This window comes from Abramis brama (genome assembly GCF_963993115.1).
Source record: "Abramis brama genome assembly, chromosome: 11".
Classification (NCBI taxonomy): domain Eukaryota; kingdom Metazoa; phylum Chordata; class Actinopteri; order Cypriniformes; family Leuciscidae; genus Abramis; species Abramis brama.
In genome coordinates, this window is record NC_139973.1 from 38960228 (window position 1) to 39104406 (window position 144179).

The following is a 144179-nucleotide window of genomic DNA, read 5'->3' on the forward strand; positions in this document are numbered from 1 at the left end:
GCATTTGAGAACTGAGCTGAGCTGGACGATGACATCACTGTTTTCTCCAGAGTGCTATAGCCTATATATAAATTAACTAAAAGAATAACTTTTTTACAACAAAAATGAACCATCACTGAAATTACTTAAGCTGGATTATGATGCTGTTTTTTGTTGCATTGTTTTCTTGTTTTCGCTGAAAAGCTGCTTTGAAACAATCTTTATTGTAAAAAGCGCTAGAGGAAACTTGACTTGACATGTGGTTGGTTTTATTCGCTGTGAAGGACACACGCAATGTTCCCTTATAATGTGCCTATAAATGTATCATGCCGTCTTCCTTGTGCAACAGCCTTCACGTGCCTCAGAAAATGCGCATAGATGGATTTTTACTTTCATTTAGTCAATAAACCTAAAACACATTTTTCCAAACGACACAGATATGAAACAAGAGGAGATGTCTCCACTGCACAATAAGCACACAATCCTCGGGGAAAAGCCCAGCTGTGATGCTGTAACAGAATCACTTTAATAAAGGGTCCGCGCTCGGGCCCCTCCGCAGGATTATGTCAACCTGAGGGCCAAAGCTCCCGCGCGAGCGCCAAGGAAGAGTGACAGCATGCAAACGGCCGCAGATAATCACTGCAGGAGGGGAGACCACGACGAAACAGCCCCCGAAACACGCCGAGCACTTGCATCTGATGCGACATGACTTCTGCTATTCTTAATCGCGCGCTCCTGTGGCGCTTCTCTGAGCCGCGTGCGTGCACGAGAGGGCACGAGGACTGCTGGCGGGCGGTGGCGTGATGAAGGCTTGTCTGACATCGATGTCTTCCTCTCTGGAGAGCTCCAGGCTGTGTGAAAGCATATCTGAGCATCTTCTTCTTCACTCACAGTCACAGCTGCTCGGAGTGAAGAACCGGCCTCAAACAACGCCTTCACACGGCCAGCAGCTTCAGTTCCCGCGCTCGCCAACACGTGCTAACATTAGCACTGCATCTCGAGAGTGCATGGTAGTTTCGTTTGGTGTGTGTGGTAAATCCTACATTATGGGGACAAAATTTTTGGTCCCCATGAGGAAAACTGCTTATAAATCATACTAAGTGATGTTTTTTGAAAATGTAAAAAATGCAGAAAGTTTTCTGGGATGGGTTAGTGTAAGGGGAGAGAATATACAGTTTGCACAGCATAAAAGTCATTATTTCTATGGAAAGTCCACATAAAACGTGCGTATATATTCTGGGGACAAATTTGTACCCAGATGTGACCAAAACCTGACAAAATCACCAAAAACCTCCCTTTAGGGACGTCTTCATTTGTAAATCTGGTATAAAAATAACGTAATTAAAGGTTTTTTGATGTAAAAATGTAATGCAATGCAATGTAAAAATGCAGAAAGTTGTGTGTCATGGGTAGGATTAGGGGTATAGAGTTAGTTCAGTATTGTAGAGTAGTTCAGAACAGTTTGTTCAGTATAAAAATCATATCTATGGAATGTTCCCATTTAGATAGCTAAGTAAACGTGTGTGTGTGTGTGTCTATGGGGGGGGTGACAGACAGTATCCTGAAATGTGACAAAACCTCAGGCCTCATGCTGCTAATGTGAGAGAAGCGTTATGAAAGGACACTGAGCTTAGACTATTAAATTCAGTTCCGTTCATTGAAATCAAGCTGAAATAAAATAGTATGCAAGTGTTATATGAAAAACCTTAAACTTAAATAAAAAATAAATAAAAAAGAATTAGCACAAGCTTGGCAACTAACTGAAATAAAAAAAAAGTAGAAAATGAATAAAACTTAAATTAAACAAAAACAAAACTAATAAAAATGACAAAACATACAAGCTAATTTAAAATATTAATAAATATAGGTCTATAATAATGTATTAAAATAAGGGAATTATTGTCACAATGCACAAAATCTTAAAGGTAGTAAAATGGGCTTAATTTTATTTAAGATAAATATGCATTCTTATTGTTTGCAATATAATATAATATAATATAATATAATATAATATAATATAATATAATATATACAGCATTCCCCCCCCCCACAAAAAAATGTGGACACTTCAAAATGATTGTGTTGCAAAATAAGTTTCTTTATCACATGAATGCGTCTCACTTCATTATTCATTTTTAGGATTTAAATGTTTATTGACATGTTGGATTTCTGCATGTTTGTAATATTATTATTGGTTTTAAGTGTAAATATAACAAGAATGGATAAAACTGTCAGAATGCTTCCCTGGAAAAGTCTCAAAATATTCCACAGTGATGCAAAGACATTGTGTGTGTGAAGAAGTCTTGAGTGGTTGGAGGATATGGATGTACAGGCGTCACACACTGTTGTCTGTTACAGGACAGAAGCAGACGGTGTGTTTCAGGACACATGGACACATCACACTGGGAATCTGGACTTTGCATTACAGTTGCTGCTTTTAAAGGTAAAATCTTTGTGACTTTATGTTTCAACACCTGAGTGACTGACTGACTGACTTTGACTGAGGTATTTCTATCTATATATTTCTATAATTATACTAATTAAATCAGTGTTCGTGTTTGTTTTAGAAAAAGTGAACAGAATAAAATATGAATATGTGTGTGTGTGTGAGGGAGTGTGCGTTTGTGTGTGTGTGTGAGAGAGAGAGAGAGAGAGTGAGTGAGTGTGTGTGTGTGTGTGTGTGTGTGTGTGTGAGAGTGTGTGTGTGTGAGAGAGAGAGAGAGAGAGTGTGTGTGAGAGAGAGTGTGTTTGTGTGTGAGAGAGAGAGAGAGAGAGAGAGAGAGAGAGAGAGAGAGTGTGTGTGTGTGTGTAAGAGGTGGGTTAACCCGCGGCTCTGTGAACAGTAATGAACTCCTCCACATGTGGGAATTCTGACACTAGTTCTCGCTCACCATTTTTCAGGACCATTTGTTTAATTAAAAAAGCACTTTTTCAAGAAATTAATTGTTGGCTGCTGCCCCTGGCTCCACTCTCACACGGGCTGTGCTGACATTCAGCTGACGGCTGTGAGTGAGTGTGAGTGTGTGTGTGTGTGTATGAGTGAGTGAGTGAATGAGTGTGCATGCGTGCGTGAGTGAGTGAGTGTGTGTGTGTGTGTGTGTGTGTGTATGAGTGAGTGAGTGAATGAGTGTGCATGCGTGCGTGCGTGAGTGAGTGAGTGTGTGTGTGTGTGTATGAGTTTAAACCATGTGGAATATATTGTATATTTTTTAAATATTTTAAATATGAGGGAAGCACAAAACATTAAACTTGGTTAAGGTATTTATCTGACAAATTATTTGGCAAAAAAATGCCAAACTACAGCTACATGTTTTATTTTAATATGCAAAAAAAAAAGGCATAGAAAAACAAGAAGCTCACAACAGGCATTGACTACAACATACTCAGTTATTAATATTTTGCTGGTTCCCTTGTATTTGCATGTATTCATTTCTTTGTATGACAGGATTTCGGGTGCATCCCTTCACTTATTTTTGCCATGGTATTACCATGTTTTTGTGGACATGGTACCATGATACTATTCTTGGAAGTGCTTTGGAGCACCATGTAAATGCTAAGGCTATAATAATTCAGATACAAATACTGTACAATGATTTTCTTTATTTAAATCAGCATAAATTAAATGTATAAATGTATGTATGATGTAATAGATAATGAGAATGATGAGATTTGCACTACTTTACATTACTGTAATGAGAATTCTTTTAAAGCAAAATATAAATAATCTTATTGATTATATAGATTTTGGGATGAAATATGACCTTGACAGGTTCCATGCTGTTCATTTCTTGTTGAATTATTGTCTGGTCCTCCCAGAGCTGCAGTGTCACTGACGGTGAAGGACAGAAAACACATCTTTTCATTTTAATTGCTTTCGCAGACGTTCACAATAGAGTAATTTCAGAATGAACAAACCGTCCTCCACTGACCTGTCCTACTTATCCTGTGTTAGAGAAAGATGAATTCAAATTACCAGTGTAAATTAATTTTTTGATATGTTAAACAATTCCCTGCATACTAATATGGCACCATTTTTATACAATAAAGAATGTTCATGATACAGTAATTAAATGGAGCTTCCACCTTTTTAATATACAGGAACATGTTGTAGATGTAATCATGGTTTCTGTTTGATAGAGAATCGACAGAACTAATCTATTAATAAAAAACACATTTGTGATAGTATTCTAAATGTAATTGAGCTCTTAATGTAATTTTGTTATATTCGCCAGCCTTTATATATGTAGCCTTTATATATATATATATATATATATATATATATATATATATATATATATATATATATATATAAAGGCTACATTTACAATTTCTTAACAATTGGTGACGGCGAATATAACAAAAATTATGTAAAATATGAGCCCAATTACATTATGAATACTATCACAAATGTGTTTTTTATTAATAGATTAGTTCTGTCGATTCACTATCACTAATTTCTATTACTAATTAAATCAGTATTCGTGTTTGTTTGAAAAGGTGAACAGAAATAAAATATGAAGAATATGAATATGAAGTGAAAAAATATTAATATGAATATGTCTCACTACATTGCTTGTCAGTTTTTTTCATTGTAGGAGTATATATATATATATATATAATATATTAATATTTTTTCACTTCATATTCATATTCTTCATATTTTATTTCTGGTCACCTTTTCAAACAAACACGAATACTGATTTAATTGGTAATCTATTTCTATTTTTTCCCCTGTGTCCTCAATATAACTTTTCATCCTGTTAGTATTTTATATAATTGCTTTATAATTTTTAATTTACAACTTATAAAATATGTGTATAGGCCTATTCACAAAACTGTCAGCTGTCATTTTTGTCAGCTCAAATTGCCTATATGCTCAACTCGACAGTATAAACTACTTGCTAAAAGTATATGGCATATTATTTTATTATCTGATGGTGTCGACAGATATTAAGTGATGATAGGCAAGGAAAGCGGGAGATGCACACAAACACCTCTCAACATATTAAACCGATTCACCTACAATAATTCCTTGATACCGAAACGTTTATTTTGCACTTCTGCAGTCTGTTTTTTGTTCGATCTCTTTTCCATCCCTCACATTTAGTTTCACTCATGAATGCATCAATCGCATGTTTACTCGCACGTGACACAGGTGTAGTTGATCAGAACTGAGGGATTCATCTGATGTGACACTGTCATCTAGAGGCAGCGCACAGAACTACAACAGTCAGAACAACAAACATTTAAAGGGATAGTGCAACCAAAAATTACAATAATTATAATAATCATTATTCACTCCCATCTGTATTATATTTGAAAGTGTGAAAGTGTCAATGAGGTCCAATATTGTTTGGACACCAACACTCCACCAAAACATCTTCTTGAAAAATGAAATGAAAAAAGGTTTTATTTTAAAGACATGACAGCAAATATTAGGGCAAACTGATGTGCATTTAATTGTCTTTTCTCTATCGGTGTTATTCTGAAAAATGAGCGCTGCAGTTTTGACTGTAAGTCTTCATTTACAGCAGAATATTTTGACATGATCATTAACAGGTTCTCAAGGTGCCGCGGTGTGAACGAGTGTTAAGACCTCTGTTTCACACGCCGCTCAACTCTTACATTACATACTTTCTCATCATTGCAAGTGAAAGTGTGAAAACAAGTCAGCATGAAATCAAAATGGACCATTCTTATTTTTAATGGAATATTGCAGTATTTATCGATGCAAATCATTATTGTTTTAAATTCATGTCTCGTAATGTTGAAACAGAATATCTTCCTCTTGCAGCATCTCTTCTCTTCTCTGATGATGTGGGCGGGGCAACCTGTCACTCACATGAGATCCACCAATAGCAAACCACAACCATCCAATCAATTCCTCACAGACAGAATCAAGCCCCGCCCACATTTGTTCTTGTTCCAGAAGCCGTTTCACTCGGATATACGTCACAATAGAGAAGAGAAGACTAGTGTTTCATGCAGACTTTAAGGTATGTCATTCTCATTATGAAACCGTTATTTTAGTATCTAGTAGTGTTATAATAGTATTTATATACTATTATAGTTTCTATTCATATTTTGAATTGTTGAATTGGTTTTTGACATTTTAAAAAATAAAGTCTATATAGTTTTTCAGCTAGTTTTAGTTATTTTAGTAGTTCAAGATAAACTAAATGAAAATGAGAAATGTTTCCTTTACCATTTTAAAGGAGTAATAACGTTAAATTATGCATAATTACAAGTAACTAGCCCTAAACCAAACCCTAACTGTAGCTCTATAGTAAGTACATGTAGTTCATTAATATTAGGCCTACTTATTTGAGTAAATACAATGTAACTATGTCAACTTAAAGAGTAACCAATGATAAATGGAGAATGGGGTAAGGCTGTGTGTAGCGCGCGTACCCTGACCTGCACCTCTCCAAAAATGTAACAGCGCGTCAATTCTACGCGGACGCAAGCGCTGTGATTGGTCTGCCTGAACCCCTCCCTCGGGTTTCTCGCTCTGCATGTGTAACTGCACGTCAACGCGGACAACGACGCAGAAGTATAAATGAAAACCAACGCGTCGTCTATAGCGTAGAGGCTCCGACGCAGAAGTATAAATCAGCCTTTTTAGTGCTCGTCAGTAACAGTCGGTTTCACAGCTGACACCTGCACTGCTTCTACACTAGTGTGTGTGTGTGATGTGAGAACGTCTGCTTCTACACTAGTGTGTGTGTGTGATGTGAGAACGTCTGCTTCTACACTAGTGTGTGTGTGTGATGTGAGAACGTCTGCTTCTACACTACAGTGTGTGTGTGTGTGATGTGAGAACGTCTGCTTCTACTCTACAGTGTGTGTGTGATGTGAGAACGTCTGCTTCTACACTACAGTGTGTGTGTGATGTGAGAACGTCTGCTTCTACACTACAGTGTGTGTGTGTGATGTGAGAACGTCTGCTTCTACTCTACAGTGTGTGTGTGATGTGAGAACGTCTGCTTCTACTCTACAGTGTGTGTGTGTGATGTGAGAACGTCTGCTTCTACACTACAGTGTGTGTGTGTGATGTGAGAACGTCTGCTTCTACTCTAGTGTGTGTGTGATGTGAGAACGTCTGCTTCTACACTACAGCGTGTGTGTGATGTGAGAACGTCTGCTTCTACACTACAGTGTGTGTGTGATGTGAGAACGTCTGCTTCTACACTACAGTGTGTGTGTGTGATGTGAGAACGTCTGCTTCTACACTACAGTGTGTGTGTGATGTGAGAACGTCTGCTTCTACACTACAATGTGTGTGTGATGTGAGAACGTCTGCTTCTACACTACAGTGTGTGTGTGATGTGAGAACGTCTGCTTCTACACTACAGTGTGTGTGTGTGATGTGAGAACGTCTGCTTCTACTCTAGTGTGTGTGTGATGTGAGAACGTCTGCTTCTACACTACAGCGTGTGTGTGATGTGAGAACGTCTGCTTCTACACTACAGTGTGTGTGTGTGATGTGAGAACGTCTGCTTCTACTCTACAGTGTGTGTGTGATGTGAGAACGTCTGCTTCTACACTACAGTGTGTGTGTGATGTGAGAACGTCTGCTTCTACACTACAGTGTGTGTGTGTGATGTGAGAACGTCTGCTTCTACACTACAGTGTGTGTGTGTGATGTGAGAACGTCTGCTTCTACTCTAGTGTGTGTGTGATGTGAGAACGTCTGCTTCTACACTACAGCGTGTGTGTGATGTGAGAACGTCTGCTTCTACACTACAGTGTGTGTGTGATGTGAGAACGTCTGCTTCTACACTACAGTGTGTGTGTGATGTGAGAACGTCTGCTTCTACTCTAGTGTGTGTGTGATGTGAGAACGTCTGCTTCTACACTACAGTGTGTGTGTGATGTGAGAACGTCTGCTTCTACTCTACAGTGTGTGTGTGTGATGTGAGAACGTCTGCTTCTACACTACAGTGTGTGTGTGATGTGAGAACGTCTGCTTCTACACTACAGTGTGTGTGTGTGTGATGTGAGAACGTCTGGTTCTACTCTACAGTATGTGTGTGATGTGAGAACGTCTGCTTCTACTCTACAGTGTGTGTGTGATGTGAGAACGTCTGCTTCTACACTACAGTGTGTGTGTGATGTGAGAACGTCTGCTTCTACACTACAGCGTGTGTGTGATGTGAGAACGTCTGCTTCTACACTACAGTGTGTGTGTGATGTGAGAACGTCTGCTTCTACTCTAGTGTGTGTGTGATGTGATGTCATCTTTCTGAGCCTCAGTGGTGTTGATCTGAGTACACACACACACACACACACACACACACACACACGCGCGCACACACACACACAAATTAGATAGTATATATATATACACACAACAATATATATACATATATTCTGTATACATCTAGCAGAACAATACAGTGGTGAGAAGAAAACAATTAATAATGTGATAATAATGCATCTAAAAGATTGAAAACCCCTGCCTTTAAAATCTGTTATAAACTGTTACTATTTGTACTTTTTCTGGTTATTGAGGAAATTCAACCATATGAAGCATTACCTCATTAGTCAGAATGAAATAATGACAAATATTAATTTTCTATGATTCAAATGTTTAGTTTAAGATCTGGGTATTGCATGTCCTCTTCACTATGTTACTACCTCTGATGTACAGTTAGTTAGTAAGCACCATCTTGCAGCTCACTTATAGAACAGATGTTATATAATAGCGTACCAAGAGCTTAGGTGAGAGATCTGAGTGTGGAAAGATGTTGATGATCAGCTCAGCTTTACGGTGAAGTCTCGCTGTACAAGCCCTCTGATGCCATCTCATCTCCTGCGTCTGCCAAATGCCTGAACCTACAAACTCAGAAAACACCAGTAAACTCCCTCAATCCCAGATGCCACGCAGAACAAGGCCTTTGCCCTCCTGTTGAGCTGCTGACCCCTGACCTCTCACACTCCATGTAGAAGGAAAGATCATTGACTAAGAAGTCCACTATCACCGTTTTGTTGAAAACGCTTCGTATTTTAGGCCTAAACTTTTCTCAATCGGTGTTGACATCGGAAGTCTGCTGGGCCTTGAAACGAACCACACAAGCCGGAGAAGAATGACAACGACTTTTACCTTGGTTTCACAGCACTGATCTGATCACATCTGGAGTAAACGGATGGAGAGTAAAAAGAAAGTAAAAGGACTCACGCTCTGAGAAGCTCTTGCAGTCCTGTGTCAGATACTCTTCAAACTCAGCTCGGATCTAACGCTTCTCGATGGCGGCTGGAAACTTCGAAACGCTGTGGATGAACCTCCGTAAAGTTTCCCACGAGTTGGCCTTCTGAAGAAATCAACAAATGAAATGAGCTCAGAGCAAAGAAGTGTCTGAAAAAGTGCAGCTTTAAAGATATTGTACCAGGTCCATCATCAAGGGTCCTCTCAGGCTCAGGTCAGATGCATCAAGAGAAGAAGAAGAAGAAGAAAATGATTCCTGATATTGTTTGAACCTGTTTGAGATCAGATTTGTACTGTATGTAACAACTGTAAAACATTACAAACCATCAAGCGCACTCGTAGGAAAGAAAAGTCACATATCAAATCTCTTAAATATCTCTAATATATCCTATAGCAAAGAGTTTAAATGTCAAATCAAGTAAAATTTTCACAATACACATTGTTTCAAATCAGCTTTACAGGAAATCATTATGTTGATGTTTCTAGTATCTGAATATCTTATTTAGATAAGATACCTCATTTAGCAGATTAGACCTGGGTGAAAATATAGTTTATTTTTGTGACGATTCAAGCAATCAAGTTGTTGAGATTTGCTATAGTATATATTGAGTGCACTGTATGTATGCAGATAAAGTTGGACATATTTATATATCTAAATTTAAATAAAGAGCAGGGCAATAATATAGTTAAATTGTGCGAAAATAATAAACCAGGCATTTGCTATATAGTATATATTGAATTAGCAAATTAATCTTGCTTCTCATGATGTTTCTCCTGAAGAAAACCCAGTAATCCCACATGTGTCTCCTCTAGAGTTTCAAAAGAGATCTTAACAATATCTCAGAAAAGTTCTTGCAATTCTGACTATTTGTTTTTTTAACTCGCAATTCATTTTTTACTCAGAATGTGACATATAAACTTGGCAATTGAAAAGGTAAATGTGCCTTTTTATCTCACAATTCTGACTGTTTCTCCTCGCAATAAAAAGTCAGATTAAATCTCACAGGTGGAAACAAACTTCCATTCTCATTTGGAGAAATGTCTGAGACAAAGTTGATAGTTAAATAAAACAAAACTGAGAACTCTATGAAATCGCAACCTCTGAGCAATAACATTTTCCTGTAAGTACCACGCGGCCTCCAGGGATTTGGCAACCAGATGTTGAATGGTGTAGATGATGTCCGGAGGAACCGAGTCCATCTGTGTCACTCTGGTGATGGTGTCAGCGCTGCACTGCAGGTAATCCACTGCAGGGGGAGACACACACCAAAACATGCTCTTAGTTCGCGAATGTTTAAAGACCAGAATCATTTATTCACCCTCATGTCATTTCAAGCAGGGTTATTATAGTCAACTAAAACCACAAAAAAAACCATAAAAAATGCTGTTAATTGAAATAAAATATAGCTACAAGCAGCAATAAAGGGGCCCAGCACAAAAAAGGCATGATTAGTTATGCAAGCATGGCTGGGAGCTTCAGAGCAACTGCAATAATTAGTAATAAAATACCCTTTTAGATTATTTTAGGCAAAATGGCTGAAAAATCACAAATACAAACACTTGTAATGTGATTAAATAGCTTATCATTTTTGACCAATAGGTGGCGCTGTTGCCAAATTGACGTTGTGCGGTGACAATGACACATCCGAAGTTTGGTGTCAATCAGAAAGCTTTTAATAACTTTTCCCGGCATGTTCTAAAGATTATCTGAGCGGATTTTGGGGAAAATCGGATAAACGGATAAAGAGGAGTTAGAAAAAGTCAAAATGGCGAATAGCAACCATAAATGGCATTATCAATGTTCTTGGTATGACTCAAGGAATATATCAAGACCAGTTTCATTAAAATCTGTTAAATTTATCAATAGCATTAAATTAATTATAAATGTTAAACCAGAAGGTGGTGCTGTTCCGAAACGTTTTGGCTACTTTCAGACTGTCAGTCCAAATCGATTATTTGTGTATCAGATTGGAATCTCAAAACAAAATCTCAAAGCCGGTTTTAAAACATGTCTCTTGTTATATTGCCATTTTCTGCTCCTCCGGCACTTTGCAACAACACATAACAAATTCTGACGTTTGCACTTTACATGCCGTGATAAAGTCACATAAACCACGCAAAATCGGATTTCACTCTGATATAAAATCGAATTTGTACTTACAGTCTAAAAATATGGCATTTTACAACAAAATTCAAAATAGCCGACACCCAAAATAGCTATGAGAAAACTGGGTAGCCTATCATGCTGCACTGAATTAGAAGTTATAAAAAATAGCCATTTTTCATATCTCATACCAGTGGCGCCGTGCTAAAACGCTTCATGTAGCCTCAGGTCATGCTTGTGATGGCATGTACCAAGACTCATCATGATATGCTAAATTTGCTCTTCTACAAAATTAGTTTGGATGTTATTTGAAAATCGGATAAACCGGACAGATAAACAAATTCAAAATGGCATCAAACGACGATTGAATCATCGAATCATCTTGAGCCAAGGCATAGGTATACAGTGTATATATCTATGGAGCCAAGGAATCAGAGGGAAAATAAAAAAAAATCTACATCATGTGTTGCTTGCCATTTCTTTGTAATTACTAGTGAAATTTACCAGCAATTTCTGAGTGAAAATTGTTTCTACACCAAATTCAGCCAAATATCTTCCCATGAAGACATGAAATCATACAGGTTTGGAACGATGTGAGGGTGAGTAAATGATGACAGGTTGCTCATTTTTTAGGTGAACTTTTCTACACTGAAATTGAAATAGTGTAGTCACTATATCCATAAACGAAAGCAGTACTGGGATCTTCTCGTCGAAAGAATTTGTCTACGATGGTGCGTATTTTGGCCTTCTGTCGTTTGGGTTGGACGCTGCGCAGAGCTTCTGCCTCTTGGATGAAGAGCAGTGTGCTCTTGCTCTTGCTCTTGCACACTGTGCTCTTGCAGAAACTGCCTGAAATGATTCATGTACTGAGATTTTGTGATGGCCTCTTCAAATGACCTGGAATTTAGCAGAAAACAGACCATTTAGCCTCAGCTCAAGAAATCATTTACCCTGAGATAATTAAAATGCTTTAAGAAATATTCTTCCCACAAATATAGCTTAAACTCATCTTTCCAAATAAGAACCTGGGTTTTGTAGATGGCCTTTCACAAATACTGTTGTCCTTCTTGAGAGTTTTGATCTGGAGAGGTGGCTTTAGATATGGGCACATCTGGATGCAATAAAATTCCATGTTTGCAATCAGACACTTTCAAGGTCAAATCAGGTAGAATTAAACTCCTAAAAGGAACAGCGGCATGCTCTTACTTTTACAATGTAGGGCTTTGAAGCTTTTAACTTGACAAAGTTGTGTTAAAAAACAAATATATATGCACTCTCAGGTGATTAATCAATGTAAATGAGTGTCAGATTTTCTTGCTTTCATTGATGCTCTTTGCTGCATCTCAAAATTAGCAGAACATAACCTTTATTTTAATAGAGTCAAATAACACTGTAACACTGTTTATTTACAAGTTGTAAATTATTGGGAGTACATTATACTTAATACTATTTTAGATTTTCTACTTCAGTGTGTTACTTGCTCTTTCTTTGTAATAGTTAGTGAAACATACTAGCAGTTTCCGAGTGAAAATAGTTTCTATATACTGATACCGATCACTAATAATTCTTTATATTTGTAAGCCGATAAACGATATACTGGCCGATAAATCTAAATCCAGATTTGAGAGTCTGATTACAAAAGTTTACCATTAAAATCCATGTCCCAAACACACAATCATGATGTTCTCATTATAATTTCATGTAGCCGATATGACAGACTTGCGCTGCTAATGTTGCACTTAACCGTATTTTCCTTTTTTGAAGTGATTCCAATCATATTTCAAGCAATTCAAAACCATAATGGTGAACAATGCACATCTGAAGTGTCTCAGTTGAAGGAAATAATCCATTATTTATCAACTTTAATATATCCGCCAACGTTTTTTTTTTAATGTTTGAACACTGGGAACCCTTTGGATCTTCCTGACTGGCTGGTTGAAGCCACAAGCAGAAGCTGTCTGACTGTAAACGCCCTGTGTTTGGCTTGTGTGAACTCCACAGGTGCCGTTTGCTGCGTTTACTGGAGTAGGATTTAGCAGGGCTCAGCGTGGGATTCGCCTTGCTCTGTCCGTGCTCATGTGAGGAGGGAGATTGAACAGGAGGAGGGGAAAAGGATGTGTATTTCTCTACAATGGGTCGACATTCAGGCACACGTGACAACCAGGATTTGCAGCAGTGTAAGAACTGAGGCAGCCAATACGACTGCAGTCGGCTCAGAGCTTTCCTTCTCATCTCTGCCAACACGTCCCTGGGAACTGAGTGGGCATTCTCTGCACAAGAGCTGAGGCATGTCATCTGAAAGAAAAATATATAATCTGTTGAAATATGAAATAATTAGTGCATAAAAGGGAGACATTTAAGAGACATGCACATTCAAAAATGAAAACTGCATTACAAACAAAAAATTATTTACATTAGTGTTCAAAAGTTTGGAGCCAGTAAGAGTTTTTTGGAAGAAATTAATACTTTTATTCAGCAAGGATGCATTAAATTGATCAAAAGTGACAGTAAAGACATTTATAATGTTACAAAAGATTTCTATTTCAAACAAATGCTGATTTTTAAAACTTTCTACTCATTAAAGAATCCTCAAAAAAATGTATCACGGTTTCCCAAAAAATATTAACTGTTTTCAACATTGATAATTATAAGAAAGGTTTTTTAAGTACCAAACAGGGTTATTATCGATAACTGAAACTATTAAAAACATTTTTGTTAATTGAAATAAAGCCGAAATAAAATAAAATAAAATGTAAATATTTGATGACAAATTTAAACTAAACAAAAATTAGAAATGTTTAACTAAAATTAAATTAAAACAAAAAAAAGAAAGACAAAAGCTGATTCAAATTATTAATAAAAACTATAATAGTATATAAATAATACTAGAATAACTGTGTTTTAGGGGCTGTTTACATGGAAAACTAAAAAATGGAAAACTTTTTAGGCATTTTGGAGGGGGTTTTTTACGCGACAATTGCATTTTGGGGGCCTGAAAACATGAATTTTTGAAAACGATACCATTATCATCTCTGTGTAAACTACAAAAACGCAAATTTGTGAAACTGGTGACGTCATGTGCATGCGTATAACGTGTTCAGTCTATAGGCGTGTAGTTTTTCTTTACAAAGTGACAAAGTTTCAAAAACGCAAAGGAAAATGTTTCCGTTTTTAGTGCATTATTGTCGTGTAAATGTTCCCTAGACTTGGTTTTCCCTGTTCCTGTTTGCCTGAGTTCTCATTCATTACTTGTTGTCATGGTTACTGATTGCTTTGTGCACCTGTTTCTTGTTTAGTTGGTTTTCTCCTGTGTATTTAAGCCCTCAGTTTAGTTCTACCAGTATTATCTTCCCTTTGGTAAAGCTGTTGCATTGATTTTCTCCTGTACTCCACATGTTGTGGTCCAGTGTTTTCATGTTGAAGTTCCTTTTTTTCATTAATAAAATTACAATGGCTGTTTTCTATCCACCTCACCTTTTCCTTGCCTTCACTCGCTTGCACGTGACACTGAAGACTGGAGTAATGATGCTTAAAATTCAGCTTTGATCACAGGAATAAATCACATTTTTCAATATATTCAAATAGAATGTATTTTGTTTTAAATTTGAATAATACTGTATTTTTGGTGTGCATTAGAGACTCAAAACTTTTGAACAGTAGTGTAATATCTTATAAACAGAGGAACAGAGATAGTGCGTTGTTGAAGGGAAGAGGATGGAAGCACAAACTCGCTGTCTCACCTGACAGTCTGATCACTGTCTGAAGTGCTTGCTGATTCAGAGTCTGAAGCTCATCTTCATTTTCTTCTTCTTTCATACTCAGCAACAGGGAAACTCTCACACAGAACAGAACAAGCTCCTCTTCTGCTCGTTCTGCTTACATTATACACATAGCATATGCATTAGCACAAATTAGTTTTCATTCTTTAATATGATTTATTTTGGTATAGTCTGAACATCAGAGCACTACAGCTCCACTCATTCTTAATGTGAATCTGATATCGAATGTTGAGTCTAATTGGAGGCCTTGTCAAATTCAAATCAGTTTGAATACAAAATGCATTTCAAAGTTAAAAGGTAAAGCAGTGCAGTGTCCTTGAGAAATGAACGAAACCTCTGGATTCCCCTCACGCTGCCGAGACACTTCCTCAACAGCCACTGATCCTCCGGAGTCCATTTCAGATCCTCTGTAAACATCATCACAAACAAAACAACTGTAATGACTAAAACAGCATATTAATGTGATATGCTTTCATCCAGTGAAGAGTTCATGTGTCTCTAAACATACAGTACCTCTGCATTGTCATGTGACTGTAACATTACCTTTGGATTTAGAGGACGCGAAGTCAAGGATCTCTGTACAGAGAATGAAGCTGTGATAGAGCTCAGTTTGTTTGAAGAAAACCATCCGATTGAAGATTAATCGGATGGTAATTTTTATCTCTAACCATTTCAGAAATGCTCCAGCGTTCACCTGACAGTAAATGTGTGCACAGATATTAAATGTTTTGGCCTGTAACTATGGAAGCCCATTTCTGCCACATGAGAAAGAAAATCGAGATTTTGTAAATCACAATTATGATAAAAAAGTAAATTATGGCAAAAATTATGGCAGTCATAATAATGACGTAGAAAGTTATAATTTTGACTTATCTCATATGACTTAGTATGTCATGATTATGATGTTTTATCTCATAATTATGACTTAGTATTATGTCATAATTTCATATTTGTGCTTATGGCCTGGTCAAAATTACTTAGTATGTCATAATTATGACAGTCAAAATGATGACTTAGTATGTCATAATTGACTTTTTATCTCATAATTATGACTGTGTATCTCATAATTATGACTTTGTATCTCATAATTATGACCTAGTATGTCATAATTGACCAAACAGTAAAAATAGTGACTTAGTATATCATAATTATGAAAGTCAAAATTATGACTTAGTTTGCCATAATTTTGACCTTTTATCTCATAATTATGACTTTGTATCTCATAATTATGGCCTAGTATGTCATAATTGATCAAAAAGTCAAAATTGTGACTTAGTGTGTCATAATTATGAAAGTCAAAATTATGACTTAGTTTGCCATAATTTTGACCTTTTATCTCATAACTTTGACTTAGTATCTCATAATTATGACTTATCATTTAACAAAAATTTAAAATTCTGACTTAGTATGCCATTGTAATGCTGAGGCAGAGGGATCCATTTGCAAGACTTTATTAACACAGGTAAGAAACACAGGCAGGCAGACATAAACAGATAGCAGCAGTAGTCAGAGGGGCAATCCAATACTCAAAGTCAGATACAGGCAGGGATCAGGGCAGGCAGCAAATGTTCACAGAGTCCAGGATACAGGCACGGATCAAGGTTCAGAATAACACGGTAAACAGGAGAGTATGCTTGGTAATGTCTGCTGAGCAAATCAAGACTTCGCACAGAACAATGGAAGACACAGTCAATATAAAGGGGGAGATAATGATGAACAGGTGATGGTGATAATGATGGAGGGAGTGCTGGGAAGTGCAGTTCTAATATTCAGGAGAGAGAGAGCGAATGAAACCAGAGGGTGGCGTAAGAGAGCGTTCTATGACAGAGCCCCCCCTCTGCGAGCAGCTCCGGAAGCGAGGGTCTGACCCGCGTCGGGGTCTACCACGGGGTCTTGGTGCAGGCCGGTCCGGATGATCACGGTGGAAAGTTGTGAGTAACGTAGGATCTAGAATATCTTGGGTTCTGACCCAAGAACGTTCCTCTGGACCGTATCCCTCCCAGTCAATGAGGTATTGTAATGACCCGCCGCGGCGTCTGGAGTCCAGAACCTCTCGCACCCGGTAAGCCTCTGCACCGCCGACTTCAATAGGGGGAGCCTGTATGGGAGCGATCTCCTCCTGGACCACCTCTCTCCTGGGAGCCGTAGCGGGTCTGAAAAGAGAGATATGAAAAGTAGGTGAGATGCGGTAATGAACAGGAAGATCCAAACGGAATGAGACGGGAGTAATCTGACGGAGGATCTTGAAGGGACCAATGAATCGAGGGGAAAGCTTTTTGCTGGGGAGCTTTAGACGGAGGTCTCTAGCTGAAAGCCACACCCATTGGCCGGGTCTATATTGGGGTCCGGCGCGCCTTCTTTGATCTGCGTGCCGCTGGTAGTGACGAATGGCCCGTTGTAAGTGAACATGAGCTGAGTCCCAGGTTGCCTCACTTTGCCGTAACCATGAATCCACTGTGGGGAGATTGGAAGGTTCTCCTGCCCAAGGGAACAGAGGAGGTTGAAATCCTAACACACATTGAAAGATGGCAGGTTTTACCAAAGAATTCTGCGCATACTCCGCCCAGACCAAGAAGCGACTCCAGTCATGTTGATTCTGGTGACAATAGGTACGAAGAAAACGAAGGAGATCCTGATTGAGTCTCTCTACCTGCCCGTTGGACTGAGGATGGTAGCCAGAGGTGAGGCTCACATTAATGTGCAACTTAGAGCAAAGCTCCCTCCAGACTCGAGATGTAAACTGGGGACCGCGGTCCGAGACAATATCCTCAGGGAGTCCAAACAGGCGGAACACATGATTCAGAAGGGCTTCAGCAGTTTGTAGAGCAGTGGGCAGGCCAGCCAGTGGGATGAAACGGCATGACTTAGAAAACCGGTCTACTACAGAGAGTATGGTGGTGAAACCTTGAGAGAGTGGTAAATCAGTAACAAAGTCCACTGCCACATGTGACCAGGGACGTTGAGGAACGGGTAGAGGTTGTAGGAGACCGGCTGGTTTCTGATGAGAGGACTTAACAGTGTTGCATGTGATACATTGGTGGATGAAAGTTATGATGTCAGATTGTAGAGACGGCCACCAGAATCTGTTGGAAACTAGCTGATGAGTCGCAGTGATTCCCGGATGTCCTGCGCTGGGGGTGCAGTGAACCCACTGTAGAACACGGTGACGGAGATCAGGAGGAACAAAGAGGAGATCCGCGGGGCATTCAGGCGGAGCAGGATGTCCCTGTTGTGAAGCAGTGACTTCGGTGATTATATCCCACTGTACGGGTGCAACAATGAGCAAGGATGGTAGAATAGACTCTGGTCTGGAGAGTTCGTTAGGACTGTCGTACTGACGAGACAAAGCATCTGCCTTCCCGTTCTTGGATCCTGGTCTGTAAGTGATCTTGAAGTTAAATCTGGAGAAGAACAGAGACCAACGGGCCTGACGGGCATTCAGACGCTTAGCAGAACGGATATACTCCAGGTTTTTATGATCGGTGAGTACAATGAAAGGTTGGCGCGCGCCCTCCAGCCAGTGTCTCCACTCCTCAAAAGCTGCCTTCATAGCCAGAAGCTCTCGATCACCCACATCATAATTTCGCTCAGCCGAATTGAGTTTGCGGGAGAAGAACGCACAAGGAAACATCTTGGCCGGGCTTCCGTGACGTTGAGAGAGAATGGCACCAACTCCTGTGTTTGAAGCATCCACTTCAACGATGAACTCTCTCTCCGGATCAGGGTGATGCAGAATGGGCGCGGTGGTGAAACTCGCCTTAAGCCGCTCAAAAGCCGTTGTGCATTCAAGAGACCACCGGAAATGTTCCCCCCCCCCCCCTGAAGAAGGGATGTGAGAGGGACCACAATAGTACTGAAATTACGAATAAATCTGCGATAGAAATTCGCAAATCCCAGAAAGCGCTGTTATTCCTTAAAGGTCCCATGACATGAAATTTTCACTTTCTGAGGTTTTTTAACATTAATATGAGTTCCCCTAGCCTGTATACGGTCCCCAAGTTTCTAGAAATTTCAATCGGTGTAAATCGAGCTTTTGCTATCTTTCTCTGCCTTTGAGAAAATGGAGGCTCATACGCGCTGATCTTGAATCTCCTCTTTAGGACGTCATAAGGAGGAAATGTTACCTCCCCTTTCTCTGCTTTGCCTGCCCAGAGAATATTTTCCGCCCATGAGAAAATGCGCTAGGAAGTAGGAACGCGCGCGCGCGATTTTAGTTTGTCCACGAGAGATATCATGGCTTTTGAGCGAGCGAAGCATAACAATTGCTCAATAATTGGATGTACAAATGAACACCGAAGGGTCAATACAGAGCTGGGCTTGCTGAACGTCTGAAACTAAAGTCTGGATCACTCTCTTTAACTCAGCTACACACACCTCGGACAAGTAAGTCAACTAATATAAGTGTGTTGCTTTACTGTTTATGGTTACCTAGATTGTTACACGTAGAATGTGGCTGTAACATTAGCTATGCAGCTATGCAGTTTGTGTGTGTGAATACACACACTGTAACGCGAGTGTTGTACACTTCTTTGTTATTTGGATAACCGTTTTCCTGTTGGTTACGTTATATGGCGCGCGCGATATCCGCATTTCAAGATCGCAGAGCTTGATGTAATTGTAATAAGATAAATACAGACATTACAGATCTCTCATGAAAAGGCAACAGTAGATTTGCGTTAGCTACATGATAATAACTGTAAACCATCCGAATAAAGTACCGTATCCAGACATAATATTTTAAACTAACCATTCGGAGACGTCCTGCTGGAGCCGCTGAGTTGCAACTTCTTCATCCGTTGCTTCTCCATTCGGATCAGATTCTGGGTCAAACTGAAATGCTTGAAAGACTGCGTGTCTTCGTGCCATTGCTATAACAGTTATCCAACGTAAACATGCATGGTACCGTTGCGCAAGATGGTCAAGGCCACACCCACCCTCCACCTTGCGCCGCCTTTCTCCTCCTCATTATCATTTAAGGCTACAGACACAGAAACGGCCCGTCTGAAGGAAGCTCATTCTGGGACTGGCTTGTAGTGGCTATAATTCTGCACCGAGGCTGAATTTTTGGAAAGAGATTTCAGATACAGTACTAGGGACCAGTAAGGCCTATATTAAAGCCTACAAAAAGTAGCATGTCATGGGACCTTTAATAGATGTGGGTTGGGGCCAGTTCACCACGGCTTGGACTTTGCTGTCATCCATGAAAACCCCATCTGCACTGATAATGTATCCCAGGAAAGCGATTCGGGTCTGGTGAAATTCACACTTTTGAATTTTGGCATAGAGTTGGTTGTCAATTAAGCACTGAAGGACAGCTCGAACATCCCTGATGTGTGCCTCGAGAGTCTCAGAATAAATCAGGATATCATCAATGTAGACTATAACTGTATGGTTCAGCATGTCTCGGAAGATCTCATTGACGAATGCCTGGAATATGGAGGGACTATTGGAAAGTCCGAACGGCATAACCCGGTACTCATAGTGACCGGAAGTTGTGGAGAAAGCTGTCTTCCACTCGTCACCCTCACGAATACGAATGAGGTTGTACGCATTCCGTAAATCCAGCTTTGTGAAGTACCGGGCTGTGCGAAGCATCTCCAAGGCAGCGGGGACTAACGGCAGAGGATATCGATACTTGATAGTCACCTCATTGAGACCCCGGAAATCAATGCACGGCCGAAGCCCACCGTCAATTCTTCTTAACAAAAAAGAACCCAGCTGAAGCTGGTGAGGTGGAAGGAGTGATGAAACCCTTAGCAAGCTGTTCCTCGATGTACGTCTTCATTGCTTCTGTCTCCGGCTGCGATAAAGGATACACTCTCCCGCACGGTGGAACAGCCCCAGGTAAGAATTCGATAGCACAGTCTCCTGCTCGATGTGGAGGTAAGTGAGAAGCTTCACTCTCGCTGAACGCCAGGGCTAAATCATGGTATACCTCAGGTAATTCTTGAAGATCCGATTCTCTCACAGATTCATGACTCGTTTCAGGACCCTGGACTGCAGACATGCAGTTCTCCTGACAGAAATGGGACCATTGAGAAATCCTCCTCTCAGACCAGGAAATGAGTGGATTGTGACGTTCCAGCCATGGAAATCCCAAAATCACCGGGTAATGAGGTGAGTTGATTGTGTATAGTTGTATTTTCTCCGTGTGCTGAGGTCCGACATTGAGAGTGAGGGGTTGCGTGATGTACTGCGCCTCTCCTGTCCCCAGAGGGCGCCCGTCCAGTGCAGTCATGGCAACTCGAGACTCACAAGGAACAAGAGGCAAAGAATGAGTTTGTGCAAACGTAAGATCCATTAAATTCCCCGCAGCACCGGAGTCAATTAAAGCCCTCGTCTCAACAGTCTCTCCATTCAAAATTAACGAAACTCTCAAGATAAGAGAATGAAAGGAAGGAATTTTGGGACTCACCGCAGTAGATTCAGAGGATGCGGCCGTCGGAGGTGATCTCATGGGAGGTCTCACGCATAAATTCAGACGTCTCCTCCTATCACGTTCGGCCATGGAGATGTGCGTGACACCGATCTGCATAGGTTCAGATTCTGTGCTGACAGAGGGGAAACTGAATTGATGATTTCTGTGAGATGGACGACGAGCCCAGATGAGATGATCTAAACGAATGGCGAGCTCCATGATCTGATTGAGACTTTTTCCATCATCACGGCATGCCAGCTCTCCCTGGAGATCCGAATTGAGTCCTTTACGGTATAAGAGTATAAGTGGTCCGTCACCCCAGCCTGTTTGTGCAGCGAGCGTTCTGAAAGTGAGCGTGTAATCCGCCGCTGACGAGTTAGCCTGGCGTAATGACAGAAGCAGTTCCCCTGGGTCCTCTCCTCCTGCGGGATGTTCAAACACCTCTCTGAAATGAGTTTTAAACACATCATAGGTGAAAGAGGAAAGCTGACCTCCAGTCCACATCGCTGTTGCCCATTCCAGCGCCCTTCCCGTCAGAAGCGAGCATACGAAAAAGATTCGACTCTGGTCGGTCTGGTGCTCTCGGGACTGACTGAAATAGATCTCACATTGCAATAAAAATCCTTTACAGGTGGCTGGTGATCCATCAAACTTCTCAGGTAATGACATTCTGGGATTACCAAAAGGGGGACTCACGGCTGGCGGAGAAGGATCGGGTGCAGCGGCTGCCGGCTGCGGGGTTAATGCCTGCACAGACCTCACAAGCTCTTCGGTGAGTGAAGTTAATTTAACCAGCTGTTGACGATGAGAGACCAGCTCAGAAGCTTGCGCTGAGACTTCGTTGGCCAAGTGAAGAAAGTCTGCTGGATCTTGGGGTGGCGAAGTCTTCTGTAATGCTGAGGCTGAGGCAGAGGGATCCATTTGCAAGACTTTATTAACACAGGTAAGAAACACAGGCAGGCAGACATAAACAGATAGCAGCAGTAGTCAGAGGGACAATCCAATACTCAAAATCAGATACAGGCAGGGATCAGGGCAGGCAGCAAAGGTTCACAGAGTCCAGGATACAGGCACGGATCAAGGTTCAGAATAACACGGTAAACAGGAGAGTATGCTTGGTAATGTCTGCTGAGCAAATCAAGACTTCGCACAGAACAATGGAAGACACAGTCAATATAAAGGGGGAGATAATGATGAACAGGTGATGGTGATAATGATGGAGGGAGTGCTGGGAAGTGCAGTTCTAATATTCAGGAGAGAGGGAGCGAATGAAACCAGAGGGTGGCGTAAGAGAGCGTTCTATGACAGCCATATTTTAAATTATGACTTACTAAAAATGATGGCTTAGTATGTCATACAGAAATTTGTACATTTTATCTCAAAATTATGACTTAGTATCTCATAATTATGACTGTCATAATTGACAAAAGGTCAAAATTATGACTTATGACATGCTTATGTCATAATTTCGAATTTTTAATTATGACTGTCAAAATGACTTAGTGTGTCATCATAATTTCATATTTTTGTTTATGACTTGGTCAAAATGACTTAGTATGTCATAATTTTGTCATTTTAATCTCATAATCATGACTCATTATGCCATTATTTCAACATTTCGTCTCATAAATATGACTTAGGATGTAATAATTTATCTCATAAATAAGATTTACCAAAGTGTGATTTTTTTCTTCTTTTTGTGTGGCAGAAATGGGCTTCCATAAACACTGTTGTGGTCTATGTTCTTATAAATATAACATGAGCTGACCTACCTGAGCAAAGGACACATTTGGCCACATTAGCCACTTGTTTTCTTCGAGCATGTAGAGAGGGGTTTGACCGAACACCTGAAACAGGACAACATGAAGCAGGATGAGTCCAGGATCAACAGCACATTCATTCAAGACATGAAATGAGGAGCAGAAGATTTCATCTTACTGGAAGACTTAAAAATGTGTTGAAGAAATCCACAAACACACTTATCTACTGCTTAAAATCGTTTTACTTTTAACTTTTATTTTACATACTGCCCAATTAAATACAAATCAAATGTTTATCTGTCACTGCGTGGTCGAGACATGTTTTAATATAATAGTCTTATCATAATTATTGTGCAATGGTGTTATGTCAATCATATTTATGTAACTATACTTTTACAACCAGTTTATTAGCAGGATTAATACATCCGATTATGTACGATGATGATGAAGGAGAAGCGCGCACACGCGTGTGTCGTCATATCCGGTCGCGGCCTCAGGAGTGGTCTTCCTCATCCTGCAAGAAGTGAGAGCGAGCAGCGGCACCAGAAACATCAAACATCAGTTCAGCTAACTTACCGAATTAAACTACATTTTCGCATTCAGAGATCGAAGTGAAAATCATTAAGTGTCTTTACGCTGTGAATGGATCATGGAGTGTGTAAGTACTGCGAGATTTAACAGTTAAGGAGAAAGAAGAGTTGATCTGACAGATTCAGTCTCCTTGAATGACGCCGAGAGACAGTTAAACTAACGGCGGGTTTTGTTCAGTTGTGTTAAAATATTCAAAAATGGCTAATATTGATTAAAGTGTTGAGGTTGCGCCTTAAGTGTTATTACTGTAGTTCTGTGTAGTAGATTATTTCTTATTCATATGAAGCCAGTTATATTTATCCTGCGGTCAAGTTTAGTTCTGTGCTGCTAGTTTACTACATTACACGATTAACGTTACTCTGTTAACACGTTTACTGTTGTTAACTTTACAGTTGTTACATTATAACTAGCTATATTAACACGTTCACTGCTGTTACATTAGTAGTACCATGATAACATGTTTACTGCTGTTAAGTTACACTAGTACTGTTTACACGTTTTCTGCTGTTACACTAATACTATGCTAGCATGTTTACTGCTGTTACACTAGTATCATGTTTACACGTTTACTGTTGTTACACTATAACTATGCTAACACATTTACTGCTGTTACACTAGTACTGTGTTTACTGTTGTTACATTAGTACTGTTAACACGTTTACTGTTGTTACACTAGTACTACGTTTAAACGCTTACTGTAATGTTACACTAGTACCGTTAACAAGTTTACTGTTACTCTCTAGTACTTTGTTAGTTTACTGGCATAACAATAGTCGCTGAGACTCTAGTACCATGTTAGTTTTCTGTTACTTTTTACACTAGTGCTGCTTTAGTTTGCTCTTGCTGGTGTTAGTACAGTATTTAACATAACATCTTGACAAAATGTTCGAGCTAGTAATTTGTCAAGTTTCCAGTGATATCTGACAGCTTTCTCAGTTACTGGTTAGTCAAGTTAATAACAGGCAAAGCAGTAAACTAGATAATGGAGGATCAGAGCTTTAAAAACAACAGTTTATTAATGTGTAAGAACCTGGAATACTTTGCAGCGAGCAGAACTGTTCTCCCATTAACTTATCTGGCTAATATGTATTTTATTGACACATTTTAGCCTTTTGCTTAGTTTAGTATAACAACTCTAATTCAGATTATTGTTAATCAGCTTGAACTTTCATCAGAAGAATGATCACATTTATAAGGGAATAAATGAATGTTTACAGTTTGACATCTGTTTTTCAGGTTCCTGCTGTTCTAGATGAGCTGGATGGTAAAAAGGAGGCGCACATAGAGGGTAAGAGTGCGAATAAATAAAAATGAGACCGTAGTCCTGCGATCACCTGCAGCTCATCCACGAGAGCCGAGCAGGGGTTTGACTTCACTGTTTGCAGTGAAATCTGAGACTAAAGTGACAACAGAAACATGATCCAGTGACACTCTGTTCTCTGACACCTTTTCTCTCATATTTTCGTCGGCTGTGTTTTAATGCTTGTTCATGTTTTAGTGTTTTAGACAGTGCACTTTCAAGCAATAAAATTGTGAATTATCCCTTTTTATTTTTCCCTCTCCATCAAACCAGATCCTGAGTATAATGTGTACACGCGCTTCATGAAGTCCCACCGCTGCTATGACCTGGTGCCCACCAGCTCGAAGTTAGTGGTGTTTGACACTTCTCTCCAGGTGGGAACTCAGAAGACAAATGTTATTAAATTTGCAACTTTTCTTACAACCGATTTACTTCCATATGTGACATTTCTGTGTGAAACAAGAACAATGTTGGGCAGCACTAGATTTTACCCATCATTAATTAAGAAGATAATGTAAAGTAGCCGTTCCATACCAGTATACAGCCAGATTAAATGTGCATCTATTAAACTATGCCTAAATAACCTTGTGGCTGTTTATTACATTATCCCCGGGTTTCACAGACAAGGCTTAAGCTAGTCCCAGACTAAAATGCATGTTTTAGCTCTTTTAACTGAAAGCAACTTGCACTGATGTATCTTAAATTTTGTCAGTGTCATTGTTTTCTCTCAAGATGCACGCCAGTAATGTTTTTGTCTAAGGCATGTTATAAAAGCTACTTAAATGTCCTAAGTAAACTAAAGCCTAATTCTGGCTAATCTGTGAAACCAGTCCTATTTATAAGTGTTATCAGCAGGACAGCTATGTTATTTAAGAACAAGATATTGCTTTCTGATAAAAGATTATTAACACAAAAAAAATATATTTATTTGGAATGATATGCACTGATGAATTATTAATAGGCACATGCATTAAGAAATGGGGTCAGTATTGATTTCATGTTGACTTTAGGGGTTGGAAATGTTTGCTCAGTAATTCATGTCAACATTCATGACATTTTAAACTGTCCCAGTGCATGCTGGTTAATTTGTGTTTGTTGGTTACCAGGTGAAGAAGGCGTTCTTTGCTCTGGTGTCTAATGGGGTGAGAGCAGCACCTCTCTGGGACAGCAAGAAGCAATGCTTTGTTGGTAAGCAAGCTTTTTTATGGAAGTTTCAAAATTGTGTTAAATTTATTGTGATTGATTGATGACATTAAAGGGCTTTCATAATATATTTAACTTGCGTAATCCAACACATTAAAGGGAAGAAAGAAAATCACCGCTGGCAGAATGGGCTTTCAATAAAACTTGTTTGTCTATATAGAAGAAAGGCAATTTTTTTAATAAAAAAAAAGAAAATAGAGAATTTTTTTTATTATGATAAAAATTTTTTCTTGCAATTAAATAATTAATGCACAGTAGTTAATTGTAACAAAAGTTTAAAATTAGTTCTGATTCAACTTATGCATATCTTCTTTCATACTTTTTTGCTATTGTAGGTATGCTGACCATCACAGATTTCATCAATATACTTCATCGCTATTACAAGTCTCCTCTGGTAAAATTCTCTCCTCCTGCTCACGTTAAGACTGTTATTCTCCCATTGGAGTTTATTCTCGAGTCATTTTGAGGAATTTTCAAAGATTTCATGTATTTTTCTCTGTTTTAGGTCCAGATATATGAGCTAGAAGAGCACAAAATAGAGACATGGAGAGGTGGGAATAATGCTGACGTGTTCATGATGTAAATGCTCTGACGTGTGAGCCTGTGACTGATCTGTCTGATTTTCTTATAGAGGTCTACTTGCAAGATTCCTTCAAGCCTCTCGTGAGCATATCGCCCAATGCCAGGTAAGAGTTGTAATTGGTGCAGGCAGATTTTAATGGTTTTGATGGAGAGATGTGACATGTCTGATGTTTTCCTCTCTGTCTCAGTCTTTATGATGCAGTTTCATCTCTACTGAAGCATAAGATCCACAGATTACCCGTGATTGATCCTCTAACGGGAAACACACTCTACATCCTGACACACAAGAGGATCCTCAAATTCCTGAAACTCTTTGTAAGTCCTGCCTAATAATCGCTCAACTGTGACGCTAGCCCAGGCATTCATTTATTGTCACAGAGCTGTTGATGTAATTCTGGCACAACTGGAATGGAGCAACTACTGCTAAATGTCCTGTTTGCTCATCTAGTACAACTTAGAATTTTGTGCTTTCTTTGTAGAAACACAGAGTTCCTGTTTATGATAATGCAAATTTTCTCTCCCAGATTTCTGAAATCCCCAGACCTGCGTTTCTGTCTCAAACGCTGGAGGAGTTGAACATCGGGACGTTTCACAACATCGCAGTGGTTCACGCTGATACGCCGCTCTACTCCGCGCTCGGCATCTTCGTGGATCAGAGAGTCTCCGCACTCCCTGTGGTGGATGAAAATGGTAATAAATATGTTCACATGTATTCAAAATATACTTTATTTTTTATATTGTAAATGGTTTTGTTTTTTCCTTCCCCTCTCACTTGATCATTGTTTCTCCCTCTCGTTTATGCCGACAGGACATGTGGTTGACATCTATTCCAAGTTTGATGTTATAGTAAGTTTTGTGTGTTTATATCTGTTGTTTGAAACTAGAACAGTGGACATTGTGCATGTAAACGCACTCATTCATAACCTGACAATGCAAGTGATCATGTAAACGCGTTAACCCGTTTTCCTTTATAGGAGTAAGGCAGGGTTCCTCAAACTCGGTCCTGGAGGGCCACTGTCCTGCACAGTTTAGCTCCAACCCTGATCAAACACACCTAGCTGTGAGTTTCTAGTGACCCTGAAGACATTGATTAGCTTGCTCAGGTGTGTTTGATCATTGTTGGAGCTAAACTCTGCAGGACAGCGGCTCTCCAGGACCGAGTTTGAGGAACCCTGGAGTAAGATCATAAAGCTTAAGCATAAACAGATCGTCACAGATTTTTGCCCCTTATGCTGATTTCTCCCGGCATGTAAACACATTAACCTGCTTTCTGTCGGCTTATTGAAGTGCGCATGAAACGCATCTGTCCTTACTGTGGATTTAAGCACATCCAGACAGATCAAATAACTCTGCCCAAATAGCAGTGTTTCGCTATACAAATCGTCTATACAAATCACAACATGTAAATAGGAAAATGTTGGCGTTATTTTGTCACTTAGGCTACGTCTACATTAATCTGGATACATTTGAAAGTAGTAAAATATCTCAGCATTCAGTGATGCAGTCCAGGTCGCACGCAGTCGCCACTAGGCTTGTTGCGATAGTCGGTGTTACCGGTGATACACGGTGTTTAACCCACCTACCGGTCATAGCACTTGACCACCGGCACCGTCACCATCGTGTTGAAGTTTTAGCCTATAGTAATAAAGCACTTAATTCAGTTAGTGACTACGTGCCTTCGTAATTTAGCGTAAGCGGAACGTTCACATATCGCGCCTAAAAACGCATAGAAAACGCTAGGCGCGCCGCGTTCTCCTTTTTCCAAAGCGCTCGGGTGGTTGCGCTCCGGAGGCATCTGTCGTTGCTAAGCTTGGTTCTTGTCACGCGACCTGCGGTGCGCTTGCGGCATTCTGAAAAGTTGAGATGTTTTTATCTCGATGCGCGCGGACGCGCTTGGAAAAAACGAGCTTCCATTATGAGCGCGCCTACATTTGAAATAACGAACTTGCGCGCGCAAAAGACGCGATATGTGATCAGGCCTTTAAGCAGCAGGTGTCCGATTTCATTTATCATTTGAGGACAGTGAGGCGAGCTAACTGTCAAAGGATGGCGGATGATCTGGTTTCAAAGAGAAATGCAAACGTGAGTTTAATTTTTATATTAGTTTTTTTTTTTTTTTTTTGCACTTAAGTGTCCAGTGATTATTCGGGTAGGCGACCTTATTTAACGAAGTTTTTGATGTTTGTTCGTTTCATATTCGATGGTTGTGCGGTGTTTGTTTTTGTTTTTGTTTTTTTTTTGCTGAAAAAGGCAGGCACTTTAACGAATAGTGATTTTTTTAAATATAATTTCTTGTTTGATACTTGCACGATGTGTGCAGTGGTTCGTTTTAATAAATGCACTTTAAAGGTGTTTCATAAGTGCTTTTGTTTAGTTTTTACATGGTGTGTTAAGTTATTATTCATTTTGCAATAAAGATGTGTGTAATACAAGCGAGTGTCTTATTGTTTTGTGTATTTTTATTAAGAATAAAATAAATTAACCCATGATTAATTCAAACAAATGCTACTGAATTGCCGCTAATTAAAGTGAAAGTAAAATTGAGACGTGTGCACGTCCGCATTTTCGGCCACCCGAAATCCCTGACACGCAACCCCGGTGACACCGGGATTACCGGTTTTTTTACACGTCGATTAACCGGTGGAAAAAATCCGTCACCGCAACATCCCTAGTCGCCACGTGTTTGGTCTAAAACGCGACGGCTCTCATGTATCGCCGCAGGACAGCAAATGTGAGTAAATTCTGTCATCTTTGCAGGACTGTGATATGAAGAGTGTGCAATGTAGAATATTTTTAGCAGCAGTGTGAAATTGAATAGCACATAACAGGCACAATACCGGTATAAACATGAATATCTATTGGTACAATATGCGTCACATGCAAATTACGTATCGTTTTTAAATATCACCGGTTTCACAGTCCACACTACGTGAAAACGGCGTTTTCAAATGTATCACTTTGGAGAGCGTTTTCAAAAAAGCTTTGTTTTCATTAATAAAAACGCCGTCTCAGTGTGGACGGAAGGCCAAAATGGAGAGAAAAATATACGTTTTCAAACGAAAACGTATTAGTGTGGACATGGCCTTATTGGGAGCAGTGTGCTAGCTGGAGCCGTTTACCTCCAGTCTTTGTGCTAAGCTAGGCTAGCGGTGGGTGTGGTGAATAAGCTAAAGTCCCAAAAAGTTGGCGTGTTACTTTAATGGAGGAGTAAATATATCGCAAACTCAGACTCTTGACCCAAAAAAAGTATAAAAGTGCTCTCATCTCGTACAGTAGAAGAAGCGGTTCAGTCTAAATGTAACTGCATCAGAGGATAACATGAGCCGTAAGTTTCCCGCTGACATGTTGCAATACTCCTCTTCGGTTTTTAAAGCTTTATTTAACATCACAACTGACATAAATTAAATACTGAATACTTGAGTCAGAAACGCAAATTATTATGTTTTGACGTCGCATCCGGGAAATAACCTGATTTATTAATAAAGTCTTGTAAATGTGTTGTACTTGCGTAGTCGGGTTATTGGTTTGCATGTAAACCCAGAGAACAGGTTATCTCAATAAGCTGATATTTGTGAGTTATCTGTGCACTGGTGTGCATGTAAACTGCTCTGGTGGAGTTAAGTTGTTGAATGTGAATGTGATGTTTCTGGTTCGACTGGATTCACGACTGCTAGTGTGTGTTTAAAGCCTCTGGTTCTGATGTTGATCAGCTTGAGGGAGTGCAGTCACTACAGTACATGATCTTGTACTCATGATGATGCTGTGTTTTTAACATTATGTATTTAATTTAAAATCTGAAAGTAACGTATTTAAAACAAAAACAAAAAAACAATCACACAAATACAATAATTTCAAAATGAATGACGCATGTGAGTTGTATGTTTCTGTGTGTGTGTGTTTGTCTCAATCTGTTTTTCACATCATCACACAGAATCTGGCAGCTGAGAAGACGTACAATAACCTGGACATCACCGTGACTAAAGCCCTCCAGCATCGCTCGCAGTATTTCGAGGGTGTGCTGACCTGTCGAGCCAGCGAGACCCTCGAGGCCATTATAAACCGGCTGGTGGAGGCTGAGGTGAGGAACACACATGTGACATGATGGCAATTAACCTCATCCTTTTGCTCATGATTGCATATATACTGGTCAAAAGTAAGATTTTTGAAAGACTCTTATGCCTGGTTCAGAGTACACGATTTTTTTGTCTGTTACGATAGTCACTGTGTCAGATTACGCGATTTTCACTCCTAAAATCTTGTCGTGTCATGGACAAGAAACATGTCAGACTACATGTCGCTTTCCGACCAATCATCGCGTGCCGTCTCACACGCACACATTCACTCGCACACATATATACACACTCACACTCACTCACACACACACACACACACACTCTCGCTCACTCACTCACACAAACACTCACTCTCACTCACTCACTCACTCACACACACACACACACTCTCGCTCACTCACACAAACTCACTCACAGAAACTCACTCACACACACACACTCACTCACTCACTCACTCACTCACTCACTCACTCGCATGCACACACACACTCACACACACACTCTCGCTCACTCACTCACTAAACTCACATTTAGTCTCTCATGCTCTAGAACAGTATCATTATTGCAATTTAAAATTACTATTATTTGAATATATTGTTAAAATGTAATTTATTCCTGTGATCAAAGCTGTATTTTCAGCATCATTACTCCAGTCTTCAGTGTCACATGATCCAGAAACATCTCTGATTATTATCAACGTTGAAAACAGTGCTTTTACTTTTTTGTGGAAACCATGATTTTTTTACTTTAGAAAGTTTATCATTTATTTGAAATCAAAATAATTTTTAACATTCTAAATGCATTCTTGCTAAATGAAAGTATTATGTATTTTTAAATCCTACTTACCTAAAACTTTTGGCACAATCTATTATCGCTGTTGCTGTAAATGTGAAAATGAAAAGTGATTGAAGTGTTGAGCATTATAACCAATCACACATTTTTGTTGAGCCAATCAGAAGTGTTTAGATAATAAACAATAAAGTACAGATATTATCTAAGTAAGAGATTACGTTTTCACTGAGTTATGCGATAACTCGCACTAAAGTCATGGACTGACACGTTTTGTCTGTATAGCCAGAATATGACATGCTGTTCCTCAAACACATAATTGTTTATTTGTTTTCTATTAATCAATGTTAATAATGATTATTACAATATCAAGGAGCAATAATCGTCATCACGGATACATTTAATAGGATAATTACAAAAATTGCTTTTACGAAGGGTTAAAAAAGATTTTCTTAACGGAAAAGTAATTCCATCTTAACGGAAAAGTTCATATACTGTATGATCCTGATATATGCATACAAGTTTTAAGATTTTGATAAATTAAATCTTTAATTAGGCATGAGTACTTGTGCGGACAATAGCTCAAAAATAACTGCATGTGAAGGCACTGAGGGATCTGTCTGGTTCTCAGGTTCACAGGCTCGTGATCGTGGATGAGCAGGAAGTGGTGAAAGGCATCGTCTCTCTGTCTGATATCTTGCAGTCTTTGGTGCTCACCAGTGGAGACGACGGTAACACTCAAAATACCAAATAATATTCATGCAAGATCATCTTCATGCAAATTAAATTCATTTTCCAAATGACAGTTCATCACATTTTACATTTATTTATATAGCACTTAGACTACACTATTGATGGGAGACGTGAAGCTTTTTGAATCATTTAAATCAGTTGCTTCACAAAATGTGATGTGATGATGTAAATTAAGTAAAGTGCAGCACTGTGTACTCTGTGACACTGTGACTCACAGGTTTTTTGAGTCGCTTATTTGCATTTGGGAACACAACATGCGTCAACCATCTTCTAAGATTTGTAATGAGAATCATTTACCAGTATTTTTGGTTTCAACATATTCACACATGATCTCTTACCGGTAATAAAAGACTGTATGTGTGAAAGGGGCTTGTGTTACTGTGATCAAATTCATTTATGAAACTAATTCAATTTCAGCTGTAAAGCAGCTCTTCAGAAGACAATAGTGTCATTATTCAGCTCAATTTAGTGCCACTCATTCAATATTACTGAATATTAAAGGGTAACTCGCCAAAATTGAACCTAGGCTCTTTTTGTTAATCTACCCGAGTCAAACTTTCGTGTAAAAGCATAATTAGAATAGAAACGCCACTTTTAAGTTTGACCGTATTTTCGTTTTAGGTCAAATTGCCTTGTGAATGGGAGTGCTTGTGGCACGACTATGGTAGCATCAAAATCTCTATTTTTAAAACACTAATGCGGCTCGACACAACATGAAACTGTGCTGGAAGTGTCACCAGGGGCTCTACACATGAACTCCAGCATTGAGAACAGTGTTTGTGTACACAGAGTTTACTAAAAAGAAAGGTTTTGTACGACTCATTTATCAGTTAGTGTTTCTGGTGGCTGGAGTTTTGTCAGTCAAAAGTAGTCGATCTCCGAATGCACCGTAATGAACTGTCTCCATATGAGGAAATGTCATGAACATGTAATTTCAATGAATAGCATGATAACTTAGATAAAAACTTATCCGTGAATTTATATGGAAACAAGCTTTAGGAGCTTTCCATCTTTACTGTCCTCATGTTACGTTGCATTCGGAGATCGACTACTTTTGACTGACAAAATTTCAGCCACCAGAAACACTAACTGATAAATGAGTCGTACAAAACCTTTCTTTTTAGTAAACTCTGTGAACAAACACTGTTCTCAATGCTGGAGTTCATGTGTAGAGCCCCTGGTGACACTTCCAGCACAGTTTCATGTTGTGTCGAGCCGCATTAGTGTTTTAAAAATAGAGATTTTGATGCTATCATAGTCGTGCCACAAGCACTCCCATTCACAAGGCAATTTGATCGAAAACGAAAATACTGTAAATCTTAAAAGTGGCGTTTCCATTCTAATTATGCTTTTACACGAAAGTTTGACTCGGGTCGATTAACAAAAAGACCCTAGGTTGCATTTTGGCGAGAGTTACCCTTTAATTGTGTCAAGCTCCAGAAAGACTGAAATGTCCCTTGAAGTTGACGGTACGACTTCCAAATGTAACCATACAGCGAATGTTAGTGTGAACGCTCAATTCATGTGTGATTTTGCTGATTTTGCTCTATTGACAGCCTGGTGTTTTCTCCTGTGTTCCCCTCAGGCAGTGCTTGATGGACGATGAGTGAAAGAGTTTCCTTCTCTCTCAATAAGCTGGAAGGTGCTCCAGAAAAAGGAAAACATCCATGATACGCAACCATCTCAAAAACACGAGTTGATGAAGCACCGCAGATTTATTAACGGAGATTTCCCATCAAGAAAGAGATGCTCAGAAATGCAATTGCTTTTCTAAGAAGAAACTCGTTTAATAATTGAGCCCTCTGTACCACTTCAGGCAGTGGGAAAGGAAATATCATTTTAGCTTCAAATTATTTTAGTTATGTCGCTCGGCACACTGTTTTTGCTGAAGAGACATCCGTCTTTCACGTCAGTCTCCTCTCCTTCGGTCCTCACAGAAGGAAAACACATGGAAATGCAGATGAGATTGAGGTGAAGATGTGATTGTCTGGACTGCAGAAATGAGGCCTAAAGGCCAAAGCTTGAACCGGGAAATAGTCATTCACGTTTTGCGCTGGTGTTTTAAGTGTCGGTGGAGAAGAAAACAAGTATGTGGATTCATACTGAGAGACTGAAACATTCCGTTATTGTTCCGGACGTGGTTTTGCAGGGTAATGTGGCGTGTTTCGTCTAACTCATGGGCATTTGATATTGAAGAGGTTTGTCCTCTAAAGCCAGATCAAATCTACACTACACTGAGTGTTCGGGGGAGTTTCATCGCTTCAGTCTGAACAACGTGAACATTGAGCAAAGGAAGGGAAAGCTTTGATAAAATGTTTTGATATTAATCACTGAATATTTATATCATTGGAAAAACAATTACTCAATATTATTTTCATCATGTTTATTATCATAGATAAATTTAGTTCTTTATCTTTGTGGCCAGACTCTTGTTTTTATGCCTGATGCAGACGTGCGTTTCTTTTCTAGTTTATATTGCTACTGATTTTACTCTGCTTAGTTGTTTTAAGGTCCATTCATTATTTTTTTTATGAATTATAAGCCCCACACACACTTTCATAACCCAAAATGAGAATATCAGACAGCATCTCGACGACTTTTGTTGTTTTTATTGTAGCTCGTCTCGCTACAGAAAGTCTTTTGATTGTAATGGATTTTGCTGGTATTTCTCTCTCTGTAATCATTTTTATGCCACACATAATAGATATGTAAATACATCTGAACTGTTTTCTAATTTTCTCATGTCAAAGATGTTTTATTGAAGGCACAAGAAAAATAAAAATGTATTCATTTTAGAAGTCTGTGCAGTTCTTAAGTTAGAAGGTAATGTGCAAATTAAACATTTTTTGTATTTGAGAATCATACAGCCGTTAAAAATGTCTTGTGTGCATAAAATTAGTAAGTAATAGCAAGTTTGTCTCTTGCAGCAAACTCTTGTAAACACTTTTCTTTTAAAGCATCTGTAATGCTTATTAAATCTCAAAGATTTTAATTTTAGATTTTAATAGTTTTTAAAGGCTTGCATCACTCAAATGTAATATTTTTATATGTTGAAAAACTAAAATGTTGTGATTACACGGAAACGTTTAAAACATCAGCTCCTTATCAGGTTCAAATATATATTGAAGGCTGTGATATCTCGAAAATGTGTCAAACTTAAAGTCCCCCTGCAGTTAATCATTTTATCCCTTAAAACTCATCTTTGAGAACCAAAATGACATTTAAAAACATTTCCTCATGTCTTAAATTATCTTGAATGTAACTCGACACCCTTGCCTCATTTAGTGTGCGCGGTTCTATGAATATGCAAATGAGCCCCGCCTCCACTCACTCAGCTCAGAGATCCACTCGTTGACGATCACACGTTGATCTGATTGGTTACAAGGTAGTTTGTGACGTCAGAAACACCAGCGATTTCAAAGCGTGTTTTTGAGACTGTCTTTGGTTCACTGCAGTTTTAAGGAGAAAATACTCAGCAATGGAGTCGACTTATGAATTTACACATGGCTTGTCTTAAAGCACATTAAAAACTTCATTTTCACCACAGGGGGACTAAGTATAAAACAATCACTATTTTAAGCATCACTGCTAAAAGCACAGGAAAGTTCACTGCATTTATATTTGTAATTACCCAATTGTAATGGAGCTGAACTAGTTTTGCATTAACATTATTTTCATATTCCCTTTATACCAGCTCAACCAGTTTTTAATAAATATCTAATCTACTGTCTTGAAAATTACATGACTACATCCGCTGGAATCTTGAATAACACGCCATATTTACAGGTCTAAAGTGACGTGTGGACGCAAAAATGAACACTTGACAAATGTAGGAAAATCTGTGTTTATTACCATTTAATAATTACCCATGTACATGACTGGAAACTGAAAATTCCTGAAAAATCCATGTAGATTTGGAAAATACAGGCAGATTATACAGGTAGGCTGTGAGGTCAGAGGATAGAGGAACTTCTTTATGATAGACCAGAACTGGGACTGTTTGCACGTCAGTAATCACATTGCTGTCGATCTTTTATCCAGGCGACGGACGAAAGGGACGAGTCGTTCACGGAGACCTAACGCTTTCTGGAAGCTATAAATATATGTACAAACTCTCGTTTAACAGGAGAAACAAATACAGGTCCATCCAGAACTCTTATTGTAGATCCTGACAGATTTGAGTGTGCCAGTGTAGTCTTAGTTCTCAGGAGGGTCGAGACTCAATCTATCCAGTGTTACAATCACATTTCACATACGCTGACATGGAAGTTTGGATCAATATTACAAAAAACAAAAACAAAAAAAACATTGAAAAATAAATTCTAAAAGAAACCATCTTCCAACTCTATGCAATCATATTTGGCTTTCTCTGGACACATTAAATAGAGTAAGGTGACTGAATTGTTGCAAATGGACGAATGAGATCATAACAGTACTTATTTCGATTGTCAAACATCAGACACATACTCTAGACATTAATCCTGAAACGTCTGGGAGATGAAAATCAGTAATAAAATGAAAGACCACAGACCCAAACCCCTGTACAGCTGCTTCAAGACAATTCCTACGGTTAAAAGCGCTATACAAATTAAACCTGAATTAGATCTGAACTGAGTCACATTAAAAAAAAAACACCACAAAACAGATTAAATAAAATACAGCTAGCTACAACCACACAATATGTCTACAGAATCAAAGTTGATTATTAAAAAAAAAGTCATACATTATAGAAACTATATTTACATCTTGCATATTTCATACAGAAGCGGAGAGGAACAGGAGGGCAGTAGTATCCAAATTTGGAGTCATAAATACAGTGTATTAGGAGTATAGAGGCTAACGCCCAACTTTTCAAGTCAACTTACATTTTCAAGTGTTTTTTTTCTCATTACAGGCCCAGTGCATGAAGATCATCTTCCTCTAGAATTCATTGTGCCTTTGAGGAATAGTTCACGGCAAAATTAAAATCCTGTCATTATTTATTCACACTCACGTTGATCTAAACGTTGCAGCGCTTTTCTTTACAGTGAAAGTGAGTGGATTCTGGGAGTGTCAAGCTCAGGAAAAGACTAAAAAGCATCATAGATGTAGTCCATATAAATTACTTATAGCACAATAGTGTTCTGATTTTTCATGGAAAAGAGCAGCGTGCACATTCTGCGCACTATTTCCTTTTGGGTTGCACTGAAAAAAAGGGTTTGAGGGTGAATAAATGATGAGCATTTTAATGTTTGCATGAACTATTCCTTACAAAACAGTCTCCTCAACTAATAAAATGTGCATTATCATCAGTGTCCTCGCCATTTTTAGTGTCATTTAATGCTACAGTGAGAAGCAACAAACAGGTTTAGCTATGAAAAACAAACTTTAACAAAAGCCTGAACTTTACCCAGCAGTTCTGGTTGGGTTTCACGGACCGGTGACCCGCACAGCTTCACATCTCAGATGACCCTGTCCAACGCTCGGGGCGCAGAAACACCATCAAGATGCCAACACTTTAGCTTAGACGAAGGATTCGGAAATAAAAAAAAAAAAAAAAAAAAAAGGGTGTGCTATTTACACTTCCATTCTTTTAAAAAATATACTATGTACAGTAGCTTTATTTGCCCATGGAGGAGAGAAGGAAATCTAACGGCGATAAAAAAATAAGGACAATATGAAGGATCTACAAGCTAAAATAAATAGACATCCGTACCGTACCGTTCAGTAGTAAGAATAGACGTGTGTGCCAGTGTGCGATTCCAAAAATCAAGATGGCTATAATCCACGCTCATGAAACCTCCGTAATAAAGTGCAAATAAGGTTGTTTTGCTAACAGCTTTAACGTGGTTATGAAACACTGGGTGAGAGAAGGAAACACATGACTAGCAGTGCCGTCAGTCCACCTTAAACCAAATTAACCCCACTCTAAACCTGTAGTTTGTGTGTTTCACCTGGTTTAGAGCTTAAACTGGTTAACCAAGGTGTCCTGCTAAACTGATCTAAGAGAAAGCAAAAGGCCCGCATCACAGCGACTGTGTTCACCAGAAGTTAAAAGGGTTTGGAAAATTATCTTTGGGGAAAATTGATTTGAAGAGATATCATGAAAGTCACATGACAGAGTTGGGTGGTAGTAGTGGATGATGGTGTGTGTCAGTATTTTCAGAGGGAGAGACGCTAGCGTAGGTTCAGTAGTTTTGGCGGTGGGGTGAGGTAGGCCCCGTCACAACTGAGTGGACGGAAATACTTTTTAAACTGGCAGGATAGTTTAGAGTGGTAGCATGTCTGTACACGACGTCTTTCCTAGGAGTGTTACGCTCTCTCTCTCTCTCTCTCGCTGAAGGTAGTGTTTGCGCTCAGATTTTCATGTCTTCGTCCACGCTGAGTTGAGACAGGGTTTTCTTGATACGGAGAGCCGTCAGTCGCGCAGCGCCGTTCGCGTACCAACACTCTCGCATGATCTTCCCCATCACACGCAGCGCCTGGAGGGAAGGAAACGCATACGAGAGCGAGTTTACCCACATCATTCTTATATAATAGATATTATCTACTGTAATATTGCACAGCATGACAACTAGCACTTTTTAAAAAAAAAAAACATCAAATATGTGCTTATGCTCAATCATTCAACCCCGTTTAATTTTTTTAACTATTTTTATGTAAAATACATAAATTAAATAAAAAGATAAAAGTTTGGGATCATTTTTTTTTTTATATTCTTATCCAGCAAGGATGCATTAAATTGATTTAAAAAAAGTGACCATAAAGACATTTATATTGTAAAGATTTCCATTTCAAATAAACATTCTATTCTTCAAAGAATCCTAATAAAAATGTTTCCACAAAAATATGAAGCAGCACAACTGTTTTCAACATTATTAATAATCAGAAATGTTTCTTAAGCAGCAAATCATCATATTAGAATGATTTCTGAAGGATCATGTGACTCTGAAGACTGGAGTAATGATGCTGAAAATTCAGCTTTGATCACAGGAATAAATTACATTAACATATTTACATAGAAAAATGCAAAATCACAATATTAATAGAAAATAGAAAGTCACAATATTACTGTTTTTACTGAATTTTTGATCAAATAAATGCAGCCTTGATGAGCAGAAGAGACTTTAAAAAAAAAAAACTTGAAAAGTAGTATAATTATTTTTATATATAATATAATGATTATTGCAATTTAAAAAGCAGTTATTCAGAGATAACTATAAATTCAATAGAGTATATAATGAATTATTTATTATTTCTGAGGTGGACAAACAAGCACCTCATTTCATCGTGGCTTTTTCCACAAGGAAGGTACAAAATAGGGCTTGAAACTGTTAAATAAGTCCAAAGATATAATCACATAATCAAGATCATATATAAATTTAGTAGGAAAAAAAAAGATCATTGGGAAATCATCATGATATTAACATCAAAATGACACGAGGGTCACTGTACGGCGAGTCTAGTATGGTAGTTAGTAGTAGCATGGGTTGTTGTGACGTCTCTCACCTCATAGCTCTGCCACCAGTTCGGTATGTTGGGTCGTAACCTCTGGTCACATACAACTTTCCTCATTTCTTCTATGGATGGATCGGAGGGCACCAGGTCATAGTAGGGCAGTTGGTACTCTTCGTGAATTCCTGAAGGGAAACAGCAGAGGAGCATTAATAAGAGCAATGGCTAGCATGAACAATGTGCCTTTGGTAAAAATGGTTTTGATTAATTTCAGTACCTCCAGCATTGCAGCGGCGAGCAATCTCCCAGTACACGAGTCCTAAAGCGTAGATATCAGCGCATTTAAACGAGTCAAAGTGACGCATGTTTATACTCTCCTCTAGAACCTCAGGTGCCATGTACCTGAAACACAACAGAAACGGACTTAAACACAAGTAGGATTACTTAAGCCCAAAGTATACTTCGTTTTATTTTATTTTTACACGTATGCGTACAGTCGAACGTGTAGCTTACAAAGTATAGTCCATTTGATAGCGCATATATATATATATATATATATATATATATATATATATATATATATATATATATATATATATATATATATATATATATATATATATATATATATATATATATATATATATATATATATATATATATATAGCTGCAAACTATACAGGGAACCCTCTCATTTGGTACATTACTATAATAATAGAGGTTAAAATTAACAACAGAGCTATTATATTCATCTGCTATTTATTTCCAGATATAATATTTACACTCAAATAAAAGCTGAAATGTTTGTGTATAAGGTAGTTTTAATAAACATTTCTTCATGGCAAATTTATTCAAACATGCATATATAATTAACAGTAAATAAGCTCTTCGCTAGTGTTTTAATCGCTAACTAACGAACCGTGAACGCTGGATGACTTTCCTGAGGTAAATGCAACATTATTGTTCACAAGCTGTTTTATTGAAATCTTTCCGCAGTTGAAGCGCAGACTGTGATTACGAGTCATGATGTTGTACTGTATCTTTCAACATACCTTTGGATATTCATGCATGTTTTTCGATATATGACTTGTATTAAAGTGGAAGAAAGGACTCGCGCTCCGCACTGCCGTTTGAACCGAGGCACTACAGCGATCCGTCACATTTAAGAGCTTCAAAACGCCATTTTGTGATAAAATGTACAGAATGTGAAAGCTGAGACTGGCCGATACATCGGTGCATCTCTAGTAAAAAAACGAAGTATTCTTTGGGCTTTAAAGTACATAAAGTAGAAACCACAAACCGCACGTGTTGGGTCACATTATCGTAACACGCGTGTTTGTACACATGTTTTTCTTGGCTGTTATTTCTGCATGTAATGTAAGGCGTACCTCTTAGTGCCGACGCGTTGGTTGGGGGCGATATCGATGGTGTCAGAGACAGACTCGTGACGAACTGCCAGGCCGAGATCAGCGATTGCACACGTGCAGTTTTTCTTCACCAGGATGTTCTTGGACTTCAGGTCACGGTGAGCGATGCCAGGCTTTCCTGCCGAGCAAAAACAACCTTTACAGATTCATGTACGCACACACATCTGGTAAACACTTTTCTCTGGTCAGAGAGGGATCGCAATATCTCTGTTCCACACCCTGAAGAGCGCCACATACACAACATTTTTAGGTATCATGACAGTGGGCCTCAAAAAACAAAAAGCTGCCTAAGTTGGCATAGCAAGTATCCGTCAATGATGTAGGCCTAACCATTCCAGAATGGCAGAGATGAAAGATGGAGTGAAAGGGCCTGAAAAATATTGATTATTGCACCCAATATTTGTGTGCTCTCTTTATGTTTGTTCGTTCTTATTAAAGTCATTATTTTAACAAATGCTAATGTCAGACTCTCCTGGAATCAATTAAGGTCTTAGTAAAATTACAGGCACTATTACTAGGTTTGGCATAATATGTTTTACAGTATAATTATTACAAACCTATATTAACATGTATATAAACACATTATTTGATCAAATTTGTGACCCTGGACCACAAAACCAGTCACACGGGTCAATTTTTTAATTGAGATTTATACATCATCTGAAAGCTGAATAAATAATTTCCATTGATGTGTGGGGATTGTTAGGATATGACGATATTTGTCCGAGATACGACTATTTGAAAATCTGGAATCTGAGGGTGTAAAAAAAAAAAAAAAAAAAAAAAAACCATTGAGAAAAATCACCATTAAAGTTGTCCATTCATGTTCGTGATTGTGCTTCATTCACTCACAAAAATAAATGTTTTATATATTTACGGTAGGAAATATACAAAATATCTTCATGAAACATGATTTTTACTTAATATCCTAATGATTTTTGGCATAAAAAAGAAGATAATTTTAACCCATTCAATGTATTGTTGGCTATTGCCACAAATAAACCCGTGCGACTTGTGACTGGTTTTGTGATCCAGGGTCACATTTCATTGCACCTAACCCCTACATTTTTCCTCTTAGAAGCACATGAGCTTCTTTGGGAAAAAGTCAAGCCCTGTAGCGCTTCTCAACATGTTGCATGTTTGACGTTTGTTTGCAAATTAACGGAAAGCCAACTTCCACGGCTACTTTCATGACAAAGAACAAGTTACAATACAATAAAAGCATATCTGATGTAGAGGCAGTGTTAGACGTTAGCTGTAGATAACAAGGCAGCTCACTTGGAGCTAATGTCTTTAAACTTCATCTAATAATATGACGCACTCACCCTGAGTGCCCAATATCTCCATATGCAGATGAGCCAGGCCGCTGGCAGCCGTCAGTGCCAGTTTGATCATACCCTCGATGGTGACTGAATATCGGTTCAGATAGTCAAACAGGGATCCATTCTCATGATAGTCTGATACCAACCACAACTGAGTCCATGTGCCGTTATCTGTGACAGAGACAATTAAATATTATTATACCCAGATGACAACATCATATATATTAGGGCTGGGACAATAAATCGATTCATTGCGATTCGTGGATCGAGTCCAATATTTTACGAATGCGTCGCCATTCTGTCTCAAATCGATTCTGAGCTTAGTTTTTAACAGCAGATGGCGCTCTAGGCTAGTTTTTAACAGCAGATGGCGCTCTAGGCTAGTTTTTAACAGCAGATGGCGCTCTAGGCTAGTTTTTAACCGCACGCTCAAATGCTCACGAACAAGAGTGCTCGTCTGAGTCTGAGAATGTGCACCTCAGAATGCTTTCATGACGGGAGATTAATGTAAACACCCTTGTAATTCGCTTTTCAAACTTTATGAATGATTATTTTATAGGTTCAAGTGGTGTGTGTAAGGCATTGGAAGCAAGCAGAGTACGGCTGTTTCTAAAGCACGCACTGGTCTCTGCCGTTAACAAATAAGCTCAGAATCGATTCGAGAGAGAATCGTGATGCATTCAGAAAATCTCAGAATCGATCCAGAATCATTTCTCGATTCCCCTACTGCATATTCATTAGTTTACCTTTGTTGTCGGCGGCAATGAAACCCAGAATATTCTCGTGGCGGAGCATGATGGTCTGGTAGATTTCAGCTTCACGAAACCAGGAGCGTTCTTCACGAGAGGAGAAAATCTTCACCGCGACGTCTCCTCCTCTCCACCTCCCCCTCCACACCTCCCCAAAGCGCCCTTTACCGATGATCTCCTGCAGCACTATTGTACGGGCCACTGTCCTCTGGACAAACAGTGGCAGACCTGCAACACAGAGAGAGAGAAGAGAGAGAGAAAGACTTTATAAAACAACTCACAATATGCTGGAGGAGAAGATTATCAGTGAACTACTTGTATGTTAATCTGTTCTTCACACAAAGCATCACATGATTTCAGAAGATTTGTGCTGCATCTGATATTGCATACTATATAGTAGTGTTGTCTATGGGATCCGCTGATAGACGCCTGGTTTCAAACTCTCCCGTGTGTGTCTGTGTAAGTGCTCGGTGAAGACATGTTTTTGAAGCGTTGATCATTGTAGCCAGTCACAGACATATACACTATATTGGCAAAAAAAATGTAGGACACCCCTCCAAATCACTGAATTCAGGTATTCCAATCACTTCCATGGCCACAGTTGTATAAAACCAAGGACCTAAGGCATGCAGACTGCTTCTACAAACATTTGTGAAAGAATGGGTCACTCTCAGGAGCTCAGTGAGCTCAAGCGTGGTACTGTGATAGGTTGCCACCTGTGCAATAAGTCCATTTAAGAAATTGCCTCATGACTAAATATTCCACGGTCAACTGTTAGTGGAATTATAACAAAGTGGAAGCAATTGGGAACAACAGCAACTCAGCCACGAAGTGCTAGGCCACGTACAATGACAGAGTGGGGTCAGCGCACGCTGAGGCTCACAGTGCACAGAAGTCGCCAACTTTCTGCAGTCAATAGCTACAGAGCTCCAAACTTCATGTAGCCTTCAGATTAGCTCAAGAACAGTGTGTAGAGAGCTTCATGGAATGTGTTTCCATGGCCGAGCAGCTGCATCACCAAGTGCAATGCAAAGCGTCGGCAGTGGTGTAAAGCATGTCGCCACTGGACTCGAGAGCAGTGGAGACGTGTTCTCTGGAGTGACGAATCACGCTTCTCTGTCTGGCAATCTGATGGACGAGTCTGGGTTTGGCGGTCGCCAGGAGAACAGTACTTGCCTAACTGCATTGTGCCAAGTGTGAAGTTTGGTGTGGGGTTGTTTTATGGTGTGGGGTTGTTTTTCAGGGGTTGGGCTTGGGTAGCACGACATGCTAGCTGGCAACAAAGGATTCCATTCATTATGCTAAGCTAAGCTAGCGGTGGCGCTTCCAAACTAAAAAAATGCATGCACTGAGACAAAAATGCGTTTGCCCACCTATCTAAATGTAGGAAAGACGCTGAATAAGCCCTATTTCAAAAAACGCTGGAGTGTTCCTTTTATGCTTCAGCATATCAAGACATTTTGGACAATTTCATGATCCCAACTTTATGGGAACAGTTTGGGGATGTTCCTGTTCCAACATGACTGCGCACCAGTGCACAAATCAAGGTCCATAAAGACATGGATGAGCGAGTTTGGTGTGGAGGAACTGCACAGAGTCCTGACCTCAATCCGATAGAACAGCTTTGGGATGAATTAGAGCCGTTATAGCTGCAAAGGGTGGGCCAACTCCATATTAAACCCAACGGATCAGGAATAGGATGTCATTAAAGTTCATGTGCATGTAAAGGCAGACGTCCCAAAACTTTTTGCAATATAGTGCATGATGAGCATGTGAACTAGAGGCGTTTAAGAATCTGTTCAACAGCACTCAAATGCTAAAGGGAAACGCTGGTATAGTAACATTTTTTAAATTTCAGTACCAACTTGGTACCGGAAACGTACTTTTGACAACACTACTATACAGTAGGTACTACATTTAGTTTAAAACTTACTTTGCAGCCGTTGAAAAAAGTACATTCTATATAATATGAATGTGTGTAGTATGAATGAAATTCAAAAGTACTACATCTGCCATGTTGTCATTGACACGTGCCGGTGCCCTACAGCGTCAGTTGTAAGATATAAGATATATCAGTGCAAGTTGCTTTCCCTTAAAACAGCTCAAACATGCATTTTAGTCTGGGACTAAAGCTTAAGCTTTGTCTGGTATACTAAAAACTAAATCTAAACTGAAAAGATAATTAAAATCTAATTCAAAATATTAATCAAAACTATAATGGAAAATAAATAACACTGTCGCATACATGCATAAATCAATCCTGCAAACCATGCAGCACCTTTTCTCCTGCGATACTAACCTGACCCAGATCCTGAGGTGGAGAGGTCGTAGATGAGGTCCTGTAAGGTCTTGTCCTTGGCCAGGAACATGTGTTCAGTGCTGGGATCCTCCACCTCCAGCCTCTGCCGGTGGCCGTAAGCTCGCTGGTGGTGCTGGAAGAGGAAGAGACCCAGAAGAACCAGCACACAAAGCACAAAGACCGGCCCCGCCACCACTGCCGTGAGCTCCACCGGCCCCCAGTCCTGTTCTGGACCCGGTTCGTTCGTCACTGACAGAGGACACAATGCATTAGTTGCTTTGATGAAGCTTTGATGATCTGGAATTTGCTGGCTGAATTTGGCATTGATTACAGCTGATGTAAAGATCACTCAGATAAGGGGACTCTGATCTACTATCTGTTCCTAGAACTAGACTTGAAAATAGTCGTGATCGTGCGAAGTTTTCCGGACTTCCGTCTTACATCAGACTCCCGGCTTACATCAGATCAGCCCAAACGTTGTCAATTTTTAAATCCACCTTAAAAACATATCTTTTTTCAATTGCTTTCAATATATCTTGATTATTATTTTTCAATATTTTACCTTAGTTCATAGGTTTTTCCATTTTATTGTTCTTTATTTTGCTTTACTTTTTTATCCGTTTTCTATCTTATTGTTTGTTTCCTTGGCTTTTGTAAAGCACTATGGTCAACACCAGTTGTTTTTAAACGTGCTATATAAATAAAAATTGTTTTGTATTGTAATGTAATGTAATGTACTGATGCTCACCTGTTGGTACTCTGAGGTCAATGCTGTTGCAGTAATCTGAGTAGCAACAGTGTGTGTTCACCAGTCCCTCTGTGCTGAGGCAGTAGATTGGCTGGCCCGGAGGAACCAGCTTCTCTTTCTTAATGCAGAGCCGCACTTGCTGCTCCTGTCCTTTAATGACAGAGGTGGAGGCCACGCACGCCCCATTGGTCTCGCACTTAAAATCATCCTTCTCACAGTGTGGTGCAGTGCAGTTACAGAACAGAGCTGCAGAGAGAATCAAACACAAATATTACATGAAATATTATATTATTTATTAGGACTTACCATTAGTCGACTAGAAGAGGCTTGGTCAATCAAAAATGCTCTAATGTTAACCTAGATCAATATTCGCTATTATTAGGCACACATCCGTGTGTGGAGAGAGCTTACTGTATGACACGCATCATTTGCATTCAACTTAAAATATTAAAATACTCTGTCATTTTTGGTCATACAGATAAGAGTAATGCGAACTGTAAAGGGTCTACTTTTATTTCTGTAAACTCATAACAACAACTAAAAGTTCAGGATGCACTTCTGCAGTCTCGGTCTCAGTGAACTTGAGCATGTCAGGAAAATTAACCGAAGCTCAGAGTATACTTGCCTCACAGACTTGAGAAATATATTTATAGAAAGCTTGAAATGTCTGCTTTTAAAGGGGACATATCATGCCAAATGCACTTTTTTGGCCCTTAAATGCATTTTGTTGTATATTTGGAGTGTTTAGAAGTACAGAAAATATGAAATTATTCTCTTCAGGTGCTTCGTTGATATCTTTATATTCTGTTTTGGTCATATTTTTCAACCTGTTCCGATTTTTCTGTTATCTATGACGTTTTTTGAACTATTACGTCACAGTATTTGCAGCGGAACTGCCAAATAAGGACATTGACTTCCGGCCCAACACTTCGAGCAATCCGCCATTTTTATTTCTCGCTGCAATTTTGTAGTCCAAGCTAAAGGATGCAGAAGTTACGAATGGGTATGTTAAAATGTTCGGTTGTTGGATGTAGTAACCCACACGCTTCATTACACCGTCTAATGTAGATGAACTTCCGCACGTGACAGGGCGCATGTTTAATCTGAAAGAACGAGCAGAGAGAGAGACCCGGTCGCGCGCGCGCTCACTCTCTCTCTTCAGAGCCAGGCGAAAGTGTAAACAAGACATCACCGTCTCCAAACTAGACGCTGTCTTGCTCTCTCTCCCTCGCACATATTAATCAAAATAAATCGACACGGTGGTAAAAGGTCGGAAGACCAAAGTTTCATGTGTAAATACAGTAACACACCATTGCAATACATCCATATGAAGACGTTGTTCTACAGGTTCGTCGTCTTCATTTTCATCTCGCTCCTGCTCCGACTCTGGCTCGAACATGTAAGGCTGGCTGGACAAGTCTTCCGTTGTTGACATTTTGTTAATAACGTGTGAAAAAGTTTCTGTGCCGCTAGATAATCGTATCTCTGCTATCAAACTACAAAAATGGCCGAACGGGGTGGAGTTGAACCGCTGCAACCTGGAGAGAGGGCGGGGTATGAAGTGTCTCAATTGTATTTAAAGAGACCGCACCAAAACGAGTTGCTCTCAGACGCACATCAGAAAAGGGGTAGAAAAGGGGCCTGTGGAGCTATAATAATGAGGAATTCAGACCCAAGCATTGCAGTTCCGCTTTATATAGACTACAAATGTATGATTTATATGTAAAAAGGAACAATTTAAAAGCATGATATGTCTCCTTTAAATGAACCAGATTATGGAAAATAAATATTCTCAGAGTATGTCATCCGCATATTAGGCACGTCCACTTCTGTGGAGATGAGTCAGCACCGTCGACTTAATCTCTGCAGCCGAAAACACCGAAAAAATTCTCAATAAATTATTAAAATGTTTAGTCTCCTTCTGTTTTTTCAAAACACACTAATTTCATTACGTTTGCCAGTGCGCTGTGGCAAGCTTTATGCGTGCATTTGAGTGCTGATTAGGCAATGTGTTATATAGGCAATTAGGTTCATTTTATTTATGGCTTATTAATATAAACGCACAATTAGTTGACTAATCACTTAAATGAACGACTACTAGTCAACTAGAAAAATCTTTAAGCGAGAACAGCCCTATTATTTATGAAGTCTTTTCAACAGCAGGAGGTGACAGGGATCAGTAGAGTCATATACTGTGAATAAAGCAGCATCATGTCTGTTTATGTAGGGAGAATCTCAAAAAAAGGTTTAAACCAGAGGCAGACTAGACAGAGACAATTGTTTAGCGTTATTTGACTTTTGTATTAGTTGTATATGTAGCTATTATTTGTCATTGTTTGAGCATGTGAATTTAACACACAAAATAAAGTATGGTGGTATGGAAAGCACTCCCTTTTCACAATCCGAATAAATTTCTGATAAAATACACACATAAAAAGTCCCACATTTGTTTCATCACATAGGACAGCATAAACCTCCCCACAATTTTTTATGGCTAAAAACCCAATCATCAGGTCTGTCCATTACGAGCAGCCAGACAGAGAGGATTCAATCATACTGGAACCAGAACACATTTAAATGGAGGATGTAGACGAACCAAAGTGGCCCCAGACGTCCCTCACCTGCAGTCCACAGTCTCATCGCATCTGAGCTGCCTTAGGCAATGAGAGCCGAGCGATAGGCTGCAGGATTTTTCTAGAGATGTGCAAAACTGCATTTTTGATTTGGTGAGATCTAAACCAAAGAACTACAACGCGTTCATAAAAAAGCTGTATGGAGCACAACTCACTGGAAACTAATGAAGACCATCTAAAGACCGTCTACCGTCTTTAAACTTAACGTTTCATCTTCAAAGTTCATGGCGCAAGATGAAAAAGAAAACACCCCCAAAAAATACAAATTCCAAAGTCATCCATCTGGAGTATGAATGGTGAACTTACATATACATCTTCTTAGAAATGGTTTTAAAGTGCTGATAGTCCAACAGCTACTGTTGCATGCTAAAAACCCTCTTCAAGAAGTGTATTCAAATTGATCCCTTTTTAAGCGCTACTAAAGATACTCACTTGCTGAATTCTCTGGCCATCTTGACCCATCTCTGGATCTTTCCTACTATCCAAATATTGGATTTCTTTTTTATTCAACCACTATTTAGATAACACCCGTTTATTTTCAGCATCTCTGTCATCCTCTAAGCCAATCATAAAAATATATCACATTTATAAAAATCATAAGATTATTGAAATCTAATCTAAAAAAATACTGCAGCGTGTTTGATTGCAAGGGTCAGAAGATCTGAATGGTTTTTGCTACAGGTCAGGACACTAACATTTACTAACATTAGAGCTTTCCATGGAAAAAAGTAAGATGCTACAGAACTGTAAAACAAGGCTCTACTAATCACTGGCAGTCCTAGAAGTCAGGTAATGATTGTGTAAAGGAGTTATGCAAGAGCTGCTGATGTGTAACTTTTATTTGGCACTTAATTCCCTCTCTGGTACCAGGGCTCGACATAAGCAATGGCCCGATGGCCCGGGGCCAGTAAAAGAGTATGTCGGGCTAGTTGATTGGCCAGTGACTGGCCATCAGCAAAACAAACCGCAAACGTCATACACAGTGGCGCGAAGAGTGTCAATGTTACTTCAGGTTATTTATAACGTGTTAAAATGTCAAAGAACTACGAGGCTGATTCGAGAAACGGATATAAATCTGATCTTCAATTCCCGCGCTATATGCAGATTTAACGGAGTGCACGTCACCGAAAGCAACAGATATGAGCTACATTTTATTGATCATCAGCTAAAATTTCAAAATCAAAGAGAGAACGGCAACAGCCTTGGTAAGATCATTTCGTTTCTTTACTTTTAATGATGATGATTGTGTGTTAAGAGTCTGCAACTTACTTTCACTTTGATTTGCGATAGTTTGCGCGTTGGCTTGATGAATAGATGCTCATCTGCGGCGATGCGTGTTGCAGTATTGTCGTCATATCTGGCTATAACATGACATATAGCCTATAACACGCTCTCACACGTTTATTTTTTAGCATTTTTGGTAAGTATGCATAACTCTTACTTACAAAAAAAAAGGAGGAAGTCCAATGAATAAAATGGACCGCTGAGGGAGAAAAGGGAGGGGGAGAAAGGAAGAAAGGAGGAAAAGTGGAATCTTTTAGTAAAATGGAACCCTGTGAAAACCACATTCTCTCCGTGTTGGCGAGCCTATGTTCATTGCAGGAAAAATAATACACACTGCAATAATCATTCATAGTTACAATGACAATTTGGTTATTTTTGCATGTCTCCAGGGGCTCTGTCTTAATTCCTGTACTCCCTTTGCTGTATTGATTAATCCTAATGTATACAACACATACAGTTTAATGGAAAAGTGCTTTTCCTTATATTTCTTTCAGGGCCAGTAAAAAAATAGAAGGGGCCAGCAAAACTCTGATCTACTGGCCCTGGGGGTGTGAAGTGAAATTTGAAAAACGTTGTTCAAAATGTTCTCGGCACAGCTCGGTTTTGACAGCGCTGAACGCAGGCTGCGGCGTGTTGTGTTCATGGCGTGACTGAACACAGCTCCAGCTCATGCCAACAGGAACCATTTCAAGCCAAAACACAGAGTGATTAAACAAATTAAGCCTTGATCAATTCACATTAAGAGGATCTGGTCTTACAGTATACTCTTGCAGTACTGGCCAGGTCGTGTCTAAATGTTCTGCTTTCAGCATCAGATAAGCAGCGTGGGAGATTTCTACTTTACTAATCAAAGTGTTTGTCAAAGTTTGCATGGATGTAGGGAGTTGCGAAATGTATAAATTTAGCATGTGGGCTTGGTTTTCCACTGACGACGTTTCATCACATCAGTGCCAGTGGATTGGAAGTGTAGAGGCATTATGGTTAATAAACAGGATTTCCTGTTATTTACTCTCATTCATACAATATGACGCAAAAAGAAATGCCATCACTGTGGGAGTTTCCCCTTGGGCTACAAACTGACAGAAACTACTGGTTTACAGATGTTACGACATCGTCATTGTGGTAAATGTTGCAGTCTATGACAGGTTTACAATGATGCATCACAGGTCTGTTCTGATAAAATAAAATAAAAAGCTAAATGCCAATAACAAAACGCAAAACTCGTATAATCATGCTTTTAGGATTGCAAAATAATTAGGTTTACCAACAGGGAGGAGAAAACAAATCCCATATCTTTTGTTGAATTCACAGTTCAATCAAAATTTTTGTGCAATTGGGAGCAAAATTGTGTCTTTTTTAAATATGTCTCTGAAAATTAAATAACTGGAATTTAATTTGAAGACAATTTTTTTAATGCTGTATGCCAGTCAATTTCAGTGCTGTGTTGAGCCACAGAAAATGCCCAATGTAAAATATTTTCTTGCTTCTATTCAGTGTAGACCAATTTGAAAGTAAAAAAATAATAATAATTAAAAATAATAATAATATCACACCAAAGAAAGCAAAAAGTAGATCCATTTAGTAAAGTAGTAGTAAATAAAAGTACAGTAAATCTAATAGCAAATCATAAGCTTAATCTCTTGAGAATGACCTCACTGCTAAAGTCTGGCTTCACAATACCGAACTCTCAAACTGACATGAACTTGTTTGTACTTGCACATGTACAGAAGTAAAGTGCTAATAAATTTCCAAACTGAAGTCCCTGAAACTTTATTTGATTAGAGCAGATATTTAGGCAAATTAGACTAACAATAGGCCTTTTTATTTTCTAGACTAGACGTCACTTGCTGAATTATACATACACAATAGTGAAGTCATGTGAAAATGATCATACTGCTGTTTGTAAGGTTTGTTATATGCCACATCTCATATTATTTAAGAAGAACAGTAGGCAGCATACAGTGTAAATTGTGCTGTAAACTGTACACTAGTCCATTCCAAACATATTTTCACTCACTGATAAACTGAAATCCATCACTTAAATGGACCACACAAAACCATAATAGATACAACAGAACATCCATAAACAGCATGTTTAGTAAATATGAGACACTATGATTCAGTGTTGGTAATTTAAAGTCAAGTGGCCGGGTCTTGTGAGTGACTAGATATGTGACCTTTTCTAAACAGTAGTATAAAATATCATTGCTTACAAAGACTTTTAAAAGAGTGAAAGATGAGACAAACTTTACTGCAACATTTGTTTGATTAATTATATTAATGCCCTGCATCGGATAAAGTCTTTGGTCTTATGTTGAGCTTGAAAATTGTTTTAATTGTATAACTAAAATATGATGCAATACCAATTGGCAAGACAATATGGAAAACATCAATGGGACTTTACGGGTTGAAAACAGGAAACCATTCATATCCGGATTGGAATATTAGCCAGGCTAATATGTAGCTGTTCTTTAATCATGGAGGCCCAAGGGGGATAATTAGGAACTTTAGAGGTAGTGCAACTGGATTAGTCTGATTATTGCGCACAGTATCATTCTCCAAAAGGGAAATACACACAGTTTTGATCAAGATTTTGTATATCCCGACTTACAGACCCATGCAAAGCTTTTAATAGCTTAAGGTCTTTATTTTATATTCAAAGGACAATTAAATAATTTGGCATTTCTGTGCATTAGGAAAATAAAACACTCTCACATCAGACATGCAGGAAACAAAGGAATATCCACTCGCATTCATGTCAAATTATTTGAACACATTGATTAAAAAAAAAAAAAAAGATGTCTAGATTAAAGCCCTGCATTTCAGCCCGAGCCCGACGGGCCCCGACTTCTTTACGCCCCTAGGGCCGGGCTTCGGGCCAATTTTCACGTCATAGTTCACATGCGGGCCGGGCCTCGGGCCTTTTTTGGGTTATCCTTCTTTTTATATTTTTAGACATTAATTAGAAAAAAAATATGAGAAGTTGACGTCGACGATAGAAAAACAAACATAGAAAGATATTTAATAACCTCATAACTTTCATAATTGTATAATTACACTGACATATGATTGACATGACAGTTGCACGCACACAAAGGGTTTCAGGTCAGCGGAACCAACGATTCACCTCATGTGCAAATAATGGAGAATATTAAGAGAAAAATCGCAAGTGACAGAAGACAGGACTGGGTTAAAATCTTCCACTGTGGATGCTATTCTTTTTCTCCACGATGCTCTGTAAGAGACTGTTCTAACTTTTCGTTTGATTGGACTTTATTTTCGTTTAACTGTTGGAAACTACTGGAAAAAATAATGGCCATGTTCTGTGGTGCATTTTTGAGGTAGGATAACCTGCAAGTTTGTTTTTGATTTATTTAATTTAATTTGTTTAGATTGGCTATTGCTCATTTCGTTTGCGAGCGCTGTTGCGAGCAGCCTGAGCCTGCCTCAGTATTTCAATTTTTTTTTACTGTGGTTTAATAAATAAACATTAAACTAACTGTCTGTGTGATATGCTTGAAGTGTTTTATATCTACGGATTTTACTGTAGCTAAGTAAAGTATTAGTGTTGATTTGAGAGGCTAAATTGATCAATCATGTTTTACTCGCTGTTGGCTCGGCTTGCTTGGTCGTCTTTTTTTTTTTTTTAAATGCTCCAAACATTTGTCTAAATTAACTTAATAAAGAAAAGAAAAGAAACATTACTAACAAAACGGACATATTTTAATGGCAGTCTGCCGCTGTAAAAAAAAAAAAAAAAAAAAAAAAAAAAAAGGGCTCGGGTCGGACTCGGGCTGATAATTCTGATGAGCTGTCGGACACGGGTCGGGCTAGGGCCTGAGCGTCTCGGGCCAGGGCCGGGCTCGGACCTAGATTTGAGGCCCGTGCAGGGCTCTAGTCTAGATCAACAACCCAGAAGACCATGGGGTTCCTCGCATTGTCCACTAACAACCAACAGTAAAGCAAGAGAAGTCATGCTGCACTGTAAGCCAGGTTTCTAAACTATACTAGACATAATTATATTAAGCCATCATATGACTTTCTTAGTGTGGCATAAATATAAAGTTCACACTTTTGGTCTAAAGAAAACCGCTATGACATTTCACAAAGTGCTCCTTTCAGTTCACGGTATACTTGGCAACCATGAAAAAGGCATGACTAAGACACATTTATCCAGATCCCCATTCACATCCACAGTGATTTGATGCTACATGACGCATGTTGTCAACCTAGTTCAGGTTGACAATATATTAGTTTTCATGCTGCTAAAAAAATGAATTCAAAGTACAAATATTGTCAATAAATTGCACCACTGCATCAGATCAAAAGATATAATTTGCTCCTGCAAAGACTTCAGATGAGGCAAGCTCAGAATCAACATGCACCAATGCTACTTTTTTTATATATCCAAATAGTTTGTTAACAAACATGCATTTATTACTTCAATTAGCTTATTGTTTCTGCCTTAAATTAGCCTAATACCTTGTTTAAATTAATACACTATTAGCTAACTGTGTGATTTGTATATGTATATTTCTGAAGTACATAACCTGGACACGGTTACCTCTGATCACACCAAATCAAATCTGGATTAACCCAGTCTAGATCAAACTGTGAATTCACTGGAATTCAATGCCTGCAATGCTGCCCAGACCCGGAGGCAGTGGCACAGGCCCAAACACACTCCTCTACCACTTTCTACTGTTGAGATTTTGGTGCAGCCGATCAGTGTTTGAATAACCGAAGGTTTGCCTCATCTATTCAAAGAACATTGTTCTCAGCAGTGCTGTGAAACATCCAGGTGGTCTCAAGAAAACAGGCATGCAAGAATGTTACTTTCTTGGAGAAAAGTGGTTTTCTCTATTAGCGGCCACCCTGAGAATCACTCTAGCTAAGTGTTTTTATGGTAGACTTAAATCTAGCCCAGTTTCCACCAAAGAAACGGCTGTTCAGAACCAGTGAAATTGTCTCTGCTCTGGCATCTTTAAACCTGCGCATCTACAACCAGGACCAGCTAATGCCAGCGGCTGGGGAGCTCAGATAATGTCCTTAGATAATGATTCGCTTATTTTTATCCTCTTGCAAAACTCTGGCCACTTTATTTCCCCTGTCCATCTGAAATAAAAAATTATGTTATTTCCAAATATCGCATGTGAATTATTACTAGTCTGAGGGTGACTTTGGCACTGCTGCACTTTCAATGATGACGAATTTGTTATTTATAATGTAAGAGACTGAAACTCAAATGACTTTCGAATACAAACACATCTTCCTGCTTCTGCCAAATACACTTTCGAACTGACTAATACGCACTTCGTTTGGAGCAAATTATACGCCCGAGTCTCAATCCACAACACTTCATTGAGGAGATAGTTGTAATACCAGTTTATGTGTACAGTGTTCTCTTCACAGTGGAGACATTTTATCTATGACTGAAACAATTATTAACAGTCATGCATCTGATTAACAAAAGTGACTGATTAACTGAACTACAGTAGTCAACATTTGAAGTGGATCAAAACCTTCACCTTTGATGAACTTTTTTGATCCACTTGACTACTGTGCATTGGAAAACGTCACTACTTCAGCATTTTACAAAGACATTTGGTAATATTGCAGTAATATGACGTCATTTATCAAAACCATATAACAAATTAAATATGTATGAGCAGAGTAATCCCTCACACGCTTCAGATGTGTGTTCAGATCAGCTTTTCACTTCTCTCATTAGATATGATACACAATCTCTGTTTGCCCTGTTATAAATTGAGATTAAAAAGCATTAGCTGCTCTCTGGGGATTACTAATGTTATCCATGTTTCTGCAAAACTGGGTGAGTAACAACATGCTTCTCATAAAGTCAGAGGGAAACATTGCAGTATAACGAGAACATAAACTGTAGGTGCAAAAAAATTGACCCTTTACACATTTCTGGGTTTCTCAGACGAGGAAGTCGTCATGGTTGGGTAAACTTCTATAGTGGGGAATGAGAAACTACATTTTTTGCTTTCACATTTGCTCAAATAGCAAAAGAAAAACTACAAAATAATGTTTTCACAACTTACAAAAAAGGAAAAAAGATAGAGAGATCCTTCTCTCAAAAGGCATATTGATCAATAGATCAACAGAATGATAGATGATGCACTTTATTAAACCTTTAGGGAAACTCCGAACTCTTAAAACTAGTGTGCGTGTTCAAGCCTGTAGCCTTTAATATGCAGAAAACATTAAGGGTCTTTTTACAGCGGGTTAAGGAGAAACCTTTACAGTGATATTAAAGCCCCCTGGCTATGAGTTACCCGTATCAAACCAAACAAGAGACAAAGACTAACTGTATTTCTATATGGCGTGGAGAGAGAGTCAGAGAGACATATCCAAGAGAAATGGGGTCACTGTTCGGTCATATCCTTATTTTGTCCCCTCTTCACAATTAACTGAGATTTAACCCATTCTAGGGCTGCACAATACATCGAAATATCGCAATATGCATATCGCAACAGCTTCCAATAACTGGGGTCATGAACAAAAGACAAAGAGAAAATCGCTCGCTGCTCTTGGCTGAATAACTTTTGTAGCTTTAATAAGAATCAGTACATATTTAATTCATACAGTGAAAACTAAGCAGTGTTTTATTTTTACATTTGATTATTCAGTTTCTGTTGTTAAATAACCCTAATGTAGGCCTTCCTGAAACCCTAAACCCTGTGGTTTACACTGATGTTAAAATAACACTACTTATGTTTCAGTAAAACACTGCTGTTCACTTTCAGAAGCTGTAGGGATGTTTTCTTGTCACAAAAAGAATGTGAAACACATACAGTATATGTAGGTTAAATAATTTTAAATATATTTTAAAGATAATTTAAGTTTACTTACACTTTTTAAGCATTATTGTATCGCATATCGAATATCGCATTATTTAATGAGTTATCATATATCGCACTTTTCTTCAATATCGTGCAGCCCTAACCCATTAATTCGTTACAGTCCCACTTAAGAAGTTCATAACACTGGCTCCATAACCCAACTATTATCATGTGCTCAGAGGTTATTGTTACTCAAAACTATATCATCATTCAAAGGAAATCTGCAGACCTATACTTCAAGCTTCAGACCACACACACACCTTCTTCCTGTCCTGATATTAACATGTCATTTCATACTTGATTTTCCACTGTAGATACAGGGAACAGATCCGGAAAGCTTCTCTCTACTACTTAGCCTACATGAGCAACATGTAAAAGAGGTATAAAGTCTATTCCTTCCCTGATACTTCCTAAATACAACACATATTAATAACAAACAAATTACAATAAACATTTGGAAGAACTTAGTTCCACCTGTAATAATGTCTGAGAAATGTGCAACAGGTCAGTCAAGGCGTACCTGTTTATAAAGCTCTTCTGACTGTTAAAACTCTCATTCAGACACAAACAAACAAGTTTAAAATAATCTGCCAGGGTTAAAATAAAACCATTTCTGTTTACTGTAAACTGATACTGTGATCGTGTTAATTATAAAGCGTCGTATTAATACTTCACCCACGCAAAGCAAATAAACCCAAAATAAATGAACTTAAAAATAAAACACAAACAAGGAAAGGTAACGTTATACAGCAAATGTTAAAAGCTGTTTTTAAACCCATCTGGATGTGTCAAATATGGCGATTCAGGGTGTATGAAGTTTTATAACTTTGTGCCGTTCAACAATCATATTCAGACGCCTATCAACTTAAATCTGAAGTCTTAAATTACTCTTTTTCTCAAGTTTTATCCGAATTTAGAGCCACGTATTAAACTAAGTTAGCCGGCTAGCATGCTAGCCCTTCACCTTTTTGAGTTTCCAACATAAACACTGTCATCCCGCGGAATTATTGTTATTTCAACTACCCACATATATAAAATATAACTTACAGCACATCATATATTCATGTTACTGACAGAGAAAGAGAGAAAACGAGAGAAAAAGCAGAGAGTTTAAGGAGCCAGTCGTTAAATCCCAGCGCCATGTTGTTGTTGTTGTATTAAAAGCCGTTCAGCGACTAAAGCACAATTAAACGAACCAAACTTACACACACCTGTAAACAAAACAATGCTGAAACAAACAAACACTTCATCCTCACCATCACACGCTCCGTTCAATCCCGATAAAACGACCAAGAGTCGCAGTATTTGCCGTGGGTCCATCCTCCTCACAGGCTCCCATCGCACTGAGATGCGCGTGGACTCTGCTGTCGAGAGCGCGCCAATGATAACTAGACGAGAGCGCGCCACAGAGCACGCGCAATACCCAGATGGTCGTTTTTATGCATGTTTGTTAATAAATGCATGTACATATTTGTGATTCTAAATTTGTTGACATTTGGACATGAATCACTGTTGATTATATTTCATCTTGCGTATGGAAAAATAAATAGATACGTTTCTTTTTCGCCTTATATTTAAATTAGCAGTAATAGGTATTCATATTGCTGGGTTTAGACATAAGACTCACTGTAAACATGTAATTAAATACATGTTATTAATTATTTTCTTTGTTTTTCCAGATATGGGGCTAAAATTCGTGCTCCTCATGCCCTAGTGATGACGTTTCTCTTCAGAAGTGGCAGGTGAGGTGAACTTTGACCTTTCAGATTACCAACTCACTTTACCAACATGTCACTTTAACGTCAAAATGAATTCTAGTCTAGCGCTCATCCTTATTAGACTGCTGCATTTTACTTGTTGATAAAGAGATAATATTATGTGGAATATACTATGTGATATTTTATATTTTACACTGTTGTCCACATTCCCAAAAGTATTAGATGACTAGTGACAGTGCTAATATTTAGCTTTTTTCTAACACACACACACACACACACACACACACACACATATATATATTTATATAGGGAAGATGTAAAATGTTTCTCCCAGCCTTAGGGGGGAGCTGTGTTCTATGAGTGTTTCATTGTGTGAGTGAGCTTTATATGGGTGGAGCTGTTGTGGAAAGGTATAATGAGGGTTTTCGCTGTTATCTGATTAATCTATTTAAATTCTTTAATTTTTTGGCCATCCATACTATTTTAAGAAATATGTTGCTGTTAAAGATGTTTACTAACATATATGTGCAGTTATTTTCGATGGATGGTTTTGTATTTCTGATATTATTTTATGTGTTGTAAATTCCATGTGGTGGAATATATTTTTTCTGTATATTGTATTGTGTTTAACGTTTATCTGAGTATTTTGGAGTTTTATTCTTTGTATTTTGGATGCATCTGACATTTAACTTTAATTGTCATATGCTGAAAGTTATTTTTTCCAGTGTTTGAGAACCCTGTGATGTAGCCTAAGGTTAATATAACTGCAGCTAAAACTATATTATTTCTTTTTATAATTTTGTATGCATTGTTATATATATGTATGTATGAAGAGTTCAGATGCACAAGCCTCTAAGGGTCATCTTAAATTTTCTTCTAGAATGATCATTTTCATCAAGCTCGTATATTTAAGTTCAGTAATTTCACTTAAATGACAACTAATAGGTAATTTGCATTGCCATTTAAGTGGAATTACTGAACTTAAATATACGAGCTTGATGAAAATGATCATTCTAGAAGAAAATTTCAGATGGCGTTCACGTTCACTCACTCCAGGAATCTAGCCTGCTTTGTGTTCACATATAAAGGCCTTCAGGCTCTTCAGCAGCACTTCCAGGGCAAACACCTGCAGTCTCACTCCTTCCTCGCCGCGTGTCTCGGAGGCTGGCTGGTGTTTGGAGAAAATAACAACATCAACAGCCAGGTTAGTGGAGCTCAGTTCATTATCTGATCTATCACTGATGCCTAACGACCGTATTTCAGTTGAAAAGTGTTTGAACTGCTCTTCTTTAATACTGTAAAGCCAGACTTTTTTTTTATGGAACAGTTTATTGAACAATCAGACAAAATCATTAAAAAGGCCCATATTTTATTTAGAGGGCAAACTGAGCAATAATAATAGCAATGTGGTGCAAATGCTGATAGTTATATATGACCAAAAACTAAGATTAAATTCTGATATCTTGTAATGTAAATCAATGAAATCTTTATAACAGCAAGACAGACTACTTACAATGCATACAGTACCTGTCAAAAGTTTGGAAACATTAGGATTTTTTTATGTTTTTCTTACCAACAAAGTAACCAGCATTAACACTGACAAATTCTCACTGAATTAATTCAGTGTGGAGGACATATCTGATAACAAAAGGATTTTTTAAATGTTAATAGTCTCTTCTGCACTCACCAAGGTTGCATTTATTTAATCAAAAATACAGTAAATTGTCACATGATCCTTCAGAAATCATCCTAATATGCTGATTTGATGCTCAAGAAAAATTTCTGATTATTATTAATGTTGTGAACAGTTTTTGCTGCTTCATATTTTTCGTGGAAACCATGATACCATTCAAAAAAATGTGGTAATATAATAAAGAGAAAAAATCATATTTTATTCATCAAGGATGCATTAAATTGATCAAAAGTGACTGAAGAAATTAATAATACAAAAAATATATTTATTAAATGCAATAAATGCGGTTCTTTTGAACTTTCTATTCATCAAAGAATCCTGAAAATGCATCACAGTTTCCACAAAAATATGAAGCAGCTCAACTCTTTTCTAACATTGATAATATCAATCATAAATGTTTCTTGGAGCAGCATATCATCATACTGTATTAGAATGATTTCTGAAGGATCATGTGACACTGAAGACTGGAGTAATGATGCTGAAAATTCAGCTTTGATCACAGGATCACAATATATTCACAAAGAAAACAGATATTTAATTTGTTTTGTATATTTCACGATATTACCGTATTTCTGGTCTAATAAATGCAGTCTTGGTGAGCAGAAGAGATTCTCTTTCAAAAACATAAAACATTTGTAATGTTTCCAAACTTTTGACAGGTACTGTATGAATATCACAGTATATATATTTAAATGCTAAGTTTTATGATCAAAGCTCTTCAGTTTTAAAACATATAATGCAATGCAATACAATGATTGAGATTGTTGATTGATGATTGAGAGATGAACAAATAAACCTTCCTCAAAAGCCTGATGGATGATATTTGAGACTCACATTTGTACATGATTTTTCTAAATAAAATTAGGCTTTATAGGATTTTAAAAAACTGACAGCTTTATGACTGCTTTGATAGTTTTTGCATGTGACTTCACTAGCTGGATAATTGCTGTGGGCACTCTATATAACATCTCTTATTTGGTTTCTGTTGTTTTGCTCAGATAAACATGTACCTGCTGTCCCGGATTCTCTTCGCCTTGTCTCGTCTAGCAGTGGAAAAGGGCTTCATCCCGCAGCCGAAGAAAGACCCGTTCCCCCTGTTTGCCACGCTGGTGTGGGGCGTCGTGCTCTGGTTGTTTGAGTATCACCCACACACACTTCAGCCGTCCCTGCAGTCCTCCATGAACTACCTCTACCACGACAGCAACACATGGCACGACATCTCAGACTTTCTCATCTGTAACAAACCCAAAACCAACTGAGGTACTGCAGGGACAGACCTAGGCTCCTGCGCTAGAACCTAGACAAAATAACAGACCACTTTAGAGTTTTTGTTTCTACTATCCCATTATTTGTACATTTGCACATATTGAAATGGCAGATGTCTAACCTTGACTGTTCTCAAAAGTGTGCTACCTTACATGGTTAGAGGTTGAACTACATGACTCTTAACAGATTATATATTCGCTCCACTTTTACACTCAGATGTACTTGCACTTCATGGTAACTAAGGTATCTAAGGACAGAAACAGAACATGTTCATGAATTTCAAAAATATAATATTTCATTAACTAACAGCGAACAATACGTCTACAGCATTTATTCATCTTAATATTAACCTTAACATTTACTTTTAAGATAAAAAGTTGCATCTTTTAACATTAGTTAATGCACTGTGGGCTAACATTAACATTTCTATTAACTAACATTAAGAAAGGTTAATAAATACTGTAAAAAATATATTTCTCATTGTTAGTTAATGCATTAACTATTGTAAACAAATGAGGGGGTTTCCTCTGCTCGGCCAGGCTCTGTGGGAACAGAAACAGAAGGGTGGTGAGGTTTGAGGAGTGAAACATTGCCTGTTGGAGCTGATGGTGAGCTTCGTCCCAGACCCTCTCGCTCTCTCGGAACCAGTAGTCGACCACTGGAACGTCGGATGGTTCCCCAGACCATGGGAACAGAGGTGGCTGGTAACCGAGTATGCAGTGGAAGGGAGTGAGTCCTGTAGTTGATTGGCAGAGGGAGTTTTGGGCATACTCAGCCCAGCCTAGGAACTAGTTCCAAGAGTTCTGGTGGCCATGGCAGAAGGTTCGTAGGAAGCGACTGATCTCTTGGATCTTCCGCTCAGTCTGCCCGACTGCGGATGGTATCCAGATGAGAGACTTATGGTCACACCTAGGAGGGAGAAGAATGCTTTCCAGACCTTGGAGATGAATTGTGGTCCACGGTCAGACACAGTGTCTTCAGGAATTCCGTAATATCTGAAGATGTGGTTGAAGAGGAGTTCAGCTGATTACATTGCTCTGGGGAGTCCTTTGAGGGGAAGAAGACGACAGGATTTGGAGAAACGATCAGTTATTACCAGGATGCATGTATTACTGTCAGAGACTGGAAGATCTGTCATGAAGTCCACTCCTAGGTGTGACCATGGCCGGTTGGAAATGGGCAGTGGTAGAAGTTTGCCTGATGGTAGGTGGCGAGGACTCTTGGCCATGGCGCAGTCTGCACATTCTTGGATGAATCTTCTCACATCCCTGGCCATGTTAGGCCACCAGAAGCGAACTTTTAGCAGCGAGAGGGTGTTATTGGCCCCTGGGTGGCCAGTGCCCAAAGATGTGTGTGCTGAGTGAATCAGGGGTGTGCGTTGTGCTCTGGTGACATACTGACGACCAGGGGGATAGCCCGACGGAGTAGCGTTGGAGGCATTGGAGGAGGGAATGGAATCTGCCGACCATTGGATTGGCCTCATGATTACTTCACTTGGGAGGATGGATTCAGGCTCTTCTGGAGCATACAGACGGGAAAGAGCGTCAGCCTTCACATTTTTAGAGCCGGGACGATAGAGAGGAAAAGTTAAATCAGGTAAAGAATAAAACCCAACATGTTTTTTGGCTTCTTTGAGATACTGCAGGTTCTTGTGGTCAGTTATAACTGTGAAGGGGTGTTGAGGACCCTCCAACCAATGCCTCAATTCCTCCAGGGCCAGCTTGATGGCGAGGAGCTCTTTAGTACCGACATCGTAATTACTCTGGAATTTCGTTTTCATTTAGTTAAAGTTTTAGTAATTTTGTTTTGTTTTACAAATGTCTAAATAGCTTTTATTAATTAAAGGAGACATATCATGCTTTTAAATTGTTCCTTTTTACATATAAATCATACATTTGTGGTCTATATAAAGCAGAACCGCAATGCTTGGGTCTGAATTCCTCATTATTATAGCTCCACAGGCCCCTTTTTTACCCCTTTTCTGATGTGCGTCTGAGAGCAACTCGTTTTGGTGCGGTCTCTTTAAATACAATTGAGACACTTCATACCCCGCCCCCTCTCCAGGTTGTAGAGGCGTCACTCGGTTCAACTCCACCCCGTTCGGCCATTTTTGTAGTTTAATAGCAGAGATACGATTATCTAGCGGCACAGAAACTTGAAAAACGTTAACAAAATGTCAACAATGGACTTGTCCATCCAGCCTTATATGTTCGAGCCAGAGTCGGACCCGGCGCAGGCGCAAGATGAAAATGAAGACGACGAACCTGAACAACGTCTTCATATGGATGTATCCCAATGGTGTGTTACTGTATTTACATTTACTTCTCCATCCATGCCCACTACTATACAGGTGCTTCCCAATAAATTAGAATATCGTGAAAAAGTTCATTTATTTCAGGAATTCAACTTAAAATGTGAAACTAATATATTGTATAGACTCATTGAATGCAAAGTGAGATATTTCAAGCCTTTATTTGTTATAATTTTGATGATTATGGCTTACAGCTTGTGAAAACACAAAATCAAAATCTCAGAAAATTAGAATATTGCATGAAATCACAGAGTTACACAGTAATCCCATGGTCATTGAACCAGGTTTTGGTTATTTTGGCAGTGTGGGCAGGTGCAAATCCTGCTGGAAAATGAAGGAAGCATCTCCATAAAGCTTGTCTGCTGAAGGAAGCATGAAGTGCTCTAAATGTCCTGGAAGATGGCTGTGTTGACTCTGGACTGTGCTTTATACATATATAGATTTAACACAGCCGTCTTCCATTTTAAGTTGAATTCCTGAAATAAATGAACTTTTTCACGATATTCTAATTTATTGGGAAGCACCTGTAATACTGCTTGTTTTACAATGACTATTTAACACTCACAAAATAATATATAAGTTATTATAAACTATTAAAGAAAAGCACTAAAGTAATAGTGAACTTTTTGTGTTAATTTATAATCTAAAGTTTATAGTCCAGGGATAACATTTTAGATACATTTTTTTATGTTTGTTCTGAACATGCTGAACACAATCTGTTAAAAATTTAATCAATATTGTAAATTATAAGGACTAAACTGCTATCTTGGCAACTGCTTCTCATGGGTGAACTGCGCCTAAGTAGTGTACAGAAATGTTTTTGAAGCATAAGTAGGTGTTTGACGTTGTTGTTGTGTAAAAGTAGCGTGCTGTGTAAAAAATAAAATAAAATACAAAATGTAGGCTACACCTGTACTAGACCAGTGCTTTGGATCAAATCAGAATTCAAGTCAGCAGAAACTGCCCTTTACGATATCTCTGCAATCTTCATATTCATAATGCGTATATGCTAACTTTACATCAACATGTGGTTTATTTACTTACTCCACAAAACTGATGTTTTTGTTTTTTATCTTTATTCCAATCATGTGTTCTTGTGGTAACTGTGCAACTATGCCAACTGAAGTTGAAAATCGATGCTGTCGAGAAACTCCTAAGGTCAGTGTGCTTTGTTAGTACATATTAGGTTAGAGTATACACAATCCTCCATAATAAATTAAACATTTGTTAGGTTACGGCTCGAATGGAGGAAGTATCCAGTCAGCTGACATGCATGGTGGATCATCCTGGATTTGAGCCTGTGTGTCTCAATGAGTATTCTCTACAAAATGCAATAAATGTTTACAAAGCACAGTATGGGCCATTACATCTAAGAGGAATGGTACAGTAAGTGAATTTTTGTTTAGTCCATTTATTGAAATACAAATTTTCTAAATACAAAGAAACAAAATATTGTAATAATTTTCATTACAAACTAAGTAATTTCACCTCTTTGTGTTTTAGTCGTTACAGGTATTGTGCATACAGGAACTTTGTTTCCTGGTGCTGGGGATATCTGGGCCAGAAAGTGCGTGTTGTCCTGCCGTCTTGTGTTGTCTTGAGGATACGGCAGGAGTTTCCAGACAATGAGGGACAGTATGTGGGCTTCAGACCGGTCTGGGATTGAAGCGGGAGACGTAAGCGGAGACCACTGTTGCCTTGTCTGGTCGTGGATGCTGAGATGGGAGTGTTGGTGGGATAGGGATCTTTTCTACCTCATCTATATACGGAGTTGGATCAGGGAAAACTTGTTCAAAGACCAGCTCCATGATGTCGTCAACATAATCTGTAATGACAGAAAATAATTTCCATAACCTATTTTGTTTAAAGGAATAGTTCACCTCAAAGTTGAAAATTGTGTCATCATATACTCACCCTCAAGTTGTTTCTAACCTGTATGAGTTTTTTTCCTACTATGGAAGTCATTGGGTACCAACAACTGTCTGGTTACCGACAGTCTTCAAAATATCTTTCTTTGTGTTCAGCAGAAGAAAGAAATTCATACAGGTTTGAAACAACTTGAGGGTGAGTAAATGATGACACAGTTTTCAACTTTGAGGTGAACTATTTTTAAGTATGTTCTATTGCACTGCCATTTATAGTGGCATTGAAGTTATTTATTTTTGTTGTGTGGCTTTGGTTCAATTGTTATTACTCTGCATGAGAACGTCATTATGTTATAATTAAAACTTTTTTTATTGTTATTAAAATGCTGCTACAATGATTTAGATTTATTGAAATCAGGTTACCACATTAACACACAGAAACATTAATAGTCCCTAAAGGACTTACTCAAGGTTGCTTGTGTTTTGATGGGCTTAGAAGTTCTTTCTCCCTTGTACTTGGGGCAAGACATTCTGTACATGGGCTCTCCATATGAGGTGGTAGCTTGCAGACGGTGAGAATTTTCATTGAAGTGCATTGCCGCCAGGTACAGCCTAGTAGAATAGAAAAGAATATATAGTTTAAAAAAATTAATCTTTCAACATAATACATTTAAAAGCTATATGAAAACACTTAGAATACAAACATTGAACAAACTAAAAACACAAATGCAGTGGCCCTCTGGTGTGGGTGTTGTTTAGGACAGTTAGTGCAGGTGGGATGAATTTTAAGTATTTTAAGTAATTTAAAAAGTGAAATGAGCGATTATAACGCCTTCACAATACTTTTTACCTGCACAGCATTCCCAGGAAAGGATAGTGATTGATTTTTGGGGCAAAGAGCAGGATGATACTGTGGAAAGCTTCAACAGCTGAAGTCTGCAAGTGGGGACTGAGTTTTTCGACGTCCTTGAGAATCCTCTTGGATGTAAGCAAGTTCTCCAGCCAGCAGAATGCAGGTGTAGCTATAACAAATATAGATTAAACTGATTGCCTACATAAATTCAATAGTAAAAGGTAATAAAATCATCACCTGGTTTTAACCATTGCTTTGTATCCCGTGTAGTTTGCAGTGGATGTAAACACTGGGGGAATGCAGGATCATCATGTGTGTGAATGTCTAGCACATGGTTAAGAATGGAGGTCCACTTTGCTACTCTTTCCTGGGGGGTCGTTGAGGAAGCAGCTGTCCAGTAGATATGATTCTGTATACTGCGAAGCCATTTGCTCAGTTGTGTGCAATCTTTTTTTTTAGCTATCTTTACCATCTTTTTGGATAGCCCTAAATAACAAAAAAATGTTAAACAGACAAGAAAATAAATTATTTACTGAGTAAACTTATACATGTTTAAAAAACAGCCAATATACAGCTATAATTTCATCATCGACACTGATAAAATACCTTTTTCTATGTGCCAAACATCGTAGTAGTGGGTGATCTTGGCTTCTTCTCTCAAGTATTTTTGGACCTGAGGATGCCGGTCTGTGACAATACAGTCCAAAGATAAATTATGTGCATTCAAAACTCCAAGGCTGCGTTTCAGTCCCTCAAGCTCCATATGATAACTTCCACCCACTTCATTGCTCTGCAAGTACAATAAAAACATGATTCAATGTGGTTTAATCTCAGAGAAAATGCACTGTTATTTTTAATTACTTGAATTAGTTGTAGGTCAATGACTTTCTGGCTCCTCAGATCCATCATTGTGTAACTTCCGAACTTTGCGGTGTGTCCTTTGAGATTCACAATATGAATATTAGTAATTGCATCAATCCTTGCCTCTGAAGTTGTTACATAAATATAAGAATAATAAGAATAATAATGATAGAGGACCAGTACATACCTGGAGAGTCAGCCTTCATGTCACCACCAAGTATGGCATTTTGTTCTTTAAGCTTCTCCATTATACCATCCTGTGTTGACTTCCACTTGTATATAATAGCTGGCTCTATGTAAAGTCTGGCATGCCGTCTATAGGTATTGTGCTGGAACATTTGCAGCCTCATTGCTCGGAATATCTAAGCAAAAACAAACATGTTCCAATATGCCAATATTTAACACATTACAACTTTGAAGCTTTGAGTGTAAAGTTAGTACTTTTTCCACTCTGAAAAATGAGCCGCCATTGGAATACACAGCAACTGAAAGCTGTAGATTCCCTGCTGGGGTGCCTCCATGTAGTGGTTGACTATTCCATGTTCTTACAAAATCACAGTGTGGACATCGCTGCTCTACACACAGAAAAGTCCCAACTGTTCTGGTCCGCACCCTTGTCCCTCGGTGACACACTGGGCACACCTCAAAAAGTTCTAAGAGGCATTTTTCATATACAATATAAGTAAGCATTTTGTAGGTCAGTGTAGAAGGGTCAATGCTATAGAAAAAAACAAGCACAACATGCAAACATAAATATACATAGTACAACTAGTTCATGAAAGAGTCTGCATAAATTATTGACTGGTATTGTTATGCTTACATGTGTCCAGTATCCTCTGTCAAAGCCCTTATGGAGTCCTCAGGGTTGTAGGTTAGATCATGTGGGCTCTGTATCATTGTAGAGCTGCCCTCTAAAGAGTCAACACCCACTTCGGTCTGCTCCAGACAGGGTCTCTTTATTGGCGTGATTTCTTCTTCAATATCAAGCAACCGGCGTCGCTTAACTGGTGTGGAGGACAGGAAGGCATGTGTTCGCACAAAGGTAGTAGTTGAAGTGCAGACTCCAACATCTGAGCACTTTGGGGAACACACCTGTGTGCCTTTGAGTAAAAAAAAAAAAAAAAAGTAGTATTAGCAACACTGTTATATTAGCTTAACTTTGTTTTTCTAATACAATTTACAGCCTAGCAGTTAATCCATTTTGCAAACCTGTACTCTTGACATGAGGTAGGAGTGTTTTCATAGAAAGCTGTGTCCCAACGGAGCACATCTGGGGATTTGTTTGACAGCCTTTGTCAGCAAATGTTGGTTTTTGACAACAAGGTTTGTGCCTTGTTGGTTTAGCCATCTAAATAAAGTGAAAGTCGATTTCTCTTGTTAAAACAAGCACACTAACAAGACAAATTACTACGTCCTAATCTTACAACTAAAAATCTGTATTGATAATATGCTACGTTTAGAAAAGCATCAGAAAACACAGCAGCTAAATAACCATTGTCATCATGACACTCAACAACAGTAATACTGCTACAGACATGTACTTAAAAAAAAAGAAAAGTCAAAAGTACTCCTAAACAATGACCACCGTGTGTTTTAAGAAAGGAAAGTACAGCTTTTTTACAGCTTACCGAAGTGCTCTGCTCGTCGCCTCCAAAGACAGAAGGAATTGACCCTACCATCAGACGAAGTCGATCGGCAAATCCTTCTTTATACTGGCGGAGGTTGATGAAGTAGTTATCACTGAAGTGATTCGCGCACACAAAAATGACTTTACCCACATATGTGGGTATATTTCCGCGAAAAATAAAACTCAACCAGGCACTCCGAAGAGGTTCTGATGCTGGGAGACGGTGTAATGAAGCGTGTGGGTTAGTACATCCAACAACCGAACATTTTGACTTACCCTCTCGTAAGTTCTGCATATTTGAGCTTGGACTACAAATTCATAGCGAGAAATAAAAATGGCGGATTGCTCGAAGTGTTGAGCCGGTAGTCGATGTCCTTATTTGGCAGTTCCGCTGCAAATACTGTGACGTAATAGTTCACAAAACGTCATAGATAATAGAAAAATCGGAACCGGTTGAAAAATAAGGCCGAAACAGAATATAAAGATATCAACGAAACACCTGAAGAGACTGATTTGAAATTTTCTATACTTCTAAACACTAAAAATATACAACAGAATGCATTTAAGGGCTAAAAAAGTGGATTTAGCATGATATGTCGCCTTTAATTTTTTTTCAGTCTTCGTTATTTTAGAACATCAAGTTAAACTAAATGAAAATAAAATATAATTTTATTTAACGTTTTCTTTTGTATGTGTTATAAAATATAATTTTGCTTTTTATCAGCACATTCTGCACTCTTCAGTTCTTCTTGCTATAAGTTTCACTTAACTATAATAACCATGCGTTCAGACCACATTATAATTATAAACGGATGCATTTATAATGAATTCTTGCAGACATCTACATACTAACTTCAAAAAAACGTTTTCTCAAGTTGGCTTTTTATAGTTCAGTCTTTTTTTATTCATGTGAAATCCTCTTCACTGTAAATGTTTAATATGTGCAGGGGTTGTTATGTCGCATAGAGTATTTCCTAATCCAGATCTGGTATATGATAGATTCTTATATTCACCATATTCACAGTGTGGGTGTGTGATCTCAAGCCCTTTCTGTGACTAGATCAGTGTCAGGCTTGGTAAATGCAGACCTTTCAGTCTTTATAGAATGCAGATTTATTATGCACTTATACAACAATGAAAATATCACACAAAAAAATCTATTATACCACTTCATGGCTCATTATTAGTCGTAAATGAGGTTGCCACATGAAACCTGTTAAGAACAAAACATTTCACCTCATAATCAAAAGAAAGATTGCATTTCGTTAATTGCATTAATTTTGCTTAAAGGGGTGGTATAATGCCCTTTTCACAAGATGTAAAATAAGATAAAATAATTTAGTTCCAATTAAACTTATGACTCCATTTTATCACGACCTCAAATTTAGGTTAGAATGCCAATTGGTTAATGGTCATTTATATAATAGTTTAGCAGCACATTTGATTATTCTTTTCAACTCTTTACTTGTATTTTACACATTCATATTAGGAAGCTATGTCGCTTTGAGGTCCTCACGCCTTCTGTTTAACACAGGTCTCACAATGTTTAACGTCAGTTTTGGTCACTAAACAGGTAATTGGCTATATACCTGAGATGGTCGCATTCACGCTTACACAATAAAAAAAAACTTTGGTATAGCCCCCATGGTTTTGCATACACTTGAATTTAAAGTAAAGTTTACTTCAGGCAGAGGTATGGCCACTACTACAGATATAAGTTGACCAATATTACTTCTCTTATAATAGCTTTGGATTGGCCATGTCGTGGTTTCCCACGTACACTTATCTAAAGTAACATTAAATTAAAACAGGTAAGACACACCAAAATTTAGGTTGGTCAAGCAGCATTTTTACTGTCCTAAACGGAAATTCTCTTCTTGTCTTTGCAAACCAAGTACACTTGAATTAGTGCCAAATATTAGTCGTCACTAATCTGACGCAGACTTGCGGTAACATACGAATCTGTTTAATCTACTTGGGAAAACAATTTCAGAGTCAGTCAGAATAAAATCAAATGTAACAACTTTATTATGTCAGGTAAATGTATCATGCCAATTTCATAATCAGTTCAAAGATAATAAATACAAAACATCAAATGCTCTGGAATAAAGAAAAAAGATGCAAACCAGACATTAGAAGATACATGATGCTGAGTGCAGTGGCGGAGCCAGAGGGGGGTCCGGGGTGGCACTGGACACCCCTGACATGCGATTGGCCACCCCGGGTGCCACCCCAAAATTTTATTTGCTACTAGCAGTTGCTGATGCTGATTTAAAAAAAAAATTACGTTCGCCGGCAGCGCGCGCGCCCGCGCAGTTTTCAAACGGACGAGCAGAGGACGAGAGATGGTTGCAAGATACCGAACTTCACCGAATAAGAAAACATCATATTTGAAGTAAGTTTTTAAGGTTTAGCATCAGGGTGGTTTGCTCCGAATAGCCTACATTAATACACGCATATGCAGTACCTTGCCGTGTGTACGTTACAGTATACAAATGTTCTAGCTAATGTGAGGATAGGAGATCAAAACGCAGGCAAAGAAGAGCAGAAACAAGTGATATCATAATGCGATCACTATAGGACTGTGAAGCTTTATGGGTGTAGGGTGTTGATGGACTCGATCTACTGTGCTTTGATCATCATTATGAATCTGATCTAGATGTAGTCTTTGATAAAAATGCGATTTTCTCAGCTTTTTGCTCATGTTGCTTTTTATGAAACTTGCCAACATTCAAGTGTTGATAAAAAAAGACGCACAAAGCTAGAATAAAATTTTTTTTTGTCTGTTCATTCTTTTGGTATGTTCAGATATTCATACAAAATATTCTGGGGTGCCATGAAATTGTGAAAATTACCAAAAACACCATTTTTTTTTATAGGCTACTGCGAGAAAGAGTTAAGATAAAAATGTTGGTAATTGGATGATGATTAGAATATAAATATGATTGGAATCATATTTTAAATTTGTCATATTTTTGAACAGGGTCAATTAAACATGAAAAGAAAAAGAGAGATATCAGAGTACTTTTTAAATAAGCACAAACATAGTCCAGTCATTTTATGAAAAAAGGTTGAACAAATTGCAACAGAAGCAAACTCAAATAATTTTGTATCCTCAATATGTCCTGAGTAAGGAAAAAAAGTCTAGAAGAATCCCATTAGGGGAAAGTTTCGAAAACTGTTTCTGGGGATTCACTTTTTATTTTACCTTTTGTCCTTTGCATTCTCCTTACCATTGTCTCCTGTTCTTCCCTCAGACTCGTCCCCCAGAAACAGTCCCACAGACCCAGTCCCAAACCCAATCTCTTGCTTCTGTTGAGTTTGCTTCTGTTGCAATTTGTTCAAGGTTGACCCCCATTTTGGCTTAAAATGACTAACAGGCAGATCAGGTGCAAACAGATCCCAGCCCTTGGATCACCACTGGCTAGTCAGAGTCAGTGTGGTCAGACTTCAGGACCAGCAACAGGTCAGAGCATCTACCAGACACAGGCAGTCAATCACATACCCAATTCTGGAATTTAAGTTGAGATGATTTTGCCAGATTAAAAGGATAGTTCACCCAAAAAAAATAATTATAATTAGAAAGAATAATTATAAATTATTATAAAGAAAGAATTATGTTGTATTAAATCTTCCTAGGATAAGATTTTATATTGATGGGCAATACAATTGTTTACATTTTTCAAGTACAATGAAAAAAACAGTTTTTTTTTGTAAATGTGAGTTTTTTTGTAAATAAACGCAGCAGTACATAACAGACACATGCGGTATCTTATCTCCTTGGTGCTTAAGCTTTGTTTTCTGCAAATATTTTGGATGTTCAACACTTATAAACACAAACAGAGTGACCCAATTCCTTCCATAAGCTTTTCCACTGTGTGTGTGTGTGTACTGTGTACCCCCGAAAGTAGCAGTGGCCACCCCCTGTATAAAACTCTAGTTCCGCCACTGGCTGAGTGTCTTGCACACACTCCGCATCACAGGCTAATTTGAGCTACAAATCGCCCTGAGCCTCTTGTTGCATTTCTTTACAGGAACTTCTTTCACAGGAAACAATTGCTAACAATGGGAAATTGCATTTAGAGTTTACAGCTTTTGGGCAGGATGCCATTTGCCTGGAAGACACACCTGTGTGCAAGTTATCTCTAAACTCTTAAAAACTTTTTTACTTTTTTTCTTTGTGAATGCGACATTTGTACCAGTCGCACTGAGACATTACAAATGATACCAAACATGTATAATACTGTATGATAATTATTCACATTTAACCATATAGATTTTGGGGTGAATTTCAGGTGATCTCTAGCCTGGCAAGCCAGACCTACATCAAGATGTTAGGTCTGGCAACTCACCATAGACACGGCTCAATCCGAGGGGCGGGATAAACGGCTGACTTTCAAATTCCCTCTGCACGCTATAGGACAGCGCTTCACCCAACCAGAGCGTTTTCCAAACAGCGGAGCTGACGTTAGTTGATAGATTCAACTTTTGAATCTGGCCGGCAAAACTACGAACACATCTTCCTTTTTTAAGAATGACTTAAGTGCCGTTCTTTGCTCTTTTCTCAAAGAAAAACTTAACTCCAAGTCCTCCAGAGTCGCGGCCAAAGCCGATTCGAAAGACTGTTCGCCAGCAGCAGCTGCCATTCTTTGTTTTCAAGTAGCAGGGAACCGTCACAACTCTGTCGTCATTATGTTAAGCCCGCCCCGCCTACTCTATACACAATGTGATTGGCCTGACCCAATTTAGGTTTTTACAGCTCCGAAAGTCAACAGAGAGTTGCTAGACTACCCTGGCTGCAAAATAAATTTTGCTGCCGCTAGGGTGCGTCTAGATTTCTAGGCTAGGTGATCTCAGCATGAGAGAGAGAAGGAACGGGGGAATGGGGGGTCAAGGCAAAGAGATATAGATTAGGATGATTCTGATGTGAGACTCGTGTCTCGAATGGTGATGCTAATTTCACGAGAGAGTTCAAATGTTAAAGCTACACTGTGTAGGATTTTCTCCCATCTAGCGGTGAAATTGTTTATGACTACCAACTGAATATTACTTTTTAGCCCCTCCCATTCCGAGGGCGTTTTAACTCCTACAGTGGCCGTATTATTTCAAATCTGCCAGCAGTCGCGAGTAATCTCCCCCTCGCATTCGTCACGGTGCCACTGTGTCAAAACACAAAAGGCAAAGCTTGAATTTCCAGGTATGTCCCTCTTTGGCTAATGTATTTTCAAGATGGAGGCGCAACATGGCTGCCGCCATTCGAGCGACTCGCTCGTATGTATTCTAAATGGCAGATTCTACGCTTACGAGAATACTTGATTAGTTGGTATAAGTAATTACACATTAATGAGTACATATCATTTTGAAAGAACAAAGTGTTTTTTGCAAAGAATCAACTTAAAAAATTACAGTGTAGCTTTAATTTCCTTTATTTTCTCAGAGAGTTCCCTCTCTTCCAGTTCTTCCAGTTTTTCCAGTCTTATACTGGCTAAGTTGCAGTCGATGACATGGTTAAATTGTAATTTTTGTAACTGATTGAAGCGCTTGCACTTCAGATCTATCCGTTTTTGATAAATTTCTGTTAGGATTGAAAATAATCTGTAGGCCGAGATGTGTGTACATCGGGGGTCTATGAATTGTCACACCTTTAGTACGATGGGGGAAGTTGTAATTATCTGATTGGTCAGTTTGAACGTCTCACATTTGGGTTTTAGTCACATGGTCAGGGAAAGGATAAAAGAAGACTGTAACTGTTGCTCTGTCTCTTTTATGCTCTTGCTTTTTCTGATTCGTAGGGTCCCTTTGTTGGGGGCTCTCTCTCTCTCTTTGCCTCCTCTTTTCTTTCTCTCTTACTCTCTACTCTATCTCTCAGGTAACATTTTACATATATGCTGGGTACAATTAATGGTATAAGTTTTTATCATCTCATACATCTATTTTGTAACTATTTTAAGTGTAACCATATTGTCATTAAACCTTTTCAATTAAAAATGATGTGCTAACTAGTTTTGATTTGGTATTGACTTTGAAGTGCTACATACTATATTGTCACTCTATATAGCAACGCTCTCCCACATATTAAGCTATCGTAACTGCGCTTATTTCCGTCGTTGGTATAAGTAGCAGTGGGTGGTAATAGACAAGAAATTGTTTTCTACCATCTTGCTGACAACATTTCTTTAGTCATTCAGCAGTCTTGTAGTCTGAACCCCTGCAGGAAATCCATCCTTACACAGGCAATCACATTTTGCAAACTAAGACAACTTTATTAATAATCAGGAGCCACAAGCACTCCCAGGCAAATTTTTGCTGGCTAGACACCGAGCTGCTGTCGAGACGTGAGCAGAAATAGAAGTCGTCTTTGACTATAGTAAGTTAATATTGATAAATAGATTAAACAGCTTACATATAAGACTTTTTAGCGTGTTCTTAATCGGATCTCATTATCGTTAGTTTTTATCATAGAAACACCAAATGACCAGTAATATCTGAAGCAGACAAATATGCATTTTTATGTATACATGGTTGCAACAACATTTAGTTCTAATTTGTTGTTATATTCTAAAAATGCCGATTGACTTATGTTTCTTATACGCTCAGTTGTTGTTCTTTCAAATTACATACAATATGAATGTTTTTGAGCATGTGCAAACGTAGTGAAATAGGTTGGAGCAAAATAATGAGACAGGCATCATCTCAGCCTACGGGACACTTTACTGAACAAGATTATATGATAAACAAACGTTGCAAAGCATAACAAAACAGCATCTGTGCAGCGTGCTCAGTGGACTAACGCTCCCAGCTCCACTTCCTTCCTCGTCACCAGTGCCCCTGCTCAAGGGTAATGTAATTTGTTTGAATATATTGTAATGGTTTAGAACAAAATGGTCAAACATTAAGTAAAGATAATTTATTATTTACCATTACCCAGTATAAATCGATATTAAATTTGACAAATAAATTGTAACACCCCCCAACCGTGATGCGTGCGGCCGTCTGCCGGAAGCTAGTTATTTTAGTCGATAAAGTTTTAAATATGGATATTTTTCTTACACGAACGCATCGCTTCACTTCAGAAGGCCTTTATTATCCCCCCCCAGAGCCATGTCGAGCACTTTAAATTATGAATAAAAGCACTTTAATGGACTTCCATTCACTCTCATTATCAAGCTTGGACAAGCCAGGACATTTTTTATTATAACTCCGATTGTATTCGTCTGAAAGAAGAATGTCATATACGCCTAGGATGGCTTCAGGGTGAGTAAATCATAGGCTAATTTTCATTTTTGGGTGAACTGTCCATTTAATCCATCTCTTTCAAGGAAAACGCCTTCATCTGCCACATCTGTCATGGCATCTTATCCTCTCCTATGAGGAAATTCCCACCTTCAGTGCCTCTGCCGCTGTGTTTACACAATGGTGAGCAGATCTTAGATTCATCAAGTAGTCCCTGTGCCAACGGGTCCAAAATCCATTCAACAACCTCTGACTATATTTCCATCTTTTTGTCAGGGTCTCTCGACTCTTAGCAGTTGGCTGTATGCTCGATGCAACGATCTTGGATGGCAGAGAAGTAAGTCGATTACTGACCAGAAAATGAGCAGTGGTTAATGGCCGAGGTTCATCCAACTCGTTGTGAATATACTGTAAATAAAGGGTCTTGAATTTCTACTTCAGTCAAGATGGTGGTTAGCTCTTCAAAACTTAATGAGGCTTTACCCAAGATTCTTTTAAGGCATGACTTTGTTGATCTCACAAGACGTTCTCAGAACCCACCCCACCAGGCTGCTCGCTCAACTATGTACTTCCAAGTCATTCCCTTTTCAGCGAAGAAAATTCTGAAATCAGGCTCTTTGATTGACTTCCATAGCTCCTTCAGATCTTGATCTGCTCGTTTGAATGACTTTATAAAGTTCCCGCTTTATAAAGTGAACCGCTTTAATGCTAAAAGGAAGTTCTCCGTACTTTGACTTGAGACTAGTTCCAAATGTATGGCCCTAGTGACAGCACAAGTGAAAAGTGCTATATACGCTTTACTCGTACCATTACTGGTCTTCACCATAAGTGGCCCAGCAAAATCCACCCCAGCGGTTTCAAATGGTGGAGATTCAATGACTCTATCCCTCGGTAAGGGGGCAGTGGCCTGCTGCGCTGGCTTAGCCTTAAACCTCTTGCAGACGGGACACTTTTCAACTATCTGCTTAACAAGCTGTCCACCTTTCAAAATCCAAAATATGTCTCTGACTTCCATGAGTGTTTCTCTTTCACCTGCGTGCAAAACCTTCTTGTGACAGTTTTGAATCAACAGTTCACAATCAGGCCCAGATTAAGAGGACTTTGGGCCCTGGGGCTATAGCAACACCAAGGGCCCCCTTTCATCTGATTGCCACGCCACAGTCTTCTACCGCAATCAATTAGTTTTATTGTTTTTAATCAATGTATTTAATTAATGTTTTTTGCACACTAAATAGTCCAGGCTATTTAACACATTAACCCTCTACTGCACAGATTTTGATGGAACATCATGATAAAAATTACTCTACATAATTTCTTGGTTCATTTTGGGAACATTTTATTGATAAAACATTTTTATCCCCTCCCCTTCCATAAGTGCATTTATGGCTATTTCTCTCATTTTATCTAAAGGGACAAAGTAAGCATTAATAAAACATTTGCTTTCTAAAGCCCTATTCAGATGGTAATTGTTTCTCATGTGGATATCTGTAAAAAATTATTAATACATTTACACTGCATTTACAATTACATAAATGCTATGATTGTTATTTTATTTAATATTTAAATATAAAATGATTTCTAATTTTTAATTTTTAATTAAAGGGTACTTTAAGTATGAAACTAAAACTAACAGTAGGTGGCGGCAAATCACTGTCTTAATAAGCGAGTCATTCATTCAACCGATTTGTTCAAACGGCTGATTGATTCAACAACAAAGCAAACGAGGAGTCAGTGAATCATTAAATGAACCCATTCGTTCAAAACGCGGATTATTCAGTAACGAATTACTACTATCAGTTTCAGAGATTGTTTCTGCTGTGGTTTCATTTTGGAATTTCCATCGGCGAAATGACGATAAACCGATAAACTCTCAATGTTACCTTATTGGTCAACTCATTTATTGTTGCATAACATATATAACGTTATCACATTAGCAATTGTGCTGATATTTGGGGAAAACTGCGCTTTTACTTGTGTGATATATTTATTTTATATTATGTAATATTACAATAAGACAAAAACTCATCGGGGCAAAAAATGCCCATGTACCTTGGATATATTGGACCTTGATGTTCGTCAAAAAACAGTAATTCGGCCAGGGATTTTTACGCGGGTGGGTGGTGGGAGAAAAAACACTGACATTCTGGACTCAGACTGCAATATCACCTACTATAGGCTATAGCCCCTATAAATATTGAAAATACCTTACGACTCCACGAGAAACAGTTACCATCCAAATAGTGCTTAACTCATTAACTTACTTCAGCTGCTTGCTTACCTTCTTCGACGTCTAAAACACGCGGATTGGTGACGACCATAGACTGTAAAAAATATGGACAAAGCGTCTGTGACGTCACCCATAGACTTTCTGAAGAACGGTTTTCAAGCCGTTTATGGGGGGTATGGGCGGCGCCATCTTGGAAAATCTTGGGAAATCCTAACCCAGCCCTGGGTAAAGGATGCAGCGTGTCACTCAGCTCGCTCTGCTACTCCGGTTATCTCTGTATATTTTAGGCAACGAAATATGTTATAAAACACTACACTAACTCTTTTCGTTTTCATTTAAAGAAATCTTAAACATTATAGCCACACAAATGTGGTTCAGGCAACGCGTATTGATTATATTCACTGCATATAACGTTTGCCTATTTATAACAAAACGAAATATAAAACACAAACCTGCCTCTTTTCGTTTTAAATATAATATAAAAATATTAAACATTTTAATATGGTCCAGGCAATATGTGCATTTGTACTAAACAACAGATGTTGCAGTAAACAACATTACAGATCATCTTCGTTGTATTAAAATTTAAAATGACAAAACTCAACCCAGTCTCTTTTTGTTAAATTTCAGTTTTATCAATATTAGCCATTATAAAAGTATAAGTAAAAGGTACAAGAAGCTATACAAATAAAGCAAACAATTCAGTCAAACATACAAAGTCAGCGCTCTAGTCTAACCATACAACGGTAAAGTTAAATAGCTTATAAAGTTATGAAACTTCCCCTCAGCCAAAACGATTGGCCAGGGAACAAATTATAGATTCACAAGACCAAAAATCACCGGGTAGATATACACAAGACGAATTATATCTCATATTTAACCACTACAGAGACGCCAGAGTCAGCGGCAAACGTCAGAACGACTAGCCGAGGAAAGGCTGTTCCAGGCGGGGTACATGAACACCGAGCGCCCGGTCATCGCTGGATCTCACAACTGGATAAAATTTTCATAAATCTTTATAAATAAACCACAGATTTGAGCTTTAAACAACTACATTCTCGCCTGAAAAACTCTTAAAACTACATTTCATGATTCAAAAACAGTAGTATTATATTTCAACTGTGTTAAAAAATGGCGCTTCTTATGTTGTCATTCTCCTTGGCGCTGCCTTATCAGCTGTCAATCAAGCTGTCAATCAAAGTTAACCACGCCCTTATTTGTCATACATTTTATATCTAAATACGATCTAAACTAACGAGTTGGAAAAAATACACCCCCCTCACAGTTGTCAGGCACTCGGAACCTATCGAAAAATACAATAAAAGTCCATGGGATTTATGCTGTGAAAACGGACATTTTAACATGGGGTCTATGGACATTTGCTCCCTTTTGGGACCTTCCTCTAGCGGATTTTCGATGTATTGCAGTTTTTCGCACTTCCGGGTAGGCTTCATTTTTCAGATTAGAATGTTGCCGCTTGGTGACGACGCAGGAGGGTGAAGCTAACTCTGGGCTGCTGCCGCTGCACTCGGGGTCTTCCACGGGCACGGATGAAAGTGAACCCAAGTAGTTAGTTAGTTTAGGAATTTTTGCATCCCTTTTCTGCCTTTCGAGTTTGTTTTTCCTTTTTTGTGCACCACTATCACTTTTTTCTTTTTTGAACTCCTGTGAGCGATTTATTCCCATGTTCTACATGAAAGCATAACGAAAAGAGGCGTTTCCCAACGTCATAGCGCAAATTGTAGAGTTAATTTTATTGGGCGGTGAATTATATCAGTCAGGCACATTTTCCAATAACTTCTTGTTATTTTATTATACACAAATCAACCACCTATGACTTGACAATCTCATTTCCTCCAGCCAATCATGGGCCCCCTTATCCCGCGGGCCCTGGGGCTTCAGCCCCACCTAGCCCTTATGTTAATCCGGCCCTGTTCACAATACCTGTTTTGTGGGTAGTATCCATGAGTGCTGCTCTCTAAAGGTGAGATCTGATTGCTCCAACCTTCTTCCCACACTAATCAGGCCTTGATCATCAATGAACAGTTTAAGTTCTTTGATCTTTGGGTCTTTGTGTACACACATTAACTCTTCAGTGGCAAGTTCTCCACGCTTCTTAAAGGGGACATATCATGCTAAATCCACTTTTTTAGCCCTTAAATGCATTTTGTTGTATATTTGGAGTGTTTAGAAGTACAGAAAAGTTGAAATTATTCTCTTCAGGTGCTTCGTTGATATCTTTATATTCTGTTTTGGTCATATTTTTCAACCTGTTCCGATTTTTCAGTTATCTATGACGTTTTTTTGAACTATTACGTCACAGTATTTGCAGCGGAACTGCCAAATAAGGACATTGACTTCCGGCCCAACACTTCGAGCAATCCGCCATTTTTATTTCTCGCTGCAATTTTGTAGTCCAAGCTAAAGGATGCAGAAGTTACGAGAGGGTAAGTTAAAATGTTTGGTTGTTGGATGTAGTAACCCACACGCTTCATTACACCGTCTAATGTAGATGAACTGCTGCGCTTATGACAGGGCGCATGTTTAACTGAAAGAACGAGCAGAGAGAGAGACCCGGTCGCGCGCGCGCGCACTCTCTCTCGGAGCCAGGCGAAAGTGTAAACAAGACTTCACCGTCTCCAAACTAGACTAGTCTTGCTCTCTCTCCCTCGCACATATTAATCAAAATAAATCGACACGGTGGTAAAAGGTCGGAAGACCAAAGTTTAATGTATAAATACAGTAACACACCATTGCGATACATCCATATGAAGACGTTGTTCTGCAGGTTCGTCGTCTTCATTTTCATCTCGCACCGGCTCCGACTCTGGCTCGAACATGTAAGGCTGGCTGGACAAGTCTTCCGTTGTTGACATTTTGTTAATAACGTGTGAATAAAACGTTTCTGTGCCGCTAGATAATCGTATCTCTGCTATCAAACTACAAAAATGGCCGAACGGGGTGGAGTTGAACCGAGTGTCACCGCTACAACCTGGAGAGGGGGCGGGGTATGAAGTGTCTCAATTGTATTTAAAGAGACCGCACTAAAACGAGTTGCTCTCAGACGCACATCAGAAAAGGGGTAGAAAAGGGGCCTGTGGAGCTATAATAATGAGGAATTCAGACCCAAGCATTGCAGTTCCGCTTTATATAGACTACAAATGTATGATTTATATGTAAAAAGGAACAATTTAAAAGCATGATATGTCTCCTTTAACGCTTGAACGTGTGTTGGCAAGAAATCTCTGTACCCAAGCTGTTATTCTGAGAACAGTACTGAGTTTACTGTATTTGCATAGATCAAGCCTTGGACATGAAGTAAGTCTGGGTTTAAGTTAGGCCCAAAAAGCAAACAGTCATCTTCGTGTGAAGATGCATCAGACACTATTCTCAATTTGGTTGTTGCTTTATCTCGAATTACTGTATGGTGTGGCATGTAATACTTCACCGTGCTGGCCTGCTCTAAAGTTGGCGTATCTTGTACCTCCTCACAAATGTCTTGCTGCAGATATTCTTGAATCACATCTGTTACGCCCCATCTAGGGCAAAGGAAGTAACATGAAAAAAAAGGACCACCTAAACCAGCTAATCAAGGTGCTCAAGATCACTACAAACTTCCAGGCAGGTGTGTTGAACCAGGTTGGAGTTAAACTCTCGCACGTGGTACATGCTTCAAAATTCATGAAGACATGCAAGGTAAGCTGAAACATGCAAGGAAAAACAAGGGAAAATTTAACATTAAATCTCTTAATTTGCAGGGGTCTGGGGACTATATTTGTGTAATTGCTTTTAAGTAATAGTACCTTGTTTTGTTTACATTCGCCAAGTGACAGTGAAGAGGATGTGTTTAAGGGTGTGGTGATTGGAATCCTTGTGATTGTGTAAAATGTGACGGAACCTCTCCTAACGTTCTACAATGAAGTGGCAATGCGTTCCTCTTATGTTCCAGGTAAGAGGTTGCAAACCGAACTTGGACCAATCAGCTGTGAGTAAAGTGACACATGTCTCCAAATTGAAGGTCACTACACAGCAAATGATTTTTATTTCTCGCTGCAATTTTGTAGTCCAAGCTAAAGGATGCAGAAGTTACGAGAGGGTAAGTTAAAATGTTCGGTTGTTGGATGTAGTAACCCACACGCTTCATTACACCGTCTAATGTAGATGAACTGCCGCGCTTATGACAGGGCGCATGTTTAACTGAAAGAACGAGCAGAGAGAGAGACCCGGTCGCGCGCGCGTGCACTCTCTCTCGGAGCCAGGCGAAAGTGTAAACAAGACTTCACCGTCTCCAAACTAGACTAGTCTTGCTCTCTCTCCCTCGCACATATTAATCAAAATAAATCGACACGGTGGTAAAAGGTCGGAAGACCAAAGTTTAATGTATAAATACAGTAACACACCATTGCGATACATCCATATGAAGACGTTGTTCTGCAGGTTCGTCGTCTTCATTTTCATCTCGCACCGGCTCCGACTCTGGCTCGAACATGTAAGGCTGGCTGGACAAGTCTTCCGTTGTTGACATTTTGTTAATAACGTGTGAATAAAACGTTTCTGTGCCGCTAGATAATCGTATCTCTGCTATCAAACTACAAAAATGGCCGAACGGGGTGGAGTTGAACCGAGTGTCACCGCTACAACCTGGAGAGGGGGCGGGGTATGAAGTGTCTCAATTGTATTTAAAGAGACCGCACTAAAACGAGTTGCTCTCAGACGCACATCAGAAAAGGGGTAGAAAAGGGGCCTGTGGAGCTATAATAATGAGGAATTCAGACCCAAGCATTGCAGTTCCGCTTTATATAGACTACAAATGTATGATTTATATGTAAAAAGGAACAATTTAAAAGCATGATATGTCTCCTTTAACGCTTGAACGTGTGTTGGCAAGAAATCTCTGTACCCAAGCTGTTATTCTGAGAACAGTACTGAGTTTACTGTATTTGCATAGATCAAGCCTTGGACATGAAGTAAGTCTGGGTTTAAGTTAGGCCCAAAAAGCAAACAGTCATCTTCGTGTGAAGATGCATCAGACACTATTCTCAATTTGGTTGTTGCTTTATCTCGAATTACTGTATGGTGTGGCATGTAATACTTCACCGTGCTGGCCTGCTCTAAAGTTGGCGTATCTTGTACCTCCTCACAAATGTCTTGCTGCAGATATTCTTGAATCACATCTGTTACGCCCCATCTAGGGCAAAGGAAGTAACATGAAAAAAAAGGACCACCTAAACCAGCTAATCAAGGTGCTCAAGATCACTACAAACTTCCAGGCAGGTGTGTTGAACCAGGTTGGAGTTAAACTCTCGCACGTGGTACATGCTTCAAAATTCATGAAGACATGCAAGGTAAGCTGAAACATGCAAGGAAAAACAAGGGAAAATTTAACATTAAATCTCTTAATTTGCAGGGGTCTGGGGACTATATTTGTGTAATTGCTTTTAAGTAATAGTACCTTGTTTTGTTTACATTCGCCAAGTGACAGTGAAGAGGATGTGTTTAAGGGTGTGGTGATTGGAATCCTTGTGATTGTGTAAAATGTGACGGAACCTCTCCTAACGTTCTACAATGAAGTGGCAATGCGTTCCTCTTATGTTCCAGGTAAGAGGTTGCAAACCGAACTTGGACCAATCAGCTGTGAGTAAAGTGACACATGTCTCCAAATTGAAGGTCACTACACAGCAAATGATTTTTATTTCTCGCTGCAATTTTGTAGTCCAAGCTAAAGGATGCAGAAGTTACGAGAGGGTAAGTTAAAATGTTCGGTTGTTGGATGTAGTAACCCACACGCTTCATTACACCGTCTAATGTAGATGAACTGCCGCGCTTATGACAGGGCGCATGTTTAACTGAAAGAACGAGCAGAGAGAGAGACCCGGTCGCGCGCGCGTGCACTCTCTCTCGGAGCCAGGCGAAAGTGTAAACAAGACTTCACCGTCTCCAAACTAGACTAGTCTTGCTCTCTCTCCCTCGCACATATTAATCAAAATAAATCGACACGGTGGTAAAAGGTCGGAAGACCAAAGTTTAATGTATAAATACAGTAACACACCATTGCGATACATCCATATGAAGACGTTGTTCTGCAGGTTCGTCGTCTTCATTTTCATCTCGCACCGGCTCCGACTCTGGCTCGAACATGTAAGGCTGGCTGGACAAGTCTTCCGTTGTTGACATTTTGTTAATAACGTGTGAATAAAACGTTTCTGTGCCGCTAGATAATCGTATCTCTGCTATCAAACTACAAAAATGGCCGAACGGGGTGGAGTTGAACCGAGTGTCACCGCTACAACCTGGAGAGGGGGCGGGGTATGAAGTGTCTCAATTGTATTTAAAGAGACCGCACTAAAACGAGTTGCTCTCAGACGCACATCAGAAAAGGGGTAGAAAAGGGGCCTGTGGAGCTATAATAATGAGGAATTCAGACCCAAGCATTGCAGTTCCGCTTTATATAGACTACAAATGTATGATTTATATGTAAAAAGGAACAATTTAAAAGCATGATATGTCTCCTTTAACGCTTGAACGTGTGTTGGCAAGAAATCTCTGTACCCAAGCTGTTATTCTGAGAACAGTACTGAGTTTACTGTATTTGCATAGATCAAGCCTTGGACATGAAGTAAGTCTGGGTTTAAGTTAGGCCCAAAAAGCAAACAGTCATCTTCGTGTGATTTTGTACCTCCTCACAAATGTCTTGCTGCAGATATTCTTGAATCACATCTGTTACGCCCCATCTAGGGCAAAGGAAGTAACATGAAAAAAAAGGACCACCTAAACCAGCTAATCAAGGTGCTCAAGATCACTACAAACTTCCAGGCAGGTGTGTTGAACCAGGTTGGAGTTCAACTCTTGCACGTGGTACATGCTTCAAAATTCATGAAGACATGCAAGGTAAGCTGAAACATGCAAGGAAAAACAAGGGAAAATTGAACATTAAATCTCTTAATTTGCAGGGTGTCTGGGGACTATATTTGTGTAATTGCTTTTAAGTAATAGTACCTTGTTTTGTTTACATTCGCCAAGTGACAGTGAAGAGGATGTGTTTAAGGGTGTGGTGATTGGAATCCTTGTGATTGTGTAAAATGTGACGGAACCTCTCCTAACGTTCTACAATGAAGTGGCAATGCGTTCCTCTTATGTTCCAGGTAAGAGGTTGCAAACCGAACTTGGACCAATCAGCTGTGAGTAAAGTGACACATGTCTCCAAATTGAAGGTCACTACACAGCAAATGATTTTTAAAGACAAAATCGTCTGGCTTTTAGTAGCCTAATGCTTATTTAGAATAATAATTTTGTATGATATAGATATTATTTATGTATTTATTATACCCTTAATTGATCACACATGTACAATTTTAGTTTATCAATTATTTTAGTTGATCAATTATTACGCACAGTTTAAATGAATAAATATATAAAGGTAATAAAAATACGCTTTAGAATCAATAGATAAAGCTATAAAATGACTACATGTGAGTTTAAATGTTCAATTCTCTCTATACCTTTATCAGCTGTATAAACTAACTTCACAACGTTTACTTGCACTGACATAGCAAGACTTTTTCTTTTAGCTGTCCTCTTTCATAGACAGCTATTTTCTTTTTGCTGTGTAAATTTGTTTAAATTCTTCATATTTTTCAATCTCGGTAATATTCTGCTAATAATCGCACTGCTTCTCTCGCGAGAAATGAATCGCAGTTTCACTCTTTCTCAGCATGTGATTGGCTGTTCGCTACTGATGTCACCAACAAAGCCTGGTTAGATTGGTTTTGTCAATTCAAAACTAATCCTGTAAACCTGAGTTTGTTTAACTACCATCATGGTACTGGCCCCTGGTGTACGCATTAAACTTGGACTACCCAAAGAAATTCAAATTAATTTTGGAAGTGATACAGCGCCTGTTTATTGGAGTTGGATCAGACTCTTGCACCGCAAGAGTTCACTCTTTGAAGAGCAAGTTGCTACGATAAGACAGAAAACAAACACAATCTTTTTTCTGTGCATAGAGAAGTTTGCACGTGTTTGTGCGAGCTGTGTATATGTGAGGTTTTTTTTTTCTTGTGTAGTGTTTTTATATCTTTGCAAGAGAATTATTTGTGTCTGTGTTTTTGGATGCAATGTATCTGTTTAAAGAGTAAATGCTGAGAGTTTCAATTTTGCAGTTGTGTTGATTTCATTACAAATCTGGTTCCAGATAGATATCCAAAACCTCTTGTCAAAGCAATTAAGTCCAGTAAACTCAAATATTTAAGTTATGATGTTGAGGAAAAATTACTATTTTATGTCATTTAGACTTAGTTCCAAGGTTGTGAAAACATAAAAAATTAAGTTCAACCAATATGTTTTTCAGTTTACTTAACTAAAAATTCTAAATGCTTATTAATTGATACACTACGTTGGCTCGATTTACTGCAAGCTATTTTAACAACTACATACAAGTTGAGTAAATTTAACTCCTAATGTAAGCTAAACTTAACTGAGTCGATGCTACAAGATGACTTGACTAAGTCATGCACTGAAAATTTCAAAAACTTTTAGCCTTTTATGTTCAGACCGGAGTCAGACAATGATGGAGAGACTCAAGAAGTGACAACATGTAGACAATTTCTGAATGGTTAGTTGATGAATTTAGGTAGCTTATGTGTAGTTATCTTCTAGTCATTGATTAGCATATTCTGTCATGATAATCTATAAATGCGTTCCCAGGGGGCGGGGTTTATGTAAATTTTAGGAGGAATGTCCCCATACACAAAAGAAATATATTTGAAATATATTTTCAGAATATATTTTGAAATATATTTTTGGAATATATGCAAATATTCGAAATTGGCCCAATAAATATATTTTAGTTAAATATATGTAAATATATATTTTATTTTTTTGAAAATATATTTTAGTTAAATATGTGAATATATTTATGTCAATATATTTACTAACAACATATATGTTCATATATGTTTTAACTTTTGCAAATTGTTTCATTTGAAATATATTTTGAAATTTAAAAAGTTAACATTTTCACAAACAAACAACACATTTTCAATTTATTTTTTACATTTTTATTTATTTCATTTTAAATCTTTTTATTGTTTAAGTGTACTTCACTGTTGGAGTGTCACTGTTATATTTGCATCATAAATATTGTGCATATTTTCAATATTTAAATGACTTTAGGAAAGATGTCAATAAAACACAACAATAAATCTAATAATTGCACTTAGTGTTAGGTACGTGCCACCTAATATGGCCTAATAGTCCTAGGAAAGCAACTATCTGTAATTTTACATTGCAGTCATTTAAATGTAAGTACAGTATTTATTATAGCTGTGTGTCATAATACAGTAGTGAAATATGGTAGCCTACTGTTGTGTATAGGGGAAAAGTTAGAGGAATTACTATGATCAAAATACATTTTTGACCCTTCTTTAGCAAGCTAAACATTTTATGACCATATATTTTGTCATATATTTTACATGTTATAAATGTAAATATATTTCACACTTAACATCATATATTTTTGTTATATTTCAGAATATATTTCAAAATGATAAATATAAGTGAACAACAATGCAAATATATTTCAATGTATTTGTAATATATGCCACATATATTTTTTGACACTTTAAAATATATTTCAATATTTTTTTTTCTTCATTGGTCGTGTAGTCCCTACCAGCCGTTTGTTGTAGTCATTAAAAAGCAGTTTCTTTAAAAGGAAATATCTCCCTTTGCTTTGAACTTTGAGCACTGTAACTTTGCAGATGTTGTTTATGCTCAAACAGCAACATTACACACTAACTAAAGTTAGAAAGATGTAATGCATAATGTAATGTAAAAATGATGTGCCTTTTCTTTAAAATGATATCCTTTTTCCTCCTTAAGCACAGTGAAGTGTGTCATTTTAAATAAATTACAATGATGTGTCCGGACACTTGCATGGAGCCATAGTATACACATGCATAAAAGTATACATTTGCTGTCTCTAATCCTACTACACCAAGTTCATTTATATAAATAGAAAATAAAATTGGTCCCAAAATAGATCCTTGAGGAACACCTGCCTTTATTATTAGAGGAAGAGTGGAATTAAGGTAGAATTATAATTGACACATAATGTTTTTCTCCAGTCAAATAGTTTTAAAGGGCCCCTATTATGGATTTTTGTAAATTACCTTTCATGTAGTGTGTAACATAGCTCTAAGTGAATGAAAACATCCTGCAAAGTTTTAAATCTGAAAGTGCACCGTATAAAGTTATTGTCTTTCAAAAGTAAGAGTCGACTCTAGTCAATGAAATGAATCATTTTTCAAACGAGTCATAAACCGCTTCGTTGTGATGTCGAGATGAAACATTAGCATATTGCCCGCCTACAGATTGCGCGCGCAGACACCAGGGAAAACTTGAGCTTCAAACAACTCAAACACTCAAATCCACTGATTCCTGTGGTTACTGGATAGCATCATGTCGAGAAGACGGCGCTGTGCTCTACAATGTGAAGGTAAAGCCCTTCTTTTTTTTTAACTGCCCAAGGACGAGCATGTGAAGAATCAGTGGTTAAATGTAGTTTTTACCATGATACCACAACAGTATAATCATAAACTTCTGCTGTTCCCTTTATTTTACTGACGACTGCCTCTCAAACCTCGGAGTTAAATGCAGGATTCGCAAACCGCTTGCTCTTGAAAGATGCTTTTCAAAATCTTAGTTTTGAGTTTTATATTGTGTAGGTCTCCTGCTAACTGTTTACTCACGTTATTACTGTCTTACTGATATACTTCTGCTAATCCGTTGTGGGCCACTACTACCTAAAACTGTCTATTAATGCAGATTGTTGTTCTCACTACTTTGAGGAAAGATTAAGCATGGAGCAAGATTTGTTTTAGTAACGTTTATGTTAGTCATTCACGCTGGAGCTCGGTTAATGAGTCATTCCACGAAACCGGTACGATTTGGACAAACACATTTTTGGATTTTTTACTTATATGTATTACTTTTCTGAACACCCCACAACATTAATTACATATTTAACTTCCAGAAAATCATATTTTCCCACCTCAGGCATCAAATCCCTATTATTATTGGTAATTATTTTAAGATATGGGCACTATTAGTCTTCAACCCCGTTATGGACACTATGGGAGCTCTCTGAATATGATTATAAAATATATTTGTAATGAAATCAACATTTTCCTATTAATCATATGTTCCTCACACTAATTCAGTCATTGTAAATGTAAAATTTACATATAATTTTACACTTATGCTATGCCAAAGCCTAAAATGGGCACTTTTTGTGACAGCAACAGCTTTGTGAGGTACCTCATCATTTTTGATCAAAGATGTGGCTTAAAGGTGCTCTAAGCGATGTCACAAGTTTTTTAGGCCAAAACATTTTTTGTCACATACAGCAAACATCTCCTTGCTATCTGCTAGCTGCCTGTCCCCTGAACACACTGTAAAAAAAAAGCGATCTCCGTAGACAGCCCAGGCTCCACAAACGGCAAGAAAAACAAACTGGGCTACCACGAAACATAACAGACTGTTCCGGCCAATAACCGACAAGGAGAATTTGGGGGTGGGGTTTGGGGGGTTAGTGCTCGGATGAGGAGGAGGGAGGGTCTGGCTAGCCTCCAGTTTGTTTGACAATACTTCAAACGTCAACAAGAAGTGACGTCACCAAACAAAAAAAACTAACTAAAGTTTAGTTAAAAAACTAAAATCAGTATTCTTATGATTGCTCTGAACATTTCTGACTAAGTTCAACAAACATTAAATTACTTATTCATAAACTTAAAAAAATAATTAATAAAAATGTAGGTGTGACGGGGTTGAGACTAAGGTAACAGGGTTGAAGATGGTAACGGGGTTGAAGAGACAAATACAGCTTAACATATACATAGTTGATTTTTTCTCAAATTCACTGAAAGATTTTCTATGAGCACTGTATTTCATTATGTAACCAAGAAAAACAACAGATATAAATTGCAATTGCAACTCAGTTTTATTAACCCATATGCAGGAAAAACAATAACTTTAAATACATTAGAATTTCCTTGCCACTGTTGCCTTTGGCTTGCTCAGTTGGGGATATTTGGGGATATTTAATTTTATTCTATCAATCAATAAATTCCACTAGAAACAAACTTTGTTGTATTATTTTATTTTAATACTGTGAAGCTGCTTTGATACAATCTGTATTGTAAAAAGCGCTATACAAATATACTTGATTGATTGATTGATTAGAAGAACATTATAAACTGACTAAATAGGTCATCAAAATAAAACATATTACTTGTGTGCTTTTTTGATGTGTTTGTGTGTCTGTGCGAACGTGTTTTTGAGGGTTTTTTTTGCATGCACTTCGTGGCAAAAAAGTAACGGGGTTGAGTGTGACGGGGGTGTGATTTTTTTTTTTTGCTTGAAAATGGCCACTGCTCTACATGTAGTGAACAACAAGAGAATACATGGCATTCATTGTATTAAGAAATCATGTATATTTTTTAAATAACAAAGATAATTTTCACAAGTAATAGAATTCTATCTTTATTTGATGTAACGGGGTTGAGTCGTTGAGCTTGATGACCACATTATCACAACTGTAAGTTATAGTTATAAAAGAGGTCTGGTAACTTGCCTGTGTACACACAGTGTTGTACAGAAGACTTATATGATGTTAATTCCTGTTATTTATGTCACATATAAGGATCTGTTCATTAGTTTTATGGGGGAGAATGGTTTGTGTAACGGGGTTGAGGCATTACTGAGGGACGGAACTAAATAATGTGATTTTTAATAAATAATCATGAATTTACTTAGAAAAAAAACATTACCAGCAAAAAAGCACAGATAGATGTTCATGGGAATGGCAAAATGTATGGACTTTTTTCTAATTATATTATTCATATTCCAAGTACACTTTCATAGAAGGCCATGAGGGACATGACAAAATAGGTGGTGTCAACTGAAAAAACAAGATAATTTCTAATTTAAAGATAATATGATATGTATGTCATTATTTTTAAACTTTATTAAAGGAGACATTTCAATTGATACAAAAAGCTTTTAAGAATAGATTTTGGTGACCCAATAGGTAAAATACACTTAAAAAGATCAGAGATTTTACAAATTAGACCCCTTGCAGTTGTTATAAATATGTTAAAGATTTTATTTTGGATGTGTTCATTGTGATTATTGGCTGGGTTTATAAAAGTTTATAAAATTGAAAGGATATCTTTGCTTGGTGCATTTGGAAACAAATAAGCTTGTCTATTTCTAAATGTAATCGCGTGCATCGCTGATGATTATACTGTCCGTGTGTTGAAAAAAACTTAGATTAAACACACTCGCAACAGACACACCCCAAAGCGGAGACGTTACAGCGTTGCCAGCGGCACTGAGCGGAGTTTTGCCGCTGTAGTGGACATGCACCGTAACCCCTCATTTACACCGCACACGTCTGCGGCGCATTACGGCTGCGACACGGCTACCGGAGCTGATCGCGCCCATTCTATGCTTGTGTTTACACTGGCCGCGACGCGGCGCGTTTCAGAAGCTTCCCAGAAGCGGCTCTCCGCGCCGCTTCGCTAAATATAGGCGCCTAGTCTATTTTTGACGGACGCGCGTCCAAGTCGCACCGGAAATACAAAATAAAAGTAAAAAAATACTGTCAATTTCAAAATAAACACCATGTGCAGACTCCCAATTGTATTGCACACCAATATATCCTTGGTAGAAAGCATAGACTGTAAGGTAGAAACCTCCAAAATCAAGAAAAACCACGTCGGACAGGCAAATCACGTGGTCTCGCGCATCCAGTTGCTCCGCTTCTGAAATGCTCCTGGTGTGAGTTGGCACCGCGTGGAGGACGGAATAAAACCTTGTCGCAGACGTAATGCACCGCACACGTGTGCAGTGTAAATGAGGGGTAACGCCGGTTTCACACCGCAAGCGTCAGCGGCGCGTGAGCAGCGCGTATTTTTTTCGGCGTCCATGTTATTCAATGAGTGCATTCACACCGCACGCAGAGGCGGCGCGGCAGCGCGTAGCAGGAGCAGAGCAGGAGCAGCAGTGCCGCGATCGTTTCGGCGCCTGGTCTATTTTTTGCTGCGCCGCTTACGCTGAATTACCCCCAATTTCCACCGGCTGCGTTACGGCTGCGTTACGGCTCCGGCACGGCGGCGGAGTCAATAGGTTTCCATTAAAGTCAATGAGTGTATTTCCACTGAATGCGGTACAGCTGCGTTCCGACTCCGGCGATCCGCAGCCCTCCGGAGCAGATACGCAGAGCTTCTATTTTTGCCGGATGCCGGAGAGCTCCGCAGCACTACAGGGCAGAGTGCGCAGGACAGGAAGTCGATCAAAAAAACAGAACAAACCAAAACAAAATAAAAGATCCGGTTAATTTTCTAAATAAAATACACCGTGATCATGGCGGATCATATTTCCCTACACTACACCTTGAAAACGTCATAATATACCATTCCTCATAACGTTCTGTTTATAGAAACTATATATCGCGCGATCATACGTGAATTAGCGAGATCTCGTGGGTCCTCGTGACGTCAGCTGTCAGTCATGACCGCAGCCGTTCCGCAACAAATCCGGACCTGGTGGGTATTGACGGACGACGGAACACGGAGCTGTCACGCAGCGGAGCCGTTCCGCAGCCGTTACGCATCTGGTGGAAATTGGGGGTTAAAGTGACAATACATTGATCATGGCCAAAATACACCGCAGTTTTACCAAAAAAGCGCATTGATGATATATTGTGTTTTAAACAGTCAATCAAATGACCAACATCAATTTAAAAAGAAAACAAATGTCCAAAAACAAACTTGTTGCCCGAACAATAAAAACAAAGACGAACCAAAAGTTATATAAATGAAATGATTAATAAAATAAGCTTCTTGACAAGTCTTTTCTCTTAAATGTATTTGAAAACGAAATAAAGCAATGCCAACTTACCCTGATTATAGAGTAGCCTACTCTGTCTATACACACGCCGCGGTTCAGCCGCGCGTGACAAACGCTGCCAGTGTGAAAGCAAAACGCTCGTGTCCTGCTCCTGCTCACCATATGCACTGCTCCTGCGCTGCTTACGCTCTGCTAATGCGTGCAGTGTGAAACCGGCGTAAGGCTACGTTCACACTGCAGGCTGAAACGACCCAATTCCGATTTTTTTGCCCCTATGCGACCTGTATCTGATCTTTTCATGACAGTCTGAACGACACAGATCCGATCTTTTCAAATGCGACCCAGGCCACTTGGGTATGTGGTCCAAATCCGATACATATACGATCTTTTGAAATGCGACTTCAGTCTGAACGGCCAGGTCGCATGTATCCGACCCGCACGTCATTGATATGCGAAAAACGTCATAATTCTGCTTTGAAGTAGTCGTCGGTTTGAAAAAGGACTGCATATTCGTCGAGCTGAGGTAAATCTGCCGAACGGGTCGACCTCGACGAGCCCGTTAGCTGCTAAAAAAATAAATAAAAGCCCACGGCCACCATCATTATATATCCAATGTGAATAAGAGTAGACTAACGTTATGTTAACTATGTTAACTAAATCAGTTGTATGGTCTGGTGTTCAGTCTAAAACAAAACAGTTGCGTCAAGTATAAATGCCTCGTCTGTTTGGGGAGGTGCGCGCGCAGTCAGCGGCGGAGGCTCGCACTCTGGTGCCAGGCGAAGGTATAAACAAAGTTTAAGTCAGCGGTTGTTTTACAGACTTTAATATAAGGCGCCAGATCCATATATAAGGCGCTCCGGATTATAAGGCGCACTGTCGTTTTTTGAAAAAATTAAAGGATTTTAAGTGCGCCTTATAGTGCGGAAAATACGGTAGTTGAAGTTTAGCTACTTCCGCAAACAACAAGTGACGTCGTTGACCATTGAGTACTCTTCTGCGCATGCGGGTCACTTCTGGGTAATTTCACTTTCACACAGGAGATCACAAAAGGTTGCATTTAACTGGAAATGTGAACGGCCTTGCAAAAAAATCGCATTTTTACAGTTACAGATACAGTTTCCACGTGTTCACTGCAATATATTAGAAAAATACTCGGTAAATAAATTAGTACAAGTAAAATAATCGGTTTGTTGATGGACATGTACTTGTTAATGCTGATGTTGAGGAATTACAGTTGCAACATCTCATAATATACATCAAACGGAGTAGCGTATCACTGAGAAACATCCTTCTCGAATCGCGATGGAGGTTCAGGTTGAAGAACTAGTTCTTGCGCTCGGATTGATATGGTAAAATCAACATTGTTCATTACTGTGTTTAGTTTACGGTTTAGGAAGCCTCAGGACAAGCAGAACTGGCGTTGTTATGGCAATGGGCGATTTTGTTTTCGACATGCGCTGTATGCGGTAGACCAATCACAACAGACTGAGCTGTCTGGCCAATCAGAGCAGAGTAGCTCGTGCAAAGGAGGGATTTAGAGAGGCTGATTCATCTGACGAGTCGTTTGAGAATCATTGAAAATGTGATGATGTGCAAATGTATATTATGAAACCTTTTTTGACCTTTGATGCATGTCAACCTGTTGTATATGGAAGACATTTTCTGGCAAATTTAAATAAATAAATTAAATGATTAAAATGAAAATGAAAACCAGATTAACATTTTCATTACAGAAAACTGTATGCAAAAAATGTGACAAAATTGAGAATGAAATTAAATGATTTTATTTTCACAGCATTATCCCTGTCAAATTGAAAAATAAAATGCAATTGGTGATTTCACATTTCATTTTCACTACAGTCTCGAGGCAAGACTGCCAATAATAAAATGAAAAGCCAAACGTGAAAAAGAAACTACAAATACAGTTTTTACAATGCTCTTTAGTAACGCTCACGCAATAATAGTGACACAATTAAAATACAAATGTAAATTTTCGTTTTCATTTTAATTCCTCTTTTATTTCACAGTTTTCATTTTCGTTTTCATTTTCAAAGACAACCTGCATGCAAATTCTATGTTAATGAGTAGGTGTGGCTTATTCTAGTAACGGCGCTGAGACACGCCTTCTGTAAAGCTAAGTCATCGACGTCCGTGTGCATGAGTTGAATGTGTGAAACAAAATTATTTAAATGTGATTATATTGTAATCGAGACGACGAGATATGGCGAAATCTGTTAGTGAGCTTTTGCGGGAAGCTTCCGCAGCATTAGAACATGGAAACAACCAGCCTGACCATGTTAGTTATGATGTTAGACTCAGACTAGACCATAATCGACGATGAGGTTCATTCATGTATTAGGCTGTTTTGGAAATTCAACTATTTGGGTGTACAGAAGTCTTAGTAACACAATTTCTACAACAATTATAGCCCGACATTAATACCCGCTAGCTTTAACCGAGGACCTCGGCCAATGTTTCATATTCGCGTTGTGCCTAACAACGCCCTTCAGCCGTGAGTTATTTATTTTTCAATTTGACAGGGATAATGCTGTGAAAATGAAATCATTTAATTTCATTCTCAATTTTGTCACATTTTTTGCATACAGTTTTCTGTAATGAAAACGTTAATCTGGTTTTAATTTTCATTTTAATCATTTAATTTATTTATTTAAATTTGGCAGAAAATGTCTTCCATAACAACATTAGGAAACTTTAAAATAGCATAATAGGGGCACTTTAAAACCACTTCAGCTCTGTATTACTAAAACCTATTCATTTGAGCCTTTGCAAAAGAAGACCATGATCCAAAGAATCAAATGCTTTGGACAAATCAGTATAAAGTGCAACTCATGATTTTATTTTTATTTTTTATCATCCATAAGATAAAACAACTCAGCATTTTTTTAGATTGTGATCTCACCTTTGTCTCAATTAAAGCAGATGTCTGATGATATGCATGTGCATTACTCATTGTGTGGCCTCACATACTGCATCCACCCACTGAAACGCAAAGCACTCTGGTATGAGTGATTTGTTGTTTTAGGTGTTGGTTCCGATTGCAACATTTTTCATGTTGACTTCACTTGAATGTGGTCTGACGTCTCAGGGAGGGGCTGAAGAATGTCATATATAAAGCACAATAAACTTAGAACCTGAATCTAACAGCAAACGACAACACAGCAGTATCTCATGGACGGTAAGCTTCAGTTATTTTACTATTCATGGTTGTGTTTTTAAAGAATTTACTGCTTTAATATTTTCTATGCATGTCATTTAATTTGATCAGATTATCGCTGCTATCATTTTTAGATATTTTCTTTATAATAGTTGTTTATAAACGATTAAATGCTATTAATTTGAAATTTCTATCTACATAAACATTTTATGTTCAGTAATTAGTTATTTTAAATTATTTCTATTTTTATATCAACATTTTTCAGCTGCCTCACAAATAATTTGACATTTGCTCATTTTTCTACAGAGTTGAAGCTTCGAAATGTCCACATGCAGCAGGTCCAGAACCAGGTCCGGCACAAGACTGATGGTCTGAGCTCCAGCACTCTGGTGCTGCGCAGAGGACAGCCCTTCACCATCCTCATCAACTATGATGGACGGCCATTCGATCCACTGAAGGAAAAACTAGTTTTCCGGATTGTTCTTGGTATGTTTGTGTGTTTGTGCGAGGGCTAAATAAGCATGCAGCCTCATCTCACTCTCTCTCCATTACGATTATCAGTAAATAATCATATTTTCCAAATTCAGTTATCCAAATCGCTTAGAATCAGCAAGAATCTGTGCATTGTGAAAGGAATTCAATTATGTATATATATATATATATATATAATATATAATATATTATGAGGTAATTTATTCATCCCATAATAAAGCATTCCAATTGATGTAATTTTTTTTTTTTAATATATATTATATAAAAATATAAATATGTATAATTTTGGTTTATTCCAATACATGCAAATAAAAAATGGTAGAACTTTATTTTACAGTCCTGTTCCCCATGTACATACTATGTACTTATTATAGTAAAACTGCAATGTGGGTAATAGGCTACTAATGTCACATTATATGTTTTGTCATCACCTGCCTACGTCACTCATTTGTTTTCATGGACACTAATCACGTTCAGCTGTGCACTCATCAGTCACCGTCATTAACATCTGTATATATGTTCAGTTCTGTTTCAGTTCAGTGTCCAGAATACAGGATTAGAGCATAGGATATAATGTATGGGGATTGTGATGCTTCTGCCCACCTTAAAGGTTGAGGAGCCCAGGGTGGAAGTTGGAGGAGCTGAACATGCAACGCCAGCAGAAGGTGGGTGAGGCATTACATCCACAAATAAAAGGAGAGAAGAGGGAAGGAATGTATATAAAATAAAAGGAATATACAGATGCATCACCCATGTAGGCTGTACAGTAGGTGGCGATAATACTCCTAAGGAGTGAGCGGCCAGTAACAAGAAGAAGAAGAAGTTCAGTGTCCAGTATTGTTCCCGCCCAGCCTCCCTCTCCCACCACCTTTCCAAACTATCCCCAACACTTTTTTGAGACTTCAGTTTCTCCCCCAGTCTCCAGCCATCTGTGTCACCCAGTCATCTGTCACCCTTCAGTCCCTCGGCACCACCTTTGCCTCTCAGTAGCGTGGTACCACCTCGGACCTGTCGGGAGCCATCTCCTCCTGGGCATGAGGAGCCCGAGGCTTTGCCTGCAGCCTCGGTGCACTATGCTCTGCCTCGACCTGTCACCCTGGCTCCCGCACCTGCGCTCCTTCCATCCTCGACCTCGGCGTGGACCATCGGCCATTCGGTCTCGACGGACTCCCTCAGCATGTCAGCTCCACCGAGGTCAGACATCGCTTCACCTCTGCTGCTAACTTGCGGACCGTCCGCTGCTCTCTGGTCCTCCACCCATTCTGCTACGGCTTGCTCCGCCCTTCCTCAGGCTCCAACTCGCCCTCAGACCTTCGGATCCCCACCTCACTCTCGGGAGCTTGTCGCTGCGGCTCTGTCGCGGCCTTCAAGATCTTCACCATCTCTCCACTACCTCAGCTCATCGGCTGTGCGGTGGGCTGCATCCTCGCCATCGTCGTCTCCGGTCAGCCCCATGGCGGCCCTCATCAGTGTTCCTCCATGGCTCCTCCCTCCGTCAACGCTGCCGTGGAGCACCAGTCTGGCTGTGGCCTGGATGAACAGCCATCATCCCCTGCCACACCTTGGCTCACTCCACCTTCATCACCACCCTGGACTTTGTTGTTCATCCTCCTCCTGGTCGTCTGTCCAACCCCAGAACCATCATCTGCCTGTCTTTGCCATACCTTTGCCAGCCCCCTTAACCTCCCCTTCCCCATCTCCTCATCCTCTTCATCTGCCTGTCTTTGCCATACCTTTGCCAGCCCCCTTAACCTCCCCTTCGCCATCTCCTCATCCTCTTCATCAGCCTGTCTGTGCCACCCCTTCGCCATCCCCTCATCCTCTTCATCTGCCTGTCTGTGCCACCCCTTCGCCATCCCCTCATCCTCTTCATCTGCCTGTCTGTGCCACCCCTTCGCCATCCCCACATCCTCTTCATCTGCCTGTCTGTGCCACCCCTTCGCCATCCCCTCATCCTCTTCATCTGCCTGTCTGTGCCACCCCTTCGCTATCCCCACATCCTCTTCATCTGCCTGTCTGTGCCACCCCTTCGCCATCCCCTCATCCTCTTCATCTGCCTGTCTGTGCCACCCCTTCGCCATCTCCTCATCCTCTTCATCAGCCTGTCTGTGCCACCCCTTCGCCATCCCCTCATCCTCTTCATCAGCCTGTCTGTGCCACCCCTTCGCCATCCCCTCATCCTCTTCATCTGCCTGTCTGTGCCACCCCTTCGCCATCCCCTCATCCTCTTCATCTGCCTGTCTGTGCCACCCCTTCGCCATCCCCTCATCCTCTTCATCTGCCTGTCTGTGCCACCCCTTCGCCATCCCCACATCCTCTTCATCTGCCTGTCTGTGCCACCCCTTCGCCATCCCCTCATCCTCTTCATCTGCCTGTCTGTGCCACCCCTTCGCTATCCCCACATCCTCTTCATCTGCCTGTCTGTGCCACCCCTTCGCCATCCCCTCATCCTCTTCATCTGCCTGTCTGTGCCACCCCTTCGCCATCCCCTCATCCTCTTAATCTGCCTGTCTGTGCCACCCCTTCGCCATCCCCTCATCCTCTTCATCTGCCTGTCTGTGCCACCCCTTCGCCATCCCCTCATCCTCTTCATCTGCCTGTCTGTGCCACCCCTTCGCCATCCCCTCATCCTCTTCATCTGCCTGTCTGTGCCACCCCTTCGCCATCCCCACATCCTCTTCATCTGCCTGTCTGTGCCACCCCTTCGCCATCCCCTCATCCTCTTCATCTGCCTGTCTGTGCCACCCCTTCGCTATCCCCACATCCTCTTCATCTGCCTGTCTGTGCCACCCCTTCGCCATCCCCTCATCCTCTTCATCTGCCTGTCTGTGCCACCCCTTCGCCATCCCCTCATCCTCTTCATCTGCCTGTCTGTGCCACCCCTTCGCCATCCCCACATCCTCTTCATCTGCCTGTCTGTGCCACCCCTTCGCCATCCCCTCATCCTCTTCATCTGCCTGTCTGTGCCACCCCTTCGCTATCCCCACATCCTCTTCATCTGCCTGTCTGTGCCACCCCTTCGCCATCCCCTCATCCTCTTCATCTGCCTGTCTGTGCCACCCCTTCGCCATCCCCACATCCTCTTCATCTGCCTGTCTGTGCCACCCCTTCGCCATCCCCTCATCCTCTTCATCTGCCTGTCTGTGCCACCCCTTCGCTATCCCCACATCCTCTTCATCTGCCTGTCTGTGCCACCCCTTCGCCATCTCCTCATCCTCTTCATCAGCCTGTCTGTGCCACCCCTTCGCCATCTCCTCATCCTCTTCATCAGCCTGTCTGTGCCACCCCTTCGCCATCCCCTCATCCTCTTCATCAGCCTGTCTGTGCCACCCCTTCGCCATCCCCTCATCCTCTTCATCTGCCTGTCTGTGCCACCCCTTCGCCATCCCCTCATCCTCTTAATCTTCTTTTCATGCCGCAAGGACGCCCATGAGGGGATGTTCTGTCACATTCATGTTAGTTTGGACTCGTTATGTTTTGTCATCACCTGCCTACGTCACTTATTTGTTGTCACGGACACTAATCACGTTCAGCTGTGCACTCATCAGTCACCATCATTAACTTCTGTATATATGTTCAGTTCTGTTTCAGTTCAGTGTCCGGTATTGTTTAAGTGTGTGTTGCTATCCGTTTGCCTTTCTGTTGGATCTGTTGAATAAACCTTTTGAATTGAATCGTATACATCTTCCTCATCTGTCTGCCAGCAACCACCCGTGACAACTAACACTGAATCTACACATAAACCTAACCTGAACACATGTAGTTACTTTATATAACCCTGTACTTTCTTAGGTAAGTACACATAAGTGCACATTCTATAAAATGTGCAACCAAAGTATTTTGAGTGTAGGACAGATTGTCGTATGGCTTCTATAGACGTATACACTATTGCTTAACAGCTCAGAACACATAGTAAGTCAGTCTTGAAAGGTTATTGATCAAATTAATTCCTTTATGGGGAAACTGAATATTATTTTTGTGTTCAAGTCTGAACCCCACTCCACCGTGTTCGCCGCAGGGCCGCTGTCTGTGGAGATGCCGGTCTCCATGTCTGGACAACCTTCTCCGTCTCAGTGGAGTGCCATTCTGGAGGGGAGCGTACCAGGCCGTACGCTGATCGTATCACTGTCCAGTCCTGCGTCTTCCTCAGTAGGAGTCTATACACTTCACCTGAGAGTCGAGAGCCGCGGGAGACCCATCAAATCCCATGTGCTCGGACAGTTCACGCTCCTCTGCAACCCCTGGTGCCAAGGTGAGCAGGAGGAAGAACTGTAAATGAACAATAGTATGTACCTGTATGAGTTTCTGTGTTCTGTTAAACAAAAAAAGAAGATATTTTGCTAAACAGTTGCTGGTCCCCATTGACTTCTATAGCATTTTTTCAATGGGGTCCAGCAACTGTTTGGTTACTAACTTTCTTCAAATTATCTTCTTTTGTGTTCAACATAACGAAAAAACATACACATTCAAGTCACTGTGATATTCTGGTCTCTAGATAGGCTATCATTAGTTTAAAGCCTAGATATGTATCTCCTCAACAACACACATAATTTGAGAAATCCTTCATGTTTGTAGAACTCGGCATAATCTTATGCTAAAATTTACATTGGACTTATTGTATATTTGAATATAAATTAATAATTTCTGCTTTAAAATCTGATTGGTTGAGCCTTGGTCAGCTAATAAACTATATTACATGGTGGAAATATTACTTTTAAGAATATTACTTGATATACACTACAGTCTTAGAGTTTGGTGTGTCTAAGATTTTATGTTTTTGTCTCTTATGTTAACTCTTATGCATTTATTTGATCAAAAGTACCATAAAAACAGTAAAATATTACAATCTGAAATGTTTTTTTTTTATGTAAATGTAATTTATTCCTGTGATCAAAGCTGAATTTTCAGCTTCATTACTCCAGTCTTCAGTGTCACATGGTCCTTCAGAAATCATTGAAATATGATGATTATATGCTCAAGAAACTGTCAGTGACTGTAATGAAAAAAGCAAAAAGATCCAATTGCGAGTGAACAATAATGTTTATTGACAAAGCAGAAACAGATTGAGAAGCTTGTCAGAGTCGTCGTGGGCAGAGATGGAGATGAACTCGGTAACGCAAGGACGCAATGGGCAGATAGAAGTCCCGGCACAAACAGCAGATCCTCCAGGAAGCACAGGAGACAAGAACACACAAACCAGGAACAAAGTCTCAGAAAAAAGCACTGAAGGCACAGAAAGCTTCCCAGGAGAGCCTCAACAATCTGACAAAAGACAGGACAAAACCACAGACAACAAATAGGACGCCGACATGAACCCATGAGTCAGTGAACCCATGAACCGTGACAGTACCAGTCGTTTAGCAGACCTGATGTATTCGAGGTTCTTATGATTGTTTCAGACGATAAAGGGTTCCCCAGCTCCCTCTAACCAGTGGCGCCACTCCTCCAATGCTAACTTGACTGCCAACAACTCTGTTACCAATATCGTAATTACGTTCGGCAGTCGATAAGCGATGAGAAAAAAAACGTGCAAACGTGCTTGTCGTCCGCAAAAGATCGCTGTGAAAGTACTGCGCCTACTCCCACCTCTGACGCGTCGACTGACGTGAGAGATCGTGGCTACAAGAATGGGAGCTAAAATGAAGCGGCTCTTGAGGTTGGTAAATGCCGCTTCTGCAGCATTAGACCACCTGAACGCCGTTCCGGTGGAGGTCAAGGCGGTCAGAGGAGCGGCTAGTTGGCTGAAATTACAAATAAAACGTCGGTAAAAATTGACGAATCCCAGGAACCTCTGCAGGGCCTTAGGGGAATCTGGAATTGGCCAATTAACCACAGCCTTAACCTTGTCAGGATCCATGCACACTCCCTCGGACGAGACGATGTGCCCCAAAAATGGGACTGACTGTGCATGAAACACGCACTTCTCCGCCTTGACAAAAAGCCCATTCTCGAGCAACCTCTGGAGCACTCGCCTGACGTGTTGAAAGTGTTCCTGGAGAGAAGAAGAAAATATTAATGTCATCCAGGTAGACATATATGAACTGGTCGACCATATCGCTCAACACGTCGTTGACGAGTACTTGGAAAAACGGCGGGGGATTTGGACAGGCCAAAAGGCATTACCAAATATTCAAAGTGCCCCCGCAAGTGATCCCGTCTGCCAGAGAATCAGAAATATATTTCTCCATGACCTCCCTTTCTGGGACAGAAAGCGAATATAATTTGCCCTTAGGTGGAGACGTAACTGGCAGTAAATCTATGGCACAGTCATAGGGACGGTGCGGAGGGAGAGAAGCAGCCCGGGACTTACTGAACACTTCCTTCAGGTCGAGATACTCCTGTGGCACGTTTGACAGGTTCACTGGTTCCTCCTGCTACACAGAACGAGAGACAGAGGAACAAGCAGACACAAGACACGAGGCATAACAATGATCACTCCATGCCGAGACAGAGTTCTGACCCCATCCTATCTTGGGCTCCGGAATTCTATGGAATAGTTGGAGACGGTTCTGTTGTCCTGGCGAAGGTCGGTGAGTTTGCGGGCTGCCTCGCGACCCACTACCGTGCGGTCGAACACTTGTCTCATCTCCTCCCTGAGTGCATGGAACGAAGAACAGCAGGGATGTTGGTTCTCCCACACCGCCGTTCCCCACAGATCCGCGTGTCCAGAAAGCAGAGTCATCACCAACGCCACTTTAGAGGAAGCAAAGGTCACAGGCTGGAGAGAAAAGAAAATGGAACACTTGGTCAAAAAGGTTCTGCAGCGGTTCGGCTGGCCGGAATACCTCTCTGGTGTCGGAATGCGTGGCTCCTGCTGGTTGAGGTTGGGTGGATCGTGGGGAATGGGTGGCGGGGGTGGCGCAGTGGGCAATCTCAATTGTTGTAGTTGAGAGGTGAGCTCGGACACCTGCGTTACCAGAGCCTGTATAGCCCAACCAGTAGCGACTATCTGTTTGTCCTGTCGGTCCATTCGAACACTGTTGTTATCGAGAAATTCCTGTAGATCGGGAGAACTCGCTGAATCCATCCTTGGTCAGATCGTTCTGTCAGTGACTGTAATGAAAAGGCAAAAAGATCCAATTGCGAGTGAACAATAATGTTTATTGACAAAGCAGAAACAGATAGAGAAGCTGGTCAGAGTCGTCGTGGGCAGAGATGGAGATGAACTCGGTAACGCAGGGACGCAATAGACAGATAGAAGTCTCAGGAAAAAGCACTGAAGGCACGGAAAGCTTCCCAGGAGAGCCTCAACGATCTGACAAAAGACAGGACGAAACCACAGACAATAAATAGGACGCCGACATGAGATTCAGCTGCCGCTGATCAGCTCATCAGTAGTGGTAATGAGCCACGCCCACAAACACACTAACACACACACAGAGCGAGGACGAGTCAGTGAACCCATGAACCGTGACAGAAACATTTCTGATTATTATCAATGTTGAAAACAGTTGAGCTGCTTCAGATTTTTGTGGAAACTTGCATTTTCAGAATTCTTTGATGAATAGAAAGTTCAAAAGAACAACATTTATTTGAAATAGAAATCTTTTGCAACATTATTAATGTTTAATATCACTTCTGATCAATTGAATGTGTCCTCGCTGAATAAAAGTATTAATTTATTGAACAGTAGTGTAATATGTTGAATAGTGATGTCTTTCATTGCCATTTTATAGAACTTCACCTACATACGTACAAAACTCTTAGCTGTGGTAAAATCACTGTAATGCACGGCTTATTGCTTTCATTTATTGTCATTATACCAAGCTCACCCTCTTCTGTTATTCTGCAGCTGATTCTGTGTTCCTGCAGTCGGAGGATCTGAGGAATGAATACATCAGGAATGACATCGGCCTGCTGTTTAAAGGCAGCCCCGGGAACGTCATCTCCAGACCCTGGTCTTTCGATCAGGTGAGACGTTTGACTGTTGAATCTGAAGGCACAGCACTGAAAAAGCTTCTCATTAACACCTGACACACATGTATTTTCAGTATGAAAAAGGAATACTGGACATCTGTATGAAGTTGCTGCAGTTGAGTCCTCAATCTCAAGCGGACGCGAGGAAAGATCTTCTGAACCGCAGCAATCCGGTGTACATCAGTCGTGTGATCTCAGCTATGGTGAGGAGGATCTCCTCTTATTCTCTGCTCTCCACTCACTCTCTCCATGTGCTCATGTAGTCTCTCTGTCGTTCTCATCAGGTGAACTGTCAGGATGATAAAGGGGTGTTAATGGGGAACTGGTCAGGAAAGTACAGTGATGGTGTAAACCCCTCCACGTGGTCCGGCAGCGCAGATATTCTCTGGAAGTGGTCAGAAACACAATTCAGCCCTGTGAGATACGGACAGTGCTGGGTGTTCGCTGCTGTCATGTGTACAGGTGCGACCAGTATGAGTTCTTACACTACCGTTAGAACGTTTGGGGTCAGATTATTATTAAAAAAAAAAAAATAATAAATTAATATTTTTATTTAGCAAGGATGCATTAAATTGATCAAAAGTGGCAGTATATTTATAATGTTTAAAATAAATGCCATTCTATTCATATTCTATTCATATTCTATACTATTCTATTCTATATAAAGTGGCACAACTGTTTTCAACACTGATAATGATCTGAAATGTTTCTTGAACAGCAAATCAGCATATAAGAATTATTTCTGAAGGATCATGTGACACTGAAGACTGGAGTAATGATGCTGAAAATTCAGCTTTGATCACAGGAATAAATTATTCACATAGAAAACAGCTATTTTAAATTGCATTAATATATCACTGTTTTTACTGTATTTTTGATCAAATAAATGCTGCCTTGATGAACATTAGAGGCTTCTTTTAAAAACGTAAAAAAAAATGTCCTTTAAAGTTTAAATTTACCCAAAAATCTCGAACCGGTATGCTGTAATTTTCTGTGAAACACAAAAGGAGATGTTAGGAAGAAAGTTCAAGCTGCTCTTTTTCATACAGTGAAAATGGACGGTGATTTATACAGCCAAGCTCCAAAAGAGCCAATGGCTTTGTGTTTCTCAGATTGTGTTGAGTAAAATAATCTGTGTTTGAGGTGTGTAATTGTTATGTTTTTGGGTGAAGTATTCCATTAATGGGTCACTGGTAATTGGATTAGTGCTGTTGATGATCAATATATAAAATGCATTTGTTTGTGTCACAGTAATGAGAGCCCTCGGCATTCCAACTCGAGTGGTCACCAACTTTAACTCCGCTCACGACACAAACGCGAACATGGTGATTGAGGAATTTTACTCGGAGAAGGGGGAAAAGCTGTCTATCGGTCGGGATAGCGTCTGGTGAGTTATGCCTTGAAAACTAAAAAGTCTCATAATAGTTATGTTGCTAAAACATTCACTACTTTTCAAAAGTCTGGGGTCGGAAATATTTTAAATGTTTTTGAAAGAAGTCTCTTCTGCTCACCAATGCTGCATTTATCTGATCAAAAATACAATAAAAACAGTGAAATATTATTACAATTTAAAATAACTGTTTCCTATTTGATTATGTTTTAAAGTGTATTTTATTCCTGTGATCAAAGCTGAATTTTCAGCATCATTACTCCAGTCTTCAGTGTCACATGATCCTTCAGAAATCATTCTAATTTAATGATTTGCTGCTTCATATTTTTGTGAAAACCATGATAATTTTTTTTATCGGCTGGAATAGAAATCTTTTGTAACATGTCTTTACTGTCACTTTTGATCAATTTAATGCATCCTTGCTGATTAAAAGTATTAATTTCTTCCTCCAAAAAAATCTAAACTATGTACTTATTTTTTTATGTGTGAAGTCTTTTATTGTGTTTCTTTAGGCTCTTCTCCTTATTAGGATGCAGTACCTTTACAAATAAACCTGAACTGAATTGAATCGGTTGAAATGAATTGTTCAGTGTTTTTAATCTGACAAAATGTGAGTAAAAAGTGTTTGGGCTTTTTCAGGAACTTCCATGTGTGGGTGGAGAGTTGGATGAAGAGGCCTGATCTGGATGGAGATTATGACGGCTGGCAGGTTCTTGACCCCACGCCACAAGAGACAAGCGCCGGTCAGTCAATGCTAATGCATTTAGAAAACTCAAATGCTATTTATCCCTGCATGCGGATAAGACCAATTGCTTCAAAGCATGCTGTTATTCCAGCAGGGATATGATGCTGTTGATGCTAAAACATAAACTGAATCTGTCACAGGAATGTACCGCTGTGGTCCTGCTGCTGTGAAAGCCGTTCATGAGCAGAAGGTGAGCGCGCCATACGATGTGCCGTTCGTTTACGCAGAAGTCAATGCAGATTTGCGTAGAATAATCATCAGAGATGGGAAGATATTAGCATCCAGCATTGACAAAGACATAGTCGGAGCCATGATCTGCACCAAACGTCCCGGAGCCATGAAAATGCAGGACATCACGTCAGAATACAAAACTGAGATGGGTAAGAGAAACACTGAGAAAGAATAAGAAAAATATTACATTTTTTATACAAAAAACAACATTCTTTCACATTTAGATAAAATGCCATTTATGTTCAGAAATTATGTTATCTTCAGAAGTCATTTTATCTTTCCATTTTTTAAGATGAAGTGTGTAGTTCATTAGTATCAGCATTATCTGCAAAATATAACAAAGAATGGTTGATGTTAAACAAGACTTTGAGGAAATATTTTAAAATAAACTCAACATCAACCAAAGTCTAGTTGAATAATATTTTTAGTGTTTTTTTAATGCTTTTTAACAAGAGAGATAAAAAAGTAAAAAAAGACAATAAATTAAATATTTTACACATTAACAGATATCAAGATGAGATCAGACAAAAGTATTTCTTACTCTCTGAACACAATTGTGTATGCTCTCACCAAGATAAACAGAAATAAGAATAAAAAATAAATATATGCAAAAAAATACATATTTATTATTTTTTATATTTAAATATTTTTTTGTAATATTCTCTTCCAGATCGATGTGGTGGAGGTATTGCTTCAAGAACCGGTACGTTTTAGCATTTGGCTTTTCTTCCCACATTAATAATTTTGTCAGATAAATACCTTAACCAAGTTTTGTTCTTCCCTCATATTTAAAATGTATGAAATATTTTCCTCATATTTTGATGTTTTAATCAAGCGGGTCGTTGTCTAGGTATGCAATTTTATATAGATATTTATTATTATTATTTTACATTTAAATATTTGTTGTTATCCATCTTCATTTTAAAAAGTACTCTCTTCCAGCTGAAGGTGCTTATGGCATTTAGCATTTTAGCATTTGGTTTTTCTTCCCACATTAATAATGCTCTTTGATTGTTTGAGTGATATAACAGTGATTTTTCATGTCTTGCAGTTCTTCAGGGCATTGGAGTTTCTCTCCAGCTTCCGGAAACACCTGCAGTAGTCGGAGAAAACCTTTCTTTCATCATCAAAATCACTAACAACATGGCAATTCCGAAACTGTTGAGACAACACGTGAACGCTCAGAACAAAGAGTACAACCGCGATCCCATTAGAACCTTCTGGGAGGCTCGTGATGATCTGACGATCGGCCCGAATGAAAGTAAGAATTCTGCAACTGATAATAAAATGCTTAAACTGAGTTAAAATGTACTTAGGACTAGTTGTTTTCCACAGTTACTCTGCTGTAGGGGTGGGCGATTTGGCAGAAATATAAAACCACGATTGAAGTAATCGCAATATTTTACAAAATTACATTTAAAATGGAAAAACCCAACCTTTCTTTTTTTTAAGTTGTTAAAGGAGAACTCCGGTCAATTTTAACATTGAGCTCATTTTTTTGTACATTTGGAGTGCTGTCAATACAGAGAACAACGACAAAAATCGGTGTTGCCTACACCGAGTTATTCTATTTTTAAAATTTGCACCCTGTTGACTTCAATGGGGCAATGTTTAAACCTGCTTTTAGCCTCTTAACATCCTTGATGTGTCATTACAAGTGCACAGAAAATGTGAGTGATTCCTTCTGAGTGAACACGAGTGGATCTGACTGCAGTAGATTTAAAAGATATGTATAAAAATTATGTTATTTAAGCCAGCGCAAATACCTGTTTACATCCTGTTTTTCGGTTGAAGTCCAAAGTAGTCGATTGCCGAGTTCACGCGCATAGGTTTAGTTACCAATGATCACGCGCGTGAACTCGGCAATTGACTACTTTGGACTTCAACCGAAAAACAGGATGTAAACAGGTATTTGCGCTGGCTTAAATAACATAATTTTTATACATATCTTTTAAATCTACTGCAGTCAGATCCACTCGTGTTCACTCAGAAGGAATCACTCACATTTTCTGGGCACTTGTAATGACACATCAAGGATGTTAAGAGGCTAAAAGCAGGTTTAAACATTGCCCCATTGAAGTCAACAGGGTGCAAATTTTAAAAATAGAATAACTCGGTGTAGGCAACACCGATTTTTGTCGTTGTTCTCTGTATTGACAGCACTCCAAATGTACAATAAAATGAGCTCAATGTTAAAATTGACCGGAGTTCTCCTTTAACTGGACAGCACTCGCATGCATTATGTGACTAAAATGTAATGTACTTCTGTCTGACATGTTTTTCATGGAATGCACACTACATACTGTTTACATACTTCTTTTTTTTTTTTAAAGAGGACCTATGATGCTTTTTTACATGTTCATCTTTCTTTAGTGTGTAATGTTGCAAAGCACAAAGTCCCTCCAGTTATTCTCTATATCAGTGTCAGTGTTTCTGAACTCCCTGAAACGCCTCCATTGTAGTCTTGAGTTTCTTCCGGGAACGAATTACGGCCGATATTACACTGCCCATATTACGGCCGATACCCTGCGCAACCTTTTTAGAGGCGGCCAGAGCCAGATCCGCGGCCGTGTGCAGCTTCCTGAGAGACTCGGGGTCCGGGCCTTTCTCGTCCAGGGACCCCAAGAGTCGAGTTTCGGAAGACCTGCAAGATTGCCATCGTGTGGAGGGCAGATGCTGCATGTCCAGCTGAGATATATGCCTTCTCGGCGATGTGGGCAGTGGCTCTACATGGCCTGGAAGTCAATGAGGTGCTTTTCCATCCGGGAGAAGGACACAGGTGGGCCACGACAGCGTCCTCGACGGGAGGCGGACGTGTGTAACCCAATTTCTCCGCCCCTTTCACTGTTGTCAGCAGCTGGGTACCCTGTGCATGGGCTCGGGCTGAGTGAAGGGAGCACCATGACCGGGTGAGCTCCTCGTGGAGCTCAGGGAAAAAGGGCGCGGGTCTCTGAGGGGCGTCCGCCTGACGGCCCGCGTCGAGGAAGGACCCGTCCATCCACTTCCTAGACGGCTGTTCTTTGGGGGCTGCCCAGTCCAGCTCTAAGTCCACTACTGCCTCCGTAAGAATAGCCATGAGCTCCGCGTCCAGCGAGGTTGGGGTGGCTTCTGAAGGAGCCTCAGACCACGCTCCTGGGTCGGAGGTGCTCGTGGACATGGCATCGTCCTCACTATACCCGAAAGATTCCATTTCCTGTGCTTCCTTCGGAGGGCAGTAACTGGCCTCAGCATATAGGTGAAAGGTTCTGATACGTGAGGGTGACGTGGGCGTTGGGCCGGAGCTCTCTGCAGTCTTCCGGACATCCACTGCTCGTGTGCGTCCGGGAAGTCGATAGAACCACCACATGTGCGGCAAAGAGACATTTCTTCGATTTAAAGCCTAAATCCGCCGGAACGCGAGAGAGGATAATCCACTTTGTCCACTCTGTTTGCGTGAATCCACGGTGAAACAAGGCTCCAGGTGAAGAAGAAAGATTCTGAGGTTTTTGCCGCCCGATGTCACCTATATTGGAGGCTGTCAGCCAATCAGGTGAGGGCGCGGGCGCCATTGGCTATTTGCAAGCAAAAGAGTTATTCAAATCAGGCTTCAGCATTTCGAGGAAAATGGATTTCCCCATACGTAATGTCGAGGGATCGACTCGATAAGGGAACATAGGATTTAACCTGAACGTTTAGATAACGAAAGTTATAATCACTTTAGCTTTCAACATAATCAGTGATAAAAGGAAAGATTCTCAAAGCCTTTAAAGCAGGCAAAGTTATTTATTAAGTTACATGTTTAAATATACAGACAGTAGAATGGAACAACATACTGTATAGAAAACTTAGTTGTAACAAATAATGCACTGTTGTGCAGAAGAGGGTGTAAAAGCCTTTCTGGTATGAGGTTACGCACCGGTGTGGGAGTGGCGGGGTTAAAGCCTTTCTCCAAGATCAACAGTTACCTTTCCTTCTTATAACCTGAGCAAAGCATTGTTAAACTTGACTGGAATACCAACACCGAAACCGACCGGCTGGAAACCAAAAGATGAGGCAAATGGGTGGAGATCCAGAGGGGGAGAAGAACATTAACATCTTCTCCTCAATGCATGTTTAACCAATAGTACCTACATTGTACATTAGGATACTTTAATATCTCTATTAAATTCACCACCATTCATTTCAGTTTATAGGCTGTCAGATGAGACCAAACATGGCATAGTGACATATCAGAACACACTAGTAAATGAACAGTATGTAGTTGAAAGCATATGTCATGTGAAGTCCTCAATCAGCATATTGATGAAATCCCTTGTACTAGATAGGCATTAGCATACTGTGATGATTAAGGTCATTGTGCCACGTTTAATTCACTATGAATTTAATTCAATATATATACCTTTAAATGGATTTTTGAAGTACTATGGCAGTAAAGAGTTCTGCCCATATTTGCTCAGCCCTACACAATCAACTACATGATTCCTGTTTGTTTTACTCCACCAGTTGTGACTGTAAAACACGAGATCTCCTTCAACGAGTACATGCTGAATGAGGCTATGGAGGATTGCCTGGTTAACCTGGCTGTGGTTATAGAGGATGTGAAGTCTCAGGAGAGAGTGCTGGCTTCAGAAGAGTTTAACATCAGTAGCCCTGCCCTCAATATACAGGTATTGGTGGTCCATCATAGACATTTTATATATATATATATATATATATATATATATATATATATAATTTTTTTCAATTTGAAAGAATTATCGGTATCGGCAAAAATGTTCATATCAGTGATTCCATATACAGTGTGTGCAGAGTTATTAGGCACGTTGATTTTCTGATCATATTTTATTTCCAGGAACATTTTGCCAATTCCAAACCATATTAATCTTAATAACTACTATGAATTTTGTATTTAATCATGTATAAGTGATATATAATTGTTCATGAAGGCTGGAAATGAAAAATGCCTTATTTTCAGGTGTGCAGAATTATTAGGCAAGTTTTCTTTTTCAGATAAAATAAGCCAAAAAAGAGATTTAACTAAGACTGAAAAGTCAAAAATTATTAAATCCCCATGAGAAGAATGCAATACTAATGCAATACTAGAGATTGCAGTTAAGGCATGACTATTGGACAGTGAAATCCTCATTGGGTCAGCAGGGTCAGACAAAAACAGGTGGAGAAGAAAAGACACATGTTAACTGCAAGAGAATTAAGAATTGAGGTGAAGAGTTAAGTGTGAAACCATCAGGAACCCTTTAGTCTTCAGCGCCACCATTTTCCAGAACTCCAACCTACCTGGAGTCTCCAGAAGAGCAAGGTGTCAGGGTCTCAGAGACTTGGGTTAGGTGAAGAATCCTAAAAAATGACCCCCACTTAATAAGAATCACAAGCTGAAGTGTTGTGAAATACATGAAGACTGTTTTTTTATAGGCTTTTATAGACCGACAGATTGAGAGTGACTCTTGAAGGACCAGCACCACATCCTCTTCTACCACTGTTTGAAGAATTCATCTTCCAGAATAAGTTTTGTGAGTTTATTTTTAGTCCATCTCCTACCCTGAAGTCCGTTTTGCAGAGATGGACTAAAAATTAACTCACAAAACTTATTTTAACTTGTCTTCATGTATTTTATTACTTGATTCTTATTAAGTGGGGGTCATTTTTTAGGATTCTTTGCCTAACCCAAGTCTCTGAGACTCTGACACCTTGCTCTTCTGGAGACTCCAGGTAGGTTGGAGTTCTGGAAAATGGTGGCGCTGAAGACTAAAGGGTTCCTGATGGTTTCACACTTAATTCTTCACCTTAATTCTTAATTCTTTTGCAGTTAACATGTGTCTTTTCTTCTCCACCTGTTTTTGTCTGACCCAATGAGGATTTCACTGTCCAATAGTCATGCCTTAACTGCAATCTCTAGTATTGCATTAGTATTGTATCCTTCTCATGGGGATTTAATAATTTTTGACTTTTCAGTCTTAGTTAAATCTCTTTTTTGGCTTATTTTATCTGAAAAAGAAAACTTGCCTAATAATTCTGCACACCTGAAAATAAGGCATTTTTCATTTCCAGCCTTCATGAACAATTATATATCACTTATACATGATTAAATACAAAATTCATAGTAGTTATTAAGATTAATATGGTTTGGAATTGGCAAAATGTTCCTGGAAATAAAATATGATCAGAAAATCAACGTGCCTAATAATTCTGCACACACTGTATATATATATGTGTGTGCGTGCGTGCGTATATATATATATATATATATATATATATGTATATATATATATATATATATATATATGTATATATATATATATGTATATATATATGTATGTATATATATATGTATATATATATATATGTATATATATATATATGTATATATATATATGTATATATATATATATGTATATATATATATGTATATATATATATATGTATATATATATATGTGTATATGTATGTATGTATGTATGTGTGTGTGTGTGTGTGTGTGTATATATTATATTATATTATATTATATTATATTATATTATATTATATTATATTATATTATAGCCTATATATATATATTAGGAATCACCGATCACCAAAATTTTGGCCGATACCGATAATTCTTTTACATTTCTAAGCCGATAACCGGTATATTGGCCGATAAATCAAAATTATTATATAATTTTTGAGAGCCTGATTACAAAAACAAAAGTCTCACCATTAAAAGCAATGTCCCAAGCACACAATTATAATTTTCTCATTATTATTTTATGTAGCCGATATGCCAGACTTGCGCTGCACATGTCGCACTTTACTGTATTTTCCTTATTTGTAATGATTCTAGTCATATTTCAAGCAATTCTAAACCATCATGGCGAACAGTGCGCATCTGAAGAGTCTCAGCTGTAGGAAATAATATTTATCGGCTTTAATATATCGGCCATCTTTTCTTAACAGGACGAAAATAATAACCCTAAAAATTGACATATATCGTCCGATATGGTGGCTGATATATCGTCCATCCCTAATATATATATATATATATATATATATATATATATATATATATATATATATATATATATATATATATATATATATATATATATATTGAGCTCCTTTCATGGACAAAAAAGAGCCTCATTATACAATGGGTTGCAAATGCAGTTTCATGTTGACTTTAAGAAACAATGTTTGTTTTGTGACTATAAAAAACAACCTGATAACAGTTTAATTTAAACACGTGCATCACTCCAAGATCATAGGATATTATAAAAATCGATTTTTGCCATAATTGAATTCACAAGTAATAAAAGAAATAAAGTAATTTAATAAGAAATCTGTGTTTTCTTCCAGATTCAGAACGAGTCCTCGGTCATCATTAACACACAGCAAGTTGCAACGGTAACCTTTACCAACCCGTTCAACGTTGCAGTGAGCGGTGACCTCATCGTAATGGGTTCAGGACTCTTGGAGGAGAAGGTTCAGATGAGGTACGTGAAGTGTTTCATTTCAGTTTTTAGAGCGATCGATCACCAAATAAATGCACAAAAATAACCATGTAATTCAGTTAAATTACTGTTTTAACTCCTGTCTGCCATTGGTTAGACAAACAGATAGCTCCGCCCCAAACACACACCATTGGTTGATACAGTGTGTTGGGCTGATGCTCAAACTAAATTGTAAAAATTTACCATGGTGACCATAATACCATAGTGACTTTATTTAGATAAATAATACAATAGTAATCATTTAAAAAGTAATTAAATAACAGAAACATTCTTACACTGTTTAAAAAAAGATCCCATATTCATCTATTTTGATTTAACAGTCACTGTGTAGTAACTTTGGTATTTAGCACACACATGATTCCCATGGTAAATGTAGCTCACATACCTGACTCTGAAGGGCATCTAACAGTCGAGTACGTACAGTAATATCTGTAAAGTGGGTGGGGTTGTTCCTGACATTTTTGACATCTTTATCTTGTTTATCTTTGACATCAGTTTCACTGCAGCTGTGTCTATTAAAAGTGTCAGTACACACTTGACGGCCTGCATTTCAGAAGCACTAAAATCACTGGTTATTTCAGTTTCTCTGTGTGTATTGTGTAATCATATGCATAACACAGAAACTTTAGTGTACATTAATCTGTGTGTTAAACCTGCAGATTTGCCCGATTATACAATATAAACTCTTAGACTTAAAGTAGTGGACCAACAGAATTAAAGTTAATCTATCTTAAATGTAAATTAAAGCCAGGATCAAAATTATGCTTTAAATGCAAGTTTGTTTAAGTTTGCTGCAACAGAATTATTATATAAGCCTTGATTTAATCTAGATTTAAGATGAATCCTTATTGTTTTTTGTGTAAATCACTAACCCTAAACATGAGCAGTAGTAATAGTGATTTCCCTGTTTTGAAATGTCCTGTTCTTTATATCTCAGGCTTACGATCCAGCCTCGAGAAACCACGAGGAGGACCATCCATTTAATTCCCAGGATGACGGGAGCCAAGATGCTTCACTCTAGTTTAGTGTTGACCGCTCAGTCCACCATCCTCCGTGGATTCAAGACCGTCACTGTTCAAGCAGCTTAGAGGGAAACACCTTTGCAGATGATGGTGAACAATCAGAGATGATTGCCCAGGTGAAAAGGAAATGCATTTAAATTGTGCTTTTTTGGACATTCTTAATCTGGGGTTCTTCATTTGGGAGCCACACTCAGGACCTTCGCGGTCAAAAGTGAAATTGATTTGTGGGTGCCAATGGCCTTGTGGTCAGTGCGCCGACATGTAGCGCCTTTGCGCTCGGGCGGCCCGAGTTTGAGTTCCGGCTCGTGGACCTTTCCCGATCCCATCCCCCGTCTCTCTCCCACCTCGTTTCCTGTCATCTCTCTACTGTCCTGTCACAATAAAAGGAAAATAACCAAAACATTTTTTTTAAAAAGTTAAATTGATTTTTCCCCAGTAAAATCAATGTAAAAGTTTTATTCAATAATATTTTTTCTTTTTTGTATTTTGAGAGAATTTTATTGTAATAATATTTATGCAATAATTATGATCCATTTTTTCCCATTGAAATAATAATAATAATAATATATACAATCTTCATTATTTTTTAATTAATGCTGTATTTCAGGTTAAAATAGAGACTAGGCCTTTAAAATCCAATTTTTGTCAGATTGGTGCCATCTGGTGACAGCAGTGAGCGTGAATATCATAGTGTAACCACTAGATGGATGTACCGTTCTCTGTAGAAAGTCTTGTGAATTCCATAGTTGTTTTTGCACATATTTGCTTATTTGTTTTCAGGTTGTGGATTTGAATATATATTAAGAGATTCTCAAAGACTACTTTTGTCAAGTTTTTTGTTTGTTTGTTTGGTTTAAATGGTCATTTGAAGTGCCAGTTTTACTTTATAATGCAGTCAAACCTGAACATTGTGTTGGAAAGAGAACAAATGGAAAGCATTTTGTTACCCATTGTTTTAATTCTAATTTAATAAAAATGCAATTCATTCAGTCATAAAAATTTTTTATAAACCTTTTATAATAAACGTTTTCATTAAATCTATTTTTGTACCATTCAATGAACAGTAACTCATCTTCAAAAGGCAACAGCAATTATGAACAAAAAACTAAAATAACAGCAAAAGTATAATAATTATCAAACACAGTAAATGGAAAAGAGTATAAATAATAAATAAGTGTTTTAAATATCATCCTAACTATATTTACATATTATGTGCATATTATTTACATACTAACTATAATTAGTGTTTGTTGCACGTCACAGATCACAACTGAGTCTCTGGCAAATTGGATGATTGCACTTTGCATCAGAGAGCCGTTCAAGAGCACTTATTGCAATGCTTAATAATAGTTTCCTGATGTTTATAATACATACATTATAAGTTGGTACATTGTAAATGTATTTTTTTTTTTTTTCAAAATATTAAAATGATACATATTAAAAATATATTGCACTAGGCCTAAGTGTTTATAAAGTACATATATTTTAAACCCACTAAAAGCTTAACCATTTTGCTATGTTCTTGCACAAAGTAGGCCTACACATATAATGTACTTTAAGTAAGAGCAACATAAGTATTTTTTCTGTAAATACACTAAAACTTCACTAAAAGTATGCTTGTGTTTAGCATATTTCAAAAGTGTAATTAAGCATATATTTATTACCAATGTAATTATAGTACTTTTTTTAGAAATATATTAAAATGTAATTCAGTATATTTTTAAGGCACTTCAAATGAGCATGTTGGGAAATGTATTATAAACATACCACTTGAATTTCAAGTATATTTTTAATACATTTAATACAACTTTTTCACCTGGGTGTAACCCCACATGAGGTATTTAGCGGTTTAAAACACCTTTAGAAATTATTGCTTTCAATTTATTGTGTAAACATTTCTTTAATATCACTGTAATTGAATCACTCTGAATTGTGTGTGCCAAGTTTATATTTGGATATAAAGTAATAAAGTTTTTTTCATAATATGTCCATGCATTATGCTTGTTTGCAATCTGTCCACATGCATTTGCCACCAGAGGGCAGAATAGTGAAGCCATTCACACCGGAGATTCTCAGGTTCAGTGAGTGCACACTTACTGCAGTGAAAACATCTCAAACACTGGCATGTTGAAACACATTACAGTTATTTTAGAAAAAGGCTGACAATGCATCACTGAAGAATATGAGCATTAAATAAATAAAAAGACCACAGACAAGTCCTTCTTTAACTTGAGGTAGTTTTGTGTCCCTTCATGGTTGGATTTTTAGTAACATATTTTGACTTACTTTTGTTGCATGTCCTGGAAACATTTGATAGTGCATTAATTTTTCTTTTTTTTTACTACTTTTTTGCACATATTTTATTTTTCCCACCATTGTCCTAGAGACGGTGTTACAAATATCCAACAGAACTTAAAGCCATAAAACTCACACCCCCAGTTTCACAGACAATTGCTTAAGCTAGCCCCAGTTTAAAATCTGATTTGAGCTGTTTTAACTGAAAGCAACTTGCACTGAAAGCATATCTTAAAATATGTCAGTGCCATTGTTTTGTCTGAAGATGCACACCAGTAATATATTTTTTTTTTCAAAAGACAGATCAGATCTTCCCATCAATCCGAATCGTACATCAATAGGCTTGTTTGAGATGTGCCTTGCCTCGCCTGAAATGTAGTCGAGACTAGGCGGGTGCAGTGAGGGGAGGAGTGAAAAGAGTGCAGGCAAGGCGGACAGTTCACTCTTCTCGCAGTGGATCAGACACCTGTGAGATCAAAGGCGGATATCACGGGATTCACGCTAGTTGTTGCTAATAAACTGGATGTAGCCTAATTTAAGTTCTGTTGTTTTATATGAAAATAAATATAATGAACAAGATACCCAAAGTTATTTAATTCCATTCCAAATACGTGTTTATCAATCATTTTTTCTTTAATACAGAGATGTTTTTGTTTTTATTTTTATTTTTTAATAAAAACACATCATATAACCCATATAGAGATTGCACTGAGAGTTTGGGAATATTCACACATAATTTACACATAAAACATAATATCAGAGTTTTATAATCAAACATTTTAAAGAGAACAATACATGCAGTTGTTTAAACCAATGAACATTGCGCTGTGTCGTCAGTAAGTCGTTTCCCATCATGCTTTTGATCAGCGCAGTCGGTGGAAAGCAACTGCGCGCGACTGCAGAATCTGACAAGCGCGCCTGCGGTCGCGAGAGTTTTTTGACATACGTCAGCATGACATCAGAGCAAGGTAGACCGCACTCGGACCAGGGGGGTAATCTATCAGCCGGAAACTGAAGCTTCCCCGGGGGCCGCCATTGATTAGCAGACCATCACCTGCTGTTAGCATTCCATTGACTCCCATTCATTTTGGCGTCACTTTGACAGCGAATAACTTTACATCTGAGGCATTTAAAGACTCCATTTGTCCATTATTTAGTTCTAAAGAAACACGAAAATGTATAAAAGGCTCCATTACCTTGTATCTTATGTTATGGCCCCGTAAAAGCAGTTTTTGTAAAAAAAAAAAAAATAGGCTAACGATGTTCATAACCACACGCTCTCTGTCGCACAGTAGAGAGATTACCGTATGGACAGGAGGAGAAGCTTGCGGGCAATCTGGGGGACATGGAGGCAAAATGACAAAATAATTAATCAGAATACCTACTAAAAGTTGCTCCTGCTGCTAGCTCATGGACACCTCCTACTCACACTCTCCGTCTCTGCAAGATTCGGAAGGGAATGATTCAGATTTCTCTTGGCACAGCTACTAGAAGACACACAGGTTGCTCACGTCACATCTACGTCGTCAAGCTCAGTTTGAGTCTGCGCAGTACACTCAGCCATCAGGAAGTGAGTGCTTCTAATTGACTTCACTTTTCTATGTTGAATCCAATGCTGTTGCTGTGTCCATTTCTTTTACTGTCCATGGGGGAATCCCTGTCGCCATTTTGAAGAGCGTTCCGCTTCGTGAAGTGGACGAGGGAAGTTTATATGGACAAACCCTCGCTCCCTCGATTTTGACCGAGGAAGCGAGTCTACTTCATATGTACACCAGCTCCATATACCACAATGCAACACGATTGTGACGTCAATGCATATTGCGTTTAATTTACCCCACTACAAACAACTCTATGATATATTAATTATAGTCGCATCCTCAGTAGATCATTTGCTAAAAACGTACAATTCTGTCATCATCTTCACACCCTCAAAACTCCTGTGGCTGTGTGTGTGATGCATTACCAGTTATACGCAAATATATGAGTACACACTTACACACGCACAAACAATGCATATGCTGTGTAATGGTGCTGTCATGATTTTGTGCTATATTTACCATCCTGTAACACACAGGACGTATTGACAGGACACACATTGGATCAGAACAAACTTTCCCCCTTGCCTTTACTGAAACTCCTGCATCGCTGATAGATAAATTCTTGAGATTTCAGTATTTTGTCAATTTCTTGGCTTTGGCCTGACAGTTGTTATACATGGCTTTAATTTACATTTAAGATAGATTAACTTTAATTCTGTTGGTCCACTACTTTAAGTCTGAGAGTTTATATTGTATAAACGGGCAAATTAATGTACACTAAAGTTTCTGTGTTATGCATATGATTACACAATACACACAGAGAAAGTGAAATAACCAGTGATTTTAGTGCTTCTGAAATGCAGGCCGACAAGTGTGTACTGACACTTTTAATAGACACAGCTGCAGTGAAACTGATGTCAAAGACAAACAAGATAAAGATGTCAAAATGTCAGGAACAACCCTGCACCCACTTTACAGATATTACTTTATGTACTAGACTGTTAGACACCCTTCAGAGTCAGGTATGTGAGCTACATTTACCATGGGAATCATGTGTGTGCTAAAATACCAATGTTACTATACACAGTGACTGTTAAATCAAAATAGATGAATATGGGATCTTTTTTAAACAGTGTAAGAATGTTTCTGTTATTTTTTGCCACATTATTCACTGTTATTTAGAGTGTCTTCCAGCACCCAACGACACTGCCCAGACCACGGCATACCTCCTGATGAACCACATCTTCTCCAGGTTCGGACTGCCACTGAGAGTCAACTCAGACAGAGGCACTCACTTTACAACTGATATAATGCAGCAGACCAGGAAACTCCTGGGGGTACAAGTTCAACTGCATATCAGCCACCATCCCATCTTGTCTGGACAAGTGGAATGATCAAATCGAACTGTGGTCAGCATGCTGAGAAAGTATGTGTCTCCCAACCAGAAAGACTGGGATGTGAAACTCCCGCTGGTGCTAATGGCCATCAGAGCCACCCCGCAGGAATCAACACGCATGTCTCCCTTTGAACTAATGACTGGGCGGCAGATGACATTGCCACTGCATCTGCTGTATCAACCAGCCTCGTCACAGCCTACACCACTCACCCGTACCTCGACGAGCTCCAATGGCACATGAAAACAACGTTTGCTTTTGCCCAGCAACAGCTTCAAAAGAGTGCTGAAGGCCAGAAAGCATACTATGACCAGAAAGCGTCACACCAGGAACTGGATGTGGGTGACAAGGTCTGGTATTATAGCTTCGCCAAGTCATCCCAGACAGCCTCCCATCGGCTGTCAAAGAAAATTCTGCCCCACTGGGACCTCCTGAGATCGTGGACAAACTCTCCCCAGTTGCGTATCGAATCCAACTAAGCCGGGGACAGAAAGAACCAGTTCTCAAATGGGTCCACCGTAATCAAATTAAAAGACATGTAGCTGCTGGCAGGGAAAGGCAGGGAAGGGCCAATGCAAACTAAACTTAGTTGCAGTCCTCAAAGCGAAAAGACTGTCTTGTCCAACCAAGGACACCCCTCGCTGACCTACTACCTCTCTCTCTCTCTTTTCTGTACCAGGATGCTGCTGTGGCTCACCATTCTGTGCCTCCAGTCAGAAATTCATACACAATCAGACATCACATCGCCAGGTCCAGCATCAGGCATTGTACTGAGGGAACAACTGGGACTCCGGATCACCAACTGCAGGATCCACACCCAGAAAGTCAAGTCAAGTCAAGTCAAGTATATTTGTATAGCGCTTTTCACAATACAGATTGTATCAAAGCAGCTTCACAGTATTAAATTAAAATAATACAACAAGGTTTGTTTCTAGTGGAATTTATTGATTGATAAAATTAAATTAAATATCCCCAAAATATCCCCAACTGAGCAAGCCAAAGGCAACAGTGGCAAGGAACCGAAAAAACTCCAAGTGACCTAATGGTGTCCTAAAACTCCATCAGGAGACCTAATGGAGAAAAAAAAAAACCTTGGGAGAACCCAGGCTCAGTCGGGGGCCAGTTCTCCTATGGCATTTATGAACTAGAGGCCGGATTGTAGTTTGAACTGTAAGATTAAAAATATTATATGAATGCCTGGCCGAAAAGATGCGTCTTTAATCTAGTTTTAAACTGGGAGAGCGAGTCTGAGCAACGAACAGTATCAGGAAGACTATTCCAGAGTTTCGGAGCCAAATGTGAAAATGCTCTCCCTCCTTTGGTTGATCTGGATATCCTAGGTATGACCAGAAGCCTTGAATTTATTGATCTTAGAGAGCGCGATGGATTATAAGGCGATAGAAGATCCGTTAAATAGACTGGAGCTAAGCCATTTAGGGCTTTATAAGTCAGTAGCAATACCTTGTAATTAATACGGAACTTTATAGGTAACCAATGCAGTGATGATAAAATCGGTGTTATATGATCATATTTTCTTGATCTAGTAAGAACTCTAGCGGCTGCATTTTGGACTAACTGTAGCTTGTTTATTGAGGATGCAGGACAACCGGCTAATAAAGCATTACAGTAATCTAGTCTCGAGGTCATGAATGCGTGAACTAACTTTTCTGCATCAGAAACTGATAGCATATTACGTAGCTTAGCAATGTTTCTAAGGTGGAAAAAGGCTGTTTTTGTAACGTATGAAATATGATTTTCAAAAGACAGGTTACAATCGAGTACAACACCCAGGTCTTTTACTGTAGAGGATAAAGTAACAGGACATCCTACGATGTTAAAGTTGTATTGTGAAAGGTTTTGTGGGCGTTTTTTTGAACCGATAAGTATTACCTCTGTCTTGTCAGGATTTAATAAAAGAAAATTATGCGTCATCCAATCTTTTATATCTTTAACACACTCTGTCAATTTGGATAATTTAGCGTTTTCATCTGGCCGTGATGAAATATATATTTGAGTGTCATCAGCATAACAATGGAAACTAATTCCATGTTTCCTTATAATATTTCCAAGTGGCATCATATATATATTGAGAATAATAGAGGGCCCAACACAGATCCCTGCAGCACTCCATAGTTTACTGAAGTTATGATCGATTTTTCTCCATTCAAATAGACAAAATGGTAGCGGTCAGATTAGTATGATCTAAACCAGCTTAATGCTTGTCCTTGAACACCAGTATAATTTTGTAGTTGATCTAAGAGTATTGTGTGATCTATAGTATCGAACGCAGCACTAAGATCAAGTAAAACTAGTATTGAGATACAGCCTTGGTCAGAAGCTAAAAGTAAATCATTTGTGATTTTAACAAGCGCAGTTTCAGTACTGTGATGCGGCCTGAATCCAGACTGAAACTTTTCATAGATATCATTTTCTTGCAAGAAAGAGCCCAGTTGAGCGGACACAACTTTTTCTAGTATTTTAGACATAAATGGAAGATTTGAAATAGGTCTATAATTTGCTAGATTATTATGATCTAATTGTGGTTTCTTAATGAGAGGTTTTATAACCGCCAGTTTAAATGTTCTTGGAACATGACCCAAAGATAAAGACGAGTTAATAATATTGAGGAGAGGCTCTTCCACTACAGGTAACACTTCTTTCAGTAGTTTAGTTGGTATAGGATCTAATAAACATGTTGTTGTTTTAGATGAAGTGATAAGTTTATTTAACTCTTTTTGTTCTATAGTTGTAAAGCACTGTAATTGTTCTTGCGGGGGGATAATTGAGGCTGAATTATAAGGCGCGATTGAGGATTGAACGTTTACAATTGTGGTTCTGATGTTTTCTATTTTCTCAGTGAAGAAGTTCATGAAATCATTACTACTAAACTGTAACGGGATATTTTGTTCGGGTGACGTCTGTTTATTTGTTAGTCACGGTGTTAAATAAAAACCTTGGATTGTTTTGGTTATTTTCTATTAGTTTGCGGAGGTGCTCAGCCCTGGCCGCTTTTAGGGCCTTTTTATAACGTGACATACTGTCTTTCCACGCGATTCTAAAGACCTCAAAATTAGTTTGTTTCCATTTACGCTCTAAATTACGGGTTTCTCTCTTTAGAACATGTGTAGTATTGTTGTACCATGGTGCTTTAATTTTCTCTCTGACCTTTTTTAATTTAATGGGTGCAACAACATCCAATGTTCTAGAGAGAATGGTGCTCATAGTGCTAGTTAGTTCTTCTAGTTCATCTGTTTATTTGGGTTCAGGCAGCAGCTGAGACAGATTAGATAAGCAATTTGACAAATTATCTATGGTGGATGGAAGGATTGATCTGCCTGGTCGATAACGCGGCGCAGCATGACATATTACAGCAGTACGTAATATGCAAGTTACCAAGTAATGGTCAGTGACATCATCACTTTGTGGAATGATATCTATATCGGTTGGATCGGTTCCATATGATATAATTAAATCGAGTGTATGATTAAGACGATGAGTTGGTCAGGTGACGTTTTGCTTGACCCCAAAGGAGTTTAATAAATCTGTAAACGCAGCCCCTAACGCATCATTTGGATTATCTACGTGTATGTTAAAATCTCCAACAATAAATGCTTTATCGACATTGACCAATAGATCTGAGAGAAAATCTGCAAACTCTTTTAGGAAATCAGCGTAAGGCCCAGGCGGTCTATATACGGTAGCCAAGGCTAGAGATAATATGGATTTTTTTCTAACATCTAAGAGCGTAACATTTAGTACAAGTACTTCAAACGAAATAAACTTAAAACTCGTTTTCTGAGTAACATTGAAACTGTCTCTATAGATTGTTGCAACACCGCCGCCACGACCAATCAGACGGGGCTCATGTTTATAGGAGTATCCTGATGGAGTAGACTCATTTAGACCGAAATAATCATTTGGTTTAAGCCAGGTTTCAGTAAGGCAAAGTACATCGAAGCTATTATCTGTGACTATTTCATTTACAATAACTGCCTTAGGTGTGAGTGATCTAATGTTTAGAAGACCTAGCTTTAAAAATGGTTTTTGTTTACTAATAGCAACATGTTTTAATAACAATTAGATTTTTCCTAGATCCTGCAATAGATTTATTATTTGATCTCACTAAACGAGGAATAGACACAGTTTCTATGCAATGTTCTACACTAGTATTTATATCATTTAAATTGGTGCAGCAGAGACTTTGATTTGGACTTTTGGTTACTAGTCATTTAATAGTATTTAACATTTTGGAGATGTTATCCGACAGAAGATCCACTCCGAATCTGCTTGGGTGTAAGCCATCGGCACGGAAAAGCCTAGGACGCTCCCAAAACAGATTCCAATTATTTACAAATAGCAGTTTCTGCTCCTTGCACCATGACATTAACCATTCATTTAGCGCGAATAGTCTACTAAACTTTTCATGTCCTAGTCGGTACGTGGGAAGCGGTCCTGACACAATAATCGTTATTTCAGGCGATGTGCTGCGTACCGTAAAAGAAAGTGTATGTACGAGTCGACCCTCGCAACGTCTACCGAGCACACTACCCCAGCGCAGTAGCACAATACAGCTGGGCAGGTGCCCGATGGACAGAGGACTCCCTCACTCATGCTGAGGCCGATGTCAAGCACATGCTCACCCAACTGGAGAAGATGACCATCACAACCGCACTAAACGGTTCCTGGGAGCTTTGCTTGGAGCCGCTGCTGGCGTCGGAACCATGTTTAACATTGACATGTCTAGTGTCAATGCAGTGAACCTAGCCACCGTGAGGCGGCATGTGGCTGAAATTCAGACTGAGATTACACAGCTGAAAAAGCAACTCACAACCAAGCGGCAACATTCTAATCTAGAAAAATGAAGCCTACCCGGAAGTGCGAAAAACTGCAATACATCGAAAATCCACTAGAGGGAGGTCCCAAAAGGGAGCAAATGTCCATAGACCCCATGTTAAAATGTCAGTTTTCACAGCATAAATTCATGTTTTCACAGGTTGGTCCCATGGACTTTTATTGTATTTTTCGATAGCTTCCGAGTGCCTGACAACTGTGAGGGGGGTGATTTTTTTTCTAACTCGTTAGTTTAGATCGTATTTAGATATGTATTTTCGTATTAAAATGTATGACAAATAAGGGCGTGGTTAACTTTGATTGACAGCTTGATTGACAGCTTAGGCTGTGCCAAGGAGAATGACAACATAAGAAGCGCCATTTTTTAACACAGTTGAAATATAATACTACTGTTTCTGTATCATGAAATGTAGTTTTAAGAGTTTTTCAGGCGAGAATGTAGTTGTTTAAAGCTCAAATCTGTGGTTTATTTAAAGATTTATGAAAATTTTATCCAGCTGTGAGATAAAATTGTGCTGACTGTTCTGGCCTCCGCCACTACCACACCAACTGACCCTCTTCAAACCCACCTCGCCTACTCTCTGGGTAGCGCCATCCCACTACACGTCGACCCAGAGCAAAGTGTGGTGGCCTTCCTCCTGAACCTACCCATCATCGAATCAAACAACATCTACAGACTCAAGAACATTGTCAATGTCGCTTTTTGGAAAGGTAACACCCACTTCAAGATACGCACTCCAGACGTGGTGGCCTACCATGACAGCAACACACAGCTATACCTGGCCCTTAAATCTGCACATGTGTACTTTGACCAAAGACATTCACTATATCTGCCCTAGCAAACCCTTCCTGAGAGACAACACTGAAGGAATCTGCGGGTTGCAGCCTATGATAAGCGACACACGCAACACTCCTGTTTGTACGGCCACCCTGACTTACAACCAGCATGACACTGCCATCTGTGTCAACCTGCTCAACCAGAGTATGTGGATTCAAGTACCAAAAGGCAGAGTCCTCCACCTCGATGATCTGGCATTGTAGCCTACCATCTATATATATATATAATATATTATATATATATATATATATATATACCCATGTTTTATGGCTTTTAGTTCTGTTATATTTTAACATCGTCCAAGACAATGGTGGGGAAAATTGAATATATGCATAAAAATAGAAGAAAAAAAAAAAAAAAAAAGGATGAATGCACTGTCGAACGTTTCCAGGACATGCAACAAAAATAAGTCAAAATATGTTACTAAAAATCCAACCATGAAGGGACACAAAACTACCTCAAGTTAAAGAAGGACTTGTGTAGTCTGTGGTCTTTTTTATTTAATGCTCATATTCTTCAGTGATACATTGTCAGCCTTTTTCTAAAATAACTGTAATGTGTTTCAACATGCCAGTGTTTGAGATGTTTTCACTGCAGTAAGTGTGCACTCACTGAACCTGAGAGTCTCCGGTGTGAATGGCTTCACTATTCAGCCCTCTGGTGGCAAATGCATGTGGACAGATTGCAAACAAGCATAATGCATGGACATATAATGAAAAAAACTTTATTTTCAGGCTTTTTGCAATATAAACTCGGCACACACAATTCAGAGTGATTCAATTACACTGAAAGAATTAGAAAGCAATAATTTCTTCTAGGTGCTTCAAGCCACTAGCTAAGTATTTCATGTTGAGTGTTCAGAACTATTAATTGCATTTAAATATAAGATACGCACAAGATATGAGATACACAAGATATGAGATAGCCTACACAAGATATGAGATATGAGATAGGCCTACGCGCGGTTTGCTTGATGTTACTTTTAGTGCGCGGCTCGCCCGCCGGTATTTTACTTACAAATGCTCTACGAAGGCATCATATGTCTTTTGTAATGCAGTTGGCTTATAGGCCTATATAAAAAATATGAAAATCACCGACAGAAGCTGCTTTCAATTTCAAATACTCACGCGCGCTCCGCTTTGCGAAGAGCGTTTGAGCATGCGGCTGTGAGCGACTCCGTCTAAGCTGAAGGTGATTGCTGATAGGCTGTCCCAATCAGTGGCGCCTGCACAATCCAATCACGTTTGAGAGGGAACCAACAAATTGAGGGTTTCCGAGGTTTTTCTTTTTTCCTTTTTTTAATTTTTTTATAAGAAGTAACGGGTACTCACGGTTATGGATAGAAATGTAGTGGAGTAAAGAGTACAATATTTGCCTCTCAAATGTACTTGAGTAAAGTTATGAGTACTCCCCAAAAATGATACTCGAGTAAAGTACAGATCCCTCAAAATTGTACTTAAGTACTGTACTCAAGTAAATGTACTCCGTTACTGTCCGGCTCTGGTTTTGAAGCTATATTAGTTAAAATGATTAGGCTAACATGTAATTGAATTAATTTAGTTTAATGTGTGATTATTTTTAAAAGTAGGCCTACTTATAATTACATATGTAATTAAATATTTTAAGTTTTATTAATAAGATTAATTAATTAAGAAAAAAATATATATGAGGTGCCATGAAGATTCCCATCCCTATTTTACAATGATTTATTGCTTGTTTTTGTTGAATAATAGCAAAGATAAAGAGCTTAAAAATAATCGTATATTAAATCGCAATATTGATAAAACAAAATCGCAATTAGATTATTTTCCAAAATCATTCAGCCCTAAAAGGTGTTTCCCTCTAAGCTGCTTGAACAGTGACGGTCTTGAATCCACGGAGGATGGTGGACTGAGCGGTCAACACTAAACTAGCGTAAAGCATCTTGGCTCCTGTCATCCTGGGAATGAAACGGATGGTCCTCCTCATGGTTTCTTGAGGCTGGATCGTAAGCCTGAGATATAAAGAACAGGACATTTCAAAACAGGGAAATCACTATTACTACTGCTCATGTTTAGGGTTAGTGATTTACACAAAAAAACAACGATTCATCTTAAATCTAGATTAAATCAAGGCTTATATAATAATTCTGTTGCAGCAAACTTAAACTAGCATTTAAAGCATAATTTTGATTTAACTTACATTTAAGTTAGATTCACTTTAATTCTGTTGGTCCACTACTTTAAGTCTAAGAGTTTATATTATATAATCGGGCAAATCTGCAGGTTTAACACACAGATTAATGTACACTAAAGTTTCTGTGTTATGGATATGATTACACAATACACACAGAAAAATTGAAATAACCAGTGACACTTTTAATAGACACAGCTGCAGTGAAACTGATGTCAAAGATAAACAAGATAAAGATGTCACAAATGTCAGGAACAACCCCACCCACTTTACAGATATTACTGTATCTAGACTGTTGGACACCCTTCAGAGTCAGGTATTTCATCCTTATCTGAACCCATTGCACTGATTGTAAACACCTGCCTCAACTCTGGTGTTGTGCCTGCTGCCCTCAAGACTACTGCAGTCACACCCATTCTCAAAAAACCGGACTGCGACCCAACATCACTATTAAACTGCCGCCCTATCTCCAACCTCCCCTTCCTGGCCAAGGTACTGGAAAGAGTGGTGGCCTCACAACTACACACCTTTCTTAATATCCATGACCTGTATGAGCCTTTTCAATCTGGCTTCCGTTCATGTCACAGTACAGCGACTGCCCTTCTACGCATAGTTAACAACCTCCTCCAGTCTGCTGACTCTGGTTCACTTAATTCCCATCCTCCTTGACCTTAGTGCTGCTTTCGATACCATCAACCACAATGTTCTAATCGCCCGTCTGTCTGCTATTGGTGGTCTGGCACAGTCCTCAATTGGTTCCAGTCATACCTCTCCAACAGAAAGCAGTTTGTAACACTTGGTCCACATCAGTCTTCCAGGTGAACGTGATTTTACCAAGTACCACATGTTCCTGGATCAACATCTTTGTTGATCCTGTAACAACTTTCCAATCAACCAATCAGATTTGAGGAACAAGTTTACAGTTTATGTCAAGTTTAGGCTTAAAACCAGGGTGAGGTGCTTCAACATCAGTGTTATTCACCTGTCATTTCCCTCAGATTTTAGGGAAAAGTTTGGGTAGGGTTAGGTTTAGGGGTAGGGACAGGGTTAGGACTAAATTTTGGGGCAGGAATGTTAATCCAGGATCAACAAAATATGTTGATCCAGGAACATGTCTTACTTGGCATCCCCCAGGGTTCTGTACTTGGGCCCCTCCTCTTTCTCATATACATCCTCCCTATTGGCCAGATTATACGCAGCCACGGTCTTAACTTCCCCTGTTATGCAGATGACATCCAACTCTATCTTACCACTCCCTCTCCCTCTGACCCACCACCATGCTCCCTCACTGACTGCCTCTCTGACTTAAAATTATGGATGCAAAACAATTTTCTCAAACTCAGCACAGATAAAACCGAAATTCTGCTGATTGGCCCTAAAAGCATCCTCTCCAAATCTCCCAGTCTCACTCTCAACATTGATGGTTCACCTGTCCACCCTACCCCTGTTGTTAAAAACCTTGGCATTCTGCTTGACTCCACCCTTAGCTTTGATCCTCATATCAAATCACTCACTAAGACTGCCTTCTTTCACCTCCGTAACATTGCCCGCCTCCAACCCTTCCTCTCTGTTAGTGATGCACAGACTTTGGTTAACTCCTTCGTTATGCCCCGTCTAGACTACTGCAACTCACTTTTCCTTGGTCTCCCCGCTAAATCACTTCAAAGGCTACAATATATTCAAAACTCGACAGCCAGGCTCCTCACCCATACCAGACGATCAGCACACATCACCCCCATTCTCCACCAACTCCACTGGCTACCAGTTCCGTCCCGGATCAAATACAAAGTACACCACTCACCTTCAAAGCCCTCCACAACCTTGCTCCCCCCTATATCCGCGACCTCCTGACCCTCTGACCAAAATCTCTTGGCTATCCCCCGCTCCAGACTCTCCACCCTGGGTGGCAGCAGGTCCTTCAGTGCCTTGGCCCCCAAACTCTGGAACCGCCTCCCACAACCTCTTCGTGACTGTCCTTCTCTTCCCTTCTTTAAAGCACATCTCAAGACCTTTTTGTTTAATGATCACTTCTCCACACCCAACTCATAGCTTCTTACAGATAACTTGTCTTTGTTGTATTGTTTTGGTTGTTTGTTGTTGTGTTTCCTTGCCTTCCTACTATGTAAAGCGACCTTGGGTTTGAGAAAGGCGCTATATAAAATAAACTTATTATTATTATGTGAGCTACATTTACCATGGGAATCATGTGTGTGCTAAAATACCAAAGTTTCTATACACAGTGACTGTTAAATCAAAATGGATGAATATGGGATCTTTTTTTAAACAGTGTAAGAATGTTTCTGTAATTTTAATTACTTTTTAAATGATTACTATTGTATTATTTATCTAAGTAAAGTCACTATGGTATTATGGTCACCATGGTAAATTTTTACAATTTAGTTTGAGCATCAGCCCAACACACTGTATCAACCAATGGTGTGTGTTTGGGGCGGAGCTATCTGTTTGGATGACCAATGGCAGACAGGGGTTTGTAAATTAAAACAGTAATTTAACTGAATTACATGGTTATTTTTGTGCATTTATTTGGTGATCGATCGCTCTAAAAACTGAAATGAAACACTTCACGTACGTCATCTGAACCTTCTCCTCCAAGAGTCCTGAACCCATTACGATGAGGTCACCGCTCACTGCAACGTTGAACGGGTTGGTAAAGGTTACCGTTGCAACTTGCTGTGTGTTAATGATGACCGAGGACTCGTTCTGAATCTGGAAGAAAACACAGATTTCTTATTAAATTGCTTTATTTCTTTTATTACTTGTGAATTCAATTATGCCAAAAATCTATTTTTATAATATCCTATGATCTTGGAGTGATGCACGTGTTTACAAAAAATAATCTGAAAACACTTTAATTTAGTCACAAAACAGATATTGTGTTGTTTCTTAAAGTCAACATGAAACTGCATTTGCAACCCATTGTTTAATGAGGCTCTTTTTTTGCCCATGAAAGGAGCTCAATATATACATATATATTAGGGGTGTAACGGTTCACAAAATTCACGGTTCGGTTCGATATGATACACTGGTGTCACGGTTTGGTACGTTCTCGATACAGCAAAAAGAAAGAAATGCCAGAGAAATTTCCTTGATTTTTTTATTTTTTTAATTAAAACTAACATCATAAAGTATGATCATTTTTACTTTGAGCAATGATGGAGCTATACTTGACTCTTCTTAGGAGCATATAAAACAAAAACAGCTCCTTTATATATATATATATATATATAAATGAATGTAGCCTAACATTGTAGTAGTTATAAACAAAGGTTTATTTTATTTCAGATTAACATCTGAGGGAAGCAATTTTATTCATAATGTCGAAATAAAACCGACGTACCTGAAAGCATTGTACTATTCCTGCCAAACTTTCATAGTTACAGTTAGTGTTACTACAGTAAATCCATGGTGAATGTTGCTGATCTGTGGACTTAAAGCCTATAACTAGTTCATTCATGGCACAATGTTTCTCCTGGTTTCCATGTCAGCGCTGTTTGATCCGTTAATATTGGAGGAATGTGAATGTTTCTCACTAGATCTCAGCAGCGATGTTATTACTTCAGTGGCGAATTCAAATGATTTCTTTACTGGATCTCTTAGTGCTGTGTATTACCAGAGAATGTCTAATAAGGGGAGAACTTCCACTCTCAGTACACTTCCGGCTTCTGAACTGGTTGCAGTTCCACTCTGGCTCCATATGAGGGCGCTCACAGGACGAGTGCAGGATGAATGGAGGTCTATGGCGCTATACCCCTCAAAATCCACTTTTCTCAGGATATAATTTTTTGTCTAGTAATTTGAATGTTGTATTCAAAATGAGATGCATAAAAATTACACATTGCTGGGTGTTAGATTTTTTAGAGTCACTTATTTGCTTTAAAAAGTCTTTTAAAATGTCAATGACGTTATACACATCGTACGACCAGAGATACTGCTTTACGGCAATCCTTCAGTCACTTTGGTGCTTTCGCGCTCTGCACTTTCTTTTCTCTCGAGGCATCGACAACACAGCGGACACAGGTGAATACACGTGCTAGAAGAGTTTTTGTTTTGTTGTTTTAAAAGACCACGCCGAAAATACACACACACACACACACACACACACACACACACACACACACACACACGATGCCATCAAGCGGTATTTCTGGTCGTAATCAGTCCTTCACTGACCAATCAGCGTTCATTAGCAAAATGCTAGCATGTTAAGGGCAACAACAACTCAACCTGTAAGAAATCAAAAGGACATAAGTACTCGTTCATTCAACTTTCGACCTATAACCCATGCAAAACCTATAATCAAATCAAAGATTTCTCAACGGCAATCGGGTAAAAGAGACAAATTTAGCCGTCTAGCACCATAGACTCCCATTCATTTTGGGAGTACCAATATACTGGTTATCGGCTTAGAAATATAAAAAATTAGCGGTTATCGGTCACGGATAAAAATGTTCATATCGGTGTGCATATATATATATATATATATATATATATATATATATATATATATATATATAATGTCTATGATGGGCCACCATTACCTGTATATTGAGTGCAGGGCTGCTGATGTTAACCTCTTCTGAAGCCAGCACTCTCTCCTGAGACTTCACATCCTCTATAACCACAGCCAGGTTAACCAGGCAATCCTCCATAGCCTCATTCAGCATGTACTCGTTGAAGGAGATCTCGTGTTCTACAGTCACAGCTGGTGGAGTACAACAGACATGAATCATGGAGTTGATTGCGCAATTCCTAATGAATCATTTCAACACATACTTTACAGCCGAAATTACCTCTGTTCACATCATTAAATTATTTTCCTTTTATCACTGTAAAGCTGCTTTGAAAATATCTGAATCATATAAAGCGCTATATAAATAAAGGTGACTTTATGTCATTCTTCCCAGTCTGTCAGTAACGCTGGTAGTTCAGTCTGTTAGTTCCTGTCATAGATATCATATATAAACGCTAGATGTCTTATGGTGCAGTCACTTCCAGCATCACCGGCGGCCATCTTGTCACAGTGAAGCTGTGCATTAAGGTGAGTGATCAGCACGCACACAAATCCTCTTATCTCGCTGAAATCTTGACGGATTTACAAACGGTTTGGTTTCTTACAAACGTTATTAATGTGGCTATAATTCCGAATGCTTGAACATGTATGTTATAATTATTCATATGTATGCAGTGTATGTATGCAGTGTCATAACTACATCTCTGACGTTTATAACAAACCAAACCGTTTGAAAATCGGTGGAAAATTGAGCAAGTTATGGTTATTTAAAAGTACATGCGCCATTAAACGAGTGAGCGAGCACACTGTGGCAAGATGGCTGCCACGTGCGGACGTCGACCTCCATTGGCCAGCAGCGCGCACGAGACATCTAGCCTTTATATATGATATCTATGGTTCCTGTCTCTTTGAAGCCCCTCCTTCTGAAAAGCACACTGTGCTCTGATTGGTCGGCTGGATCAGTGTGTTGTGATTGGTCGAGTGCTTTAAACGTGTTTGGGAAATGTCCCGCTCTTACCATAACCACCAGTTTCAACACACTACTAACTAACTCAGCCAGGCCCCGCCCCTTTATTCTGCAAATTAATTATTTAAATGAGGAATATTGTGACGTGTTCATTCCCGGAAGAAACTCAAGACTACAATGGAGGCGTTTCAGGAGTTCAGAAACACTGACACTGATATAGAGAAGAACTCCCGCTGGAGGGACTTTGTGCCTTGCAACATTACACACTAAAGAAAGATGAACATGAAAAAAAAACATGTTTTTTTTTTCAATTTCAAATGTAATTTAATAATTGAATGTAATGTAATATAATGTAAATTATTACGATTATTTCAATCGTGATATTATATTTCTGCCAATTCTATTTACTTTGTTAGCGCATATTACTAGTCTTGTGGTGAACAATTAATCCGTGCAAGTTCAAACACAGAAAAAAATTGTTTGCCGTCATAATCTTTAACCCTCAGAGAGTCTTCGGTCACTTCTGACCGAAAAATTTTCTGTTTTGAATTTTAAAAAATCACAGCTTCATCGGAAGGTTATGATACTTGGTGACTTTTATGGCATTAGGTATATGTATGCAAAAAAAAATTGAGGTCATGATCCGAGCATGCTAAGTGGTCGTAAAAAAAATAGTCACACTCAGTGCCTTCGGTCAAAAATGACCGACCCATAGGAAATGAATGGGAAATTTACAAAAACACAAAAATTCTCTGAATTTTTGTCTGTACAATCTACAAATCGGCCACGATTCTAAAAAAAAGTACACCGCAGTAAAGGGGTGACACTCTACAACATCAAGAGTGCAAAAAATTCACCCCCACCCCCACACACACACATAGAAACACACTTTTATACACATACACACCAATAAATTCAGATTACAAAAAATCTGTTTTGAATTTTTAAAAATCACAGCTTCATTGGAATGTTACGAAACGTGGTGACTTTTCTGGCATTAGGTATGTGAACACAGAAAAAAATTGAGGTCATGATCCGAGCATGCTAAGTGGTCGTAAAAAAAATAGTCACACTCATGGTCTTCGGTCAAAAATGTCCCCATAGGAAATGAATGGGAAATTGACAAAAACACAAAAATTCGCTACAAATCGGCCACGATGCAGAAAAAAAGTGCTCAGCAATGAAGGGGTGAAACTCTAAAACATCAAGAGTGAAAAACATAACATAATTAATAATTATAATTAATATATAAATATATAATTAATATAATAATTATTAAAATTATTAAAATAATAATTAATAAAATGTTATAAACCTTGGCAAAAAGTATTATTTGAGAATTTCTAAAAAAATACAATCAATCCACATCTTAAAAGTAAGTAATTTGGTCCAAAAACAACTAGAATACACAAGCATCTCCATTTAGAGCTATTACAGGCATCTAGTGGTAAACCCATGCAATAACATGATTTATTTAATTTTATGTTTAATAAATTGATTTATTTTTTTTATTTTTATTTTTTTTCTGAAAGCCTAGTCTCTATTTTAACCGAAAATACCGCATAGAAAAAAATAAATAAAAAATAATAATAATTAAAAAAAAAAACATTATTTTCAATGGCAAAAAATGGACTATAAATATTGCATAAATATTAATAAGTTCAATCAAATTGTCTCAAAATACTAAATTAAAAAGAATAAATATTATAGAACAAAAATAAATTGCATTGTTTTTTACTGGGATGGAGGAAGTTTCATTTTTAGGTGTCCGGTCACTTCTGACCGGGAAGGCACTGAGTGTGACTGCTAAACGAAGACTCTCTGAGGGAAATCTGAAAAATTACTTCCGGTCTGGAATGGCGTTCCTTCTCTGATGACGTAGGTTTGACGGCTTGGTTTGGGAAACGCTTACTCTCAAATCGAGAGGCGGTATTAACATTAAGTGACATGGCATGTGACGCACAGAAGCCAATGGCACATGTCACTATGCGTATTGGCACATCCGGTGGCACATCCGGTCTTCATTGGCATGTGCCAGTGGATAGTGGCATGTGTCACTGACATTATTGGCATGTGCCAGTGGTGGATAGTGACATGTGTCACTGCACTGACATCGCAACACACTGACACTGACATGTCACCTGACTGACACCGAGTCGCGGAACATGTCACCGTGTTGCGACACCTCCAGTAGTGACTGACAGATTAATCAAACACCTATAGCCTACTGACATAATTGTGGCACAAAATCCTAAATAAATAGCCTAATTTTGTGATTTTTAAAATATCAATTAAACGAATTCAAACGTGTTATTTGTGTCAGTGTCACGTTCTGTAGGCTATTTGATTGGTATGTGCCACTGAATGTTTTGTAATACCAGTGCTACTTTATGTTGTTTATCTCGCAAAGTCACAAACTGCCCATTCTAGGAAAGACACGAAATAAATCTGTCATGGGTCACTACGAATACAGTCGCGTCCGTTACTGTAAACCTTTATTTTTGCGTGATGCTGCACAGACGCACGCCAGTAGGTGTCAGTATAAGTGAGTGTAACAGTGGCCAGCGCAAGATTCTCATTTGTGGCTTTAATATTTAAAAAAAATAATTGTATCGAATTATGTATGTTGTAGGCTACACATTACCTTAGCGATGTTATAAATCATATTTTTTGACAGCATAAAGCAAATTGTTATGCAAGTGGCATATGACGCAATCCATTGGCACATATCACGTTTTAGTGACACATGCCAATACCACTGGTACAGTATATGCCAGTTGGCCTGTGTCACTAAAACTGACATGTCTCTTTATGTTGTGGCACCTCCAGTAGTGACACCTGCAGCTGTCTGCCGGAGTATAATGTAGATTATGTAACATATGCACATAGTTAATTTGTACAACAAAAAAATATTTTATTTATTGAATAATTCCAATAAAATTATTGAATAAAATTATTTTTGAAATATTAAAGGTACTGAGGTAGGTCCTGTTTGTTGAATTTTTAAAATGCACTGAGCACTTTTTTGCACTTGTATAAATAAAGAATATTGCTAGTAGCTTGGTATACTCCTTTTCAGATAGGCCTACATAGCCTAACAAACAAATGATTTTTAATAATTAATTTTTTTACACTTTTTGGAAGGACTTGAAATATTAAAGCCACAGATGAGAATCTTACGCTGGCCACTGTTACACTCACTTATACTGACACCTACTGGCGTGCGTCTGTGCAGCATCACGCAAAAATAAAGGTTTACAGTAACGGACGCGACTGTATTCGTAGTGACCCATGACAGATTTATTTCGTGTCTTTCCTAGAATGGGCAGTTTGTGACTTTGCGAGATAAACAACATAAAGTAGCACTGGTATTACAAAACATTCAGTGGCACATACCAATCAAATAGCCTACAGACGTGACACTGACACAAATAACACGTTTGAATTCGTTTAATTGATATTTTAAAAATCACAAAATTAGGCTATTTATTTAGGATTTTGTGCCACAATTATGTCAGTAGGCTATAGGTGTTCGATTAATCTGTCAGTCACTACTGGAGGTGTCGCAACACGGTGACATGTTCCGCGACTCGGTGTCAGTCAGGTGACATGTCAGTGTCAGTGTGTTGCGATGTCAGTGCAGTGACACATGCCACTATCCACTGGCACATGCCAATGAAGACCGGATGTGCCACCGGATGTGCCAATACGCATAGTGACATGTGCCATTGGCTTCTGTGCGTCAGATGCCATGTCACTTAATGTTAAAACTGCTACTGGTCAAATCGTTAGTCTGTAATGAGCAAGAGATGGAGAGGAGCGCTAGAGTAAAACCCTGCCCTCTGTTCAATATTCCTTTTCACTGGGAAATACGTCACAGCACTGGAGAAAAGTCGTTTGCAACTTCCGGTTCACGCGGACTTTAAGCATTTTAATATCGGTTGCAGAATTCTTACTTTCATTCGGGCCGATTGTCAGATCATCATAAGTCTCCCAGAAGGTTCCAGTGGGATCGCGGTTGTACTCTTTTGTCTGAGCGTTCACGTATTTTCTCAGCAGTTTTGGAATTGCCATGTTGTTAGTGATTATGACGTTGAAATAAAGGTTTTCTCCGACTACTGCAGGTGTTTCCGGAAGCTGGAGACAAACTCCAACGCTCTGAAGAACTGCATAAAAAGACATGAAAAATCACTGTTATATCACTCAAACAATTAAAGAGCATTATTAATGTGGGAAGAAAAACCAAATGCGAAAACGTATCGCCTCTTTCATTAGCACCTTCACCACTTCGAGCTGGAAGAGAGTATTTTTAAAATGAAGATGAATTACAAAAAATATATCAATATAAAAAATAAATATCTGCATAAAACTGCATACTTAGATAACGACCCTACAAGCTTGATTAAAACATCAAAATATGAAAAAAGTCAAACTACAGCTACAGTTTTAGATTTCTATTCAGAAAAATGCATAGAAAACAAAAGGCTGAGACGGGAAAAAGCATGCATTGACTACAACATAACCAGTTATTAATATTTTGTTGGTTCTCTCTTGTTTTGTGCATGTGTTTATAATTGTTTTCTTTGACAGCCTGGCCAAAACTTATGGCTGCAGAATTTGGCATGTTTCATTGCGTTACTGTCCCAAATAAAACTGGACTCCAAGCACAACAACGCAATATATGCTAACAAAATCTTTAACAAATTTGTATTCCAATTTAAATAAAGGGCTGTCAATTTTCCTATAGACTCAACATCACTTTTGGTTTATTATTATTATAATTGTGATTACTTTTGTATATTTCTTTTATTTATATGTATATTTTTTGCATTTATTTCTTTTTGTTATTATTTATATTTATCTTGGTGTGAGCATATACAATTGTGTTCAGAGAGTAAGACATACTTTTCTCATCTTGATATCTATTAATGCCCTGAGGAACTGCATGAAAAGACATGTATAATCACTTGTTATATTAAACAATCAAAAAGCAGTATTAATGTGGGAAGAAAAGCCAAATGCTAAAACCTACCGGATCTTTCAGTACCACATCCAAAACCTTGAGCTGGAAGAGAATATTACAAAAATATATTTAAATATAATAAATAATAAATATGAAAATAAAAATACCACAATTGTATACGTAGATAAAACATCAAAATATGAGGATAAATATATATATATTTAATATTGGTGTGAGCATACACAATTGTATTCAGAGAGTAAGAAAAACGTCCGGGTTGGATATGCAACCTACCGTTCCCTGAAGTAGGGAACGGAGGACGTAGACGACGTCGACTGAAGGGGATCACGCTAGGGAGCCTATCTTCTTCGAGCATGCTTGAATGAGCCAATGTGCGCAATGGCGACGTGAATTGCATCACACGCTCCTCCCCGCGAGACGGGTATAAATACAAAAGCGGATGCAAGCACCATCTGTTTTTCGCTGAGGAGCCGAGCGCAACTCGGAGTCAGCGGTGGTCTAGCTATAGTGGCAAAGGGACTACGGTGGGTTGCATACGCAACCAGGACATTCCCTTTCAGTCGAAAACGTCAGATGTAAACCTGGAAAACGCCACTAGAGCTGCCACCTTCCAGTGCCTAGACAAAAGCCTGCTGAACCTCCCAGATCTTGAGGCGGTGATAGGACAGCGCTTAGGCCAGGGAAGTCACGGCTGTTCCGCAAGACCTGCTCAGTAGACTTGGATAACACTGGGAAAGCGTGCCCTGTCGATGGAAGGAAGGGACGCTACGGAAGCCACATCCAGCCCGAAGGGGGGAATCGTGAGAGATACACATATGGACTGGGCGAAATGTCGGGCAGCACAACATATGGAAAAGACACAGGCTCACCGCAGGGAGCCGTAACGTGGAAAAATACACATGGGATCGCCGTAGGGATCACAAAATATGGACCCAGCCTAACACAAGTTCCACCAACGCATACGAGGTGTAGGCCTAGCATCGGACGCTCCGCCACGTCTGAGCCACAGGGGGTATGGAGGAGCTCAACAGGGTTCTGCCAAAGGGGAACTCAACTGGAGCAAGATGGCGCACGTATCCAGTCCATAGGAGGGGAATGGCGCAGCAAGCCGACACATCGAGCGGGGCTTACGGTGTTGACTGGCTTCTATGTGAAGAGAGCATACGGGAAGCAACCGGCTCAACAAGTAGGCAATAGAATCTAGCAAACGTGTTAGGTGTCGCCCAGCCCGCAGCTCTACAAACATCTGTAAGCGAGGCACCTTGCGCCAACGCCCAGGAGGTGGCTACACTCCGAGTGGAGTGAGCTCGCAATCCCAGGGGACAAGGTACACCTTGGGACTCGTATGCCAAATTGATGGCATCCACTATCCAGTGGGCCAAACTCTGCTTTGAGACAGCCTTTCCCTTCTGCTGGCCTCCATAACAGATGAAGAGCTGATCTGAGGTCCTGGGGCTTTGTGTTCTGTCAACATATATCCGTAGGGAACGGACTGGACAGAGAAAAGCCAGGGCTTGGTCTGCCTCCTCCGGGGGCAGCGCTTGCAGGTTCACCACTTGGTCCCGAAAGGGAGTGGTAGGAACCTTGGGCACGTATCCAGGCCGGGGTCTCAGTACAACATGATTAGCCGTCCCGAACTCCAGGCACGATTCGTCAACGGAAAATGAATGCAGGTCCCCTACCCTCTTGATGGAGGTCAAAGCGAGCAGGAGAACTGTTTTCAAAGACAGGACTTTTAACTCAGCTGCCTGCAGTGGCTTTAAAGGGATGTCTCTGCAGTGCAGTTAACACCAGAGACAAGTCCCAAGAGGATATAGAGGGGGGACGAGGCAGATTTAATCTCCTTACACCCCTCAGGAATCTGACGATCAGGTCATGCTTTCCAACGGATCTCCCATCCACTGCATCGTGATGTGCGCAATAGAGGCAACATACACTTTGAGGGTGGAGGGAGACAGAGGTTGAGTTTACAGTGGTCTTGACGCGGGTGCCATATGGTGCCCCGTCCCTGAGAGAGGAGGTCCTCCCTTAGAGGTATGGGCCAGAGAGGGGCAGTCGAGAGGAGTATGAGTTCGGGGAACCAGGACCGGTCGGGCCAATAAGGGGCGACTAGAAAGACTTACTCCTCTTCCTCCCTGACTTTTTGCTAGGCCCATTGCGCAAGCCACAACACTTGTGCTCCGGAGAGCCAAGTCAGTTGCGGTGCGGAGCTCACTGGTGAGCGCACAGCCTAGTCTACCTTCGTGCATGTCCATGAGTGCTTTGGCCTGGTAGACCTGAAGCAACGCTAGGGCATGCAAAGAGGAAGTGGCTTGCCCACAGCCTCTGTATGCTCTGTCCGTAAGAACAGACGAGCGACCACAGGCCTGAGGGGGGAAACGAAGATCTCCCGCCCAGGCCGCAGCGGCTGCCGGGTGCAGGTGCGCCGCGAAAGACCGCTCGACTGGGGGAATAGCCTCGTAACCCTTCACCGGTGCCATCCACGATCTAGTAAGCTCTCCATGCACTTCGGGAAAGAAGGGCACTGGGTCGGCGGGCTGAGAACCAGCACGGCCCGCCCCGAGATACCAATCATCCAACCGAGACTGAGCGGGACACGGTGGAGGGTTCCACTCGAGCCAGACAGCCTCAGCGGCCCGTTTCAGCATAGCTGACAACTGAGGATCTGGCTCAGGCAATGTTACTCTCCCCGAAGGGGATAACGCAGCCAAGTCATCATCTCCAAAGATCAGCTCACCCTCCAATGCTGCGATCAGCATCCTGTCCTCTGGGGCAGCCGCGAGAAAGACATCTGGTCGGTTCATTACTGAGGGACCAGTTCTCTCAACAGGGGGCTCCACTGGTATCGGTGTGATAGAGGAGTGAGGAGCCCACAGGAAATGGTTACCGGGCGGAAACTCCATCACTGATCTCCGATCACCCATCCCACACGGCACCCTGGGCCGACATCTTGAAAAAGACGCAAACGCACCCGTGTTGGTCTTTTCAGGAAGTGAGAAACCTCTCACCAGTGCCGGAGCACCCAGGGGAATGATCGCTGCAACACTGACAGGGATGTTGCAGCCTGTACCAGTGAAGCAATCACTCTTCTCGCCCTCAACCGGCCATCAGACAAACAAACACAAATAGAAATGTGATGCTGTTAGAACAGCAGTTTAGCAGTTCAAAAAAAGGGAGAGACTTCCTGAAGAAGCACTGACACACTCGCTCGTTGTAGAAAACAACACTCTTCAGAGATTTTGTCATGGAGAACGATCGGCTCCGAAGCGAAAGACAGATGGTGTATGCATCCGCTTCCGTATTCATACCCGTCTCGCGGGGCAGCACGTGATGCAATTCACGTCGCCATTGCGCGCATTGGCTCGTTCAAGCATGCTCGAAGAAGATAGGCTCCCTAGCGTGATCCCATTCAGTCGATATCGTCTACGTCTGACCTTCTCGACTGAAAGGGAACTAATCTCATCATGATATCTGGTGATATGTTTATTTTTTTATCTCTCGTTAAAAAGCATAGAAAAAACTAAAAATATTATTAAACTAGACTTTGGTTGATGTTAAGTTTATTTTAAAATATTTCCTCAAAGTCTTGTTTAACATCAACTATTATTTGCTATATTTTGCTGATGCTGCTGATAGTAGATTTATTACACACTTCATCTTAAAAAATAGATATATAAAATGACTTACCACTTCCGCTCATAGGATCGGATCAATCGTTTTTTTTTATATATATATAAAAATCTAGTGAACAGTAAGTATTTTTCTTATTCTTTCTCAGTGTTTCTCTTACCCATCTCAGTTTTGTATTCTGATGTGATGTCCTGCATTTTCATGGCTCCGGGACGTTTGGTGCAGATCATGGTTCCGACTATGTCTTTGTCAACACTGGTTGATAATATCTTCCCATCTCTGATGATTATTCTACGCAAATCTGCATTGACTTCTGCGTAAACGAACGGCACATCGTATGGCGCGCTCACCTTCTGCTCATGAACGGCTTTCACAGCAGCAGGACCACAGCAGTATATTCCTGTGACAGATTCAGTTTATGTTTTAGCATCAACAGCATCATATCCCTGCTGGAATAACAGCATGCTTTGAAGCAATTGGTCTTATCTGCATGCAGGGATAAATAGCATTTGAGTTTTCTAAATGCATTAGCATTGACTGACCGGCGCTTGTCTCTTGTGGCGTGGGGTCAAGAACCTGCCAGCCGTCATAATCTCCATCCAGATCAGGCCTCTTCATCCAACTCTCCACCCACACATGGAAGTTCCTGAAAAAGCCC

The 144179-nt window shown here is 39.2% G+C and overlaps 7 protein-coding genes across 7 annotated transcripts in view; 3 read left to right on the top strand and 4 right to left on the bottom strand.

The window, feature by feature from the left end:
* The first annotated feature begins 23705 nt into the window (after window positions 1-23705).
* On the top strand, window positions 23706-35337 carry prkag1 (protein kinase, AMP-activated, gamma 1 non-catalytic subunit). The gene is made up of 13 exons (XM_084128852.1): window positions 23706-23906; window positions 25076-25127; window positions 25413-25513; window positions 26246-26327; window positions 26678-26736; window positions 26848-26893; window positions 26974-27028; window positions 27113-27239; window positions 27449-27614; window positions 27733-27770; window positions 30856-31002; window positions 32418-32517; window positions 34125-35337. The coding sequence occupies exons 1-13, from the start codon at window positions 23898-23900 to the stop codon at window positions 34133-34135; spliced, it is 993 nt and encodes a 330-aa protein (XP_083984978.1). The 5' UTR covers window positions 23706-23897; the 3' UTR covers window positions 34136-35337.
* Window positions 35338-36369: 1032 nt separating this feature from the next.
* On the bottom strand, window positions 36370-58678 carry acvr1bb (activin A receptor type 1Bb). Its single transcript, XM_084128510.1, has 9 exons — window positions 58558-58678; window positions 46519-46764; window positions 45771-46019; window positions 43469-43699; window positions 42726-42893; window positions 41362-41518; window positions 40251-40375; window positions 40028-40158; window positions 36370-39000 (listed from the first exon to the last, which is right to left on the bottom strand). Exons 1-9 carry the CDS (start codon window positions 58619-58621, stop codon window positions 38875-38877), a joined length of 1497 nt encoding a protein of 498 aa, XP_083984636.1. The 5' UTR covers window positions 58622-58678; the 3' UTR covers window positions 36370-38874.
* A 1371-nt stretch (window positions 58679-60049) lies between these two features.
* LOC311091854 (peroxisomal membrane protein 4-like) lies at window positions 60050-65933 on the top strand (the record flags this gene model as incomplete). Its single annotated transcript, XM_084127961.1, has 5 exons — window positions 60050-60223; window positions 61711-64276; window positions 65416-65447; window positions 65521-65675; window positions 65793-65933. The coding sequence occupies 2 exons, from the start codon at window positions 60050-60052 to the stop codon at window positions 61969-61971; spliced, it is 435 nt and encodes a 144-aa protein (XP_083984087.1). The 3' UTR covers window positions 61972-64276; window positions 65416-65447; window positions 65521-65675; window positions 65793-65933.
* Window positions 65799-68146, bottom strand: LOC311092270 (uncharacterized protein). Its single transcript, XM_084128851.1, has 7 exons — window positions 68056-68146; window positions 67869-67945; window positions 67614-67797; window positions 67245-67493; window positions 67005-67176; window positions 66621-66766; window positions 65799-66114 (listed from the first exon to the last, which is right to left on the bottom strand). Exons 1-7 carry the CDS (start codon window positions 68114-68116, stop codon window positions 65936-65938), a joined length of 1068 nt encoding a protein of 355 aa, XP_083984977.1. The 5' UTR covers window positions 68117-68146; the 3' UTR covers window positions 65799-65935.
* A 37-nt stretch (window positions 68147-68183) lies between these two features.
* LOC311091855 (uncharacterized protein) lies at window positions 68184-69575 on the bottom strand (the record flags this gene model as incomplete). The annotated part of the gene is made up of 4 exons (XM_084127962.1): window positions 69497-69575; window positions 69078-69216; window positions 68689-68968; window positions 68184-68586 (listed from the first exon to the last, which is right to left on the bottom strand). The coding sequence occupies exons 1-4, from the start codon at window positions 69545-69547 to the stop codon at window positions 68184-68186; spliced, it is 873 nt and encodes a 290-aa protein (XP_083984088.1). The 5' UTR covers window positions 69548-69575.
* Window positions 69576-101486: 31911 nt separating this feature from the next.
* Window positions 101487-118308, top strand: LOC311091856 (protein-glutamine gamma-glutamyltransferase 5-like; the record flags this gene model as incomplete). Its single annotated transcript, XM_084127963.1, has 12 exons — window positions 101487-101784; window positions 105325-105443; window positions 105524-105652; window positions 105734-105911; window positions 106701-106836; window positions 107479-107582; window positions 107725-107964; window positions 108486-108518; window positions 108867-109076; window positions 112298-112461; window positions 115145-115281; window positions 116237-118308. 12 exons carry the CDS (start codon window positions 101487-101489, stop codon window positions 116385-116387), a joined length of 1899 nt encoding a protein of 632 aa, XP_083984089.1. The 3' UTR covers window positions 116388-118308.
* A 9631-nt stretch (window positions 118309-127939) lies between these two features.
* LOC311091857 (uncharacterized protein) overlaps window positions 127940-144179 on the bottom strand; it is a 17988-nt gene continuing 1748 nt past the window's right edge. The window contains exons 3-9 of the mRNA XM_084127964.1: window positions 144064-144167; window positions 143682-143921; window positions 142131-142955; window positions 138864-139073; window positions 133969-134132; window positions 132000-132136; window positions 127940-129230 (exon numbers count right to left, since the gene is read on the bottom strand). Of these exons, the coding sequence (XP_083984090.1) occupies window positions 129080-129230; window positions 132000-132136; window positions 133969-134132; window positions 138864-139073; window positions 142131-142955; window positions 143682-143921; window positions 144064-144167 (1831 nt within the window). The 3' untranslated portion in view covers window positions 127940-129079. The remainder of the gene's footprint in view (window positions 129231-131999; window positions 132137-133968; window positions 134133-138863; window positions 139074-142130; window positions 142956-143681; window positions 143922-144063; window positions 144168-144179) is intronic.

Coding starts and splice junctions, on each gene's coding strand:
- prkag1 (XM_084128852.1), top strand. Junction 26,737..26,847: donor GCTATTACAAGTCTCCTCTG/GTAAAATTCTCT, acceptor TCTCTGTTTTAG/GTCCAGATATATGAGCTAGA. Junction 27,771..30,855: donor ATTCCAAGTTTGATGTTATA/GTAAGTTTTGTG, acceptor ATCATCACACAG/AATCTGGCAGCTGAGAAGAC.
- acvr1bb (XM_084128510.1), bottom strand. CDS start 58,621: ATGGACCCACGGCAAATACTGCGACTCTTGGTCGTTTTATCGGGATTG. Junction 41,519..42,725: donor GGAGATATTGGGCACTCAGG/GTGAGTGCGTCA, acceptor TTTGCTCGGCAG/GAAAGCCTGGCATCGCTCAC. Junction 39,001..40,027: donor ACTGGTGGCAGAGCTATGAG/GTGAGAGACGTC, acceptor CCTTCCCTCCAG/GCGCTGCGTGTGATGGGGAA.
- LOC311092270 (XM_084128851.1), bottom strand. CDS start 68,116: ATGGAGAAGCTTAAAGAACAAAATGCCATACTTGGTGGTGACATGAAG. Junction 67,798..67,868: donor TTGACCTACAACTAATTCAA/GTAATTAAAAAT, acceptor TTGTACTTGCAG/AGCAATGAAGTGGGTGGAAG. Junction 66,115..66,620: donor CAAAACACAAGCAACCTTGA/GTAAGTCCTTTA, acceptor CTGTCATTACAG/ATTATGTTGACGACATCATG.